Below are 144,179 nucleotides of genomic sequence, written 5' to 3'. Positions count from 1 at the left end.
ATCTGAAACCATGGAATTTACCATTTTTAAAATCCTATGGCAATGAAATTGACCACAATGGACAGTGAATTTGGTAGGGCCCTATCAGTAATCAGTGCAAATGCCTTTGTTCTCACATGCTGAATACAATTTAAAATTAGCCAAATGAGGAGGCTGTGTGCATCCAGTGTCAAGTCAGGGCCTAGGATACAGAGCATTTCTCCTCCTGCTGTAGTTATCTGATAACTATTTGGTAGCCCATATGAAATGAATTCATGGTTAGTTCAGAACTGGCATGTGTCTACATAAAAAATTACCATAGCTGATACAGGATAAGCTTTTGTGAGCTTATGCTCAAATAAATTTGTTAGTCTCTAAGGTGCCACAAGTACTCCTTTTCTTTTTGTGGATACAGACTAACACGGCTGCTACTCTGAAACATAGCTGATACAGATACTGGCAGACGCAGCAGAGGTGCCAAGGAATGAACACGCATGGAAGTGAGGTATTGAAAATGAATGGGGAAAACATGGAAAATGAACTACCACCATACTTATAAATGGTTCCTCCAGTAGTGAGTTGGAGGTATACTGACAGCGTGATGTGGGAAAGATTGTACTGAATCTTGAAGAATTTATTCTCTAGGGCTTTCAGTCTGGCACCGATGTAAATATTAATGTCCTTTTAGAGATAAAGGGTTAATAAAATATATATACAGCATAACATGTAACTTTTAAATTAAACAGATTTAGTTATAACTTCCTCCTAGATCCTCAATTTTTAAAATACGTACATATTAATCTACACTTGTACAATGATTTATGCCTAATCAAACCCTTACAATAATCATGCAGTTTATTATTCTAGATGATAGTAACACCCAACCACTCTGGACTATGTAAATTCAAAATGGAGAAGGAGAATTATTATTAAATACCATAATGACATTAACTTGAGTCATGTAGTGTAGGAACCATGTAAAAACGTGTGAGCCATTCTATATTTGATATATGTTTATGACTAAGCAGAAGAGGAAACAAGTAATCTTTGCTACTTTGGGGGAAGAAAGTCCTTCATCAAATAATTGGTTTTTACAAATTGTTTCATTCCAAAACTGAAAACAGGAAGTGGTTTATTAAAGGGCCTGGATTGTTTTCAGTTAATTTAGCAGCATTTTCAGGAAAGGCCTGTCCATCTCTGGCAACCAGTCACATTTATGGTTCTCTTTTCAAGATACAAAATAGCATCTTCTCTTAAATGATATTTTTTTTCCTAGATCCTCCAACCCATCAGTGAAATCTATGTCAAAAGTTAATTTTCTGATGGGTTGCTTGCAGTTTCTAGTGAACTGCTAATTTCTAGCAAGACTATTGCCTTCATGGAACTTAAACAGTTTTTTAAAAAGTTTGGCATATTTAACGTACCAAAATATCAGTGAACTTTCATTGCAACAGAATATGGAGCATGCAGTACATTAATTCTGATTCTTGGTTTGTTCCTGGGGCAACATGACTATGCAGCACCCTTTTTCCAAGCTTCTTGGTGAACTTACAATTGAGTCTTTAAGCAGTATTCCTATTCTGCACACCCAGGTACGTTACTTCAGAATACTGAGTCTTTTCATCTTTCCACAACTGAATTTTAAAGCAGGAAGTTTTCTACAAAACATGCACAAAATGTCTGAGGAAATGTTTTAATAAGGAATAAAAAGGAACTGGGAGACTGGGGTCACAAGATCACAGTGTTCATTTTTTTTAATGCAGTGAGAGTGTGACAGTAGCTTTACATTGCTTTGTGTCTTTTAAAAATATTTTCTGAGTTAGTTTGGTTAAGAAGCAAAATTACGATGCTTAATAACACAGTCACTTTTATCCCTGCATTGCTAAAACACTTACTGATATTTTAAATCTGCAGTGGAAAATTCTCTTCTGATGGCAGTGATGTTTCCAAACAACTCAGAAGTAAAATTATCTGCTCGAACATCCAAAGTGTTTTCCAGTTTATGTTTTGTACAAGCGTCTCAATATTCTCTACAGCACTCACAATGCAGGTCACCATAGCTTGCGAGATACGACACTTGCCGGCTGTTTCATAACAGACCTTATGAATTCTGGGATCATGTTTGTAAACACTGTAACCATGTGCGCGTGGCCACGTGGCGAGTCATCAGAATGACCTGGAACTCCTACTTGAGAGGTAAACCCTGGCGCCAATACTAATGTAACTAAGCCAACTAACTCTCTTTAACTCTCTCTTCAGTGTACTCCCATTGCAGCCGCGTGAAGCAGAGCAGGAGGTTATTTGAAGGGGAAAGTGAATTTTTTGCTTGCATACAGCACACATGAATGTATGTTACATTTGTTTGCATCAAGACAGGCCCCCTCCTCAGATGTAAACAAATTAATAGTGCCGAGTATTTCATTATTTTCCTTGAAAACCTAAGAAATACTTATTTCTGCTCCCAGAAAGAGAATGAAACTTTGAGCTTGTCAGTCCCTGTAACGCAGCCCTTTGAAAAAACAAAATACCCTCCCCACATACACTACCCCAAATCCCCCAACATTCATGATTTTCAAAGGGCGTGTAGCCAAAGTTTCCAAGTCAACTTTGGACACAGATACCAAGTCTGTAGTATATTGCTGGATCTATGCTGTTGAAATTAAGACCACAGTTCAGGAGTTTGAGGAAGTAGCCTCTAAATTATTTCTGTTTATCAGCAGAAGTTGCAAGAAGCTATAGATATGGCCAGTACAAATAAAAGTCACAAGTCTTTCATTTCCTCTTAACACAGGATTAGCAATTACAGCCACCCAAAGAAAGTTTCTTGGGCCCTAACCATGTGTTCTATGTGTTCCAATAAATACCACAGGAAAAGGGTGGGTGGGGGAGAGGGAATAAGCAGTGTCCCTGCCCATCTATAGTGATTCTGTTTCAAGTGTAGCTGTGAATCTCATTTTCTGTTGAGAATAGGACAAAGAGTTAAACTGTTACCAATCCCTGCTGAGTTTGTACTTCTCAGGCCATTTAAGCTTCTGTGGATGGGAGGGGAAGGAAGAAAGACAAATAAATCACACCCCAAACCAAAACAAGGGGAAAAAAAAGGATAAAAAATGTGATTTTTTTTTTATTTTCCTGAGTAGTTATATCTTGTTATCTTAATGCAAGGTACAGTAGATAAATGAGTGCTTGAACTGTGAACTCCTAAGGAGAGCTGCAAAAAGTCAATACAATTTTAGCTGAGTGACTGGGAATAAGAGTGCTGTGTCTTTTCTGCTTAGGCTACAGGAGGCAATTTAATTCAGTGACACACAGCTATTTAAACCTCTTGTGTGCTATATTCCAATGGCCTGCTAAAATAAACCAAGATGATGGCATTTCTCTCCTAGCAATAATGGGACTGTGGTATCAAATGTTAGCGGCTCCAAACTATTTACATTTTGCTGAGGCTCATCACTTGAACCTGAATAGAAAACGCTCCCCAGTTTGCTACTTAAATGGAAATGAAAAAAAGTATCCATTGGTTTTAGAATGTTTTTGAAATCTTGCCAAATCATAAATGTTCCTGGAATTCCTAGTAGCCTTTGTGGCAAGCAGAAAAGAAATTTGCTCTCTATCTTACGCAAGTTCCACTAGCGTTGTCCAGCTCCAGTTCTTTGTCAAGCAAGAAAGTTTCTATCTTTAGTTCACTACAGACAACCTCGTTCTAAGCTCTAGTGCTGAATATTGCTTAATCGTAACACAAGGGAGATTAAAACAGAATTTGTTCATGAACTACCCTGACCAGTCAGCCCTGTAGTTTGCAATGGTGGCTATTAGTAATTGGAAACCTGCACTGGAAATATGGATTTTGGGAATCTCCGCTAACACAGCTGACGCTTGAAATATTGCACCCTCTGGACTGTTACATAACAGCCCTGGGAATTCTGGGACCATGTTTGTAAACAGTGCAGCCATGTGCGCGCAACCCACGTGGTGACGCGAGTCTCACTGGATCTGAAAACTCTTAATGAGAAGAAATGGTGTGGAAGCAAGGGAGAGAAAAGTCTAAGTGTGTTTCTCTCAATCTCTTTCCAAAGGTGTTGACAGCAGCACTGGATCCCTAAATATGACCAAAAAAAAAAAAAAAATTCTTTATACTCTAGTGACCATTTCCTTGGACAGCATTTGTAGGAATAGCTATATGAAACTCAGTCTCTATATGAAAATTGTTTAAATCCTAAAGAAATAGGATCCATTTTTATTTTGCTTTAGAATACATTTCAAGATTAATTATAATATACCATAATTCCTGGTACAGCCTTGCGTAAATGCACTGCAAACTGAAGTTTACAGATTAGATTAGCCAAGATTTCACAGAGCAGGGATATTTCCAAATAAAAACTAAAGAAAGAGCTGAGTATCAATGTGAAAGATCAGTGAATGAAGAGAGAGAGAAATTTACCCTGTGTGATTCAGGTTTCAGAAATAACAGATGACATTTAAAGGCCATTAGTGCTTTTAGGATTATGTTACAGACCCCTCCTCTCACTGCTAACCACATCTGTGTACGCTACCTCCTGCAACAGGGAATATTTTTGACAACAAATGGAACTTGCTCTTTTGATGAGCTCAACTGCTACGTATGACATTTGTGTGAGGGTTCATGAGTTCCACTTGGCCTTAAAATTGATAAGCCAAGTTATAATGACATGCACATGGTAGCTTTGAGCAAATTCATGGGAACAGTTTGCAGACTGTGGGAGATCTCATCTTGATGGGAGGATTTAGGGCACTAAAGGTTAATGGGAATTATCGGAGTACCTTGCTCATTGAGCTGACACTATACACCCCTCTTCCATACACTGCAATTAGCTGACACAACATGCTATTTTAAACTCAAATGAGCTCATGGTGAGAGCTTTTTTTGCTAGAGGTGTGCAGAAGTACTGGCATTGGCAGTGAAATTGTGATAGTTTCCTTTCCTCTCCATCCCCCCTCCCCCAACCATTATCCCCATTTCACCTATTTTGCTATCAAAGTAATAGTGATCAGCAACCCCTCCTCCAAATGAAAAACTATATTAAAATACAACTTGCATCATTTTGTTTGAGTGGTGCCAGCTTAAAACCACAGAACAACTCCACCAAAGGAGGTTGTACTCGCTCATGGACAGAAAACACGAATAAAAATTTACCTTAGAAATAAGTGAAAAGCCATTTGCTTCTGCTTCTAGTTTCCATTTCCTAACATTGCTACTTCTGTTATCTCAGTAAGAGCAGCCAGTTATCTGTTAAAGTCTGCTTGGACAGGAAAGAGGGTTAAGGCTCTGGGACTCAGGGTTCTGTTCCACCTCTGCCACAAACTTCCTGTGTGTACTTGGGTAAGCCATTTAGGGTTTGATCCAAAGATTACTGAAGTGAATGGAAAGACTCCCACTGGCTTCAATGCTGCTTTGCATCAGCGCCTTAATATATCTGTACCTTGGGTCCCAACCATTGCCTATAAATTGTATCTCTTCCTCCCACCTTTTGTCTGTCTTGTCGATTCATAATGTTAGCATTTTAAGGCAGAAACTTTCTTTTGTAATGTTGGTTGGGATTTCTATGCCTTCTGTATTACAAACATCAAGTAATTTTAGTTTGTTTTGAAAATTATTCAAGAAAGGGATTGTCTGAGTCTCCCCCTGTAGCAATGCTTCTGTTGTTGAGTTCTGAAAGCAAGCTACTACTACTCTTATCATTTTTCACTGTCACTGTCTTACTTTTTGACAATCTACTTTGCTGCAGTAAGTGGGACGGGGCTGCCTTATTTTATGTTTGTAAGGCTCTGGGCACAAGGGGACCCTGGTCTTGATCGGAGCCCAAGGTGCTACTAGAATACAAATGATAGTCATTCACTATCCATTCTGCTTCTATTTAAGAACATCAGGACTGCCACTACCAAATTAGACCAGTGATCCATCTAGTCCAATATCTGGTGTCTGACCGTTTAGTATTCCATACCAGATGCTCCAGAGGGAGATTAAAAAAAAAAAAATCTGAAAAACAATTGCAGTAGATAGTTATAGACCAACCTGTCCACAGGGAAAGTTTCTTCCCAATCCCCATTAGCTACAGGGTTTATTTTTAAAGGGAAATCATTAACCTGAAATCTAGTCAAATTTTTAGAAGTATTACAAGTAGTTTCAGCTACTACACCTGCCCCTGAGTCCTTCTGCCCATTTTTTATGGTTTAACAGCTACATTTCCCCCCTTTTTTAACCAAAAACAAAATAACATTTTTTTTCTCCCACCCTGCCCCCATTTCTGAAGAATGTAAGAAGCTGACTAAATAATGCTTCAATTCTCCAAGCTGCTGTGTGCGCACAGGCTCTTTTGTCCCTGTGGAGCCTCTCTGAAGCCAATGGGGTTCTATGTAAGCAGCATGGTTTGTGAGCACAGAGTAATTTTCAGGATCACAGCCTGACTATACAGAGGAGACAGCAGAACTGCCAAAGAGTGCTGTCAAATACAAAAATACACTTTTTTCCTCTAATCTCTTTCAGTTACAGTTCTCAGATGTGACTTGTAGCAATCACAGGCAGACAAGATTCAGAAAGAAGTGTGGTTAAGTTGAAGGTGTCCCTTCCCATTATATGGGCATCACTAGGTGCTATTGATGATTTGCTCTTCTTTCTCATTCCCTCCCCCCCTCCAAAATCTTCCTTACTATGACTAAAGTGATATGCAAATAAGAAGGGCACAACTTTTTTTTTTTTTTTAAACTTTTTAAGGATGTATGGTGGCCTGCAAAGAGTTTTATTTTATTCACTCTCATTGATATTCCTAAAGAGGAGAAATGCAAGTCTGATCTTTCCTATTTTTGGTGGCTGACCTCCTGGATGTCTCAGACGAAGTTGCACACATCAACTTAATGGGCAGAGTGCTGAACATTTAACAAAGACTTCCTTTTCCCAAAATGTCTTAGTCATACAAGTTAAATAGGTGTTAAAAAACAGCCTAATTTATAATCCCTTTCCCTCTCAATTACTCAGCTTTCACTTTCTTGACTTTCATGATGTTGTCATTTCAATAACTCCATTAGCTTTCTGGACAGAAAAGATCTGAATTTCTGATGTTTTTAAAAAACGCAAGAAAAAACAAAACAAAAAACTTAGTTAATTTAAAGCAACATTTTTCAGGTCTTCTTTAATATACTAATAAGGACCAAGGGAAAGGCAGAGTCCAGTTTATTTTTATCTTTTGCAGGTTCCCTTTCAAGAGTGGCAGTGCATTTGCTCTAAATTCTGCATGTATTTTAAAACTTCCAGGCTGTCACAATTCTGTGACTTTCGGGGGTGGGGGAGCAACTTCTGGTTTTAGTGCAACAACAGAACATTTTCCTCACAGTAGTCGTTGCCACACAAAGGGAAGTAAAGCAATTTTTACACAAGAAGAAATATGCAGTCATTCTTTTATTTTTGCTTACATAACAGCTGGAAGAGTGGTGTGTGCTCTGGCAAGTATAAAAATGGTATAACTTCAAAGTATGAGACTTCAAACAAAAATGAAAGGGTACCGAAAGAACACACAGATTAAACAAAGATTTAAAAAAAAAAAAAAAAAATTAGCAGGAGCAAGAAAGCGGGGTTTGATCCAGGAGTAGTTGCTACCTCTAGTGCTAATTAGAGAAAGAACACCAGTAATAATGGAACTGGATAAGGCCTTAAAGTCAAGGGCAGTGCCCTCTAATATCAAGATCAGGCCCAGTATTAACACGGTGTACTCTTTTTTTTGCCTCTCTCTGCACCGGTGGCCCAAGAGGAAGAATAAAAAAGGCAATGCAATCTCAGAAGAGCCATTTTCTAACATCTGCCCTTCTCCATAACCTTTACTCCTATCTTCCTTACTTTCTTGGCTCAAGGAAAAACTCCAAAAAGAAAACAAGACAAGTCCCTCTTCACACATTGTGAAGAGTCTGAATGAAATAGAACCAGAAGTTGGATGCTATACAGACAACTGCACCAAGGAAATGAAGTGATAGATCAAAAAGAACCTGTCAGTATGCAATGGTAAAGCACAACCACTGTAATTAAATTAATGCAAGATGGAAGCAACATGAAACAAATGAGGACATGTCACTAAATAGCATCAGAAATGCATATAACATGGCACATGGATTATTATACAGAGTCTGTTTTATGACAGCAATACCCAGACTCATCTGGATGAAATCAAAATATGCAGAAGGATCCTGCTGTAGATTCAAGCATCAATTGCTTTCCTGTCCACAAGAAAATAAGCACGTACTCTGGATTCATTTCCCAAAGCATGTGATATGCACTGCCACTCCCCAAGTACTTGCCTGTGGAAAGTGGTTGTAAGGGCTTTAGAATTTTATCAAACAGCAAAGACTAAAACCCTGCTTTAAGCTGGAGGTAATGTTTTCAGGAGGAATAATACTTTAGGAACCTCAGCCAAAAAGGTCTAACAATATGCATGGTGTAGCCAAAAGGCCTCTCTCTACTCTTCCTTATACCATAACCTGTTTGGCAACTTTTTGTCAAATTCACAATGAAGTATGAACTAAATTGTCAGTTGGGGTGCTTCCAACAGATTTATTTTCATCTGCTCTTCAGGTAACCAGCCTGGCAAATCAACAAAATAATGACCATCTCCTTTGACACAGATTGAAGGCATTGTTCCTTTGGTTGAGCAAACAGGGAGATGTCTACAGAGCTTCTTATGCTTTATTGAGAACTGAAACTTGCCTTACAGTGGTATTTGCTTTCGCAACAATAACGCCTCTGTGTGTGTCAACATGTCTCATTAAGTAATAACTCCTTCCAAAAAACTGATTTTATTTATAAAGTTGGTATGATTGAGGACTTCATTTTTGTTCGGTAAAGATGGGATTGTTCCAGTATTCAGAGGCAATGAGTCATTCCAAATTAAGGAAGAAAATATAATTTACTGTGGGATCACTGTATTGTTAAAAGCAGCTTGTGGTGAAAGCTTTTGGTGATGGAATCTTCAAAGAAGAGGGGGAAAAAGGTAGCCTCAAATCAAACACCTTTACAACAAACCCTCCTGAATCTAAATATCAGTCAAACCCAAGCAAGTGTGCTTGTAAAGCATGAATGCCATCGGACAAGGGGGCGGGAAGCATTATTTGACAAAGTCTCTAATGTAAAAGAAAATGCAGAAAGTTCAGCCAAAACCAACCTATTGCATTCCCCCTCCACCCCCCCCGAGATCCCAAAGTTCACAATCATTATTTCCCTGTGAGGAGCAAGGACATTCCCTCTGGTCTGTACTCACTGACTATGCCAAGGCAGTTACTAGGAATTCTGGGATAGTGTTTGTAAACACTATAACCACGTGCATGCAACCACATGGAGAGTCGTCATTCTGATCTTAAACATGTACCCACCTGGTAAGTCGCTGCATCAGTGTTACTGCACTGAAGCCAAATCAGTATCCATTATTCTACTTATGGTGTCTCATGCCAAACCATTTGGAAGACGGACAGAACTCTGAGTTCTTAAGCATTATAAGGGGACAAGTCATTTTAATCTTAAGAACCAAAATGTAATAGTAAGTATAGTGTGTTTCATGTGCACAGTAAAGAATACATAGGCAAGGTTGCGGTAATTATCCTACTCTTACATGCCAATGAAAAATTCATGTTTAAACTTGAAGAGTCCTCTGGGATGTTTCTCCGGTGAAGCACAAGTTTTCAAGGTCTCATGCTAGTTTCTAAAATGATGCAAGCTTAGTAGTGATATTATACAAGAAAGATACTTTTTCTTACAATTAGATTACATCAACTTAGTTATTTAGAAAACTTGAAGATGGCTGACCTGCATGTGTGGGAAAACTGTCTTGTTGAGCTCCTTATTAAAGCCCACTTTGTAAAGTTATCTAACATACTCATCTCCTCACTTTTTTTTTTTTTACCTCACACAAGAAGAGCACAGAATACTCTTCCCATGCACAGTAGACTTTTTGTAAACTCAGCCTCACTAGCTCACTCTTTTAGCTAGGCACCTTTGAAGCGCCCACCCAAACCCGAAGTGTCATTCTCACTGCCCTAATGTGCAAAATATGCTTTGATAGTAAAAATCCAGAACGATTTTCCAGTAAGTAGAGGTGTAAGACACTGCAGTTGAGAACTGGGAAAGCATTGATTTATATCTCATCATGGAAATTTTACTCATCGCTTTGCTCTTAAACCAAGGTCTACGAAGTAAGTACACCTTCCATGCATTACATTTCTACGGTATCAGTATATGGAGGTGCCTTCTTAAAGCACATACTAATACACTTCTGAAAACTTTGAAATACCGTTTAAGGTACTTAATTTTAATTTCCTGCTAAATCTGAGCATATGACAGGCCTGCTACATTGCACACGGCAATGGAAATGAAATCATTTTTCTTTATATGTAAGATCAAGCTGAAAGCCCAATCCTGCAAACCATTACTCGTGCCTGGACTTTGCTGGGACTTCTGGCATGAGTAAAAACTATCGCATTAGGGAAGGTGGGCAGGATTGGGCCTTGCCACAAACCGCTACAACACAGCATCTGAATCTTTAACTCTGAATTTACATCCCTCTAGAACACTTTTCAAAAAGGCCCTGAAGTCTGCTTGGATTGATAAGGTTTTGGAAAATGCATGGAAAGAAGTATGTGCCAGACTTTGAAAGGAACAACTCTAGATGTTGCCTCAGAAGAGCCAAGTCTATGTTAAAGAATTGTATGTTAAAGGGGGCTTTAAAGCATCACACTTAAGTGCATTTTAACAGTTTAAAGTTTAAAATTTTTCATTATGAGTGATTGGTTAGGTTTTCTTCGTCTTTTAAATCAGTGCAGTTTTTAAAATGTGAGCCAAACTAAGCATCTCTTCTCTTCCACCTTTAAAAACTGAGTTCAGGTTATTTGGAAGGTCTTGAAACAAATCAAAACTTTAAGAAACTTTTATTTCCTCTCCCCTCCTTCACTTGCCTACCCTCACACCACAAGACACATGTCTAATCTTTTGAAACTGAACAACCCTTTATTTCCAGTCAGCGGGTCATTGATTACCCTTGGGATTAGCCCAGTTGATATTTCAAGTTCATATTCTTGTTACTTGACCTCAGATGTCTGTATGCATTGAGCAATTCCCTGGGAGTATGGTAACTGACTTAAAGTCCTTTTTCTGATATCCAATCTCTTACCCCATCTCCACCCACATGGGCCACTGAGAAGACCATTACTCGTGGTACTTTCTAGTTCTAGTTCTTTGTGTGTCCAGTATACTGGGCAAGTTAAATATGCACCCACTGATAATCTGAAAAACATACTAAATCAAGCCACGATAGTTTGTTCAGATCTCACCAAACATTCAGTATATAAAAGGACATTTTTTCCAGAAGCAAGTTAAATGGATAGATGGGTGTTTGCTGAGTTCAGGATCAGAATAATGCTGAAAATGATTGATGCAGATAATTCCTATTTGGCTGACAGCCATGATGCAGTCATATGCTTTATCTCTGGTTCAGACTACAGTCTTTTATTTCCCTTCCCCTTTTGAATCATAGTACATCCCACTCCACCTCAGAATCAGCGGATCAAGCACACAGCCTTTCTAAATGATGTCACTGATCGCTGGCAGAGTGCCTTGACAACAAACTGGAGAGCTGGACTACGTAAATACTGTATATTATTTGGCGAAATTGCTCGTGGTTGTGTTCTGCAGCACAGTTTCCAAGATAACCACCAACTTTACTTGAAACTTGGCATCTTTATTCTACCACTTGAGGGTTCCAATTGTAAATCTGGCTTGCATGAAGTTTCGCTGCTGCTGGCTTTACTGTACTACCACACTTAAAGCTACTGTGTGGCAGTCAAATAACAGCGGAAGAGGGTTAGTTTGATAAGCCAGAATTTGAGCTCATCCAAAGTTTCAGCTTGAAAAAAATACGTGCTTTAATGAGAGATCCTCTTTGCTTTTGTAAAAACAAAAAAGTATACCACTTAGCGTTTAACTGAACAAATTATTTAAAGTGACTATTTAGGCACTCTATTAGAAAACCACTACACTGCCTTTTAAACAAAAATAATTTCGAAGAAATCAAACATGAAACTTTCCTCATAGCTCCCAGAACGTTTTGATAATGTCAGCACTACCAGTAAAACATGCATTGAAAATCTGAGCACATTTATTTTGAAACATGCTTTGTTTTTAGGACCACTTAGATGTCACTAATATTCGTAAATGATCAGGTAGGGGGATAAGTCCCAGGAGTGCAAGGAGCTGTAGTATGTCTTACAACGACTGCTCAGATTAAGTGAAAATGGCCCCTTCTGGTTGTGGCAGCTAAAAATTCCAGCTCTGCAGGTAGGAGAGTAATTCTGAAAGTGCCCTGAGTCATCACACTGAAACCAGACATTTATGGCCACCTATTTCTGTTACCTAATGCAGTACCAGTGACAACGAGAGATCTTGGAAATCTGTCCGTCATAACAGTGCCTCGGAAGGCACACGTTCCTTGTTCTTTAAACAATGTTGACATGCCAAAGTCTAGGACCATGCGCACTATATCAAAACAATATCAGTTCCCCTGGCTCTTGGCCAGGAACCAATAAAATGCCAAAGTCCTAGTTCAAAAATCTTACTACTAACAACAATTTGGCAGATTTATTAATCTACGTAACAAAAATGCCTCCCTTCCCTCCCACCTCTTCTTGCCAATATTTATTAATGGTTAGTTCAGTATGTGAAAGCTTCTAAAATGGGAAACACACACAACTAATCTCAGAGGTCCTTGGAACCATTGAGCTAATTCTGAGGAACTCTTCTCCAACAAAATTGTTTTCCACTGAAAGATTGTTCACATACAACAAAGAACAAGAAAATAGAGAACTAATTCAACAAACTAGTCATTAAATTTCCCCCAGCCTAGCTGCTGGATTTAAACTTTTGTATGGATTTCTCTGACAGGATTTCTTTGGTACTATACTATATTTCCTGGTTTCAGAGTAGCAGCCGTGTTAGTCTGTATTCGCAAAAAGAAAAGTACCTGTGGCACCTTAGAGACTAACCAATTTTTCCTGAGCAACTAAGGAAGTGTGTCAATGTATTGCCCATTGGAGAACTATTTGGCTCCAAATTCTTACCTTTTACTTGTTCTACAGGAAAGCAACAGTGCAAACAACAGCATAAACTATATGATACACATAAATAGTACCTGTATGTAGCTTATGCGTATATAGTGGACTACACAAAATAATGGGAAAAGCTTTATTTGCTTGACGGAGTAGGAATAAATCCAACTGTCTCAACTCAGATTTATCAAGACTCTATGGATATTAATGTTTAATTTTGTTCAATCCTTTGAAAATTAGATACTTTAGTAATAGAGAAGTGAAGGGAAATAATCCACAACGGTAGAAAGCTTTCAAGGAGAGAAGAGAGCACATTAAAATATTACAAGTCTGAGAAATGAAGAGCTGAAAGGAAGTGTTTCTTTATGACATTAGATGGGTTATACATACAGCGTGATTTACAAATAGTAATGTATAAACAACTAAATGGGTTGTAACCTGTTTGTTTGTTTATTGGGTGGAATGTGTTATGTAAGATGGGGAAATACCCATTAAAAAAAAATAAAATGATCATTATAAGTAGCCATAAGGACTGGCCAATGAACTGTGCTTATCTTCTGGAGATATGAGTAAAGTGTCCCTTTATTCTGCAAAAGCAGCTCATCTGATGGACACTCACTGTTTAAAGCAAATTTGCCTAACTCCTCAAAAGATAAGTAGAAGAATGATTTATAAGTGAAATGTTCAACAAATAGTTTTTGGGGTGCAATTTAAAAGGGTTGTGTATGCTTTGTGGTGTGGGTTTCTTCACCTTTTGATAATCCACATCACCTTCTAACTGAAACTTATTCATGACTCTTGACAGTTAACACCGCTCTGCTGAATTTCTTTTACAAACATGCCCTATTTTGCAATTCACAGCCTCCAATACAAGTGCCATCATGGAATACACATGTAAATACACAAATGAATATACATGTAATCCCTTCCACTGCAGTAAGTCAACCTGCCATTATAATGCAAATATAATGGCCTTATTAGCCAGTAAACAACACCCACTTACCTGCTTTTACTGAGGCTAATGACTCCTCAACTCTGAAATTCCTACATTTCTGGTTTGAAGATAAATTATACAACCACACTGCTATTCACTGTTCCTTTTCTCAGTTGCTTATCATGTAGTTCTATCAGTGTTCATTTGCATACTCTCCATCATGGAAAAAAATCTCATAATGAGACCTTTGGTTGAAACATTTCAGTGGAAGCCTACTATACCACATCACTTTTCTCCCCCACTTCACACTTTGAAAAGGAAAACAGCTAAGCAGAACAAGGACTAGCTGAATTTCCAAGAATCAAAGAGCAAACAAAAAAGCCTCATTTTTACCAAGGGTATGAAAATGACTGCAACAGCTGGAAGAATGGTTTAATGCTCATAAAAACACAACAGCAGGATACAGTGATGTCAGGTCTGAAAATCATATGTTTTGTATTTTTTCCTATCAGACTGTAGGTGCATGCCTTACCTGGCTAAAGACATTTTTAATCTAATGTACAGTAGAAAGCATTTTCTCTTAGTCACATTGTGTAAGTTGCCTAGATCACAGGATTTAACAAGGATGACAAAGATCATAAAGAAAAAGGAAGGCCTTGTTACAAATCTCTTCTCCATTTCTCTCTTTCTCCCCTAGGATTGGGTTTTATTTCCCTCAGTGCCCCTGACCTTGTAGTCCTCAAACTCCACAATCCTCTCCCCCCCCCCCAACCTTCTCCCCCTTTGACTGCGCCTGCCTTTGTGTCTGTCTGTCACTCACCAGCAAACCAAATGAAAGCTGATTCATGAGAAGTACAAAGCCAGAAAACACACTTTCCACGTACAAATTCTCTCACAGATATTTCCCCAAACTAGCCAGAACGCCCAGGCTGTGGGCACCGGATCTATCTTTATCGGAAAGAAAAGACGGTTTTTTTGTCCAAAGAAACTATTCCTCTCCTCCTCCCCCCGTTCTCCCCCATAGCACCAGACACCCCTTTTGCATTCAATAAACCAACAATAAATGAAAGCTAGATGCAGAAAATCCCACCAGCTATCACATTCAATCGGAAAAATCCTCCTGAAGTGGAAAAAGAAAACAGGCATCCACCGCAGTTTTAAAACACCTCTTGGGGCTCTTTAAAGAACACAATAAAATACAGTGACAGACACGGCGCAGGAAAAGAAGGAAACCCACCAAAAGGGAGGAAAGTGGGACAACAGCAACAACTGATCATAAGAATCATGAAGTCTTTAAAAAAAAAAAATGATGAGCACACTTCCCTGCATTACAAAAATAAATAAATACACCAGCCAGCCCGAGATGCTGAGAGGAGCTGAAAAGCAAAGTTTGGGGTGAGAGCAGCAGCCCAACCCACCGGAGGAAAGCCACCAGCTCACTAGTTTTTAAACATTTTTAAAACTATATTTGTCAGCCATGTTGGAGAAGCTTCAGAAAAAATTTCGTTCCCCTCTTTCTACTTGTAGATCAGGCAGCGGAGCCCGGCATCCCAGCCCCCAGCAGCACGCTAGCCAAGCCCCGCTGAAGGAAAGGGAGAGTTTCGTGGCATTAAGATAACCGCTCTGACCTCTTTATGTCCCTCAGCCTTGCAGCAATCCAGCAAATGCAGCCTGCTCCCCTTGCTAACAAATCCTAAAGGGCAGCCATCTTGCTTCCTTCTGCTCCTTTACGAAAGCAACCCGAGCCTCCACATCAATATTCATAAGGCCCCTTTGACGTCTGTTCTCATCACTTGGTGAAGCCCCAGTGTGGCTGTTCTCCGGCTCCCGGCAGCGGGCGTGACTCGCATGTGAACTGGCTCCACCGCGCCGTGGGTGCTGCTGCGGCACTACACCTCCGGGCTTGCTCGGGCGCTATAAATCCCTCCTGAGGCTTCCCACACAAAGCCTGGCAATGTTTTGGGGGCTGTACAATGGACGAGCAGGGCAGGACAGGGCTGCCCTAAAGCTATGGAGTGGAATCCAAAAAGAGAAGGGCCTGGATGGTTTGCCTTATGTGTGTGCGGGTGTGTTTTTTGTTGTTGTTGTTGATTCCCCTGTGCATTGACAGTCCCTTTCCAACCCAGTGCAGCCGGAGGAGCCGGCACTCCTGCCCTGTGCTAGGGATCGCGCCCCGCTCCCCATGCCTTATTGGGCACCCTTATGACACCCCCCCCCCCCCCGTTGTCACCCTCCTCCCCTGCCTACAGCCTAGGGGGGAGGAGTGGTTAGCTGCTCCCCCATCTCCGGTGTTAGCTCCTGCTCCTGTCCCTTCTCCCTGCATGACAGGAGGTGGCCCCCCCAGCTTACTCCCCCATCCATCCCTGTGGCTACCGCTTTGACTGCCGCGGCTGCGTCCATTGCCAGAGCCCCCACCGGGAAACAGCAACAGCGGTCAGGGGTAGGGACTCCACTGCTGCCATGGCTTCCACCTCTACCACACTCAAGGGAGCTCCTCAGCCAGAAGAAAGGGCCAGGGGAAGAAGAAAGGCAAGAGCCCTGCCTGGAAGGTGAAGCCCCCCATGGCGGGGACCGCTTCCCCCACCACGGCCCTGCTATTGGCCACAGCTTCCCTTCCCCCTGCTATTCCCTCCACCAGCTCTGGGGGCACCTAACCCCCAACCCCCAGAGTGTATGCCCAGGTGGCCAGTCCTTCCGCCCACCGCCCTGTCATCTGCCCCTGCCACCTCCCCTAGTTCCATCTCTGGTGACCGGGGCCCTTTTCCCACCCTGACCAGGCAGCATGGTGTCCGTTGCCTCCCGGTGTCCGCCTCGTCCCACGTGGAGACCTACATGTGGACATTGGTGTGGGTGGTGGGGCCCACGGCCATTGTGGCAACCTCCAAGATGTACGGGAAGGTTGTCTTCTTCCTGTCATTGGAAGGCGCTGCCCAGGAGGCTGTGGAGAAGGGCCTTGCGATGGAGGGCATCTGTGTTCCTCTTGAGCCCCGAAGGACCTAAGCATCTGGGTGGTTTTCACCTCTTAGTGCTGCCCTATTGCCAGTACTCTCTACCTTGGGGAAGTCTTTATCTGTCATCAGCCCTCTCCCGTTGGGCTGCAAGGATCCTGCCCTCCTCCACATTCTCTCATTCCGCCAGCAGGTGCAAATCCAGCTGCCGCCAGCGGTGTGTGACTGAGAGGAACTCGAGGGATCCTTCCTGGTGCCCCATCAGGGGGCCTAGTACCTGGTACATTATTCCTCAGGGGAGCCCGAGGTTTCCTCTGCCAGGCAACGGGGCACGTCTGGAGCCCAGCATGGAGGGGTTCTGGGGACCCCCAAGATCTGGGAGGGCGCCGGCCCCATTACCGCCTGCAACCCTGACTGCCTGATCTCCTTAACCACCCCTCCTCCTCCTTCGCCCATTGCCGCTTCCACTCGGGCCCCGGGGATAGTCCCCCTATTGCACCCAGATGAGCAGTTGGGCCCCACCACCACTGTGCATAGTTGGGTAGGGCCTGTGGAAGAGAAGGCAGCAGAGCTGTCACCATGCTCGGGAGAGGGCCCGCCCCTGGGGGAGATTCCCCTTCCCCTTGTTGTCCCGCCCTTGCCTCCCAGACCTTGCCTCCTGGACCCACCCACACTGGTCGAACCTCCACTACCACGTTGGGGAGCGGGGCGCTTGTCCAAGGGAAGTGCGACAAGTGGGTAGTGCGGGCTCAGCACCTCCCACTTGGTATGGAAGGGGAGGAGGCCCCCCGTAAGACCATGAAGGGTGCCGCCGCCGCTGAGCCTTCGGCCATGCCCCCTGAGCGAGCCCAGGGGTGGAGCCAGCTGATCAGACCATGGCAGTAATGCCATCCTGTCAGAGTCCTTCCCTGAAGAGTCCTCAAAGTGAGCCCCCCACCCCCTTGTCATCTGTGCCCCCCATCGGTGCCACGTTAGATGTTGCCTTGGTTGCTGACAGGGTGGACTCTGTGGCAGAGGATGGGGACTTTAGCTCCATCTATGAGGAGATTGAGGCGCTGGGTCTGATCCCAGTCACCCATGGGGAGGATGACCCTCTGTCAGTGGGCCTCAGTTTGGGCAATGATTTTATCGTGCTGCCCTGTCCTCCCCTCTCTCTCCCCTTTCCCAGGCTGCTGCCCCCACTGTTGCCTGTGGGGTGCCCCATGTCTCCTCCACCTGCCTGGCCGCAGACGGCACCCCACCTGAGGCCACCAAGCCCATTGCCTGGCCACTGCAGACATCCTCAGGGAGATTGTTGACCATCACTCCCTGGTGAACTCCTGGTGTGACCACCACCTGGATGTTGAATCCACCTTCACTGATATCCAGGTGGAGGTTGATTAGTCACACTATTCCTTGTTGGACAGCATTTATTTATCTCATTTCCACCTTTTGCAGGCCAACTCCACAGCATCCAGCCATCCCCACAGCATCCAGCCATCCCCATTCTCAGACCACCATTTCGTGACTGTGACAGCCTCTCTCACCATGGAGAACCCGGGGCTGGCCTACTGGCATTTTAATAACAGCTTGCTGGAGGACATGGGCTGCGCCACATCCTTCCAGGAGTTCTGGCTGGCCTGGTGAGGGCAGAGGTGTGCCTTTCCCTTGGCACAGTCGTGGTGGGATGTGGGGAAGATCCGCTCCCGGTTCTTCTGTCGTGACTACAGCCCGGGGGCCAGCTGGCGGAGGGATGTGGTTATAGAGCAGCTGTAGCAGGAGGTCTTGGAGATGGAGAGGCATCTGGCTGTCAGCCCTGGAAATCTATCCCTCTGCAGAGCATGCCAGGAGAAGCAGGAGGAGCTCCAGGCCCTTGAGGACCATTGGGTTTGGGGTGCTTTTGTTCAATCCTGCATCTGTCTCCTTCGGGAGATGGATTGCGGCTCCCGCTTCTTCTATGCCCTAGAGAAAAAGAGGGGGGCTAAGAAGCATATCACTTGCTTTTTGGTAGAGGACCACACCCCTCTCCTGGATCCAGTGGAGATGCATGGAAGAGCCAGGGCCTTCTAACCAGCCTTTTCTCCCTGGATCCGACCGACGCCGATGCCTACAGGGTGCTCCGGTACAGATTCCCAATGGTCAGCTCAGGCAAACAGGACCAGCTTGGTTGGAGCTCTCACTCTGGTCACGTTCTCAGCAGCGCTGCATCTCATGCCCAGTAACATGGGCGGTGTATCGCATAGGCTGGGGAAGGCTGTGCCTCCCCAAACAGCCTGGCATGGCCCTGCCCCCGCTCCTCCCCGAAGCCCTGCTTGCCTTTCCCCCTTGGCCCCAGCCCAGGCAGCTGCTCCTCTTCAGGGAAGCAGTGTGCTGGGGCTGGGTCTAGGGCTAGGGTGGCCGGGACTTGGGGTGTCTGGGGCCGCCCAGCACTGGGAGGCCCTGGGCCCTGGGGTGAGGCTGCACTGCCCAGCACTCTAGGTGGGGGAGCTGGAAGCTCTGGGGCTGCTTACCCTGTGCTTGGGGGGGACTAGTGGGGACCGCCTGCCTGCCCTGGGCTCATAGGACGAGGGAGCTGGCAGCCACGGGGAGGGGGGCTCCGGCGGGGGGAAGGGAGCGGGTCCTTGGGTGTGGGGGACCTCACTCAGCCAGCAGTTCTTCTAATGTTCATCAACTAATAAGTCAACGGGCATGGTGACCTAATCCTTAGGGAGAGGAGTGCTTCCCCTGTCATATAGGCGAGCTGTGCTTGCCTTGATACCAAACAAGGGAGACCTCCGTGGCCTTAGGAAATGGTGTCCAATCTCACTCCTCAGTATGGACTACAAGGTCATAGCAAAGGCCATCTTGCAGCGCTGGGATCCATGCTGGTGGAGGGGTTCACTCTGACCAGACCTACACTGTCCTAGGCTGTACCATCTTTGATAACCTTTATCTGGTCCGGGACCTCAGTAATAGGGATTGTCTGTCATTTGCCTTCCTGTCCTTGGACAAGGAGAAGGCATTCAACAGAGTGAACCACGGATATCTCCTGGGCACTCTGTGGGCATTTGGCTTCACACCCCAATTTGTGGGTTTTCTACAGGTGCTATATGCTTCCGTGGAGTGTCTGGTCAAGCTCAACTGGACCCTGACCAAACCTGTCAGCTTTAGGCGAGGGGTGCATCAAGGCTGAGTGCAGTCAGGCCAGCTGTATACTCTGAACACTGAGTCTTCCCCTGGACGAGGAAGGACAGGGCCTGGGCTGCCTTCACAGTCAGGTCCATGTCTTCCGTGTCCAGGCCCTGCAGAGACTACTTTACAGTGCAGGTGGTCCAACGTGAAGCATGTTGGCATATGCCTTCCTCTGCCCCCTCCAAGGGCTCCAATATAACTGGCAGCTCTCTTTTTCTTCATCCAAACGGTTTTCCATGAGACCTCTCCAAGCTGCTGGTCTTCTACCAGGACCTCCTCCAGACCTGGAAGCTGGTCTCAGCGACCAGCTCCATGGTGGTCACCGAGGGGGTAGATATCCTCAGAGAGCCCCTGCCACACAACCCTCTGCTTGGTGTGCAGGTGGTGGAGTCCCCCTCGGTGCGCCATAGGTTCGTTCCTGGCAGGAGCCACCAGAATCAGAGACCTCCTGACACTTGGTTGGTGCATGGGGCACTACATCCCTCATACTCACCAGCGTGTACTCCAGGAGGTGAGGGCAGCCTTACCGTCTGCCTCTCTGGCTTTCCTTTAGTGGATCTGTGGGAGGGTGTTCCCTGCCTGGCCCGCACCCATGGCCCTCCGGACCTTTTTATTGGGCCCCTGCCCTACGGGTCCCCCTCTCTCCCAGCCTCCTCCTCCCTTTAACCTGAGCCGGCTATGCAATTTGCAGCTGATTCACTTCCACATTGCACCAAGGACACATTTGTACACGCTCATGCTCCTCACTTTTCATTTCCTCACCCTTGTGTCCCAAGTGGCGGGACCTTTTGCTATCTATTAAAACCAAGCACTCTGCCCATCCTTGTGACCAATGGGTGCTGGAAGAGAATTGCATGTGGAAATTTGGGGGAGGGATCTCTTGCTGAGCTGAGCTGAGCTGAGGATGGAAAGGAGTTGAGAGAGTGGGATAATCCTAATTAAAGCGTGAGTATATAGCCTGATCTAGAATGCCAATAGAAGAAAATTCTTCTGGGGCAAGTGATGTGCCCTTTTTGAGTGCCAGAAAGGAGCTGACACAGGACTTTCTCCACAGTCATTGCCACAGTGTAGCTGCAGTGCAGCAGAGTGAACAAAACATTAAACAACACTACCACCACCACCAAAAAAACACCTACCCAAAGGCGAACTATCCAGGCCCTTGTCTTTAGGGCAGCCCTGCCCTAGTCCTGCTCGTCCATTGTACAGCCCCCAAAATATTGCCAGATGAGAACAGACGTCAAAGTGCCTTATGAATGTTGATGTGGTTGGTTCTCAACCTTTAAAAGTCATTGAGTCATCATTTCCCCCCCACACTATCCAATGCCCACCTACTGTTTATCTGGCTATGTGAGCTGCAGGGACAGCATGACAGTCACCTTCCACAAAACAGAACTTTAACTTCTTCCTCTGACTTTCTCCTTAAACATTTTATGACCATAATAATGGATAATATGGTACCTAGCCTCTTCAACAAAACATCCTGTGTTCTCAGCATTTCAATCCATGTGCTGAAGCAATGGATCTGGAGATAATTAAAAAACAGAGAAAACTAGACATCCAGCAACATGGGCTAGATAAACAGCCACTTTCACGCATCTCTAAAATGTGTAACTGGGTTACACAAGTGACTTTGGTTGTTTTGTGAGTGAGACTCACTATAGCATTCTGAAACAATAACTTTATTTTTCTTTGCTAGAGGAAATGATTCCATGTGCACTGACAGCTTTAGTCTTGGAGCCAAATTCTGCTTTTGGTTATACTTGTGCAATCCCACTTACATCAATGGGCTTGTATATGAGTAATCAAAAATGGAATTTGGCCCTGGAGTATTTTATTTTTTAAATAGTAAGTCATTGATTACTTCAGGGCTCAATCCTGCAAACACATATGTGTGTAAGCAACTTTACTCACATGAGCAATCCCACTGAGCTCATGCCACAAACAAAACTTGGACTCCATGTGAGTAGTTACTTATATTTGTACGTGATGATTGCAGTCAGGCCCTTAGTGTTCATACTATAAAGGCCCAGCTTTCAAATAGAGATCTAGATCCTCAGGTTGGCTACTCAATATCCAGTGCAGGACTCAAAGGAAAGGAAAGCCACCTTTGCACCCTTTATCTTGGGGCCTCAGGGTTGCTCTAACCCATCCTGGCTAATCATGGTCCCTAAGGTTTGCTGGAGTGAAGCAGTATTCTTGGCCAAGCCCTCTCATATCCAGAGGTGCTTAGTACACTGGTGAGAACAGTAAGGGGTGCTTAGAGCCAGCTATGGTAGACAGTAAGCCCTTATCTGTCCTGCTAGGCTATGAACATGGAAAAATACAAAAGAAATTTATCAGGACAGAAGATCTGGCTCAGTAATTTCAGTGAAGAGCAATTTAGAGGTTATTTTGGCAATAAATTATTACATCACAAACCATTTTATTGCATGTTCTCTGGGGACCGGAATATGCACAGAAGGGGGTTGCCTCTCACCCATAGTGCACCACATGTTCATGGGGAACCTGGTGCCAAATCATTCATAGACAACCCATAGACAAGGGTTTCATATGTAGCAGAGCAGCTACCTCACTGTGATCTATTGAAAACCAGCCCTTGCCATGAGCTCATTGCTTGGTACTTTGATGGATTTTTAAAAACATTTCTGCAACGTGAAAATCTATGTAGTGAAAGGTTTCCCTTACTTAAAAAAAGAAGAAAAAAGAAAAGAATAATGAAGAAAGATTTCTTCTTAATAACAAGGAGGGACATGGTCCAATGTATCACCATTTTTGTTCTGTGTTTGTACAGCACCTAGCACCATGGGACCCTGGTCCATGACTGGGGCTTCCAAGCAGTATGATGATGATAGTAATCATACTGAAATGGTTTGTTTAAACAATGTCAGAACAGCATGTCAGTCTCATTTTAAAAGTTCTTTTTTAAAACCAGAACCAGAAAAAAAGAAAAAAAGAAAAGAAAAAGCTAGGAATTCTTAGTTCTGTGTGGTATGAAAAGAAAATTTTCTGGACAGTGAGATCTTCTTGTTTTCAAAGCCTGGACCCAATTCTCCTCTCACACTGATTTTATAGTGGTGTGAGATAATTAACTTCAGTCGAGTTTCACACAGTTTAAACTGATGTTTGTGATATCAGAATGAGGCTCTCTGCAGACTAGTTTATCTGAAGATAAGAAGTTTTTCATTTTGTTTGCCAGCAGTTTTTGTCCTTTCGCTTCAGGCTGCTGTTGCCTAGCATCTACCAGGCTTTCACCAGTATTTCAAGCTGTTTAAATTCTACACATTTAATAAAACAAAGAGATTTCCCCCTTCCTGTTATCTTTATGAGGCAAATGATATAAAGAAGAGAACTATCTGACAGGCTACAGGCTAGCTGGTGAACACTGGTATCACTGCATTGAATTCAATGGAGCTAAGCTGATTTTATACCAGCTGCGGTTCTAGGCCTATGTCTTTTGTATCTCCTCAGTTTGCCTAATGAAGATACAACATTTACATGTTTAAATTAGGGAGGCAAGATGGGTGAGGTAATATCTTTTGTTGGACCAACTTCTGTTGGTGAGAGAGACAAGCTTTTGAGCTTACATAGAGCTCTTCTTCAGGCATTTCTATCTGCATTGTTCTTTGGTGTTTGCATTGTGTTTGGTAAAGTGATCCTTAAGGTCACCTCTTTTTCATTTCATCTTTGAAATCTCTCCCCACCTCCTTCTACATCCTTCTCTGTTGTAACAGGTGGTTCTTGTCTGCCTGAAATCTTCTCTGGCTTGCACCCAGCTTGGAAACAAGCCTGGCCTTTCTTGCCAACTCTCCCACCCCTTACTTCCACTATGACATTTGTTGATTTAAAAAAGGAGAACACACCCCCTCTTTTTCTCCACACTAGCAAGCCACTGCAAACATGGATAACTTGAGGTTTACAAAGAAAACAGCAGGTTCTGTATAACGAATTTGGATTTATTTTTCTGTCTATGCAGTTAGGGCAAAAGAAAAGCAAAAGACAAGGCAGACATGACTCCCAAAGTTAGTTGCACTAAATGGGTGCATTCTTAAAATGCTTCCTCTTATAGGTGTGGTTAACTGCTTTTGCTCTTTTTTTTATTTGTGTGTGTGTAAAAGATAATTTACTGCTGTAACAACAGTCTGTTATAATCAAGTTCCTCACAGACTTGATAAAACCAGGATCAGCACTTCTGATGAAACAGCAGCACTTTCTTTCTCCACAAAATGTAACCCACACTTACAACAGTATCCTCTGCTCAGTTCTGCTGTTCTAAACTACCTTGGCTGCAGGCCTCCTGGCTGACCCAGTGCCCCTGTCACATATTGATAGCAGCTATCTTTTGGCTTTCAGATCTACTGCTGTCCATTACACATGCAGCTGTCAAGTGCAGCTTGCTTTACAATGCAAATCTCCTGACTTCTATTAGCAGCCTAATAGGAGGCACATAGAGCCAAAATTCTCTCCTGGAGTAGTTCCGTTGACTTCAATGGATTTACACAATCAGAAAATCTGACCCATGTGTCTCGACTTATCTCCGCTTATAAAATGGGGAAAATGCTTCAATTAAAATGCTCAGATACCATGGTGATGGTTGACCTTTTGAAAACCTAACTAGATAGGAAGGAAAAACAAAACAAAGTCACAACTGGTAGCCAGTTCCTAGACTTGAAAATGAAAATTGAAATCATGATGCAATGTATTTGCATTCATTCCTAGCTTCCAAATGCTGATTCCTGAAAAACAAAAGACTAAAACATATGCCACATATTTGTGGGAAAAGTGACCTCTGTACAGTACATCAGTAATTGTTGTGAAGGATGCCAGACCTGCTTGTTTCTTTTGTCTGATGGCAGCAGTGCTTGCAGAGTTAAAGAGCATGTTAAACTCAGCAGGAATGCTGGAGGTCTCGGAAAAGTTATTTTTAAAGAAAACAATCCCTCCTCATTAAACTTTTACAGTTTGGGCTTAAAGTTCTAGCCTGAACTTATAAAAAAAATTGTCATGAATATTTTTCAAACAGGGCATTTTTTTTTTTTAAAAAAGGACACCCAACTTTACTAGGTCTTGAAATTTACTTAGCTCAAAAGTTGTTTGTTCCGCCTTTCTTTAGGCCTATCTTTTGATCCATCTTTTTCTTCTAATCAATTGATCCTTGCAGTTGTGAGAAATGCAAATAATTAAATATATGGCTTCTTGTGAATCCTGCAGAAAAAGCAGTATCTATGCATACACTGTTGTAGTGGTTAGGAACATCTTCTGCTCATTTTGGGACATAATGAATTGGACAATGTGACTTTTCAGAAAAAAATGTGGTCTCACAGCCAGAGCACAAGACTGGAAACTAGAAAGTTCTGCAGCCTATTGTGGCACTGAGATTTAATAATTCTGTGGCCTTGGGCAAGTAATTTTAGGGTAGCATTTTAAAACTGTGTGCTGAATTGTGAGTGTGTTTGCATAGTTTGGACAAGCTGCTACCATAGTTATATGTGCAAACTGGATAACTGCATGCACAGAAGATCAATTAGAAGCATTACTGACCATTTGCATATCTGATTATGACATTTGCCTTTACAATTGAAGTAATCACGGGTAAATAGTAGGTGAATAAGTGTGACCTAGTAAATGGTGCACTAAACAGGGATGTGAGATGCCTGTCTTCTATTCTCAGCTCTGCTGCTGGCTGAACTTGGGAAAGTCTCTCTTTTTGTGGCTCAGTTTTCCCATCAGTAAAATGGCGGTAATGATACTGCCCTGCTTTGAGATTTACTGATGAAAGGTGTTCTATAAGTGCTAGATAGTATTATTTGTAAATCTCTGATCCAGCCCTCAGTTTCCTTCTCATTTCTATCATTTTATGAATGGCAAAGTTTGTGAAGGATGTCAAAGCTGTTTGACAGAGATCCAAATTGCGAGTCATAGCCCAAAGTTTCCAGGGCACTTCCAAAGCATCAGTGAGCAAACCAGGCTCAAATTCATTGAAGGGATGCTATCACAGGGAGGTTGGCACCAGTAAATGAATTAGATCCAGTGCCCAGGAGAGATGTTCCCATGTCTCCAGTTAAGAGGATGAAGTTATAAAGGATCACGGAGAGACCTAGACAAAGAGAGTCTAGTGAGTCAAAGCAGACTGGTTCAGTCAGGGGCAAGTACAAGCTGCCTGAGAACAGGAGGAAGTTCTGGAAGGAGGCAGAAAGCATTTCCTGGGGGAAGGATGAAAGCAAGAAAAGCAACAAGAGATGAAGAGCCCGGGTTGAAGGTGGCAGTGGCAACAGCAGCAGAAGGTGTTACTTGCTGGCTCTGAGCTGGAGAACTGGACTCCAGGTTTGGAGAGGGCTGAAGGCCTGGGAGCAAATAAGGGTCTTACCCACAGACATCTCTAGAGGTGAGAAGCTGAATCCTGAGGAACAGTACCAGGGCCACGGGGCGCAAGGGATGTTCTCCCTGTAAAGATGATCTCTCAGCAGAGAGGCTGTGAAGAGCAGAATTTCACTGCAGCTGAAAGTCTGGGGTGGCTGTCCTGGCAAAAGGATGGAAGGGGATGGACAAGGAGACTAGGGGTGGGGGAAGCCGGTAGGAATGCACTCCCAGCAGAGAAGATGGGGTGTTTCCCACTGGGAAGAATGAGGTTTTAAGGACTACGTGCCCTGGAGGTAATAGGGACTATCTTTTGGGACTCTTGTTATGGGTTGATTTGCATATGTTTTGTAGTAAAGTGGCTCCCAGGAGGGGTATTATTCAAGCAAGAGAGTGTGTAGAATCCTGGGGTTACCTGAAAAAGGAAACTGAGACAGACAGGCTTGTCATGCTGTGGACTGCAGCAGGAGGGTGCTCCAGGTGGGTCCTAGTGAATCTATTTGTTACTTATGTAGGAGAAGATAATGAGTTATATGATGTGAATTCTTTGTCACACTGTACCCTATGTTAATGTAAAACATGGCTTATTTTAACTGTATACAGAATGCAAGACCGAATTCTGCCCTTCTTAAATTTCAGTGCAAACCCCTTTGACTCCAGTGAAGTTGCACACGATTTATGTCAAAACAGAATTTTGTTCATTATATTTATACCCTTATTCAGCCTATGGTCATTGTTGTGTTCATGAGTCCATTAATGTGTTATTTAGAATAATAAAGAGTTGCGGGGGGAGAGGGGAAGAGTACATTAACCAGAAAATACTCATATTCTATCCCACCTAACAGGGGTGCTGGAGTAATTTGTATAGTGGGGGTGCTGAAAGCCATTGAACCAAACTGTAAATCCTGTATATGATGGAAACCACTTTAAACCAGTGGGTGTGGCAGCAACCCAGCACCCTGAGTTCCAGTACTTATGTCACCTAATCATTTTATTCCCTATAATCTAGAAAATTAGCAAATAGAAATCAGCAGGCCTTTACATTCTCACACTCCCCGTTATCTTTCTCTTTTACTCAGCGGGTATATCTACACTGCAGCTGAAGGTGACTACCCATGCTCAAGGCCTGAGTTAGGGGGTGCCGGGCTTGGGCGGTGCCGGGCTTGGGGTGCGGTCGTTGTTAGTGACAAAAGGGAAAATAGAATGTTTAAAGTAAAATGTTTCAGGTATTCCGTGTGTGGATTCATTTTTCACTAACCTCCTAGAATGTTCTGGACCTTTGTAGAATCTCATGGAACCTTCCAGACTTTCTGAGAACTACATTTTCCATAAACCTCCTAGAATCTTGCAAAGATCTCTGCTATCTGAGCAGGGAGCAAGCAGTTAATGAAAGAAGGGTGGAGCAGGCTGCCTCAATATCTGCTCCCAGAGGATGAAGTGAGCGCTAATGGTGGTTCCATGAGAAGCTCTGTCCCTGCTGAAGAGGCCTAATGATGGCCTATCCTCAACAGCTTGCTGCAGTAAAAGTTAATGGCATATATCACCTTCAGTTCAGTTCATTTAGACATTAATCATCACTGAAGAACTACACAATCACTGACAATTCCAGATCTTCTAAAGAACATTTTACAGAACCCATGTTATCAGTGCCCCATGATGTAACTAGTGCAAGTGTCACATGGATAGATTTATGTCAGATCTGGCCTATCTTCTCCTTGATGTACATTGGATGTAAGTAGTATTTTGTCTGTAGGGTTCTTTGAGAGAAACTTAGTGTGTGACTACTACTGAATGGCTCTGATATTGGACTGATTTGTTTTGTCAGTCATGAATTCCATTATTTTTAGATTATTTAAAAGTCTGCCCATGATTTTTGACATCTGGAGATTTTTACTGATGGATGTGTGAGTGAGGAAGCAGGTGCCTGGGGGAAATGAGCAGGTAAGCAACTGTATTCACAGTGTTAAGAATGTAACCTGTAGTTCAAAACTATATCCAAGATATTCTTCCTTTAGTGCCACTTTCACCATGTCTCCTACTTTTCTGAATCTGTGCTAGGAACCTTCTTTAAAATTCAGGCTCTTTCTCCTCAACTTCAAAGCTCTCCATAACTCGGCTACTGCCTTCATGTTCATCCTCATCTCCTCCTCTTTTCTCTCCTACTCTTTGCACTATGCCCAATCTAGCTTCTGTCTTGATTGCTCCTGGATTCATGTCTGTACACCATCCTGTAATCTTGGAATAATATTCAGGAGGCTTTTAGAGAGCAGGGGATCGGTGACAATGTTGCAGGAAAATAAGGGACCCAATTGGTGTACTCACATGGACGTTTCCCAGCAACTCAGTCAAATACAGGGCAAGAAATGATAGCCATGCTCCTATGTAAGGGTCAAGTATAGCACTCTGGTTCCGCAAAAGCAGTTCAGGTACTATAATACATGTCTGACTTGTCAGAATGTTGCCATTATTTCCATGAACTGTGACATTGTCACTGTGACTTCTCCATGACTTTCTCCATAATTTGCCATGAGAAACTGACAGCTCTCATCATGGCTTAAAGCCATCACCTCTTCAATTTAACATTATCAACCAGCAGACTCATATGCATTGTGAAGAGAGATTGACACTCTGGTCTTACTTGAATGAAGCACTTGTGTGTTTGCCAGAAGACGAGGTTGCTATATTTTAGGATGGGTGCTCCTACTTTCTTTAGAAATCAGCTTTGTTTTCCACGGATCTCTTTATTAGCAGTCATTACCTTTTTTATGATGGCTGTGTGGGTGTGGCTTTTTCCATGATTAGATGTACTAATGAAGTCTTGAGGAGACGTGGATGTTTGATTCAGGATGCTATCTTTGCTTTTTGCACTCCACTCTCCTGCCTCTACAAAATAAATAATACATTGCATATTTGTTCTCTTTGGCTGTATAAACAAACTCAGTGAGAAACAGATGGGAAAATACATGAGAAGTAGGGTGCATTTAAATGGGAGATCTGTGGCACCTGGGTTTTGAATATGAACTTCAGGATGACATTTATGTCTGTTAGCCCCTATATATACTGTAGCTGTACTAATTTAAATCAAATTGTGTGTATGTGTATGTGGTGGTGGTGATGGTGGTGAGGGTGGGACTTTAAAGTGTCATTCTGTTCTCTGAACCTGAATGTCTATAAGTCTGTGGGGACTTTGTAAGCCCTCCTGTTAGTTTTATTGTTTGTTTCTTCTAGGGTGTCTTGGGAGTAGAGCCCAGAGACATAGGAGCTCTGAAAAAAAGGAGCTCTGACTGGCTCTAGGGATTGGTAAGGGGCTTTGCCTCTCACCTCAAGATTATCAACTCAAATGCAAATATAATTTCTTTAACAAACTACTGGGGATTTTGTTGGTTGTTTTCCCTTTCTCCCTGTGCAATCAGAATTAAAAACCTGAGAAGAGGAGTTGGTAGCACCTCTCCCCCTTTCCCTCTTGCTCTCTGGGCTTTGTCTACATTAGAAATCTTGCACTGCCAGAACTAAAATCACTTATTTCATTCGGCTCAAAATCCTAATATAGACAAAATTAAACCTGTTTGTATTTCTGCTTAAACTAATATAGCTTCATGCAGTAAGCATTACCTCATTATGATATAGCATCAATATTCCATTCTATAACAGAGCATTTCTATTTCAAACTTTCTTTTTGCATACACCAGTTCCAGGTGGAACTAAACATTGTTTTTGGCTCCTATCTCTAATAATGTGTCAAGACAAAATCCAAAACATACCAGAACTTGAGAGAGTTTGCCTATGTCCAGACTTTGGGACTGATCCACCACTTATTCACACAATTTTTATAGAGTTGTAACTGTTGTAGTCAATGGAGTTACCTCAGTGTCAAACTCGTGCAGCAGAGTGGAGAATTATGTGCCATTAGCCCCTCTGAAAGTAAGACTAAGCATGTCTAAGCTGTGTGCTTGTAGTATCACACTCTTCTAGAATGAAATCATAGTTAGCCAAGGAGACTACATACTCCTTCCAGCACGGCTGTTTTCTAAACTGATATTAATCTCACTCATACTCACAAGCCAAAGTGAAAATTATATTTAGTGTAAGTTGTGGGTATATATGAGTTTTTTTTAAAGCAAAGGTGGTTAGTCTGTCAGAACAACCCCTCCAATCCCTCTCTATTGTTGATAATGATTTTTAGTGGGAGATTGTTTTTGTTTATGATTTTTATGGCAGGAAAGAACAAACTTTGGACCCAATTTTACTTCCATTGAAGTCATTGGAAGCTTTGCCTTGAGTTTCAATGGGAGCTTTTGTTTAATAATTTGTTCTAATAGATTGTTTACAAGAAAAAACCCTGCCTAAAGAAAGTGTCCATTTCCAGCAGGTACATGAAAGGCTGCCTAGGAGCAGCTCAAGCTCTTGTATAGAAAACATAAGAGGGCATGTAAGGAGACTGGTGAATTCAAGATTTTCAAGAGCAAGTGTGAAAATATTAAATTAATAGGAAGCTCATTGAACTGAGAAAAATGACTGAGAGGTGAGGGAGTTTAATTGTAGTTTAACAAAAGGACAGAGGGGCGGGGGGGGGGGGAGGGGGAATTTAGCAAGAGGTGACTCTATTACCAGGGAAGAATGTTGTTGGGATTTTTAGCTCAAATAGGAGAGACAGCTTGAATAACAGGTAATTAGGTGATTCTTGGGTGTTGCCATATCCCTCCTGGGCAGTTAGAGAGCAGATAAGGAAATATAAGTAAAACAGTTCTTAGTTATTTTCCCCCTGAAAAGCATCTGAGAGAGTGAAAGCCATTTTAGTTTAATATGATAGATAACAACGTCATCAAAATCTAAAATATACTGTGTATTTAAATGACTTTTCTCCCTCTCAAGATCTTTACTTTAATTAAAAATGGACATTGGCCAAAACATTCATATCTTGATTTGGATCTGAACTTCCTCAAAGCTCAGGGTGTTGGGATCTGAGATAGTGACTTAGCTCGGCTAGCTATGACGTCTGGAACTGGATCTGAGTTCAAACTTCTCCAGAGTTCAGGGGACGGGGGAAGTTGGATCCTCTAGTTTTAACATATCTGACCACAGAAAGGATAAAAGAAAGAAAAACTGTCTTGTTTTGAATCAGTGATTCAGGTCTTTTATTTAATGAAAAATGAAAATCACTATAGAGAAAATAGGCCACAGCCAATAAAGCAGATGTTATACCCACAAATACTGTGATAACAACCATACCAGAGTCAGTTAGGCAACTTATCACACTAGAGTTGCACAGAAATGTTATGCTTCCTTTCATGAAACAGAAACAATTTAATAGCACCATCGGAATAATAAGACAAAACTGATGGAGATTTATGGGTAATGGTGAGCAATAAAACATGCAAAAGCAAATGATCAAACTCCAGTAGCCACAAATATGTACAGAATGCTCTCAATGGCCAGACAGGAGGGAGATAGAGCATATTATTATCTAAAACCCTCCCACCTTTTTCTTCATTCAGGTATTAATAACCTCAGGTCTAGAGCGCCCTCTGCATTCTGCGCCGTTGTACAAATTGTCAGACTGGCTCACATCCATCCAGTTCAGTATCCTGTTTCCAGCAGTGGTCGGAATCATATGTTTCAGAGGAGGGCCTAAAAGCTGTGCAGTAGGGTGAGGTGAAATAATCTGCCCTCCTACATTAGTTCTCATCTTGGTCTCTGGTAATTAGATCTCAAACCAATCCCTAAGCATGAGATTTAATAGCCCTTTCAAAAAATTGTATTGCCATTAATTGTAATTCTGGATATTCTCATTATCCATATAAATATGGAATCTTTTTTTGAATCCTGTTTAAATTCTTGGCCTTCATGTGGCAATGAGTTCCATGGCTCAATTGCACATTGTGTGAAACAGAATTTCCTTTTATCAGTTTTGAATTCCCAACATTCAATTTAATTGAATGTTCCCTTGTCTTTGTGTTATGAACAGAAGTTCCCGATCTATCTTCTCTAGAGCATTCATTATTTTATATACTTTTATCCCCCTCTTATTTGTCTCCTTTCTAAGATAAGCAACCCCAGTCTTTTCACTCTCTTTCATACAGTGGCACCTTAGCCCTAGACCTTACAGCAAGCAAATTCTATAGCAGGATAAAATAAATAGAAAAAGATGGCTCCAGAAATTGGCAATGGGCTCTATAGCCTTTCACTGCTAGGTCTCCAGGACAGCAGAGTTTGGAAGTTGTTATCACCTGTAAGCGGTTTGATGATCCATATGAAAGGAATTGGTGATCTGCGACTAGTTTGAATTATAGAGGTATTCACATCACAAATGGCACTAGCTGACAGTGTAAGGACCTGAGCTATGTTTTCCCTTCTCAAGGACAAGACAGTGGAAATAATATTATCGTTCTAATAATTTATTATCTGTATGATAGGAATACCCAGTTCTGCTATGCACTTTATAGATATCCAGGAAGACACGTTTCCTGCCTACAACCTAAAGAGACAAATAACAAAGTGATGGGGAAAAGGAATAACACACATACAAGCAAATGTGGTCAGGCTGACATGTGTTGTTAGTTCAGTATTTCATATATATATATTTTTAAGGTCAGGCTTGACAAAGCCCTGGCTGGGATGATTTAACTGGGAATTGGTCCTGCTTCGAGCAGGGGGTTGGACTAGATGACCTTCTGGGGTCCCTTCCAACCCTGATATTCTATATCACTGCACAATTTCTTTTATCAGACTACTTCAAGTGCTTGGCTCAGTGCTACTTACCCTTTGATTACTGATTAGTTGGTAGCTTTTATCCAAAATTTAGACTGCCTTTTTTCTCTTCCTATCGCTCTCTTTCCCTGATCCTTTTCTGTTTGTGTGTGTGTTTAGAATTGATTACAGCTATACTGGTTCCAAAGGACAGAGAGGAGTCACTGAAATAAGAACAGGTTTCAGAGTGGTAGCCGTGTTAGTTGGTATCAGCAAAAGGAATGAGGAGTACTTGTGGCACCTTAGAGACTAACAAATTTATTTGAGCATAAGCTTTCGTGGGCTAAAACCCACTTCATCGGGTGCATGCAGTGGAAAATACAGGAGGAAGATATATATGCACACACACAGAGAACATGAAAAAATGGGTGTTGCTATACTCACTATAACGAGAGTGATCAGTTAAGGTGAGCTATTATCAGCAGGTGAAAAAAAAACCTTTTGTAGTGATAATCAGGATGGCCCATTTCCAACAGTTGACAAGAAGGTGTGAATAACAGTAAGGGGAAAAAATAAGTACGGGGAAATAGTTTTACTTTGTGTAATGACCCATCTACTCCCAGTCTTTATTCAAGCCTAATTTAATGGTGTCCAGTTTGCAAATTAATTCCGATTCAGCAGTTTCTCATTGGAGTCTGTTTTTGAAGTTTTTTTGTTGAAGAATTGCCACTTTTAGATCTGTAATCGAGTGACCAGGGCGATTGAAGTGTTTTCCGACTGGTTTTTGAATGTTATAATTCTTGACGTCTGATTTGTGTCCATTTATTCTTTAAATTATTTTTTAAAAAGAGTGGAAAAAATATTTGTCTTCTGTGGCTAATGGCAACATTGGCAAAGTTACTACTTTAAATGTGAAATATGTCCTGGAAAATTCTGTCTGAAACCACTGCCTCTGCCATTCCTGTGTCCCTTTTCTCCTATCACTGAGGAGCAGAGCTGCCCAGCCAAAGAATAGGACAGCATGAAAACAGTAGCAGGATGCAAACAAGCACTGAAGTGCTATTCAGCATACCATGAGAGTGCACTGTCCCTTTTTTCTTCATTGGTGGGGACAAAAGCCCTCAAATTCAACATCGGATGTGAATCACTTTCTCTTTATAACTCAGCAGATATGTCAAAGGATGGTTGATATCTTGACAGTGAAAAAGTGAGCGGTGGTAAGCCTTGAACCTGTGTCTTGGCACATTTCTACATAGGTAGTGCCTTAACTGTAATATGCTGCTGGCTGTCAGATTGAAAAATAGCAGTGATGGTATTCGCAAAAAGAAAAGGAGTACTTGTGGCACCTTAGAGACTAACCAATTTATTTGAGCATAAGTTTTCGTGAGCTACAGCTCACTTCATGACAGCCTGCTCTGTTTCCTCCTCCATTTAATAGAATGTTGAAAGACCAAGGCAAAAAATTGTGAAGCTGACAGGAACCAAAAACTTGTAGCTGCCGGGATGATCCATGTGTAGTTAATTTCATCCTAAACAGTCTGTGCAAAAAACTAGAAAACATTTTGAGAACGGGGGGGGGGGGGGCGGGCAGAAGCCATGAGAAAGGGAGAATAGGTGTGGCTCTGGATTCTTGAGACCATTAGCTACAGGTACTGGAACTAGGGGTGCTGCTGCATCCCCTGGCTTGAAGTGGTTTGCTTCATGTACAGGGTTTACAGTTTGATTTAGTGGCTCTCAGCAGACTATATTTTAGTTCTCTCTACGGAAAAGCTGTGCATGTTGTCCTTTCCTCCCCATCAGATAACAAGTGTCCTAAATTTTCCAGCGACTATGAATTCTGTATGCCTTAGTTTTTGTGTACTCAACTTGAGACACCTTAAAGAGGCCTGATTTTCAGAAGGGGATACTCAGCACTTCCTGAAAATCAGGGTCAGAAAATCAAGTTAGGGAACCAAAAATCATTGGTCACCTTGGAAAAATTTGGGCCAGTATGTGTCAAATTATATCTGACATTCTCACAAGCATTTAAACAACTGCTGCTGCTAATAATAATGGCAACAACATTACATTGTCAGTTCATGATTTTTTATCACAAATTGCATGTTATTTGGTGTTTTTCTTAAAACCCCAACTCCAAGTGATTATGTAAAAAAGTTTCTTTTAAATGTCAAGTGTTGTTATTGCAGAGAAAAGACTGAAAACGTGACCTGATATTAAAGGATCAGAAGCCAGAAGATAAATAGGAATAACCCAACTGTGATGCTCCCAATGGTGATGCAAGAGTGAGTATAAACCTCAGGCAGACTGTTAAAAAATCAGGGCACAAACTCCAAATTGGTTGTGAGTTTGAAATTTAGATTTGACCAACCAACTGCACCATGTGTGTAGACTCCTCAGGAACTTTAGTAGACCTAACATGGAGTCACAGACAGTTCCCTAAGGTACACTCCAGTCTTTCTTGCCAGATGTCTACCTAGGTGAGCATATCTCTGTGATAGATAGCCCTTTGCACCAAGAATCACAGCAATATTCAGGTTATTCCTAATCTCAAAGGACCAGTCACTTACCCCAGGTCAATTGCACCTTCGATCTCACATGAAGGAGAACGCTTGTAGCCAATCCAGTAATAAACTATATGAAGATTGATTAAATAGGAAAAGGAAATTAGAGAGTTATTTATAAGGGTAAAGAAGGCAAATACACACACACACACACAAATGAGTTACCATCTTAGCTTTTAAAAGGTAATATAGGCTTCTATAATCAGCAAGCTGTATTTGTCCTTTAGGGCTAATCCAGGCTAAGCATCTGGGGATCTCTTGCTTATGCATAGAAACACCTTGCCTGCATCAGGAGCCTAAGAAGCATAGAGATCCATAGCTCCTTTGATTTGGGGTTTTTATCCCCCTCTTGCCATGTGCTCTGAGCTGCAAACACAGCTGATGGGAGGAATCCATTTGCATGACTCATCTTCACAGGGAGAAGAGCAGAGCAACAATATGAATCTTTAGTCCTTGTGTTGATGATTCCTTAATCCAGATGTGGAGAGTTTTCAGTTGCAAGGTGTCTAGTATTGATAGGTCTCTTTTAGGAGGGGCATAACAATTTATTAATTAACATGAAGAGCTGCTCTTTTAATGTCGCTCTCCTGTATGACGATTCATATAGTCACAGCGGCTCACAGTACAAACTGCTCAAATATTACATTATAGTATGGAGCACAGATATTAGAAATAAGATTAATGCATGCAGCAACTCAGAAGCATTAGATACAGTCCAAACACTAAACACATGCTTAGAATTCTAATATATCTTTTTTTCAATATTAACCCACAAGTGAGCCAGACAGATTCCAGCTATGTCTGTAAGTATCTGTAAGTGTCCAGTTCAGACATGTGGACCTTGACATGAGCTGGTACGTGGCCAGCCAGTGTCTTGCTAACATGTATTACTCTTTGAAAAACTTCATGATTTTTAAACTAATCTGATTTTTTTTGAGGCTGACCTATGAATTTTGAGTGCTTGGGGGTTGCAATATTGTAATGATATTCTTTATTTGCAGTTACATAGCAGCTTGCATCTGAGTAAAATGCTTTATAGTGATGGATATGTATTATGTTTATTGGGAGGGAAACTGAAGCACAGGGGTGGCTATGGTCAAATTGTAAATCCTTAGTGCAGCTGGGGATAGGTCCCAGGTCTACCGACTATCATACATCTGCTCTATCCATAGACCATGCTGTCTCCCTATTGCATCTATTCATCCTAATCATCCTTCCTTCCCAACTCAACTACAATATACACTACATGTTAATTGCTTTGCTTTAGGGCAGTGGTGACAGTTGCTTGAAAGAAGTACAGTGAGTCCTGCCTACCCATATATTGGTCTCAGATATAGTAAAACCACTGATAGTGAAATAGAATGAAAGTCTCATGTCATTTCAAGGGACTGCAAAGTACAAATAGAAATTCTAATTCTAAAGAATTTTCACTTCTAGGGTGAAATCCTACATTCCTTACTAAATCAAAGTCCCCCTTGAGTAAAAGTTGCAGGATCAGCCCTTCATTGAATTACTCTCTGAAAAGACATGATTTTACTGTACACGGGTTCCATTGCAAAAGAACTCTGTAGAAGAACCTGGGAGGCAATCAAAGCAGGAAAATGTTACATTTTAAAGTAATATTTGCAAAATGTAATAATGATAAAATAAATGATTTTACTTTTAACATAGAAATAGGGTGTCTTATTTAAACCTTGTAGTCTGAAATAACATGACTATTATGAATCTCATTAACTATAATGTTATTAAGACAAACCCCTCTCCTGAGTAGTATAAAAAGATATATGTATATTTATTATTTTATTTTTAAAATGCTAGGTTCTCTCTTCAGTTAGGAGACTATTCGGTGCAAGCTGTGGCTGGACCAAGGACATCTTTTGGCAGACACCTTGGCTTGAAAGTGAAAGTCAGTTTCAGCAAATACCAGAGGTATGGTGCTTGTTTATTCCCTTTAATTTAATGAGAATGGATTAAAATGGGTGAATAAAGCTGAAAAGCTAATGTGGTTAACCATTTCTGACCCAGCCTGACTGGTTTATTCCATCAGTCCTGCCCTTTTATAAACTTCTTAATCACATTGGCCTCCTTCAGATCTAGTCACTGGTTTTTAATTCATTCCAGTCAATTTAAAATTAAGAAGAGCTTGAAAACCAAAGGAACCTTCAAATAAAATGGCCCGGGTTGCAGGAACAATCCTATTAGCTAACAAAAATTTAAATACATTTAAAAAGAAATGAAGTAGTAGTAGAGCATAAGAGAGTTAGGAGCCTTTGGTTCCTTTGGAAATGCCAGCCTGAGTGAATACTTTAAAGAACATAGTTAGTACGATATCTTTCCTATGCCATGCCTCACTTGTACTTATTCATTCTATGTCTCCCAAATTCTAATGATTTGATAGGCACTCCAAAACCAAGTTATGAATAAAAATTCTTGTTACACCACTCTTATAGTACTTTAATCAAAGTAACAGAGCATATGCCTTTGATTCATAGATGTTAAGGCCAGAAGGGACCATTATGATCATCTTGTCTGACCTGTGGAACAAAGGCCTTAGACCAGGGGTGGGCAAACTTTTTGGCCCAAGGGCCACATCTTGGTGGGGAAATTGCATGCAGGGCCATGAATGTAGGGCCAGGGCAGGGGGTGTGGTGTGCAGGAAGGGGCTCGGGGCAAGGGGCTGGGGCAGAGGAGGGGTGCGGGGTGTACGAGTCCTGCCTACCAAGGAAGGGAATTGGGGTGCAGGAGGGGTGCACAGTGTGGGAGGGGGCTCAGAGCAGTGGTGCAGGGAGGGGTGTGGAGTGCGGGAGGGGGCACAGGGCAAGGGGTTGGGGTGTAGGAGGGGTGTGAGGTACAGCAAGGCAGCAAGGGGCTCAGGACAGGGGATTGGGGTGCAGCAGTGGGTTGGGGTGCAGACAGAGGGCTCAGGGCAGGAAGTTGGGGTGCAGGAGTGGTTCAGGGTCTGGCCCGGTGCCGCTTCCCTGGAGTGGCTCCAGGGTGGCAGTCGTGCGCACCAAGGCCAGGGCAGGCTCCCTGCCGGCCCTGGCCCTGGCCCCGCTCTGCTCCGGGAAGCGGCTGGCACCACGTCCCTGTAGCCCCTGAGGGAGGAGGGGCAGAGGGCTCTGCGTGTTGCCGTTGCCTGTGGGTACCTCTTCCAAAGCTCCCATTGGCCATAGTTCCCCGTTCCCAGCCAATGGGAGCTTTGGGGGAGGCACAGGGGTGGCAATCCCGTGGGTCGGATCCAAAGCCCTGAGGGGCTGGATCCTGCCCGCGGGCTGTAGTTTGCCCACCCCTGCCTTAGACTATTACCTAACAATTTCTGCATCAAGCCCCTAACTTGTCTTTTAGAAAGAGGCCTCCAATCTTGATGTAAAGATTTCAAGTGACCAAGAACCTACTGCCTTCCCAGGCAAGTTGTTCCATTGGTTAATGACTCCTACTGTTTAAAAAAAAAATTATATATATAATCTGTGCCTTTCTGATCTGAATTAGTCTGGCTTCAGCTTCCACCCACTGGATCTTTTTCTGCCTTTGTCTGCTAGATCAAAGAGCCCTCTACTATCAGACCTATGTAAGTACTTATAGGTTATGCCTACGCTACAAACTTTGGTCTATACAAGTTACGTAAAGCCATTGCAGTTAGTATATTGCTTATATGTGTGCAAACTTTGCTCCTTGTGTTGGTGCTGCATGTGCTCAAGAGGCGTGCTTGTGTTGATGCACACTGGGGTCCACCATGGGTAGGTATCCCAGTGTGCAACCCACCACCGTCCAGTGCACTGTCTTTTGGGAAATTTTAGCAATGCATGGTGGGGCAGAAACGAGTCACACAGTGGGTAACTGGGAGCAAGGGGTCAACTTCCCTATGTGCAACTGTCTCCTTCCCATAATGGTATCTATATGCCATAATTTTCGCATCTTTTCAAAAATCCCACAAACTCATGGAGCCCTCCTCACTGTCCATGGTCTCTGACAGACGCATAGAGCCTGAACAGCTCTGCACTGTTTTCTTAAGCATTGCAAACACAGGACGCACAATCCTCTGGTATCTGCAGAACTGTATGAAGAACCAAATCAGCAGGGAACAAGAAGTTTTCTTGAAGGACAGATTGCTATGTCCCATAGCAAGAACCAATTCAAGGTTGTTGGTGGCATTCATGGAGCAACTGCAGATGGTGGAGTGCTGCATCTGGGCCTCAGAAACAAGCACTGATTCTGGGACTGCATCTTACTGCAAGCTTGGGATGACAAACAGTGGCTGCAGAACTTTCGGATGCTCAAGGCCACATTCTTGGATCTCTGTGCCAAGCTTGGCCCAGCTCTCCAGTGTAGGGACACCAAAATGAGAGCTGCACTGACAGTGGAGAAGCAAGTGGCAATCACATTGTGGAAACTTGCAATGCCAGATTGCTACTGACCAGTAGCAAATCATTTTGGAGATGGAAAATCCACTCTGGGGGCTATGTTATGCAAGTGCGCTGGGCTATTGATCATCTCCTGCTATGCAGGATTGTGACTCTCAGCAATGTGCAGGACATAGTGGATGGATTTGCAGCAATGGGGTCGAACTGCAGTGGAGCAGTGTGCAGTGGCCTGCACATCCCTATTTTGGCACCAGACCACCTTGCCAGAGTACAGCAAGAGAAATGGCTACTTTTCTATGGTTATGCAAGCATTGGTGGCTCAGTGGGGATGCTTTATCAACATTGGCCAGTCAGGGAAGGTGCATGATACTCACATCTTTCAGAACACAGGACTGTTCAGAAAGCTGCAAGCAGGGACTTTCTTTCTTGACTGGCAAATTATCATTAGGCATGTTGAAATACCAATAGTGATCCTGGGGACCCAGCCTACCCTTACTTCCTTCGTTCATGAAGCCATAGAGTGGCAATCTCAACCACACTAAGGTAAGAGTTCCTTGACAGCACTAAGGAAAGATTCAGCCAGTGCAGCATGACAATTGAATGTGCTTTTGGTAGATTGAAGGCCACTAATCATTGCTGAATTTTGCCCTTAGAAATGACTACTTCCCTTAGAGGAGACAGTGGTTAATTGATTCTTCACAGCTTTGTTCAAATATGGTAATAGTTTGAAATGTGCACAAGCCCACTGGGAGAGAGAATTCTCCTTAATAAAATAGATATATTTAACAATGGAGATTCTCTTTCATAAAGAGAATTTCCCTTATAAAATAATTAATATTTAAGCTGAATTATTTATCCGTGACCTCTGCACAATATAAATTTCTGTTATTTAACCTGCCTTATTTGCTACATTTAAAGTGACTGCTATAGGTCATGATAAAAGAGCTTTTGGGTTTTCTCGCCAACAGATTTGTAGTAGCTCCTAGAGCTGTGAAAGTTTACCATTGGATACCACGCAGGGACTGCGTTCTTCTTTTTAATATTTACAACCCATTTGAAGGAGCACAGCAACAGCACAATGCTAACATTTTTCCAGTTAAATGAAAGATGAACAGGGGAACATGATCTAAGATAGGTGGAGCTAGAAGAGACAGGTGGCAGATCCAGTGAGTGACAAAAGTACATTTTAGACCTAGCCAATATAATAAATCTGGTAGCAACAAATACATATTAAGATTGAAAGTATATATATATATATTGTGATGGGGCAAGGCCAGATGGCTATAGGAAAGTAGTGAGAAACAGGTATGTTAGCCTCAGGCTAAACAAATCCCTGTTACCATGATAACCAAATGGCAGTTGCTCCAGGTTAATCAAGACACCTGGGGCCAATTAAGATCCTTCCAGAAAGCAGTGGAGACAGCTAAGTTGATTGGGACATCTGAAGCAAATAGGGGCTGGCTGAAACTAGTTAAATGCCTCCCACTTAGTCAGGTGGGGGTGTGTGTGTCAGGAGCTGCTGAAGGGAGCCATGCTGCTGGTGAAACTGAGCAGTACAAACTCCATCAGGCACAAGAAAGGAGGCCCTGAGGTAAGGGTGACTTAGATATTGAGGAAGTGGGGGCTGCTGTGGGAAATTAGCCCAGGGAATCTTACTTGTCCTGTTTCCAAAAAGTCAGCTACCAAGAGCTGCTACTATCAGAGTCCCTGGGCTAGAGCACGCAGTAGAGGGTGGGCCTGGGCTCCCCCCTCCCTTCCCCAACTAATCACTAGGGCTGGGAGACAATAGAGACCGTGTGAGGGAGGATAGCTTCTCCTCACCTCCCTTGCTGGCTTATGATGAAAATGGCTCAGTAGGCTGTGACCCTTGCCTCTAGAGAGAGAAGGGCTATGTGAAGGGTCACAGTGAGTCTCTGAGGCTAGCGTAATCTGCCAGGAAGCACAGGCCCCACTGAGACAAGGTTGGGGCTTTGTTGCTATATATGAATGAATAGAACCACACTGCAGGGGAAGAAGGCTTAGGAGGAGCTCACAGTGAAACAAGCCTCAACTCCAGTCAGCGTACACAGGATTTGTTATGAGGGGAGGCTAAAATGTTTGGATACTATTGCTGTGGCACAGTCATTCTTGAATTTCCCATGGGGAATATATGGCTCCGAACCTCCTACTTGGGCGAGTGGCTAAATGCCACAATTTGGCCTTTCATTTGTAAAGATAACTGCCTAACTTATGTTTCTGCCTCAGGGAGCTAAAGTGGAGTTTCTCACTGAAAACAAGAGGACTGTGCTTAAAAATTGATGGCCTGAGGTGACCTTCTGTATTGTGGAAATGTTTTCCTAGTCAACGGATTACAAAAAGTTAAGGAAATGAAAATGAATTTAAAGAGAATTTGTTGAGAAGGGGCAGGGGGGAAAGCAACTCAATAACATACCTGAGATTAATGGTACTGACAAGTCTCTAGTAAAATCTCTAGAGAAAAGAGATTCAAACACAAAAGGCTTGTGAGACTGGAAGTAGGAGAAAATAAAACAACACTGACTAGAGAATTTTCTTGAGTTCCCAGAGAAAGGGGGAAGGAAGAAGAGCTTCTCTTCATCTTCTGAGTCTACATTTGTTTAGGGAAAAACTGCACAGTCAAATGAGAAACTTAGCATTGGGGGAAAAAAGTTCTCATTACAGGCAGGTGACAGCTTGAAACTCCCTGCTGAATTAAAGCTGCTCTGTACAGATGAATAACAGATGCAAGGGCAATGTGACAGACGGTACAATTTCTCTAAAACCCAGGCTGATGGGATTTTATCTGAAGATAAAAGGGAAGGAATTCCCTGTGCAAGGTGCTCAGAGGGAGAGCAGCTGCCTGTACTCTAAGGTGGCTAATAGAAGGGTACAGTCTCTTACACTGTGTTATCTCACTGAAGAATCAAGTACAGCCTATGGGTTTAATGCAGACAGTGTCCATATATGACTTGGATAGAAAAAATAAAAGCTCTGTTATATTTCTTTATAAGCATCTTTTTAGATTCCTTTCTAAAACTCTGTCTGAACTAAAACAAATATAGTACTTAAGAATTCCTCAGGTTGCTTTAACACAACCTTAAGATGTCTTGATCAGTCTTTTAGAGCATTTCAGCAATCCTCCTGAACTGCAAAATTGCAAATCCTCCTTAGGCAAGTCCTTGTCTGTAACAGACTGTTCAGTCTCATAGTCAATAAGAAAATCAACTTGTGAATTATTTTCAATTTGTGTGTCTGCTCTCACTTCACTTGTCTCTACCAACTCCTTAGTCTTGAGTAGATGCTTATGACTCCTTCATAAGATTTTGCCTTAGTCAGTGATTACTGACTATGAGTGAGGTGACTCTTCTTTGATCACTCTAGCTGGCCAGTGCCCATCTTGCCAAATTCTCACCATCCCCAGAACCGACAGCCAACTGGGACCAGACATAATCATCACCAACGAGGACCGGAAGAAGATCATCCTGGTGGACGTCACAGAGCCATTTGAGAACAGGACCCTGGCCTTCCGTGACACCCAAGCTTGAAAGGTGGAGAAATACACCCCTCTGGCCAACACCTTGAGAGCTAAGGGTTACCAGGTTCAGGCAGATGTGCTGCTCAGAGCCCAGGGCACACGGGACACCAATAATGAACCAGTGTTGAGAGAATGCGGAATCGGTCAGCGCTACGCTCGGCTGATGTGGCAACTCATGGTGTCAGATGCCATCAGGTAGTAGAGGGACATCTACATAGATCACATCACCGGACATCGGCAATACCATGAGGGATGAGCTGGAGTGCCGATGAGAAGCAGAGGGGAAAGTAACTGAAATATTTTCCTCATGGATTGTATTTTCCAAATAGACTACCTTAAATGCTCAATTATTGAGGGACAATCTTCACTCATCCCTAAATTTACTTTTTACAACTAACTCTCTGTATAACTTTTCATGAGGGATATACCCAAGTATTCAGATTCTAATATCTCAACTGTATTAAATTTATTCACCTTAAATTGGGTTATTGCTGATTATGCACTATATGTATCTTATGACTTTTTAAAACAAACTTTGTATTGTGGATAATCTAAGCACTATACCCAGATGTAAAGACACTCCTTTCTTAAACTTGTGTACTTTAACATTAGCTTTAATAATTTTTTTAATTCCTTTAAATAGTTTAGGATCCCAGTTGTGGTGCTCACTATGTTCTGTGCTTCAGTAGCTGCCAGAAACCCATCAGAGCAACCTCATATATAGTGAGATGTGGTAAAGTGGTGATGGGTTACCCAGAGTATTATGGGATGAAGCAATGCTCCTCCCTGTTGGGATTCCCTCTGAGACCTTTTACACTTGGCTTACCCAGAACATTTCATCCAGTTCTGAGATAAAGTTATCCAGTTTTCTGAAATCCAAGAAATCAGTTCAACTCCAGACTCACTGAAGATTCTTGATTGGCATACAATCATACTAAGCTTGAGTTGATCAAGAGTAAGGGGTGGATATAAGGTATAATACACATCCAATGTACATAAATCATGAATCAGTTTATTGTATACCCTTACACTTTACTATTGGTTAATATTTCATATCACACACTTTATGATTTGTCTATTTTTTGTAACCAATCCCATGAACTATTTGAGCTGCAAAGTATGGTAGTAAGTAAAGCTGCAAGTTTATTACACGTTACTCATCTTACCATTTCTATATCTACTAGCTACATGTTTTTTACAAGGCCACTTATGACTTTATGCTCTGTCTCTTGTTAACCTGTTTCCCAAATTCTCTTCCTTACTACTTCGTGCATTGTTCATGCAAGGTCTGCACACCCCACTCTTACTTCCTGTTTGATTCAGTGGGAGGTGCCCCCACATTGTTTGTGATGCAACCAAATAAAGCAGCAAGTTACCAGTCTTCAGTCCTGTGAGTAGGACTTATCTTATTTTTGCACTGAGTGGTCCTTGCCAAAACTAGGTCTGGCATGTTTGTGTATGTTTAGTTATGGTTATTTGGGACCTGTGGTGGGCTTTGTACCTCATCAACCCCTTAAGTCATGGGGGAGGGAGGTAACCCCACTTCTGCCTACGTCCGTTTGCTAACCCTTCTGCCCCAGTAGTCAGCACAGTGGGGCCCAATGGCCAGAGCCCACCTAATTCCCCCTCCCCCAGTGGGGTAGCACAGCCTAGTGGCTGGAGTCCATTCAATGTGCCCCTAGGGCAGTGCAGCCCAATGGCCAGAGTCCTCCTAATTCCCCCTCCCCAAGTGGGATAGCACAGCCTAGCAGCCAGAGTCAATACTGCCACCTTTGGAGGCAAAATAGGGGGCCTAGTGGCTGGTGCCTAGGGGCCATCACAAGGGCGTGGCAGCCCCCGGTAGGGGAGCCTGGGCCCATCCAACTCCACTGGGCCCTGATCCAGGGCCCTGCCAGCATCAGAGCAGTCTGCCATGGGGTCAGCAGGGAATCCTACCAAAACACACTGACCTCATAAGGGTGGGAGGTACCACTCCCTTACCCTCCCTGGGTCGCTTCCTACTGGCTCTCCTGCAGCAGTGGTCCATACGGTATTGGGGTCTTCAGGCTCCTCAGCACCAGACACTCCCTGGGGTTCCAATAACAGCAGGCCTCTAGTCTAGGTTTCTGGCTCTTCAGCTCTTATAGGTAAAGGCTGTAATGGCTCCTGGGCTGGAGCCCCTGCCAACTGTCCTTCCTCCTCAGCAGTCTGCCCTGAGTGAGCAGCTCTGCAGGCTTTTATACCTGAATTCCAGGTGGAGCATGGGCAGCAGTGCCTCAGGGGTGGGGCTTCCTCTGCTACAAGGGAAGGATTTAACTCTCTCCATACCAGTGCAGGGCCAATCCGCCCCATCACAGGATCCAACTATGTTCCTGTGGTTTCCTTATATTGTTTTTTGTTGTGTAAAGAGCAAAAGACACAATATCCACCTGTCATTCAAGGTGCCTTGTTATTTGCCTTTGCAGCAGTGTGCCCTCTCACTTTGGACACTTATCTCAGACAACTTCACCTGACTCTTGTAGAGCACCTTCATTTCCCCCAAAAGGTGTTCCCCTTCCCCACCTCTTTTCTCCTCCCTTGTATATTCCCTCATGTTTGTTTGGAATTTTAATGATGGGATTATTATGTTTCATTTATTATTAAAATATTTTACTACACTTTAAGAGAACCTGAATAATTCCTCAGGAGAGTGGTAATGGGGGTAACTTTTCGGAGAGAGAGGATGAAGGACTCAGTAACAAAGCAGAGAGGAGCAGCAGGGCCGTCCTTACCCATATGCAAAGTACACAGCTGCATAGGGCACCAGGAAATTTGAGGCACCCTGCTCCAGCTCCTGCTCCACCTCTTCCCCGTGGCCCCTGCCCTTGCTCTGCCCCAGCCTCGCCCCTGCTCCACCCCTTCCCCAAAGCCCCTGCTCCGCCCCACCCCGCCTCTTCCTGCCCTTGCTCCGCCTCAGTCCCTCCCACTGCCCTGAGGACTGCAGCAGGGGTCAGGCCTGCACTCACCGGTGGCGGTAAGTGGAGTGCTGGCTCCCAGCCATTCTGCCGGTGAGAGCTGGGGGGCAGTTCTCCCCTACCCACCAAAGCTGGGAGCCAGGGGAGCAGAATGGAGTGGGCTGGGGCCGGGTCACTCCACTTCCCGGCCGTCCCATGAGTGCGGGGTCGGGCCTGGCTGCCCTGCAGTCACCGGGTGGCAGGAAATGGAGCAACCCGGCCCCAGTCTGCTCTGCTCCGCTCCACCGGCTCGCGCTGGGGGGCAGTTTTCGCCCAACCTCCCCACCCCCACAGAGGCCTGGGGCCCCCCACAGCCCCTCCACTGGCTACGGATGGTCTGAGGAGCGGCCATGTTTTTAAGAACAGACTACATAAACAGCTGTCGGGGATGGTCTAGGTTTAGTTGGTCTTGCCTCAGTGCAGGGGATTGGACTTGAACTCTCGTTCCCTTCCAGCCCTACACTTCTATGATTCAGTGTTTGTGCTAAGTGGCAGTCTCCAGACAAGCTAACCTTTATGAAATTATGCATTGCAAAGAGTATTTGTTCTTTGTCAAAGTTGTGTAACTAGTGTGAATTTTACAGGTCATTATCCTGTGGGTAAGTAGAAAGTGAGTTTGATAGCAAAAGTGGTATGTTTTTAGGCAAGAACCCTACAAAGGCAGATTGAAAAGCAGACTGCTGCAGAACTTAGGAACATGAGTCAGGAAACCAGGGGCCCAATTCTCTATTGCTCTGCACCTTGTGCAGTCATTTAAAGTGCAAAGTGGGTGTAAAATGCTACCAGATCAGAATGGTAGATAATTTTCATGTGTTTTCCACTCACTCTGCATGGGTGACTGCAGAAGGTTCTGGATAATGGAGAATCAAGCTGCTGGGTTCTATTTCTGATCCTGTACTTGACATTCTATATGATCTTGGGCAATTCACTCAAGTTCTCTGTGCTCTGTTTCCCTATTTGTAATAGGGGATAATATAACACTTGCTTTAAGTGCCCTGATTTTTACCGGTAAAAAGTGCTCCAGCAGCACTAAATATTTTATTTTTACAAGGAAGAAGACAATTCCACTTCATGGCAGCTTCCGAGGTTTTGAAATTTGCTTTCTTTCTGCACTGGAACAAAAACAAAATCATTTTAATGATTTTGCAGAAATTGAATTGTCTCCATTTCCATTTTTGGATCAAAACCTGAGCTTTGCAATTTGGGAAGGCATATGTAGCCAGGTGGCCAAGGTACTGGCTAGGGAAATGGGAGGCACAGATTCAAGTCCCTCTTCTCCCTGATTCAGAGTGAGAATGATCTGGAAAGAAAATTTTTAATCAGCCAGAGAAGGGACCCCCCCATCCCAGGTCCGTACCCGGTACAAAGTTAGAGTGTGAGAGCATCGCTTGCTCTCCTGCACTATACCCCAATGAAGACTTCATAGAAACTGATATGTTTCTACAAAACATTTTGTCTTTGATGAAACAGCATATTTCAACAAAATGAAATGTCACGGATAATGATCTGACCAGCTCTATGGCAAGAGACCAGAACAGAGGATCAGATAAGTCTCTGCCACGTCTAATTTCTATGAATGAAGTGTAAAACACATAGAGGAGCAGCCTTGGATAATGCAACTAAGTCAGACTAAGTTCTAGACCAGTCATTGTTCATCATACAGCACATAGCCAAAGATTTTTGTTACCGAGAGCATAGCAGCTGATGCTAATTTAGATTTACAGCCAAAGACAATGCCTAGCTTCAGGCCCTAGGCAACCCAAGGAAAGCACCAGGGACAGCACTGGCATTCTGGAAGGACAATTCAGTACTAACTCTTGAGACACAGGAGCTGTCAGTTCTGATAGATTTATTACTATTTGTTATTGTTTTTGTGGTTTACACCTCCTCACCCCCCTTAATTTTGGGGCTGTCTTTCTGCCAATGTATTTTGAAAATATTCTCACAAGGTCTCCTCCCGAAGGAAGTGCTAACTTGGAATTAACAACTATTCTATATTTGAGCCCCTGAAGAAAGCATTGACACTTTTGCTGCTGTTAAGCAACAGACAATAGAGGCTGATCTGTCATTATTTACCTTGTGTGCTCTAATTACATTCCGCAGCACACAACACACATACAGAGTAAGTTCATCTGTTCAGCGGATGGGGGTGGGACAGGAGAATCGAGGAAAGAGGAGTGCTGAACCAGCCAGCCAGGCACAATGGCTGTAGGTACAGTTTTTGACTTCAGCTGGCATTGCGGGTGTTTAGCCCATTAGAGGAACAGGAGATAAATCCATAACAGATCCTCAGCTGCTGTCAATTGTACCCTGATTTATGGCGACTGAGAATGTGGCTCATTGTTCTTAATAAATACCTCTACCAAACAGAGCAGTTGGCTTTGTTGGCTAAGCTGAATGCAGGATTGATACTTTCCCTCAGTCTATAAAAGAATATGCTTGAATTTATAACATCAATGTGGGTGCTTGCGTTAAATATGTGATGTTTCTGATAGATTTTCCTAAAAAGATCCTTTCTCCTCTTGTTTTATACCCATCATCCCTCAAAGAACTTCTGCAGGGCTTCAAAAGGAACTTCATCTTCAGCTGGAAGAAAGTTGATTGAAGCAGATCAATCAAATGGAGTTACTATAGGCATATGCTACCCCACCAGGGCTCAGCTTGCAGCTTGTGCGCCCAGTCTCTGCCGGTCTGGGGTGTAGAAAGGTAGACCCAGAAGCAAATCTTTGTGTAGCGGGTCTGGAGTGATAGAACTGGGAGAGAGGAGAGGGCTCATGGAGAAGATAAAGAGACTTTGTTGTGGTTTTTGCTAAAAACAAAAATAGGAAATGTTGGTTTTCAGCAACCAAAAGCCAAAACATTTCCACTCAAACCTTCCATTTTTCAGTTGCCAGGAGTCAACATTTTTCAGTGTTTTTGGGCTGAAATTATTGGTTTTCAGTTGCCATGATTCTTTCTCTCCATTTTCTTTTGAAGGCAACATTTCAAGGACATTGAAAATGTTTTCATTGTCATTGAAATTTGTTCATATGACCAAAAAACATTTCCCAACCAACCAGCTCTACTGAGGACTAAGCTATGCCATTCAGGCACAACCCATTACTGGGGGGGAGTGTGGAGTCACATTGCAATAGGGGGAACTTGAGGAGGGAGGGATTTCCCCTGGGGAAAAATACAATTCCTTCCTGAACATGCCTGGTGCACAAAAGGATTGTGCACGATCTCTCTCTTTTTTTTTTTTTTTTTTTTTTTTGGGGGGGGGGGTCTCCTTCTGAAACCACTGCTTACCCCAGTCCCTTAAAATAATCAGTTGTCCTAGTATAAACAATGCTCTATGGACCCAAGCCACAGACCTAATGGTGAGCTCCCAGAATAGGATACAGCTGCTGCATCTGCAGTGCAGACACTGGTAATGTGCACCTTTCATGCTCAGACAGTGCTCAGTAAAAGCACACTTGTATTTTTTATAATGCTCAGCAACTGTTTGCTAAGTCTGAGCTTCTATAGAGCAGCTGAACAGAAACCTTTTGTCACTCTCATTTTGCTATTTTTAGCAATATTTAGTCTGCACTAAATCTTAACAAATCATCAAGGTTTATTTCACCTTCCAGAACAATGCACTATGATAGAAAAGATAAAGATTTCTGAAAATCATCCTACACAGAAAATTGGTCCTATTTTGTGTGTACAATGTAGGGACTCATATTTTTCTTTCCATTTTTTTTAAAGGTAAATCAGGTAGTGAAATATGTATTTTTTTGAAAAGCAGTCTTTGCAGATATAGCAAATTCATTAACAGTTTCCCCCAGTTTTAAATAGAAAGTGTTGTTCTCCGCATATCAATGCCAGCACAAATCAACACAAACAATTAAGTCATTAGCAAAGACTGAACGCCAGTAGTCCTAATATTAAGCCTTCTGGTGCTCTCCCTGGAATTGTTTGACTTGATTGCATCCTGTTACATTTACAATCTGTTTTGTGTTATTGGCTGATAGGCTGACAGCCATTTAAATTCTTATTCAGAAAAATCCAAAAGCACTCACCTTTTGCTCTCAAAAGGATGAGTCACTGAAATCAATGATTGATGCAGGGCATTAAAGAGAAGGGTCCATTTCTATGAGGTGCTGAGTACCCTCAACTGAAGACAACATCTCACAGGATCAGGCCATTAGCTATTATGAATGAATAGCCTCCTAGAACAGCCTGGGAGAGATGATGACTCTCTTTTTTCACGGTGGAGTGCTATCTGCTCTATTCATTAAAATGGAGCAGATTATTCCGTGTGGCTGCTCACCAGGTCTGTATGGAGTGGTGTGAGACAGTCCCAAATAAGGAGAAGCAGGAGTGAGTAGTTCCTGTGCTCCCTCAAGAACATACTGTTATTGCAAGTGGCCCCCCAGTGCAGCCATTCAAGGGAGGGGGTCAGGGAGAGAAGGAAGCTTCTTACTTACCTTTCTGCCTGTGTGTGGCCATGAAGAGGCAACTCTCAATCAGGGTTTGAGAGTTCTAGAGAAAGAGAGGTTCAAGCTTCCATGCAGTGAAGATTTCGGTCCATGCTTGTAGACAAATCCAGTATCAGGTGAGAAAAGTAATTGAAGGAATAGGTAGTTTTAATATGTATGGAGGGTTCCTAACTATACAAACAGTCTTTAATTCCTTACTTCACTCTGATGATCCACTTGACATAAAACAAACAAAGCCGATAACAACCAAGAATGTCCTATTCTTGTGCTGACTCCTTAGACGGATTGAGACACGTCCAGGATGCAGGGTAAGTCTAATGGACCCTTTAGAGCTAGTAACACAACACCAACTCTACTAACCACAGTTAATATTTCTTCAGTTAAATCTTATCAACCAAAGAGGTGCTCATTTTTACAGTGATTGCTCTGGGTTCTTGCATTTTAGGGTGACCAGACAGCAAATGTGAAAAATCGGGTGGGGCGGGGGGGGGGAAATAGGAGCCTATATAAGAAAAAGACCCAAAAATCAGGACTGTCCCTATAAAATTGGGACATCTGGTCACTCTATTGCATTTGGAGAGATTCCTTTTAAGATCATTCTAATAGTGCACTGGATTATGATGCCCCATTCTAATAGTGCACTGCATTATGATGCTCAGGTGGTTTCTTTTTTACCTGTGTGTTTCAGTTGCCTTTGGAGCACGCTCTCCCTTTCTCTGCATCCAAAGAGGGCCTTTACTGGGGTTGGGTAAGGAGTAGGTGGGCTGGGGCAGGACTGGGGAGATGCAAATTATACTCACATTAACTCTACCCGTGGGAGTGGGGATTGGGAAGGAGTTCCTACAGGCAGCAGTAATCAGGAGCTTGGGTCTGTTGGAATCACCCTGTTGTGGCGGTGGAGAGAGAACTGGACTCCCCACAACCAGTCTTGTAGTACTGCACATTCACACAGATGGCTTTGTACTGGTGGATCTGCTCGAATCCACCAGTCATCCTGTGGAGTGCTGGGGTGGGGCAGGATCCTGTCCTGTTGTGCTGACTGTAGTAAAATGGTTATTAAGGGGTTAACTGGCTTACTCGGAGTATAACGAGTTGGAGCCAAGCTCTACCCTTCCTTACTTTCTGTTCAGCTAGTGACTCTTTCCTTCTCTGCTCTGTTTGTCATGTAGTTAAATAAAGAAGCATGTTCCCCGCCTGCAGTACTGTAAGTACAGTGTGTAGTTTTTGTGCATTGAGTGGTCCCTTTACAAAACTGATAGAATTCTCTGGAGGGAACCCTACTGAATTTTTCTCATCAGCAGCCCTGCCAGAGGGCAGTCTGACCCAGCAACTGTGTACCAAGTCCTATTTCCACTGAAGTCATGATAAAAACCACTTGAACAAGCTCACTATTTGGCCTACAGTCAGTATAGCCAGCTCATTTGGAATTAGGTTCTTCTGCTTTCTTTTCCTCCATTTTGTTTCTCTCAGTATGGGATATGTGAGTGCAACACTGTCAGTCATAATATACTTTTAGATTAGTATTACTATGCTAATACTTTAGACAGCTCCAAAACCAGGAGTCACCATTCGCTATGGCCAATTGTCAAAAAATTATGCCCTTTCTTAAATCTGTGCAGTGGGTGTAGCTGTAATTGAGGGCTGGATTTAGTCCCAAATGTTTACTTCAACATAAAGGATATGAAGGAGAGTATGAAGAGCCTTTGGATATTGTTCTGTCTTAATCTGCCATGTCAAAAGCTGTGTTTCAAGAAAAAGCAAAGTCTGAAAGAATAAATGTCAGGCTTGCTTACTGGTACTTATTCTTTCTGCTGATAGACCAGTAACTAACTGTTAAATGAATGTATGTCTTGTTCAGTCTATCAGAACTGATCACAATTGTGTTTATCACTTTTAAATCCTTCATTCCCTGTATAACCAGTAGACATTAAAAGTTCCCCTAGTTATAGTTGCAGACAATTGTCCCTTTTATATGTCTGAATGCTGATATGCCAGACAATTGGCATTTGGACAAATGTTGTGGCTCATGTTTCATTGTGCATATCTCATTCTTGAGAAGCAGCCAAGAGAGATGAGCGAGTATCAGAGAGGGCTCAGAGTACAGCTGGGAAATCCTCAGGAGCACTGTGGGACAGAAGTGGCACAGAGAACAGGTGGGAGGTGCTGACAGTAACAGTGAAGGCCAGTTGTTCAACTAGGAGAGTGGTGGAGCTCTTGGAGACCATTCCAAAACCTTTCGAACTGAATCTATTCTTCCTCCAAACTTTCATTTCAGAAAAAAAGATCTCGAGCCCACTGCTGTTCAGATGAATAGCAATTTTGTCATTGGCTTCAGTGAGAGCAGTGTCAGGTTCATATGCAACTATGTTCTGAAAAATAATTTTGATTATGTTATTAATTGTATATGGGTGTATTAACTTACCCAAGCAGTATTCATTATGCAATAGTTTATGTTCCTAGATAACTTTTAGATATGACTGCCAATATATTGCATGATCCAGGTCTGCCTAAGCCTGTTATGTGCTTCAGGTATTTGTTACACACAGTCTTCTGACATTCTCTTTAGATTTGTACAAGCTACCTCCTGAGTGTGTATGGATACCAAATGATGATATTATTATAGCATAAAAACTGAGCTTATGGTGTTGTACAAAAGTTTAAAGACAATCCCTGTCATCAAGTGCTTACAATCTAAATATCCCCAAACTGTAGTCAGATCATTAACAGTAGGGAATGTGGCTTGGGCTCTCAAACTTTTTCAAAGTGTGCATCATCATATTTTAAAAGAGAGTCTTAAAGATTTTGCACTTGCATTGGCCGTCGTCCCTGACAGATGTTTGGATAGGGCTATCAATTGCAAGAACTGAGCTCACTTGGATTGTGATGTGATACTTGTTATAAAATCCAAATTAAAAAAAAATCATTTCCTCTTTTCATTCTATTTTCCATCTACATTTTCCATTCTGCCTCTTTCTTGTATGCTCTGATTTCTGCTTCTCCTTTACACCTCTCCTTCTCTATCTCCTTCCACCTTTTCTTACACTCCCCTCTTGTATTCCTGTTCCTCTCTTTCCTTTCCTTCCCTTCCTTCACACCTCCCTCAGCTTTCCTCTAGAGTAGTCTCAAGTGAGCTATTTCCAGGTCAGTTCCCCTCAAATGCTCTATGAATCATTTCAAACAAAGAAAGATCTTGAAAATCAACACTGCCCTCTCCAATGAGTTACAAGTAGAGCTGCTTGGAAAATGGTCATTTCTGTGGCAAATTTAGAAAGAATTGAATTTTCTTTCTTTTTTTCCCCCAAAATGACAAGCATATGAAAAATGTTTAGTTTTTGAAAACCAAAAACCAGAAAAAGTATAAAGAATCAACAAATGTTCAATTTGAAAGGCCATCTTTTGTCATAAAATTTTTGATATGAAATCTTTCAATCAGGTGTAATTACAAAATTTGTTTGTGCATAGTAAACATGTACAATGTACTATAGGTAAAGATTTACAGGAAATGGTGTACATTTCCTTACAGTACTACTACTTGTATTATACTTTCAGACTAGGGTCTCAAAGTACTTGACAACCTTAAGCTTCACAAATATTATTATGCTCATTTTACAGATGTGGAAAACTGCAGCCCTGAGGAGTGAAGTGACTTGCTCAAGGTCACAAAGTGAGTCAGTGGCAGTGCCAGTATAAAATTCAGTTCTGTGCTTTAACCATTAGACACTGCCCCCCTCCTTTTTCGAGTTAAACTAGATAGTGAAACTGGGAACAGAAATGTCCTGGGGTAAAATCCTCTTATTAGAAATATTGTTCTATTTCGTTTGTTATAACGAAAAAAGCAACATTTGCAATTCTTCCCACAGCTCCTAATCCTGATATTTGAACAGACTACTTGACTTTCTACTACAATTTTGCAACTGAATAAGTCCTTTGATTTCCTGTTTTCACCATTTGCCAACCAATCAAGAGAAATCTGTGGTTTAAAAGCAGTGTCGACAGAACAGATACCAAGACTAAAATATATCATTCTGTTTCCAAAAGACTTCTACCCAAGCAGGCACTTTCTGTTAAATTAGAAGGAGTGTATCTGGAATAAGTGCATGCAGTGTAGTATCTGTGATTAATAAAATGTCTTATCTCCTTTGGCCAGTGCACATCTTGTAATTGGTTAAGAGCCAGGGTGACGTTCAGTAAGGCAAACCAGTGCATGGAAACAGGACAGATTTTGCAGTTCACCAGAGAGATAGCCCTATCATACATCAATAACAGATGGCACTCCAGTTGACTACAGGAAAAATATGACTCAGCTAATACAAAATGGGAAGTTCCAAGGTTGGATTTAAGCAAGGTTGCCTGCCAACTCTCACTGTTTTGCTAGTAATGCTCACTCTTTAAAAAAAACAGAGGACCTAAAGACTCAGCGGTCTCACACATAACCTAGCCAATAAACCTTGTCATTAATGATAGCTAGGAAGAAATTACAGATATTTACAGTGAACATGTTAGGGGCCTTGCTGGAAAAATTGTTATCCAAAACTGAGAGGGGAAACTGGAAAGGAAAGGAAAAGCTGCAGAATTTCATGACTCTTTTCTCTAGGAAAGTAACAAGGTGCAACAACATCCTGAAAGAAGCAGTGAAAATCCCCTAGCTGTCATAAATGAGGAGTACAAGAAAGAATGGCTCAGCTATAAAAAGTGCAGTCACAGACAGACACTTTTGCACTTCCAAAGAAAACTGTTCCAGGTCCTTGCTCAGCTCCCCTGAGCCATGTACCTTTTCCCCCTTTCTTTGAAGTTGTCAGCAGGAACAGAAAATTCTCACAAGCAAGAAGAGTAAAATAATGGCAAGTTTTGAAAAGTCAAAAGGTCCTGATCCTCTTTCCTGTTCCATCCCATCTGTGCCACTGCAGATGCACAGAGGGGATAGTAAGTTGGTTTAAATTGCAATCGGTGTTTCCCTTTGTGAAAGGGAATCCTTAGGCCAGGTAGAGCTTTGGCAAGGAAGGACTCCTTCAATAATCATGAGGAACTTGAGGGAAGCATGGAAAAGAATATTTGTAAGTGAAGGCATCAAATTTGGGGTCTGCCAACCTGGATTATGGTCATTTAATCATCCTAATCCCTTGCATGCCCTATTTAGGCTACCCAGACCGTGGGTCTCACCACCTCTGTTCTCCAAACCATACTCACCACCTTCTGCGTTCCTTTCTTTCCCTCTTCTGTTATGGACAGAACTGGCCTGGCTGCTCCCCACCTAACTGCATTTCTCTTCCTTTGACCCTTATCCCTTTGCCTTTGCTGAAAAAGATTCCCCTAGTGTTGTCTTCATCATTTTACCTCTGCAGTTATCTCTGGCTGTGAGCCCCGTGGAGAAGGCTTGAGATAGTATTTGTAAACCTAGGGATAAACCTTGTTCTTCATTACAGCTGTTTGGGGGGGGAAATCACATTTTTTAATTAAGAAGAAACATATTCCTGCAAAAAAGAATTGTGACAATGTTCCCATTTTTCTACTAGCTCTTTTCCTCAGAATTTGGGATCTCTGTGGTTTTGGTGGGATAGTTTGACAAACAGTTGGTGATGTGATGAAGTGGCTGAGCAGTGATAGGTCAGCAGAGGGCAACGTGGTAAATCTGCAGGGAAGGGAGGGGCTGTATATGTGTAAGGGTATGTCTACACTACGAAATTAGGTTGAATTTATAGAAGTCGGTTTTTTAGAAATCAGTTTTATATATTCGAGTGTGTGTGTCCCCACAGAAAATGCTCTAAGTGCATTAACTCGGCGGAGTGCTTCCACAGTACCGAGGCTAGAGTCGACTTCCGGAGCGTTGCACTGTGGGTAGCTATCCCACAGTTCCCGCAGTCTCTGCTGCCCATTGGAATTCTGGGTTGAGGTCCCAATGCCTGATGGGGCTAAAACATTGTCGCGGGTGGTTCTGGGTACATATCATCAGGCCCCCGTTCCCTCCCTCCCTCCGTGAAAGCAAGGGCAGACAATCGTTTCGCGCCTTTTTTCCTGAGTTACGTGTGCAGAGGCCATACCATGGCAAGCATGGAGCCCGCTCAGCTCACGGTCACCGTATGTCTCTTGGGTGCTTGCAGTACCGCATCTGCCTTGCTACACAGTAGCAGCAACCCATTGCCTTGTGGCAGCAGATGGTGCAATAGGACTGGTAGCCGTCATCGTCATGTCCGAGGTGCTCCTGGCCACGTCGGCCAGGAGCGCCTGGGCAGACATGGGCACAGGGACTAAATTTGGAGTGACTTGATCAAATCATTCTCTTTAGTCCTGCAGTCAGTCCTATTGAACCATCTTATGGTGAGCAGGCAGGTGATACGGATTGCTAGCAGTCATATTGTACCATCTTCTGCCAGGCAGGCAAGAGATGAGGATGGCTAGCAGTTGTATTGTACCATCTTCTGCCGAGCAGCCCTGAGATGTGGATGGCATGCAGTCCTTCTGCACCATCTGCTGCCAGCCAAAGATGTAAAAGATAGATGGAGTGTATCAAAACAAGAAATAGACCAGATTTGTTTTGTACTCATTTGCTTCCCCCCGCTTCCCCGTCTAGGGGACTCATTCCTCTAGGTCCACACTGCAGTCACTCACAGAGAAGGTGCAGCGAGGTAAATCTAGCCATGTATCAATCAGAGGTCAGATTAACCTCCTTGTTCCAATAAGAACAATAACTTAGGTGCACCATTTCTTCTTGGAACCCTCCGTGAAGTCCTGCCTGAAATACTCATTGATGTAAAGCCACCCCCTTTGTTGATTTTTAGCTTCCTGAAGCCAACCCTGTAAGCCGTGTCGTCAGTCGCCCCTCCCTCCGTCAGAGCAACGGCAGACAATCGTTCCGCGCCTTTTTTCTGTGCGGACGCCATACCAAGGCAAGCATGGAGGCCGCTCAGCTCAGTTTGGCAATTAGGAGCACATTAAACACCATACGCATTATCCAGCAGTATATGCAGCACCAGAACCTGGCAGAGCAATACCGGGTGAGTAGGCGACGTCAGCGCGGTCGCGTGAGCGATCAGGACATGGACACAGATTTCTTTGAAAGCATGGGCCCTGCCAATGCATGCATCATGGTGCTAATGGGGCAGGTTCATGCTGTGGAACGCCAATTCTGGGCTCGGGAAACAAGCACAGACTGGTGGGACCGCATAGTGTTGCAGGTCTGGGACGATTCCCAGTGGCTGCGAAACTTTCACATGCGTAAGGGCACTTTCATGGAACTTTGACTTGCTTTCCCCTGCCCTGAAGCGCATGAATACCAAGACTAGAGCAGCCCTCACAGTTGAGAAACGAGTGGCGATAGCCCTGTGGAAGCTTGCAACGCCAGACAGCTACCGGTCAGTTGGGAATCACTTTGGAGTGGGCAAATCTACTGTGGGGGCTGCTGTGATGCAAGTAGCCCACGCAATCAAAGATCTGCTGATGTCAAGGGTAGTGACCCTGGGAAATGTGCAGGTCATAGTGGATGGCTTTGCTGCAATGGGATTCCCTAACTGTGGTGGGGCCATAGATGGAACCCATATCTCTATCTTGGCACCGGAGCACCAAGTCTGCGAATACATAAACCACCAGGGGTACTTTTCAATAGTGCTGCAAGCTCTGGTGGATCACAAGGGACGTTTCACCAACATCAACGTGGGATGGCCGGGAAAGGTACATGACGCTCGTATCTTCAGGAACTCTGGTCTGTTTCAAAAGCTGCAAGAAGGGACTTTATTGCCAGACCAGAAAATAATTGTTGGGGATGTTGAAATGCCTATAGTTATCCTTGGGGACCCAGCCTACCCCTTAATGCCATGGCTCATGAAGCCGTACACAGGCAGCCTGGACAGTAGTCAGGAGCTGTTCAACTACAGGCTGAGCAAGTGCAGAATGGTGGTAGAATGTGCATTTGGACATTTAAAGGTGCGCTGGCGCAGTTTACTGACTCGCTTAGACCTCAGCGAAACCAATATTCCCACTGTTAGTACTGCTTGCTGTGTGCTCCACAATATCTGTGAGAGTAAGGTGGAGACGTTTATGGCGGGGTGGGAGGTTGAGGCAAATCGCCTGGCTGCTGGTTACGCGCAGCCAGACACCAGGGCGGTTAGAAGAGCACAGGAGGGCGCGGTACGCATCAGAGAAGCTTTGAAAACCAGTTTCATGACTGGCCAGGCTACGGTGTGAAAGGTCTCTTTGTTTCTCCTTGATGAAACCCCCCGCCCCTTGGTTCACTCTACTTCCCTGTAAGCTAACCACCCTCCCCTCCTCCCTTCGATCACCGCTTGCAGAGGCAATAAAGTCATTGTTGCTTCACATTCATGCATTCTTTATTCATTCATCACACAAATAGGGGGATGACTACCAAGGTAGCCCAGGAGGGGTGGTGGAGGAGGGAAGGAAAATGCTGCACAGCACTTTAAAAGTTTACAACTTTAAAATTTATTGAATGCCAGCCTTCTTTTTTTTGGGCAATCCTCTGTGGCGGAGTGGCTGGTTGGCCGGAGGCCCCCCCACCGCGTTCTTGGGCGTCTGGGTGTGGAGGCTATGGAACTTGGGGAGGAGGGCGGTTGGTTACACAGGGGCTGTAGTGGCAGTCTGTGCTCCAGCTGCCTTTGCTGCAGCTCAACCATACACTGGAGCATACTGGTTTGATCCTCCAGCAGCCTCAGCATTGAATCCTGCCTCCTCTCATCATGCTGCCGCCACATTTGAGCTTCAGCCCTCTCTTCAGCCTGCCACCTCTCCTCCCGGTCATTTTGTGCTTTCCTGCACTCTGACATTATTTGCCTCCACACATTCATCTGTGCTCTGTCAGTGTGGGAGGACAGCATGAGCTCAGAGAACATTTCATCACGAGTGTGTTTTTTTTTTTTTTTTTCTTTCTAATCTTCACTAGCCTCTGGCAAGGAGAAGATCCTGTGATCATTGAAACACATGCAGCTGGTGGAGAAAAAAAAAGGGACAGCGGTCTTTAAAAAGACACATTTTATAAAACAGTGGCTACAGTCTTTCAGGGTAAACCTTGCTGTTAACATTACATACATAGCACATGTGCTTTCGTTACAAGGTCGCATTTTGCCTCCCCCCACCGCGTCGCTACCCCCTCAATCCTCCCCCCTCCCCGTGGCTAACAGCGGGGAACATTTCTGTTCAGCCACAGGCAAACAGCCCAGCAGGAACGGGCTCCTCTGAGTGTCCCCTGAAGAAAAGCACCCTATTTCAACCAGGTGACCATGAATGATATCTCACTCTCCTGAGGATAACACAGAGAGATAAAGAACGGATGTTGTTTGAACGCCATCAAACATACACTGCAATGCTTTGTTGTACAATGATTCCCGAGTATGTGTTACTGGCCTGGAGTGGTAAAGTGTCCTACCATGGAGGACGCAATAAGGCTGCCCTCCCCAGAAACCTTTTGCAAAGGCTTTGGGAGTACATCCAGGAGAGCCGCAAATGCCAGGGCAAATTAATCCTTTCACATGCTTGCTTTTAAACCATGTATAGTATTTTAAAAGGTACACTCACCGGAGGTCCCTTCTCCGCCTGCCGGGTCCAGGAGGCAGCCTTGGGTGGGTTCGGGGGATACTGGCTCCAGGTCCAGGGTGAGAAACAGTTCCTGGCTGTCAGGAAAACCAGTTTCTCCGTTTGCTTGCTGTGAGCTATCTACAACCTCATCATCATCATCTTCTTCTTCGTCCCCAAAACCTGCTTCCGTGTTGCCTCCATCTCCATTGAAGGAGTCAAACAACACGGCTGGGGTAGTGGTGGCTGAACCCCCTAAAATGGCATGCAGCTCATCATAGAAGCGGCATGTTTGGGGCTCTGACCCGGAGCGCCCGTTTGCCTCTCTGGTTTTCAGGTAGGCTTGCCTCAGCTCCTTAAGTTTCACGCAGCACTGCTTCGGGTCCCTGTTATGGCCTCTGTCCTTCATGCCCTGGGAGATTTTGACAAAGGTTTTGGCATTTCGAAAACTGGAACGGAGTTCTGATAGCACGGATTCCTCTTCCCATACAGCGATCAGATCCCAGGGCTAATTCTGCTGCTACTTTTCCCCCCTGCTCAGGATGGTGATAGGCAGGGCTGAATTAAGATCTTTAGAGGCCCTAAACACTGAAAAGATTATGGTGTCCCACCATATGTAATTCAAAATAAAAACAATACTATACCATAAAATTTTATTTTTTGAAATGACACAACTTACATGTATGCTGAAATTAAAATAGCTTCTTTCTAGATTTTCTGATTGCAAAATTCTGGATAAGTTCATCGAAGGTGACTTGATGAAGCATGTCCGCTTCCATACACAATAGGGAAAGTGAATCAAGTCTGTCCTGACACGTTGTTCTCTGAGGGTTTTTTATTCTTTTCAGCTGAGAAAAAGAGCGTTCTGCGGAGCAGTTAGTAATCATCAATGTTAGAAAAATACGTAGTGCGATCTCTACATTTGGAAATACACATTGTATTCCATCTTTCAGTATTGTGTCATGAAGATAAATGTGACTGAATTTCATTTTTCCTGTTTCATTAAACTTTGCGCGCATATAACAGTGGAACTGCCGTACTTCTCCACAGAGATTCATGTTCAAGTCAACAGGGTATGAGTCAACTAGCTTTTGGGAACCTTGTGAATATTGTTCGTCAGATAAGTCCATATCGTTTAGAAAAGAAAATCTACTTGATACTTCTTTGTACACTTCACCTCTCCTCTTCATATGAGCTTCAAGTGTATCAAGTATAGCGTAATTAGTAGATACGTGAAATTTGTCTCTAGGATTCAGTGCTGTTTCTGTTGCACTGCTATCATTTGCTTGTTTTTTCCTGATTTGCTTGCGGGACTGGGCTTCTTTGTCATTAGTATCAGGCAAGATATCTTTTGGTATGTCTTCAAATCTTTCAAAATCATTCCTCAAAGTGTGTAAGTGGTCTGCTAATGATTGACAGAGGTCTGCACATGTTTTCAAATCAATCCTTTTTTTTGGAGAGCTTGACTTGTGTGGTAAAAGTGTTGTAAAATTTCATTCCACATGGTCAACATGAATACAAACTCTAGTTCTTGCATCTTGTTTGCAGTGTTTCTGCCTCTCGTATAGTTTCTCCCTTTTCTGATTGGTCTTCAGCTATACTTTCTAATGCATCCACAATCTTTGAGTAGGACTCCAGAATTGCACTTGTTGCCACTGCATGTGCCTCCCAGTGAGTATTAGAAAGAGATTTCAACACACGACATGATCATTGCCCAAATATGTTTTAAGAACTGCCCATCGGTGTGTTGAGGCAGAGAAAAATGTATAAAGTAACTGGACTGTTGAGAAAAAACTTACTGCCACCGGACAACAATTAACAGCACTGTGGCCAACAAGATTGAGAGTGTGCAGCACATGGTATGAATATAGCATATTTGTTCTCTTCTAAAAGATTCTTCTGCATTCCTTGATAATGCCCTGACATGTTGGCAGTGTTGTCATAAGTTCTGATTTTTCCCATGATGACTACTTTGATGCTTTTTTTGAAATATCAAATATCAAATTTTTTTTTAAAAAAAAATCTATTTTTTTTTTGGTGGCCCCTGCTTTGCTGGTGCCCTAAGCATGTGCTTAGTCTGCTTATTGGGTAATCCAGCCCTGGTGATAGGGTTACCAGCAGAAGAAAAATTGATGGCAATTCAGGGACAGCTGGGAGGAGTGATGCACAGAAGCAGGTTTGCTGGGGGCACTGTGAGGAACTGTTGAAGGCAGTTGACAAAGAGTGCACAGGGATCCATTAGTTGTTAGGGCCTCATAGAGCATTAGCCCTGACACGGCCACAACACTAGCCTGAGCCATCGAACAACTGGCATGCTATCAGGACTACATCAAGTTAAAAGCTGGCCCTGAGGCGCTCCAGTCCCCCACAAGGGACCCTGGCTTACATTACGTTAATCAAAGGTGAACTTTTATACATATTTTTGCAGCAGAAATCCACTCTCTGGGCAAAGCTGTGTATTTTCTCAGCAAGTTGAAATTTTAACATTTTAAAACTCCCTTTTCTTGCCTACAGCAGTGACTTTTACCTAATACTTCATGGAAAGATGACACCCTACCAACCATCACATGCACTTTGGGCTGACTTTTGCAGTGTTTATTCAAGCTAAGCTCCCACTAATGTGTGGTGGATATTTTTTTTTGCCTGTGTTAGGACAGCAGGATAAAGCCATTGGTTTAGTTGGACTTTTATGTGAAAGACAAATTTCCTTCCTTCACCTTGCAGGTGATCGTCATATGGTATAAAACATGAGGATGTTAAATTTTTCTACAAGGTACAAACAAGCTGTAATATGTAAATTACACATATTTTGGTATTTATATGCTACTGTGCTAACAAATCTAGGAACCTCAATAACTTTTACATTAGTTCCTAAAATGTGTGCCTCACTACTGAATTCATAAGCATTTTTTTTATATGCAGCTCTTAAAAGAGTGTTTTTAAAGAGAAATTTCTGCTAGTAAGAAGTTCTGATTTGACAGCTCTGGAGCCTAAAAAGTTCTGTTTATCCACAAGACCGATACAGCGTGGACAGTGGAAGTGCAAGCTTCCCCACCTATATGCTTTTTTCCTATTCTGGAGGGGCCCCCTAAGAATCGAGTCAATCTCGATTGATGCCCATTCAGTACTAGGCCTCTCTAAGGCTGCTAATTAGGGTTCCAGCAATGCCAGCTCTGATGGCTGGATACATGTCCACTGTGAACTGGATTGAAACCATCAGTTCATTTAACATACACAACTGAACGCAGCCAGTCACTACCAATCTGATCTAAGTCTGAACCAGTGGCCTGCAGGTGAAATGCTCTGCATCCTCTTACCATTCCTATGAACCACCCAGTTCCATCTCTCAGCAGCTTTTGCCCTGATTCTGTCAAAGGGCTTGTGTACCCAGGGACACTCAGGCAAGTTGAGACAAATCAACTAAAGCTATGAAATTAATGTGCATAATTTAAAACATTAAACCCTGGTGTGGATGGACTTACTCAGAAATGAAGTAATTTTCACAGCTCTAACTGGTTGGTCTTATCTTTCCTGAGTGTCTCTCAGTAGACAAGTTTGCATTGTCTTGTGTCAGAAGTTTCTATGAAACTAATCAATGAGAGACAGAAGAACGCCGTGTTGCTCAAAAACCTGCACCTTCCACCAACAGAATTTGGTCTAGATATTACCTCACCTACCCTGTCACTCTTACATTGCTTTGTCTCTCTCGTATCCTGGGTCCAACACGGCTACAGCAATACTGCAAAAAACTAACCATTGGTATATTCTCTGTTCTGCTTTGCTTGCTGTTGAAGCAGGTGCCAGATGATTCATCACCAGAGTCATTCTGACTTTCATTTATGGATCCTCAGGTTAGATGTCTTACTATTTTTTCATCTCTGGATGATTCATCTGAGTAAATTGACACTTCTGTCAGAGGCTTCCATCTCAGAACCATTGTCGTCTGCGGTCTCCAGATAGGTGGTTCTAACTGCTCACTCTCTAATCTAGTTGCTCTTCTCTTATGCTGCCCACAGACTTCTGATAAAGGAGATAGTCTTGGCCTTTTGTAACTCTGATACATGTTCTCTCACATAGGGTTAGATTGTGACTTGGACTGCATGGTCATAGTGGGGAGCCAATCCCTATGTGGTTATCCAGATCCTGGGTCCAGGCCACTGCTTACTCCCTCCCCAGCAGGGAGGTGTGGGAAATGTGTGAAGCCTGGCCTTCACCCCACCCTTATTCAAGAGGCAAGACTGGATGAAAGAGGGGTCTCTCCTCAAGGAAAAATGAGGAAGAAAAGTCTTGTTCCTAAGCCATTCCCTGACATTTTCATGTGTCCAGATCTCATTTTCTGGGAAGACATGCATAATTACTGGTGTCTTATCATTTGTAGGTAACCCTGTGGATACAATTGGTGGCAATAAAAATAGAGACCTCTTTGTGTCATATTTTTATACTGTATATGTATATATTCTGTAAAATGATACATATCTATCTAACGTTCCATTCTGTCTGGTTGTCTGTTACAGAGCAATATGTCAGGAATGGAAACACCTTCTGTAATGAGAGATAGCAGCCATACTAGTCTTATATGAGGTTAAACTTTCAACCATCTGGATAAGTGGTAGAACATGCTTCGTCTGTTTTTGATCTGGCATACGCTTTCCTTAATTTATCTTTTTAGGATGTTCTATCTTTTCTTCAGCCCTTTTAGGCCTCTTAATTTAGGAGACAACTTATATTTTAGTCAGTGATATATACACATTTCATTTAGAAAAGATTCATTTTACTGAGCACCTCACCAGATAAATACATCCAAAATATTGTTACACTTCATTGCTAAAAATACCTTTTTCTAGCAGATGTGAAATGAGTTCTTTTGGATACTCTTTCTCTGCTTTCTTTCTGTCTAAAAACAAGAGTACTGCAAAAAAAACCCTCTGCAACTCTGTTTCTAACTGAATGTGTGTGCAAAGTAGTAAGGTGTAATCTATTATAATTAATGCTAATTAATTATTATATGGTCAAATAAGCAAGAAATGCACATGCAAAATCTTTAATTATATGAAAATTGGATAATCAATTGTGCATTCAAATACATGTTTGAGCATGCATGTACTTAGCACTTTAAAAAAAGATTAGTTAAGATAAAAAAGATGTGAAAATAAAACACTTCCAAAAATATTTCCTATCATATATGAAAGAAACAAAAAGAGCAAAAACCAGACATAGTTAAGAAAAATAGGCCACTTCAAATATAACCCATCTTCAAAAGAGAAAATATTTGCATCAGCCAGCACACTGTACAGTAGCCATATAGAAAGGACATCACACCAGTGCTGTGATTCTATTCATCCAGTATTAGTCCAGTGCAGAAAGTCCCATTGAAAGTAGGCAATGCAGAGAGACAAGGTTGCAGAATGAACTATTGAAACCATTGGGGAAACTTGCGGAATAAGGTAAATCTTGATGTAAGTAAGGCTGGCAGAACTGGGCTCACATAACAGGCACATGTGCTGCATAGAGTTAGCAAACCTGTAGAAATACCTCTGTGGTTACATGCATGTATGGGGGTCACATAGATGGGTCAGAACCAGAATTTTCTTGCCCTCCTGATTTTACTATTCTCACATAGCTTCATGCACATATTTTATGAAAAACCCTCCCACAAGAGCAAAGAGAGGATAGTTGATTATTCATTAAACAACCCATCAGGACTGGTGAAAACAGGATGGGAAAGGCTGCTGCCCACAGTAGCATAGAGATAGTGCATAACAACATTACTTGGAGCCACAACATCCTGTGGGATGAGCTATACTGCATCCATAAGCACTTGGAATTTGAGTTTATCAGACAGTATTATCAGAGACATCCAGAAGTGAAAGAAGGAGTTTGTAGAGGGAGGAAAGAGGAAACTGGCCACTGCTGGGGATGTGACTATCAGAGGAGATGAAAGTTCAGAAGTACAGTATGTTCAATACTGGCAAACAGAAACTGCAGTGGAAGCAAAGCCTACAGGCCTAAATAGCAAACACAACATGGACAGAACAACAGATATCTGTGAATTATATGGTGATTATTTTATCAGAGTTCTGGCAGTGCATAAATCAGAAGACTAAAGCTCAAATGACTGTATAAACAACAGACCTCCAAAGCGGACTTGGTCCCACATAATTTAAAAATGTACAATTAAAGTTATACAGTGGATGGATTGTCAAGTCCACTATAGGCTACTTCCAACTCCCTCCATTCTGTGAGCCTCCCTCTATTCCACTCTCCATTGCTTCTGTCCCTCCTACTGCCATACATTCTCTGCCCAATCTAGCAAACTGACTCCATCTGCTTCATTCTTTTTCTTTTTTTTGCCGTTCGATCACCCGTTCTGCTGGTCTGGCTCATCTTTGTCAATGAAGTATCTCACCTGCTGATCTGGTGGTCTGGCCGCTAGCTGGGCATGCAAGAAATGAAGGGTCATTTCCAGCTGATGGACTGTTGAATGGGAAATGAGTGGACAGTCCGTGCCACTTCTATAGCTGTCAATAATTGGGACTCTGATTGGCAATCTCAAAAGAGAGGGTAAGGATTATGTGGATGCTGAGATTGAACTAATTTTTCTTCCCCTAAAGGTGGATCTTCCAGTTGAGATTTGAGGGTAATGAAGAAGCATTATTGATGCTCTTGTTGAACTGTAGGAGGTTGTTGGACATATAGAATATTTCAGCCTCCAGGGCTGACAAACTGGAAACTTTTACCACATTTAATTTGCTTAAAATTGTATGTAATGTGAAACTTTGAACAGAAAAATCTATTCTGAGTCAACTTGTGGCTACCATACAGGGAAAAGGTTCACAGATTGGATTCTTAGATGTGTAGCCTCTTGTTACCTGGTCCTGTTGAAGGCTGCAGAAGCAATGTAGTCAGCTGTTTGTGAGAAGGTTGAAACAAATGTTTCTTTGGCAGTGACTTCTGGGATGGTGCCATTGATGAGTGCTGAAGGATGTAATCAACTATGAAACAAAACAAATATTAAACTGGCATACTATTTAATATGCTTTTCCCTATAGAGTAGGTGGTCATAGAAGCCAGAAACGTAAGCGAAAAAAAATCACCAATTTCCTTGCTCAATAGTAATATAAAGCATGTAAATAAAATGATGCAGAAACATTAATGCTTTTCACAGTCACTATCACTATGCTAAACCATTCCTGATTTTACACCTTAATGAACTAAAGCAGCCTGCATAGCATTAAGACAATGAACACCTGTATTTTGAATAATAGTACATTATCTCACTAGGTGCTGGACTGGACTATGTGCCATCGAAGGGAAATAAGAGGAAGTAAGCTCTTGCTCCACTACTCGGGCTACTCCGTTTCAGTGGGCAAGAGCTGGTTGGAAAATGGGCTTCTATTCCTGAAAAAATTTTGACCGGACAAAATAATTTTAATAGAAATTTTCCATGGAAAAGTTCAACCGTTAGGTAGAAAATAAAAAAAACCCTGATATATTTTGTCAGAAAACCAAAATATTTTGATTTGGAAATGCTGCTATGGTGCCGCTGGGAACTGCAGTTCAGGTTCCTCATGCTTCCATTCTCCTTAATAAGCTGGGCTCGCTGTTTGGACTACATCTCCCTGATGCACTATGGTCTTCCTTCTGGCAAGGGGAGTTGTAGTCTAGCTGGGGAGCCGAGCCTGTAAAGGACAATGAGGACCTGAGGAAAGCAAACTACACTCCTACAGTCCCAGGAGGCATAGTGGCAGGATATCAAATCAAAATATTTTTTTCAGCCAAAATACTTATTTTTTTGGACAAAGTCTTTTGGTGTTTAGGTGTTTGTTTGTTTATTTATTTATTTATTTATTTATTTTACAAAGAATCAACATTTTCCATGAAAAGCGGACACTTTAATAAAATAGTTGAAAAGCAGTTTTGATGGAAATTTTTTGAACAGCCCAAGTCTGGGCACATAGGTGTAAGCAGGCATTCCAAACCCTTCTGCTTATTCCTCATCCCCTAAAAACCAGTGGGTGGAGAGTGTGCCTTGGCTTTTTCCCATGGAGTGTGTCATAATTTACTGTTGGCATAGGCAAGCAGTATAGTGCCATCTCTTATCCCTGGGAACAAAGGAGACGCAGGGAGGGAATTGTACTTCAGAGACATCGCTATAGTCACAGTGCTTCCTAGGGTCTACTTGGAGGGTGGTGAAACTTGCTCTGTGATGTGCCTAAAGGCACAATTTAGTCCTAAAAATGTAACTGTTACATTTCAGGGTCAGGAAATATATATCAGCAGTGCTGATTTGGGATTCATTGACTGTTTAATCCATTCACAGACTTCAGACCAACTTCAGGGAACAGAGTGGGTGAGTGTTCCCTTTCCACTCCTCTTCAACATGCTTAATGTGATTTGTATTAAATTAAAAATAACCAGTTAAGTCAATATCAATCCCCAGTAGTCAGAAGACCATTGCCTATAATTGATTTTCTGGGGCTTTACATCGCTTGGCATAGCGGTTTTTTTATTCTATCTGTTCCTTGGTAATTAACTGCATAATTCCTCTAGCAATTATGTATGCTCTTAAATGATGGTCTCATAATTTAAAACTTGCTAGGAGCAGCTTTAGTTTATACACTTGTATTATTTGCTTTTTTGGATCAATTCTACCTCTGTTTCCACACAGCATCTAGCCCCTGTAGAATTTATAACCCACAACTCCCACTCTCTCCACATTCTTCTTCCCTAGTGGATTCCCAGTCATGTTCATGGACTACTATGTAATTTAAATGTTAGAACTATATTACGCCTTCTTTATTTTTAATTTAAATGAAACACTGCCTGGCTTCTGCCTCAGACCTAGTTCAGACACCAAATCTTGTTTGTCAGGGTTAAGTCATAGTTACCCCTGGCTGAAGTGTGGTTACAGTCTGTGGTTATTTCAGGCATGTCTAGCTTTATGAATCAGGCCTGACCACTGTCTGTCTTTCCACATTATTGTTACTATATAAATAACAAATATTAAACTGCGAGTATGGTTAACAGTGACAGATTTTTAAGATAATATGTGGTCCAATGTATAGGATACTGGAATGGGAGTCAGGAGACCTGATTTCTGTTCCTGTCTCTTCTATTGACCTACTCTGTGACCTTTTGCAAGGCACTTCACCTCTTCATATTTCTGTTTTCTGTCCTACCCCTCAGTTTGTCAATTCTATTTAGATTCGGGATAGGGCCCATCTAATACTACATGTTTGTACAGTGCCTAGCACAATGAAGCCCAGATCTCAGCTGGAATCTTTGGGCACTAATATAATGAACGTATCATTTTCATATGAATAACAAAGATTAACTGTTGTGCTGTCAACCATATTAAACATAGCTTAACCACTGAAAAGAGCCTTAGGACAATGTGTCAAACATGATTAGCAGCGCATCACTGTAGAAAAAAAATAAATTCTGGGGACTTCTGATGAGTCCTTGAAAGCACTAGTTTTTACCTGACATGTGAGCAAACTGTCCTTCAGAGGAAAAAAATATAATAAAAATTAAAATGATTGTTTCCCTATAAGGTGACTTCCCTCATAAGCATTCAAGCATAGGTGATGCCTATCCTGTTCTATGCTGGCATTGATTTTCCTCTTCTCTCTCATTTCAGCTCTGTTGCTCTCTACCCTGTCTCCCTCCTATGGGCAATTATGAACCTTATTGAAGTTAGTGGAAGTTGAGGGCACTGAGATTCACAGGATCTGGAATAAGGTGCTGAACAGAAGTGTATTCAGCCTACTTTCCATTTCCTCTCTTACCTCTGTAGAGACAGACAGTGGATATCACCAGGAATTTCATTTCTTCTGTATTTCTCAGAAATGGTCCTTCTCATGTCGTTTCATGCAAAAGGGACTGAGAACATGATGTTTGTTGATGATGGTGATCTAGCAAAGTTCCCACATAACTGATGTGTGAATTGGTTCTCTTTTCTAAGCAGTTATAAAATCTTGTGCTTGTAGTCTGTATTTATAATTAGTCATGTAAGGAATGTGCAAACAGGCTTGTGGTGGAGAGCATTGCATGGGCAGCAGAAGAGGAAGTCAGTTGTGTGGATGTAGTAATAGCATTGACCTTCATGGTCCACTTTGAGATAGTGTCACAATTGCCAGTTTACTGAAGATGACGGAGATGGCATACGCAGTTATATTTGTTCCAAAATTGTTTACATAACTCTATGAAAATAACAGAGTGGACACTTCTGTTTCTTCTCTGTCAATGAGAGCTGCTAGTGTGCAGCATCTCAGAAGAAAGCCATTAACTTGAGAGCATACCACTGAGATAAGTCTTCATGGCCACTGGCCAATGACAAATGGTAACAAACTAGCAGGAACACCTACTTCCTCTAGTGTTTTATAAACCAGCTAATTATCCTTTAGCTTTGATGTGTCAGCAATGCAATGTTGGCTTGTCAAGTTGGCAGGACCCCATCCAGTTTTAGCAACAGGAAGTTTCTTCTGTGAATGCTTAAAACTTTTGATCATTATTTACTAAATAGGTAGAATGAGAGTGAGGATGATTCAGAAATGTTTGGAGCTTCTCAGGAGTCTTCCAGACCCTTTGAGATATTAGCAAGTCCAGCTGTAAAGTTACTAAAATGAATAATTTCCTTTAATTCAAAGCATTTGACTATCTACCTTATTCTCTCTCCTTCATGTACCTGGTAAAAGCCCTTTCTTGCTGTGTCTTTTCACTCTTCCTTTATTTTAGAAAACATAGAGAAACTATTTAACTCTATAAACTGGATCCTGGCCATGTGATCTTGGTGGAAAAGATAGAAGAGCAGAAGTAAAATCATAACACCTTAGCTTATTCCTAGGGGTGCGGTGTTGTTACTGCTTGTCCTGAGACAGATACTCCAGTAATTATAGTTAAGTACTTTTGTTTGATCTGTATAATAATTTCTGAGTTTTCAGGTAATTTCCCTTATGTGCTCACAAGCAGGTTGGAAGAGACTGTTTGCCAGGCGGTATTTTTTTTTTCAATTCACTCCTTTGCTAGCAAATAAATAGGCTTTCTGTCCCACATTTTTATGACCTTTTTCTCTCAGATTTAGCATAATTCAACAGAGTTGTATATATATATCTCTAATTTTATGCTTTACATCCCCCCAGATAAATTAACTATCCCTTGTCCTTTACTTACTCAGTAACACACTGTAGTACTGAAGACTTTCACAATGATCCAACATATTGCAAGTGTTTGTTACCACAGAGTTTTAAAACCCCTCTCAGGATAGGGGTTTCATTGTGCTGGGAGCTATGCAAATTCTCCTTCTGAAAAGAACCACCAGTGGTGTAAATAACTGGAACCTCTGAGCCTAGCATACTCCATGCGTTCACTTGGTTCATCTCAGATCCTCCAAAAAAGCCCTGATAATGCAACTTCCAGAAAAGGTGTGTTCAGGGATGATGATATCCCATCAGTTACCATTCACCACGTACACCCTCCTTCAACATGTACCTGAAAATAAGCACACTGACCACAGTCAGTATTAAGACAACTAGAAGAGATGTTCCGAAGGGCCAACATTTTCAAACGAGGGTGCCTATACTTATACTGGGCACCTAGGTCCGTAATTAGGCACCTGATTTTTCAGAAGTGCTGAGCAACAGACAAAGCCAAAATCTTGGTCCAGGTTGATAAGCCAAAAATGTGGCCTACATGTGTGTTGATGGTCGGTACAGGTATGGTCATTGATGGACGACTGTTCCTGCCACATGTATATCTGCTCTGTTCTTGTTTCCAAGCAACTATAAGAAATTTAAGAGAATTGTGCTAGCAATATGTAAGAATTCTTTAATACACTCTGCGCTCTGAGAAAGGAGGCTGCCTGGCTAAATAATTGGAACTGGAAAATTGTTGGTTTAATATTGATTGGACAACTGTTCAGTCTGTAACATAGGCACCTAGTAAAAGGTGTGTATAGGAAACAAACAATTGTAATTGGTTATTGGAGTTTTGGATCTCTTTCCTTCCTGTAAAGTACATTCCAGTTGGCTATTGAAGCTGTGATGTTACTCCTAAATAATAGCCTTCCTTGGGGCTAGTTTTAATCTTTTTGGCCTGACTTTGATGGTACCCCCAAAAGATGCTGCTTGTGATAATAGCCTCCCAAGTGATAGCTACTCATTGCTTACCATGACTAACCATTCAAAGCCTCCCATGGTTGTAGGAAACCCCATGAACTTGGCAATGCTGTGGCTGAGAGGCATGTTGCCACATGCATGAAAAGTCTATGCAATTATATTTCAGTTAGCTATTCTTGCAATGAATTTTCAAATAGATTTTAGTCCAGTGAATACTGTAGTTCCCTAGCTACCTGAATTATGTCTTGGATGGCGCCACTCATCTTAAAGTAAAATATGGTGATGAATTGGCTGAGCAGAGATAGGTCAGCGGAGGAGGGCAGTGTGATGAATCTATTATGGTGATCTCCTGGCTCCTGATTGGAGGCTTACAGCTCAGCCAAGAGGGGGGAATGTTCCATGGCATCTGGGAGGGCAGTTGGAGACTTGTGAGTGGGAGGGCAGTGATGAAGGCAGCTGTTCCTATGGCAGCTCTGGGAGGTGGAATCAGGGTTTCAGGAACTGGCTGTGTACGGTTGGGTCTATCTGGTTTAAAAACAGCAGGACTTGTTTGCATAGTATAAATAAGCAAGTTACACCATCCTGATTCCATGATGTGTGTATCCCTCCAGTAATGGAAACCATCCACTACCTGGCCAATGGCCAATGATGCTTTACACATATTACACCAAATTAATCCTTGATGCAACACCAGTGACTTCAGTGGTGTTCCACTAGAGATGACCGTGGTCTTTTGTCTCTGGCCAATGAGAGAGGAAAATCTTGGTGCTTGAATGTGTAAGTCTGTCGTCATCCAGAACAGAAATTACACTAACTAGGAGAAATGACTACTGATGTAAGATAGCAGTGGGTCAGATTTTCAGCTGGTGTAAATCCTTGTGGCTTCACTGAAATCAAGTGAGCTACGACAATTTACATCAGGATATGAAATGCTCAGAATATCTGAAAATTTGGACTTAGTATCATGTTGGGAGTAGCTCCCAGGCTCTTCTCGCACATTCTTGTTCTCCTCTAACTTTCACAGATGCTCTCGGTCCTGCTCTCGGGCTACCTAACCCATTCTGACTAACCCTTACTAGACTTTCCCTTTGCTCTTTTTGTCCTCCATGCTTTCTGTGGATATTCTCTTGGTCTAGACAAATTGAGGATAATATAACATGTGTCTGGACCAAAGAATAGTTAGCAGAATAATGTTTGACAGCATAATTGTGTCTGGAAGTGAAGGAACACTGATGTTTAACTGTGGGCCATGTTAATGTCAACTAGGTGTATAGAGAATGAGTGACTAATAAGTATTTGACACAGTTCATTATCAGTTCTGGAAGATTAAATAACAAGACATACATTAACTCACTTAATAATTAGCTACCATCATATCAACTTGATAAAAGAGTACTATTAAGCAAAGCTGACATATTACTACAACCCTTTAATTATTTTTTTCAACACGGAAGATTAAGATAAATCAACTGCCAACGATTATCCTTTTCCTTTTCCTTTGAAGTAAACACATTTTTAACAGAGTTAAAAGCTAACTGGAAGTAGTTAATGTTGACTCCTAGTTTTGGACTCTGTCTGAAAGTATTTCATGACTGACTTTACAAAGTGTGACTCATACTATATTTCCCTGGAAAAGAATAAAACTGGATATGGACCGTAGCGGGGACAATAGATCTTATTTATGTAAAGAAAGCTTCAGGATATGGTAACAACGTTAAGATGACACAAGATCACATGTGGGGGAATCAGTAAGAGTGGTCTTGTGATTGAGGCACCGGGCTGGAACTCAAGAGATCTGTGTTCAGTTCCTAACTCTGCCCTAGACTTCCTTGGTTACCACAGCCAAGTTACTTCATTTCTCTGTGCCTCAGTTTCCCATCTGTAAAAAAATGGGGATAATATTCCTTCCTTTCTCCTATAATTTATCTGTCATGTAAACTCATTGGGGCTGGGACTTGCTCTTACTGTGGCATGATGATAGCTAATTATTAAGTGAGTTAGCGTTTGTCCTATTTAAACTACCGGAATGGATAATGAACACCTTGGTGTACAATCTCTTATCACTGACCATGTGGAAAGTGCTTGTTTATATTCTGAATATGGATAAAGATTGTATCTGTGGTTGTTGCCAGACTTAACCAAGTTGATTTCTTCTATCACGTATCATTCTGATAGTGAAATACAAGTGGGTGTTTGGATGAGGAACAGTTGCCTCACTTATAATTAGGCTTCTGATTTTCAGTTTTAATCAATAAACACTGATCAAACACCCCTGATTAAAAAAAATGAAATTGTTTTTTATCCAATAAACACTGGAAATGGTTACTAACGTCGAAGGACTTGTCTACACAGAGCAGTAATGTGTGATTTCTAAAGTGCACTAATGTGTTGTGCTTTAATTGGTCTGCGTAGATCCTCTCGGTGTGCACGAAATGTTCCCTACTGTGCTTTAATGTAGTGCTGTTCGAAGTAGTACTATGTTAAAGTACACTAGGGCACATTACAAAGAAATTACTCATTACAGTGTGTGTGTGTGTATATATATATACAGTATACATACAGTATATTACAGTATATAAAAAGAGAGAGCTTTTTGGACATCTAAATAAAACTCAAAAATTGCTAAAAAAAATAACTCCCCCAAAATGAAATTAATAAACTCAGAAAAACAGAAGCCATACTTATAATCAGTATGAGTAAACTGGATATTCAAATTTTCTATTTTCCACTAGTTTGATTATAGGATCTATTTATAGCCAATACTTTGACTATTCCCGTTCAGTATTAAAAATGTTCAAGAGACCAAATAACGAAGCACAGCCAATTTATTGTCTAAAGACAGTACAGGAAAGAAAGCTAATATGTTACAGTCTTTCTAGGAAACAGTTTCTCCCAGTCTGGTCAGTTCACCTTACACAGAAGGTGTGATCCCAAAACTACCTCTTTTTATACCAGACTTGTTTTCAAGTTAGGAGAGCTTTCCATTCATCACTGTGTTCTAACACACTAGTTCTTAAAAAGAACAGGAGTACTTGTGGCACCTCAGAGACTAACAAATTTATTAGAGCATAAGTTTTTGTGGGCTACAGCCCACTTCATCGGATGCATAGAATGGAACATATAGTAAGAAGATCTGTATGTGTGTATGTATATATGTAATATATATATACACACACACATACAGAGAAGGTGGAAGTTGCCATACAGACTGTAAGAGGCTAATTAAGACTGGTTAGCCTCTGAAGTGCCACAAGTACTCCTGTTCTTTTTGCAGGTACAGACTAACACGGCAGCTACTCTGACACCAGTCCTTGCAAGTTTTGTTCTTTTCCTTATTTCTTGTTTTCAGTACATTCCAGGTACCAATAGGAGTGAAACCATCTCCTAAACATGTACCAGGGCAGAAATTCATATATCTTGTCTTTGACAAGGTTCCTGTTTTCTAATGCCAAAGCTGATTTCAGCTTTGCAAAGTGGTGTGGGATACTTGACATCTGTAAACAGAACTGTGGGGAGAGCTTAATACATTCACTTGATGTAACTTTCTAACACCTACATATATAATATCACAATAACAATATGTTAATGTTGTGCACATCAGACCTATTAATGTATGTGTAAAATCTATATTGGCCAACAGAGCTTAATAACTGTTTTTGCTTATCTTTCTAGTAAGGCTTTTTCTTTCTCGTGCAATTTAGGTTGTGCATAAATTCTAGCATTCCTGCCATTTCATCTTGTTTGATTTTGATTCTTCAGCCCAGTTTTAGAGAACTAATGTATGGAAACCAAATGCAATGGTGTGTACTTTCAAGGCCACAACACCATTTAAGACTTCTCTTATGGTCTTAAAGGGACACACCATTACATTACTACTGGTACAAAATTTGGAGAGACATGGAGAGTTGCTCCGAGTCTATCTTAAGGTCCATCAAAGCTAGATTAATTTTAGAAGCTAGATTTAAATACCTTCCTGGTAATGAGATGAGGCTAGATCCTAAAGCTCCTGATTTACACAAGATGAAGATCTGGTCCATTATTCATTATATGCCACTTTAATATTTTGTTTCTATTGTTTAGTTTTATGCTGGTGTTAAAGTTTGAGCTGTTGTATTGTAGATGAATTTGAGATGCCCTCATGGAAGGTACTTTAAAATATTAATATTAGTGCATTCCCCAGTGGATATTGCAGTAATGCCAACCTCAGATAGTCTAAAATCATATCGGGCCCTGAAAATTATGAGATTTAAAAAAATACCTTTAGTTCTTTTCATTTATATTCTGGCTTTTGAGACTTTAGTATTCGTGTTTTTGAGCTTTTCTCTGAAGCCACAAGGGCTAGAAACTTGCTTTTGTAATAATATGAGATTCTTGGCTTTCATTATCACCTGACTCCAAGAGCTGAGGCTTTGTGAAAAACAAGAAATGTCACAACACTGGTACTGTGATTTTTGAAAATATCTATTTGTATTGGATCAAATTGTCTAAATAGATGTGGGGGAAAAGAGGGTAAATTTATATTGAAATCACATGAACAAAGTTCGGACAGGAAAATGAACTCTTGATGGGAGGTACTAATTGTTATTAATCAAACAATTTAGAGATGATAGAATTAGTATTGACCCAGAACATTAAAACAGTAAATTACTTATAGAGTAGGCAAGATTACAATAAGGGAAATTAAATAAGTTAATAAATCAAAATTAATGGGTGTCTGAAACAATTATAGTCATTAATGGAACTGCAGTCACTTTCAATACGTAAAATGAAGTCTATAGGAACTAATAATGTTGTTATGCAAAAGAAATTCATGTGGTAAAAGGAGGAGATATAGGCCACAATCTTCTAAATGGGTGACTAAACTTGGGTATCTAATTTAAGTGGCCCAATTTCAGAGGTGGTGAGCTCTTGCGGCATCCACTGCAAGTCAGACTGTGGGTTATTTTTTCCAGTTGCTTTTTATGGTAGCCCATATAAAATGCTTCTGAAGCCAGTGAGAGTTGTGCTCTCAGACTGCGTCAGGGTCAGGTTCTTCTTGATGTGGCTTTTCCCTAGGGATTTATAAAAATACACACTAGCTAATGAATAAGGTCCAGATTCTGCTCCCTGCACCAAACCAAAATAGGCAGGTTCAGTGCTCTGTGACTCAGGGAAGGCTTTGGGGACAGAATGCTTTTCCACAGGTCATGAAGCCACTCTGTGGATGCTACTACTATCACTCCCAGACATTACTTCTGTGTAATGCAGCTACACCAATGTGCAGCTCTAACTCCTTTGCGATACGTTCCAGTTCATAACTCCTTTGGTTAGAAAACCTATTGCACTGCTGCCAACACTGGAAACAGACTTTTTAGAGAAGGAATGATGTCTACAATAGGGCTTCATAGACTGCACTTGAAATCCTTTCCTACCCATCACAGAATTTCTTACCAAGGGGACTGCTAACATGATGTAGAGCCTTGGAATGGGATTTCTCATATATGGGAAAATGAAAAACAATCAAGATCAAACTGAAAAAGGCTTATTTACATACACATTTTTGGGGTCTACATTTGCTCATGCAATCATTGCCATTGCACACACAAATCAGGTAGTTTAATGTGCTGTTGACACCTGCAGATACCCCACTTGCAAGTACAATCACACATACTTTGCACAGACGTGTGCACACAAAAATATGTCTGTATCTTGATTTTCTCTCTTTTTTTAAATTAGCTCTGAAATCCTGGCTCCATTGAAGTCAAAGGCAAAAGAATTTCCCCAGGGTCACTAATGATGGAATCTAATATATTGCTGTGAACTTTCTACCAAGGAAATTTTCAGTCTATATAAATATATATCCCATATAAAGAGGTTTAGGTCCATAGCTAAAGATATGGAATTTGATTTTTGGTTATGTTGAGCTACCATTGACTTTTTAATTGGAGCTGTGAGTGCTGGACACCTCTGAATATCAGGCCTTTGTAACCTTTAAGTTTAAAAATAAATGAACTTAAAAAATAGTGGGGTGTTTCAGGTACTAAAAGAGACACAAACAAATTATGAAGTTAATGCAGGGAAACAGAGGTAATGTGTTATGCCTTTGATCTCTCTTATAGCTGTCACACCATATTGTTAGCTTATTTGAAAATGCAATGATGCACTAAAACACAATAGCCAGGAAACAGAAGACCTACAGCCATTTCATATCTAGAAGGAGAGCTGTATAATGTTACCGAGGCAGATTTAATCAACAGGAACCAATGCTGGAGGGCAGTGATAGATAAGCAAAGAAATAAGTCCCAGAGTCATTGTAATTAAAGACATCTGGGTGATGTCAGTATGCATAAAAGGCCATTTCAGAAACAGTTTATAAGCATTCCTGAAATGTTCTCACTAAATGGGCTGTGCAAGCCTTTACATTGCATGCCACTGTACATATTTTTTTAATGGACAGGAATGCAAGATGAGTATTCCCACCATCCATCCCATGCTGTTTTTATGTTAGAAAGGCATGGCCACTTAGGAATTTATAAGGACAAATTGGTGGCCAGACACTAGAGCAGATTTAACTGATTCACCTGTTTAGTGAATGGACTAATCACGGGTACATCTTGCTGCTTAGATTTGAGCAAAGACTCTTGTGATCCATAGGCAAAAATTCTCTTATATGAGATCTCTTACCAAGCCAGTAGGAACAATGAAAAGTGCATCTCTTACGCTCCCTCCTCTGCAGTTGAACCTCTTCTGCAGAATGGAATTCAGGTGGTGGTTAGAGCTGACAAACAGCAAGATTATAGAGCTTAGTTTCCTTCCTAGGATGTAATAATGCTGTTTTTAAATAGTTGACTTTCCACCCGGAGAATAAATGTTTAATGTGGGAAGAAAAGCTTTGTAATTTTCCTCGATAAGGTAAAGGTAACTACGGTAGCTGGAAGTCATAGTTTAAAGTATAAATTGTTTGACACAGACCCAGGCCAGCTAGATTGCTGAACATTTTGGGAATTTTCACCCACTGTGGTGGCCCTTGAAAGGAGCTAAGCATGCGCTTAGATCTGCTCTCTATTGGCTCTGCAAGCTCTAGTAATAGAATGAACAGAGCCAGCGGAGTACAAAGTAGAACTCTCCATTGACCCTGACTAGCTACCTGGGCTCAAAATCCCTCTCCAACTCCATCCTAAGAAGAGGAAGAAGGGAGAAGAGTGCTTATGCCCCTCTCCTCTTCCTTTTCTTTGCTACTTTACTCCTTTGCACATGTGTAAGGCTGGCCTTAAAAATCATCTTTGAATATTCTCTGATTAATATACACCTAAGGTAAGAAAATATGTTTCTTTTGGCAAGTATATGGGGTGCAATTGCAAGGAGTGACTTAAGAGTGACGAGCACAAACACAGCTGGAATTTAGGCTGGAAAACTCATGAGAACAGGAGCAACTTCTTTCTGGTGCCAGTCAGTTCAGAAATATTGCTAGGATTTTTTTGTCACATAGGTTGGCTAAAGTGGGAATTTATAAATGAGTGCAAAAGGCAGGAACATTTTCCTTTTTAGGTTAGATTCTTTGACCCTCCAAGCAGGTTTAATTTGTGTTTGGTATGAAGGATGGTGACATTTAAAACTCATTTCCTGTTTTATCCAAATGGACTTGCCTATTCCTAATATTTATGGTTGTGTAAGGAAATTTATGGATGATCCCTCATTTCAGAGGGTTATGTCATTTTCCCTTCTGCCTTATTAGGTGCTTGTTTGCCTTTTCACCTGGAATCAGTTGATTCCTATTTCTGAAGGATGGGCTGAATGCTAAGTGCTTCAGAGAGAGGAGCAGGAGAATTAACATCCTTAATGACTGAAAGGGTTTTTATAGCTGTAAATTTAATTGCTGGATAATTGTGATTTTTATCATTTGTAACTTGTGGTGACTTGTGTTGCCATTGCCAATAGTTAAGTTTAACAGCATATTGCCTTGTTTAATGATCTTTGAGTCAAGAACCTCATTCTCATTAATGTTAACATGGGACTGTCAAATGAAAAGAAGCTCAGTTCTTTTTAAGATGGTCTCCTTGTCATTTTATGGGTACTGAGGTGGATGATAGATGCCACTAACTAAAACCCACTGCCTAGTAGAGAACCTGTGTGTGGAAGGGAGACAGTTCAGGGGAGTTACTAATTATCATTAAGGCATGTTTTATTTACAGTATAGTGTCACCAATGTCTCCACTAGTGGGAGTGGTGTAGTCAATTAATTGTTCTAAAATTAACCTAGCTGCTGTTGTGCAAATGTGCAATCACTCAATCTGTCTGTTTAGGTATTTATACCACACCAACACTGGGGTAGCTGAGCATTTTACAAAATTCTAAACATCCATACAAGTAGTCTACACTTAAACCTGAATTTTCTCTGTGCTACCTCTTTCCAGGAGCAGGTAGAATTTGGATTGCTAGTTTGGTGCAGGGAAAAGGCCATTTTTTTTTTTTTTTTTAAAAAGGGTCCAATTCAGTGTAATAGAGGCCGATCCAAACATAATTGAAATCAATGAGATTTTGAATCCCTAAATACTGTGGCATATTATATCATTCCTTGTTCCTGGCTCTAACCTATGCTTTTTCATTTGGCTTGTCATATATTGGGCCAGCATTTTCAAAAGTGGCTTCTAATTTTCAGTACTTTCATTTTGGGTTCTCAGATTCAGAACCTTTGTGATTTGTTTTCAAAGTTGCTGAGCACTCTTAGATTCCACTGGAGTTCTGAATGTTCAGCACCTCTGAAATCAGGCCCATCAGGTCTCAGGTTGGGAACCCAGAAATTGCAGCATACAAAATTAGAAGCCTTTTAAAAAAAAAAATTGGCCTCAGTGTTCAAATGTGTTTATTAAAGAGGCTCCATTCATCTAAACATGGTTGAGTCACGTAGTGGAGCACTCACAAGGTTATTGAGAAAGCAGGGGATATTTCAAAGAGAGAAATATTGGTTTACCTGAAGAGCTAATTTTCCTGACACTGGATGTGTTAAAAATATTAACAATATTGCATTAGTACATGGTAGATTTTTACAAAGAAGATATATGTATATTTGACATGTATTTGAAAGGAACACTTATCACACATTCAAATAGACATAGCACCTCTTTGTTTTTATTGAAATGTGTACTCACTCAAAGGAAAGCAACTCCATGCATTTCAGTTTGTGGTGTTCAGATCTATTCCCACAAAGATAGCTTCCATAAAAACCATTTAAGAGCAAAACTCACCCACACAAACCCCTTAAAAGAAAGGAAATGACAAGTGAAGGGAAACCTCTTTGCCATGCCTTAAACATCCAACCAGCACAGACTCTGCTCTTCCTCAGGGAATCCCCTACCCCATCTAGCAGATACAGAAACACACTGCACACCCAAATTCACCTATCTCGAACTGTTTTGAAAACCTTTCACTCCAGAGATTTGCATTCAATGCATCAGTTTCTCTTTTTCTCTGTGTATAACAATGTACAATATAGCAGAGAACACAAAGAGTAGGATGAGTGGTTGATGCTGAAGTACCAGTCCTGCTCGTCAGTCAATTTCCCTTGGTGGCAAACCACCTCCGGTCTGCTGGCAGTGAGACCTGGTCTGACGAGCCAAAGGAGGCAGAGCAGACTAGCGCTGCCAATAGATTCATACATATTGAGGCCAGAAGGGACCATTGTGATCATCTTGTCTGACTTACGTAGGATTTCTCTGAATTAATTCCTGCTGCAAGTCCAATAACTGTAGTTGGAATAGAGCTCATCTTTTAGAAAAACAACCAATCGTGATGTAAACATTTCCAGTGATGGAGAATCCATCACAACTCTTGGTAAGTTGTTCAGCAGTTAATTACCCAGCAAGTTTCCTAGACCCAGGGAAGCATAAATAGGAGAAGGGGTCTTATTGACGGGAACACTGCAAGGGGGGGCCTGGATGGATGGATCTGGGCAGGGATGGCACCCAACTTCTCCCATGCTGTTGGGGGGATATGGAGGGAGTGAGGATGTTTTGGAGGGTGGAAGAGACAAAGCTTTTATTTTGTGCCAGCACTTGATTGCTTCCACAGTTACTGCAGGAGATGCAGTCTTTCCTACCTGAAATTAGGGGTTTATAATGGCAATGTCTTTTCAACTATAACTATAGTGTTAGTCATAGTGGGTTGCATTGCTAACTGAATGTTGCATAACTGAGAGCATAACTGGATATATTAGTACAACACCATTAATAATTATTCCCCCCAATGGGGTGTGTATATCAGTCTGCTGATTTTATTCCCTTGCAAAGTAGCAATATATGTACCAGCTAAAGATGAGACATACAGACATAACTTGTGCCATCTATAGAGCCTTATAAAATATAATAGACAAGATCAAAGGCCTGCGTAGCTTAATAGCTACCTTTATCCTTACTGTTAGCATTTTACTAAGACGGTACTTAAAGGATAAACCTGAAAAAACAGGTCAAAAGTGAAGTCATATGGTTCCAGGGAGAATCATGTTGCACTTCCCCCCCCCAACCCAGGAGAGAAAATCCTGAAAACATCTGCAGCATGCTAATCCAAAAGCACACCCAGTGCCACAGATTATTAATTAGACGTGTACAAACTTGATGGATCTGCTGCTTCTGTGAACTCGTATGTCTTCAATTCTTCTGTGGCAGTGTATTATAGTGCAGTAAAAAAAGGCTGTCATTTGTACCTGTTATTATTTCTAATGCTAATCAATCTTACTAAACCCATTCAGATTCACTGGGCCAGATCATCAGTGGGTGTAAATAGTTGTAGCTCGATTCATTGGTATCTGGTTCAACATTTTTAATTGTGAAGTGCCTTTCCATTCAGGACAGGACAATTAAAAGAACAAATTATACACTTCAGCAAAATTAAATATAAACATTTATACCAGTATGGTTTGGACAGTGGATTTCAGACAGATTACAAAAGTTTATATTAGATTAATAAAAGAAGTATCATATTCCAAACATCATTTTGATTAGTTGCTATCATGTTCAAAAAATGTGGACTCTGTAACTTTTAGGGCCTGATTCTGATCTCCTTTACACCAGTTTTACACTGGTAGGACTCAAGTGAGTTTAGTGGATTAAATTCAGAATAGCCTCAGTTTAAGTGAAAGGAGACTCTTCCCTAATATACTCTGATGGGTGGATAGACTCATTTGGATTTTTTTTAAGTCAAAAGTCTTAAATCTAAAATATTTCTAATATTGTCCATAGGGTGGTTTGTTCTGTCATAATGGGTATAAGTGGTGGAATTGTCAGAAATGCTTAAGGAAGGGAGGCACTCAATTTTCATTGAAAATGAATGGGAGTTAGCTGTCCCCCTCCCTTAAGTGATTTTGAAAATTCCATCCAAATGTTACATAAGCTGCAACGTAAAATAGTTCATTACAGTGAGATAAACCCAAGTGGAAATTAATGCAATGACTGGTTGAATATCACAAAACATTTCCCATCAATATTCTTTCTAGTTTACAAATGAACTTACTTTGGCCATTCTCACAGTCCTTTGATGTTTGCTATGTGGGTAAAATTCACCCCAGTGCGGAGAGCTAGTAAAAGGCCTTTGAGACACGTAACTCTCACTTGTGGGTCTTAAGCAGTGCTTCGGTCTTGTGTTGACAGTTTGCACAGAGGTGAATTTGACTCCCAGTGAAGATTAATGTGATCAAGTTTTACTTACACAAATACTTGTGGAAAGCAAATCTTGTGCCCACATGCTTGCAAACAACATTTTAAATCCGCATATGCAAATATGTGCACCAGAATTGGCATATTTTATATGGGATGGGAATGCTGCTTGATGCAGCCAGGGAACAGTATTCCCAATTACCCTTGCTAGTGTCCTGGCACTGAGACAGTTAGCTGAACCTGAAGAGTTCATGACTCTTCTCAATTATCATTGCAATTTACACAGTTACTTTGTGGGAACATGGTAAGAGAAAATCAATAAACTACATTCAGCCAAAACCTATTACACTATGTTTTCTAGGAATAGAACCCCAGATAAGACCTGTGTGACGTGGAAAGGAAAAGGCTTCAAACTTTTCAAAATTCCCTCCTCCTATTTATTTGGTACTTGTCCCTGAGAGCTTCAATGCCCCAGATGGATATCCACACTTTCCTTCTCATTATAGCCCTGAATCAGTAAGGTTCTTAATCATGTATATTACTTTAAGTCCATGAATAGTTCAGTTTATTTCAATGGGACTACTCATATGGTTACAGTTATGCATGTGCTTAAGTAATTTGGTGCATCAGGGCCTAAAAGAGTTCTGATCTTCCAGTCAGGGAAAAAGCAATACCATGAGACTTATGTGACTGATCACATCTAAACAACAGAGGTCAAATTTTGACTATTGAATAAAAGAACCTCAAAAAAAAATCACTGAGTAAATCTGAATAACAAATACACTTGAGAAAAATGGCAGCGCCAGAAGTAGAAATATAGGCTGCACATTCATGAGGTAATTTATTTACTTTGAATTATTTTTTCAGCTATAATTTGTCTTATCATGTAAGGTACCTATTTGGCCCCCATCACTGTAGTAGTTGAGAGGATCCTAGTCTTTAATATATTCATATTCACAGCACCCCGAGGAGATAGGGAAGTTCTATTGTCCGCATTTTACAGAGGGGGAACTAAGGTACAAAGGGTGGGATCCATGCAGGAACTTAGGAGTTACAACACTGAGCATCACAGTGACTGACTTTTAGGTGCCTGCAAAATCACAGGAATAACACTGTGATCCACAAAGCTGTGTTAGGCACCCAGGCTTCCTCTAAAATACATGAGGAGAGATAGGTGCCTAAGAATGTGATCCACAAAGCTGGGACAGTAAGCAGCTTCCTGCCTAAGCTAGCCAATGGGAGATGCTGACCCAGAGGGGTGTGTACTAAGCTCCGCCCCATCTCAGAGATAGGTGTCTAATTCCAGGCTGCAGGGAAATGCCTCGATCAGCTTAGCAATCTATGAATGGGAACCAGCCACCTTCAATCAGGCAGCTTAGGTGCTTATGCCACTTTTTGAGGAATGAGTTAAATGCTTCCTTGGTCCACAAAAATGCATGGAGGAGATACCTACCTTGTAATCATTATCCCAGTGGTTAGAGCACTCACTGGGATTTGAGGGATGCAGATTCAATTCCCCCCTCTCTGCTGGAGGGGAGAAAGGATTTGAACAGCTGTTTCCCACCTCTCAGGAGAGTGCTCTACTTACTGAGCTATGGGATATTCTGATGTGGGGTTCCCTCAGTATCTTCTGTTGAAGTTGTTGAACTTTGGACAATGATTAAAAAGTGGTTGGAGCGAGGGGACTGGAGCCAGGGTCTCCCATCTCCCATGTGGGCGCCCTAAGCCCTGGGCTACAAAGTCATTCTCTCATTCTTGGTCTCTCTCTCTGGCCCAGTGACTAGTTAAGTTTTTATTCACAATGGAACATGACACTCAGCACTGCAACACATAAGTCCCTTTGTAGATCCCACCTAAGTGACTTGCCCAAGGTCACATAACACCTTTCTTCGGAGGAACTCAAAGCACTGTACAAATGTTGAAGGAATCAAGTCTCACAAAACCCTTCTGAAATATGTATTTTTAGGTTAATTTTACAAATAGGAATCTGAGGCATAAGGATGTTAAATGACTTGAGCAAAGCCACACAACAAGTCTGTAGCACAGTGGTGACCACAAAACAAATTTCTTGAGTCCCAGTTTCTTTGCTTTTAACCTCTATAACATACTTCCTCGGTTTTCTTAAATGAAAGGTTTAAGAAAACAAAATGTCTGCTCATGTAACATCCACATTTTTGAATTAGTAACCTCAAAAGTAGTCAAGTAGAAGGTTCAGAGTGCTACTGAAAAATATTTAAATTTTATAAAGCCTGACACTGACATATGGTCAGGTACAGTACATGTAATTTTGGAGGTACCTGGATTGTTGAAGTTCTGTCCGTCAGTATGGAAGGCAGTTAGTTGATGAAAACAAACAAAAGCATGTCAATGAGTTATGGTGGATGCTACAGATGAAAGGTTTATTAATATTGATAGCAATTGCTCTTTCATGACATACTCCAAACTTCAGGCTAACCTTTTATAGTGATGGTTCAAATCTTATGGTCCAGAGGTTCTGGTCAAATAAGTACTCCAGAGTCTATGTTGTTATCTTAATCACTTTGGCCTGGAGATCAGTCTGGAACTAGAAATTGTACTGAATAATAATCTTACACTTATACAGTATTTTTCATCCTGGAGAATCCCAAAGCACTTTACAAACTTTATCATGTGGCATCACTGAAATACAGCCACCTTTGAAGTGGGAAGGTTGCAACCATGCAAATAAAAAAAAAAAAGTGGTAAGCACTGCACAAATTGTGGGAAGGGAATTGTTTGCCAAGGATACCAGAGAAAGCCACGACTCTTACAAAAAACCAAAACAGACAAATATGGGAACTTAAAGGTCTATGCAGAGCAGTCAGGACATATATATTGAAGGTCAACATTGCACCTGGCTCTTCTCCCTTCCTCCCTTGATAGTTCTCAGGTTAACTAGGCTGAAGGGCTAAGTTATCCCTGACAAGATTTTTTGGTTCCATTTCAAAATGGTTATTTATTCCATTAAGAAGTATGTTGGTGTGTGGGGGAGGGAGGGACACTGAGCAACGGAACAAACAGGAACCAATAATGCCCAAATATGCCCAATAATGTCACAGCAAACCCGGTGGCTGAACTTTGTGACTTTGTCCTCACCCATAACTATTTCACATTTGGGGACAATGTATACCTTCAAGTCAACGGCACTGCTATGGGTACCCACATGGCCTCACATGCCAACATTTTTATGCCTGACTTAGAACAACGCTTCCTCAGCTCTCATCCCCTAATGCCCCTACTCTGCTTGCGCTACATTGATGACATCTTCATCATCTGGACCCATGGAAAAGAAGTCCTTGAGGAATTCCACAATGATTTCAACAATTTCCATCCCACCATCAACCTCAGCCTGGACCAGTCCACACAAGAGATCCACTTCCTGGACACTACAGTGCTAATAAGCGATGTTCACATAAACACCACCCTATACTGGAAACCTACTGACCGCTATACTTACCTACATGCCTCCAGCTTTCATCCAGACCACACCACACGATCCATTGTCTACAGCCAAGCTCTGCGATACAACTGCATTTGCATTTGCCGTCAGACAGACAAACACCTACAAGATCTCTATCAAGCATTCTTACAACTATAATACCCACCTGCTGAAGTGAAGAAACAGATTGACAGAGCCAGAAGAGTACCCAGAAGTCACCTACTACAGGACAGGCCCAACAAAGAAAGTAACAGAACGCCACTAGCCGTCACCTTCACCCAACTAAAACCTCTCCAGCGCATGATCAAGGATCTGCAACTTATCCTGAAGGACGATCCCTCACTCTCACAGATCTTGGGAAACAGGCCAGTCCTTGCTTACAGACAGCCCCCCAACCTGAAGCAAATACTTTCCAGCAGCCACACACCACACAACAAAAACACTAATCCAGGAACCTATCCTTGCAACAAAGCCCGTTGCCAATTCTGTCCACATATCTATTCAGGGGACACCCTCATAGGGCCTAATCACATCAGCCACACTATCAGAGGCTCGTTCACCTGCACATCTACCAATATGATATATGCCATCATGTGCCAGCAATGCCCCTCTGCCATGTACATTGGTCAAACTGGACAGTCTCTACGTAAAAGGATAAATGGACACAAATCAGACGTCAAGAATTATAACATTCATAAACCAGTCGGAGAACACTTCAACCTCCCTGGTCACTCGATTACAGACCTAAAAGTGGCAATACTACAACAAAAAAACTTCAAAAACAGACTCCAACGAGAGACTGCTGAATTGGAATTAATTTGCAAACTGGACACCATTAAATTAGGCTTGAATAAAGACTGGGAGTGGATGCGTCATTACACAAAGTAAAACTATTTTCCCATGCTTATTTTTTCCCTCTACTGTTACTCATACCTTCTGGTCAACTGTTGGAAATGGGCCATCCTGATTATCACTACAAAAGGTTTTTTTTCTCCTGCTGTTAATAGCTCACCTTAGCTGATCACTCTCGTTATAGTGGGTATGGCAACACCCATTTTTTCATGTTCTCCGTGTGTGTGTGTGTGTGTGTATATATATATACACAGACACACACATATACAATCTTCCTACTGTATTTTCCACTGCATGCATCTGATGAAGTGGGTTTTAGCCCAGGAAAGCTTACGCTCAAATAAATTTGTTAGTCTCTAAGGTGCCACAAGTACTCCTCGTTGTTTTTGAACAAACAAAGTTGCTCTTGCATAACTTCCAGTACTTTCTAGTTTTGGCATGGTTGAGTAGTATGGAAATTGCCTCTGGTGATATTCTTGGATGCCTTTAGGAGCCAGTACTGATGACATAATTTCCTTAGTCATTTGTCAGTCAGATCAGGACTGGCTAGTCCTTTGGGGCCTGCTCCCACTCCCAATGATGTCCAAGTCATATTGGTCAAATCCTCAGCACACTCCTAGCCCAACTAGCTGATGCATGCAGAAGAGTTGAAGGAAAGGAATGCTTTCCCTAGGATGCAGTGTGGCTGTGGAGTCCCTATGTTGAGGCTACCTCAGCCTAATGGCTGGAATAGTGCTCGACAGAAAGGAGCATGGACAAGTGATAGATCCTCTGTCTCTGTCCTCCCTCACCTCTGACTGCCTTTGACCAGTGTATTGTGCAGAGAGCCCCCTGCAACAGGGCAGTGCACCATTCTGTGTGCAGACCCTCTCTCTACTGTCCCAAATCCTGTGGCAATGGGGGTACTGAACTACATCGATTCTGCTGCCAGAGAGCAGGCAAGGTTTCTCTGAGAGGTCTTCAGCTTAGCTACCGAACCTTGTTGAATCTGATGAATTCTGCTTCACTGAGTCAACCTGTACTGCTTAAATAAATACTATTAATCATACAGTCCAATGTTACATTTTTTGTGCTTCCTGTTCCCATTCGCTCACAGCCTGTCACACGTTGAAACTGTTCGAAGAAAGGTGAAGCTAAAGCAGTGAAAGTGTAATTATGTATTGGGTGTGGGAAATGAACCGCTTAGGCAAGCAAATTGCTATTAATAAGCTTATTATAAATTTTGCTGTCATGGCTTGTTCATATATAGTGTATTTATATCACCCAATAAATTAGGCCAAAATAAAATGCAGCTAAACAACATGCTTAGCAGCAAGAGCAAAATACAGGCTATAAATGGAATCTTATGTCCTTAGTTACAGATAGACAAGTTACTAGACACAGCCATAATGTCAGATCATGATAGCATTAGGATATATTTACAAAGGCCAAAGTCCAGTTCTCACCTCCCTGGGGTACGATGGTCTCCAGGAAGTGGAATTTGTGTATTTCCATTATATAGACTGTGAGGGCAGGGGCTGAGGTGTGAGAACTACATGGGAGGGCACACATCTCCCACATAACGTGGGAGACCACATAAACATTTAGGTGCCACGGGCATTCACAGAACCACCACTCAGCTATTGCCTAACCTTGTAGGCACCTAAAGTCCTAGGTGCCTGTTTCCTCTGGCAAAGTCCCCATGGCACCTAAATTTGTACCAGTAGGCATGCAGACATCTGCCTAAGACCTGCAATCAGCCCCAGCACCTCTGTGCCTATCTCATATCTAAGCCACAGTGGGATTCACAAAGTAGGTGTTCTCCTGCCTATCTGGGGTCCAAACCTGTTGATGTGCTCAAAGGCCACCTAAGAGCTTGTCTACTGGAGTGGGTCCTGCACAAAACAGAGCCAGAGGAGGTAGTGGTAGTGCCCCCCCTTATGCTCAATTAACCCAGTGGTTAGAGCACTCATCCAGGATGTAGGAGACCTAGGTTCAAATATCCCCTATGTCTGATGTACAGCAAGGACTTGAACTCATGTTTCCTTCATCCCCAGGCTTTAGGGTATTCTGGGGTGGATCTCTCAGTCTCTTAAATGATCTGTTAATTGTATTCAACTTGATAAGATGTTTTAAAGCAAAAAGTAGTTTAGTGGGTGGGGTTGGAAGCAGCCTACATGTTCTGTCTTTTTAAAAAATTATTCCTACAAACTTTTCCTTATCATCTATTAAATCTTTCCTCTAATAATGTCAACATATTCATTGTAGTATTGTTAAAAAAATAAGCTTACAAATTTAGGACTAGACTCACACAGGGGCCAGAGGGACAGTAAGAATGACTCTATATACTCCTGGTTAGTACACCCACCTGGAAGACCCAGGTTCCAGCCCATGTACTTATGAATATTTAAGTATTTGATAGAGAGTGGAACAACTTCAACAGGAGAGACTGTGCTTAAAGTTAACCCGCCCTCTGAAAATCTGACCTTTCTATGGTTTATTGTTTAACCTTTGGAAATTGCCCTTTCTCAGTCCCTGATTCAGCAAGGCATTTAAGCACACACTTAACTTTTAAGCACATGAATAATCCCATTGAGGTCAATGAGAATACTCTTATTGAAGTCAGTGTGACTACTCACCTGTTTAAAGTTAGGCACTTGCTTAAAGTTATGCACATGCTTCATCACCTTGCTGAACTGGGGCCTCTGTATATTTATTATACACACTATAAATCCTGACCTGATATATACAAGCCCTAGATGTCACTGCAATTGTGAATGGGTAATTGAGAACAGAATTTGATCTCTAGTCTGTTAAGTACTTTTGGAACTTACAGGATATGTGGTTCTCTATGAACGTAAATTATTATTCTTAATAATGATTATCATCATTTGCAATGTAGGTAATATAAATCTATCATTTAGTCTATCCCCTCATTAATTAGACAATGACGATAACTTCACTATCTGATATAGAAGGGGACTCAAGTGGGATCAGCCTTTAAAATGTAAAATTTGAATTATTCTCTTCTCCATGAATATGGAAGAGGAGTGTTTAAAGATAATCAACTCTGGTGATGTAAGTAGTATCCCCTTTTCTTATCAAAAACCACAGGTTCAGATTATAGAGGTTTGAATGGGCCCAGTGAAGAAGTGTCTTCATTTTAATCCTACAAGACTCTCTAACCCATGATATGATGTTGAATGCAGATTTAAGAAGGCAGAATTAAATACATTATCTTGACTAGTTAAAAAAAGACCCTTGCAGTAATTGAAGAAATTATATAACTATGAGGAAACAGTTTAAATCATAGTTGACAACAATGCTAAGAGGCAGAAATGCTAAGAGCCCATGGGAGGAGCTCAAAATTGCAAACCTGAATAAGGGTGTTGGATTTTTTTGGACTTTAATGGTCAACGGGTTGTGAAAGCATCATAAAACAGTTAAGTTCATACCACGGTTAATATATGATTCTCCTATTATTTGGGCCTATACCAAGGGGTTCAATAGTTAGATGAATCCTATCTTGTCTTAGAGCTATTGAACTAAATGGGAACTACCACTGAAGATTAAAACTTCCCTCAAGAGGGCAAGCAATACTAATTTAGTCTGTTAGGCTTAAGCTGGTTTTTATAAACATTACAGTACCCCGTGTGATAAACATGTGATATACAGATCTTTGTTTTCTGGCAAGAGACTAATCTTTATTTCTTGGTCTAGTCATGTAAAATGGATCAATGTTACAACAGGTTAATACTGTAATGGACCAACTGGCTTATTAATGTACTAGGCAGTTAACACTCAGCCACTGGAGAGCTTCATAATCCTTTTGATACTAGAAAAGGAAGTACAATCTGAAGTTAGAGAGCACCAGGCTTGGAAGGGCTGCTGGCTAAGAGCAGGAGTGGCGGACTTGAGACTGCCTCCTGGTAGCTGGCTGAGGAGGGAAGGCCAAGCAGCTGGTAGCTGGGGAGCTGGGACCTAAAGGCTCAGGTTCAGGCAGAGACGCACTATGTTGCTAGCAAGGGGGGCACAGATAGGGAACACAGGGCAGTGAAAAGAAGTCTCAACATGACTCTTTTGACCCCTGTATGGGACTGCCCAAGAGCCTGAGTTAGGAACTGTTGTTTTGGTCTCGTAACTGTTAAAGTAATTGTTCCTAGGGTGTTTGCACCTTTTATTTCTGGCAGCCTAGCAAAACGATTCCTCAGCTTGCTCAGTGAGTGTTCGTGGTAACCCACTGAGTACAAGAGCCTAAAAACTTGACAGAACGTGCTCACTCTGAGCTTGAGGTACAGAGCATGCTACCACACATCTAGAGCACTGGTTCTCAACCATGGGTACGTGTACCCCTGGTGGTACTTAGAGATCTTCCAGGGGGTACATTAAGTCCTCTAGATATTTGCCTAGTTTTACAATAGGCTACATAAAAAGCACTAGCGAAGTCAGTACAAGCTAAAATTTCATACAGATGTCTTGTTTATACTGCTCTATATACTATACACTGAAATGTAAGTACAATATTTATATTCTAGGGCTGTCAAGCGATCAAAAAATTTATCACAATTAATTGCACTGTTAATAATAGAATACCATTTATTTAAATGTTTTTGGATGTTTTCTACATTTTCAAATGTATTGATTTCAATTACAACACAGAATACAAAGTGTACAGTGCTCACTTTATATTTATTTTTGATTACAAGTATTTGCACTGTAAAAAAACAAAAGAAATAGTTTTTTTCAATTCCTCTAATACAAGTACTGTAGTGCAATATCTTTATCTTGAAAGTTGAACTTACAAATGTAGAATTATCTACAAAAATGTGTTAAAAAATAAAACAATATAAAATTTTAGAGCTTGCAAGTCCACTCAATCCTAATTCTTGTTCAGCCAATCGCTCAGACAAATAAGTTTGTTTATATTTTCAGGAGATAATGCTCCCCGCTTCTTGTTTACAATGTCACCTGAAAGTGAGAATAGGTGTTCTCATATTGTAGCCAGTGTCGCAAGATACTTACATGCCAGGTGTGCTAAAGATTCATATGTCCTTTCATGCTTCAACCACCATTCCAGGGGACATTCCTTGCTGATGATGAGTTCTTCTCGATAACAATCCAAAGCAGTGTGAACCACTGCATGTTCATTTTCGTTATCTGAGTCAGATGCCACCAGCAGAAGGTTGATTTTCTTTTTTGGTGGTTTGGGTTCTGTAGTTTCCGCATTGGCGTGTTGCTCTTTTAAGATTTTTGAAAGCATGCTCCATACCTTGTCCCTCTCAGATTTTGGAAGGCACTTCAGATTCTTAAACCTTGGGTCGAGTGCTGTAGCTATCTTTAGAAATTTCACATTGGTACCTTCTTTGCGTTTTGTGAAATCTGCAGTGAAAGTGTTCTTAAAATGAACAACATGTGCTGGGTCATCATCCGAGACTGCTATAATACGAAATATATGGCAGAATGTGGGTAAAACAGAGCAGGGGACATACAATTCTCCCCCAAGGAGTTCAGTCACAAATTTAATTAATGCATTATTTTTTTAACGAGTGTCATCAGCATGCAAGCATGTCCTCTGGAATGGCGGCTGAAGCATGAAGGGGCATATGAATATTTAGCATATCTAGCCCGTAAATACCTGCAATGCTGGCTACAAAAGTGCCGTGAAAATGCCTGTTCTCACTTTCTGGTGACATTGTAAATAAGAAGAGGGCAGCATTATCTCCTGTAAATGTAAACAAACTTGTTTTGTTTTAGCGATTGGCTGAATAAGAAGTAGGACTGAGTGGACTTGTAGGCTCTGAAGTTTTCCATTGTTTTTTTATTTTTGAGTGCAGTTATGTAATAAAAAATATCTACATTTGTAAGCTGCTCTTTCATGATAAAGAGATAGCACTACAGTACTTGTATGAAGTGAATTGAAAAATACTATTTCTTTTATCATTTTTACAGTGCAAATATTTGTACTCAAAAATAATATGCACTTTGATATCAATTACAACACAAAATAGAAAGGTTGAGAGCCACTGATCTAGAGGGACTTCTACCACAATGTTTGCAGTGACATCCTACAGTGGGGTCAGTTCCAACACTCCTGCCACATGGCAGGGGTCAGAATTCACTGACTTTAGTGGCTTCTGTTACATTTTGCCTATTCATTACAAAATAATTGTAATGAATCAAAATTTTAACTAAAAACAACCATCACCAGAAATGAATACAAACAAAACATTTCTACTTTGGAGGTTAGTGTAGGTAATCTGAAGACGGTGACAGGATATTATTTGACATCTGTCAGTAACTTCTCTCTTTGGATCTCAGTGATGTTCTGATCACATGACCTGATCACTTCTTGTCCTCAAAACAGTTCCTTCTGCAAGGGCCTGTTCAAGTGCTGAGGTGATTTAATCATCTGGAGCCTGCGGTGCCTGATGTTTTTCACTATCAATAACTGTCAGTAGGATTTGGGTGTCCTCAGGAAAGCGAGAGCCAGTGTACTCCTTGAATGCATTTAGAAGTCTTCTGTTCCTCCGAGAGGGATGACCCTTAGCATTGGTTATGACATACCAACTTGGTCTGAATGGTGTAGGTTTTACAATGGTCAGTTGCCAGCTGCTTTCTGTTTAGAATCTTAAATTCTCTTTCTGCATTTTTGTCATCTTTCTTCTGTTTTAGTTTGCTGGAGAATAACTCTTTTGTAATGACTTCACAGTTAATTGTCTGGCTCAAGAAGCTTTTTAGATGCTCGAACAATTAGTGTCTTAACTGGCAACCTTAAAAAAGCACTGTAAGGCAAGTTTTATTCCTTTTATCATATATTATTATTATTATTATTATTGATTAGTAGTAGTAGTTATTAGGTGAGCACTGGACAGTGACTCCATAATCAGGATTGCATTCTAAAATAGTGCATAAATTCCTGTTTTCTGTAAAAGGAGATAGTCAATTTGAAATTTCACACAGGGCTATTTGCTGTGCTCATTGAATTTTCTGTGTAGGTTTTGTTTGGTTTCTCTTAATAAACTTTTAATAGGAAGTATTTGAAATTGGCCCTGGCTGCAATTTGTCCGTGGCAGTCCTGTTTTTCATGGGGGCACTGATCTTTTTTTTTATTATTATTATTTTTATTTTTTGTTTGTTTTAAACAAACATCGTCTTTCTTCATCAAAATTGGTAGAGGTGGATCCTGAGTATCTGATGTGAGGTAATTTTAAAAGAAAAACTTTGTTTTTAGGGTAATTTTTTAGCCATTATTCACATTATAGCTGACAGATTATATGATATGCAGTAAAACTTGAGTGACAGGGGCCCAGTACACATAAAGTCTTCTCTATCAGAGAAGATCTTGTCTATCTGGAGCTCCACTATTCTGCTGAATTTTATCCTATGGCAGAGTAGCTATGTGGGTTGGATCATCAGCTAATAAAATATGAAGGATTTTGTTAGAAGCCTCATACTGCTAATAGTGTAAATGAAATGATGTGTTATTGAATTGTATTTCATTCTGTCTTTCCATAATTTTTAATTGTTTTTAATTTTGGGACACTGAAACTTCTTATGTGGACCCTGGGTCTGGTTCTTACTAATGCTGGTTTTACCCTGCCATAACTCCTCCGGGCCAGATCCTCAGCTGCTCCACTGACTTCAGCGGAGCAATGGCAGTTTATACCAGCTGAGATCTGGCCTATTGACTTTAATGGAGTTACTTTTCATTGACACCAGCATAAGTCTGATGAAGTACGTTCCAATAAATCCGTAGACCAAGATCCTAATGTGATGTAAATGGATGCCCTTTACTTAGAGCTGTGCGCATTCCCTTTTACACACTACCATAATCAGCTGACATTAGCATCCAGATGAACGTATTAAAAGAGAAAATTAACACTGCATCTCAGTAGTGACATTCAAATACAAAGTCTCCATCATTTTCTTGACTCAAATTCTGCAATTACACAAATTAGCCTATTACGGGCTTATGATTCTTTAGATTGTAGATCAACATTCTATCAATAAATAAATAAAAAAAGGAGTAAAGCAATAATGAAATCACATTTTGTATTCAAATAATGTTTGACAGAATTAAGTATAATTCATATGCATCTAACCTTCAGATCTCCATTCAAGTGCTTGACAACTGCAGATACATTTTTTTGTTATAAAGCAAAGTATTTTTTCCCCCTCTATGAAATGTGATTAGTTTTTCTCTCCTGTTCAGAACAGACTAGAGAGCTCCAGGTGTGTGTTGTGCTTTATTGAGACATTTAGGGACTGATTTGCAGAGCACCAGCTGCTCCCATTATCTTCAGTTGGGGCTGTGGGTACTCAGCACCCCTGAAAACCAGGGCCAAAGCTACTAGCTGACAAACATTTCTGGTTTAAAATAGAATGTTGATTATTCTCTGAGTGGGAAGTAGCCATTTTTGGGAAATGAAAAATGAAGTCACATTACATTTTTGATCATTTTGTTATTTGTTTTACAAATATCGTAGCCCCAGGAATAAGAGGCAAACAATCTTTTCAGTGAAGTCAATCAGGCAATGGGTTAATCTATCTAGGAAAGCTGTCAAGAGAACCTTAACTTAATGGAGTAAAGAGAAAATTAGGTTTACTCCCTTGGAGCCAAATTCTGGACCCCTGTGCAAAGCCTGTTGTAAATGGGCCATGCCCAGGGATTCTCCACAGGTATAGATGAGGATGGAGTGAATCTACCTACAGAGCACCAATGCAGCAGCTACTGCAGCCCATGGGTTGCAACTGTGTCCATACCTTCTGCACTCTTCTCTACATAGGGATTTGGCTAGTGTGTCTGTGCAGAGGTGCATCTCTTAGCTATTCCCCTGCTCATCCATACTCTGGTGGAGAGAGCTGTGTGGGGCATTGCTCTGTATGGGCAGCAGGGATGATAAATTGAATAGTCAGTTGCTTGACCATACATTAGTTTATGAAATATATTAAAGAGACTAAATAACCAATATTTGTCGGGTTTATTGCTATAAGCAAATAATAATACAGTACAAGTAAAAGGTTCAATACAAGACCCATCTCTGGGAAGCCATTTAATGCAGCATTGTTACATTCACCTTACACAGAAGGTGTGTTACCAAAATTGCTCCCCAAAGTCATCTTTTTATGCCCTACCTTTTTACAAGTAAAAGGTACTGTGCATGTTATCTGAAAGTAGATGTAACCAATAAGCTTTCTACCCTGTTTTTCTGGTACCATGATATATCCCTTATCTCTTTGTTCTGAACACATCCTTTCCAGGTACCAAGCATGTGAAAGGTCCTCCTAGCTCTGTGCCAGGGTAAAACAATCATATGTCTTGTCCTCTTCCTTGGGACATATCAGTACAGGCCTGTGAGAGTAACTAACTCCCTTTCTGTTGGTATGGTAAAGCACTCATCTGTCCTAATCTTGACAGCTTCCCTATTTGCTCTAAACCAAAACTTACTTCTGTGAATGCAATGGGTCATGGGATACTTCGTGCATATATTAGTTAACAGTTCCCCATGTGAATACCTCCACTGTACATGCAGTAAAGGCATGACCCAGTGGCTCCCATTAAAGTCAATGGAAACACTCCCACTGACTTCAGAGAGAATAGGATCTGGGCCTAAAAATGCTGCTGGTTTAGGGCAAGATTTGTCCACAGAACAAGTAGGGTGGTGGAATTCCTGCATTTCTTACACAAGACTGGGGGCTGATAAGCGAGAATGTACCTTCCCATCTAAAGATAAAACTCCTATGAAACTCTCTTGCATCCTTCTCTTCATCTCCTCATCAGCCCACTTTTTTCTAATGAGCAATCTCAAAGGAATATTTGAGAACAAAAATCATGTTGATGTAGTTTTAATAACAAATGTGCTCCTGTACACTATTTATAACCAGCTTTCGAAACTGCAGAAGTCAGAGTGAAAAGAAAGATGAAACAAAATTATACTGAAAAGTAATTTAAAATGCAAATTCATCAGAGAAACTGCAAAACCTAATTGTAGTTTTCTCTTCTTATCAGCACTTCAAAAGTGCTGTGTGTGACTTCCTCCCTTTGGGAAGGCCCAGATTATAGTTGCACTGCCACACGCCGACTTTCCGGTGAAATATGTTTGACCTGAAAAAAAAAAAGCTCAAAAATCTTAACCCTCTGAGGAAACAGAGTGAAATTCAGTGATACATGACAGTCCTGCTGTTAATTCACAAGGAAACGTGTCTGCCTGAGCATGGAGGCAGTGGTTGCATGTTATAAACAAAAGGCTGCTAATTTGTACATCTGGAAAGCATTAACCTACTATATGCACTTTCAGAGCAGTTTTGAAGAGACAAAGGCTTTTGTAATTATACTTTCTGAGACATGTTTTATTGAAAAATTTGAAGGGACTTCAGTTATGGACAGGCCTTTATGCACAATACTGTGAACAGATACTTTAGAAGATAACTATTAAGCAAAATATTGGTAGGGTTGGTGAAAGGTATCCTTGGGGACTGGAATCCTCCATCTATCTATAGAACAGGAATAGCAGCAGTGTAAACTTCATCATGATGTTTCTGGTCTCAGTTGTAGAAACCAGTGGGAGAAAGGAGTTCATTCTCCAGGCCTGTTCAGTCTTTAACCTTTGCTGAGTCTGTCAATAAGAGTGTCAGTTAGTGCCGACTATTATGTGGACATATGTCCACTGGTAATAGGAACTAGACTATCTCATGTGCCAGTGTCCACTGACTTGCATCAGATGGTGAAGGGTTTGGGTGCAATCCTGGCCCCTGTGGAAGTTAGTGTAACTGAGACTGGAGTTGCACAAGTTTAATTTTAGCTAGAATTGGAGGCCCTTCAGAACGTGAACAAGGAGAGAGACCGAGAACAGAGAGAGTGCTTGCTGCAGGACAGGCCAAAGGACCAAAAGGTGAAAGGCACCGGGACATAATAGGTTGCAGAGCATGGTTGACCTTCAGTCCCCCAAATCCTGCACTCAGCAGTAGAGCCCTGTGCAGATACAAAATTTACATCTGCATCCAATCTGCAATCCACAAACATGGTCTGTGGATATAAAAAGGATATCCGCAGATTTGCACGGCTCTACTCAGCTGCTTCTGCAGTCCTTGTAGAACTCTATGCTCCCCACACTCCCAAACATTCCTCATGGCACCGCAGGGTACATCCTTACCACTACCACTCCAAGCTAGGGGACAACAAAGAGAACCATAACTACATATAAACCTTCTTGTGACAACCACAGGGTGGTGTGTACGTAATCACAACAGATGGCATGGAACAACATATATAGACATAAATGTTTGTAGTTTACTTCCGTTTTCACTTGGGTTTGTTGGCAAAAGGTTTTTTTTAAACCTTGCATATGTTGGTTTGCAATTTACTTTTGTCAACTGCTGTTTTGCACACAATCAAGTTCTATTTCTGGAAAGCTAGAATATATTAGTTCACAGCAAACGTTACAGAATGCATATGAGGCAAAGACCCAACCATATTTATACATGTACATAACGTACAAAACACAGCAAAAATGTCCCAAAAGACATTGTGCCAAATGGTGGTGCAGGGCACACTTTAATACCTATCTGTGGTGCACTGCTCTGCACATGAATATTACAGCAAGCACCCCTGAGGAGTACGTGCAGTGCCAGTGCAACCTGTTAAGTGTGCATGCCCCTGAGCGGTACACGGACTTTGGTGATGGTATGCCAATGTAACTTGTGTGGACCAAACTGTGTAGTGTAGACATGGCCTCTGTAACTGCATTTTTCTGTCTTTTCCAGCCTTCCATAAGGCAGAAATGAAACCGTCTCTGTTTGTCTTTTCTTTTTCTTTTGTCCTTTGCCCTATCTAAAGGACGCATGACATAACTGGAGGGTCTAGTTGGCTACAGCTCAGCCAAAGAAAGAAAGGGAGATTACTTTGTGGGGAAAGTGGAAAGAAAAGCATTTAGTTTTATTTGATTCCTCTTTATCAGTCTTGAAATACAAGGTGTATTTTACCTAGCCAGAAAATGCCAGCTGCTTTCTCTCTAAATAGTTTGTCCTACCATCTATCTGCTCATCTCCTTCCCCTCACGGCAGGGCCCTCCTCAGATCCACTCTCCTCCCATTAACTTTGCCTCTATCCTCACCCAAAAGATTCTTGCTTCATAGGGTGGGATTTATAGATATTTAGATTCATAGATATTTAGGTCAGAAGGGACCATTATGATCATCTAGTCTGACCTCCTGCACAACGCAGGCCACAGAATTTCACCCACCACTCCTACAAAAAAACCTCACACCTATATCTGTGCTATTGAAGTCCTCAAATTGTAGTTTAAAGACCTCAAGGAGCAGAGAATCCTCCAGCAAGTGACCCGTGCCCCATGCTACAGAGGAAGGCGAAAAACCTCCAGGGCCTTCCAATCTGCCCTGGAGGAAAATTCCTTCCCGACCCCAAATATGGCGATCAGCTAAACCCTGAGCATATGGGCAAGATTCATCAGCCAGATACTACAGAAAATTCTTTCCCGGGTAACTTGGATCTTACCCCATCTAAAACCCATCACAGGCCATTGGGCCTATTTACCATGAATATTTAATTACCAAAACCATGTTATCCCATCATACCATCTCTTCCATAAACTTATCGAGTTTAATCTTAAAGCAAGATAGATCTTTTGCCCCCACTACTTCCCTCGGAAGGCTATTCCAAAACTTTCCAAAAGTGCTCGCCATTGGCCTAACTCTGGTCCCCTTGCAGCCAATGGAAATATTACCAAGGGGAGCAGAATTAGGCCAACCCTGATCACATTTAAAAATCCCACCTATGGTGGCTATTCTTGAACCCAGGGAGGGCCAGACACAGCTTCCTCCAGAGCACATCAGTGCCCCTCCCAAAATATTATCAGAGAAGGTTGCTGAAGTGGGGTGCAGAGGGCCAGGAACCCTTCTGTCCAAGGCTTAGTGCCTTGCATATAGTGTTTGTTTGGCTAAGAACTACAGAGCTCTGGAGAATGATTCTATATAGCAGGAGAATGTAATCACTTCAGCCATGCTCTCTCATTACTAAATATTTCCCTTTCAACTCTCTCCCTTTTTCAGACAACTAATAATTAACAAATGGGATCGGGGGAGGGGAGGAAAGTGAAGCTGTATTCTGGCATACTGAACTGTACTGGGCCTGAAGCTAGCTGATAATGATCCAGTAATCACAGCTCTCTGTGCAAATGTGCCAGAAATTCAGACACCTCTGGCAGCTATCACTTCAGAGAAGTGAAGTTTGAGAATAAAACAGAAAGATAAACATCTCTTAAATGCTCCTGGTAGGGGGAAAAAAAAGTCCAGGGTTTTTGTTGTTGTTTTTTTCTCTAGAAACCTTCATGGGCTTCAGCCAAGCTCTGGGCTTCTCTACACTCTAAGTTACAGTTAATGGGTGTGATTTGCCTCTCACTTACAGAGGCAAAACTGGAGTAACATCCATGGAGTAACGCCGGTGCAAAACTGGTCTGAGAGGAGAATCAGGATAATCATTTCTTGTGGTTACCTTTCCATTATCTTTATGTAAATGAAATGAGAAGTAGCCATCACTCCAGCTACCCTGGAGAACTTTGGTATTGACACCATTGATTTGAACACCTAGATCATACATGAAATTATTTTTGTACACACACTGAGAACATTTTACATGCATTCCCAATAAAGGCAGGATTGTCCGAGTTCTGAGCAAGTCTCCACCTTCACTAGTTCAGTTTGATTGTTGCAGTGCTAGTGTAAACAGGTAAAATAGGTGTTGCAACTGCACCCGGTCAGTAAGTTCTCCCAGTGCAATGCTAGAACGCTGCTGTCTAACCCATAAGAGCAGTCACTTGGAGGAATAAGGAGTCATGTCACCCCAAATTTTTTCCAAATCTACTGATGTCTCTTTCATTGCAGTTTCAGGCCTTGTGCATTTTCACTCAAGGTCCCCCTAATTTTATCCATGTGATTCTCTGCTGGCCCAAACTTCAATGGCAGCACTGGCTCTCTTACCCTTCCCTCCACCTGACAGCATCCAAGTAGTACTTGCCCAGTATACTTTCTGCCTGGTGTGCTCCAACTTTTCTCATTCTGGAAGATCTGAGAGTAGCTGAAGCAATAATGAGATGCTCTTGGCTCTGTCCAGTACGTTCCTAATATCCCAGTTCCTAGAGGAGTAATACAAGTCACAAAAAAACCCCACTTCAGAATATTACATTTTAAATCTTACTGTGTGAAATCTGAAAATGAGACAGTGAATAAACCAGGCTGGATAGTATGGGCACAGTAAACTGTTTCAGGAGCATATAAACACTCAGCTGTGATGTTTAACCTTGAAATGGTTCAGCTGTCTAGTGTGGAGAGGACGTGAGGGTGTTCTCCCTCAAACTTCCCTGGTACTTCTTGGTCTAGACTCACAGGGGTTCTAAATTAACAAAAATCTGAGGCTTGTCTACAGCAGCTCTGCATGGCGCCTGCAAGTTCAGGTGATCTGAGGTCAAGATCCTAGAGCAAGGGTATGTAGACCTCAAACATTTCAAAGGTTCATTTCAGGGAGTTCCAAAGCATCTGGAGCAGGCCCAGGATCTGGCCCTCAGACTCTCACCTTTAGGGACCTAAGAGTGAATGCAGAGCAGGATGTCATAAACTCTTCTTGTCTATCAATCAAAGTGATTCCATATCAGTGATGAACAGCACAATGGACTTCCTGAACTAAGCACAAGACAGAAACGCCAGTTTAAAGAGGCTGAGAATCACTACCCCTGGCAGCTGATTACCTTGATTGCATTTTGTTTGTGTGTATCACAGTCCTGCCAACTCCCATTACTAGGATCTGGCTCTGTTCCTTATGGTCGCACCCAGGACAGTTGCTCTACTTCTTTCCAGAACTGAACGGGATACAGGAAGCCAGCTATTAAGTGTTTAGTGAATTTAAGTCCATCCGTGATTCCCTATATAACTGAAGTGTTACTCAAATGGAACAAACACTTGCCAAGTCTCAGCAGCTCCAGATGCTGGCTCCTACGTGGTCTGATTATTGCTTGTGAAATACCACTGCACTGTACAGTAGTAACAAATGATGTGCCTTAGTGGCTGCTGACTTCTCTTCTGAGTCAGAACCTGAGTCATGGAACATTTGTGACTGAGCTAGTTCTATGGTGCCACCACTCTGCAGCAAAGAGGGCATACGGGATTTGCAGAAAGGCTGGCATGCATCATTATTTAGGCTGCTCACGTACAACTATCATTGCTTGGCACATACAGCTAAGCCTCACTGCCTGAACAGCTTGTAAGTAGGTATACTGCCAGCTGAACACATGGTCACAAATGTAAGCAGCAAGGAGGAGAGAGATCCAGAATGACTAGTGAGGGACAGAGGCCTGTCTAAGAGCACCCCAACTTCTCTGAACTGAGGTTACATACAAAAGGGAGGTGCCATTTTCAACGCAGCCTTCCACTAGAGATAACAAAAATAGTTTGTGTTATCACTTATTATTATTATGAGCCAGATCGAATCACCTTTGTTTACCTGGATCAGTACCTTATTCTGAAAATAGTCCTATTGTTTTCAATGGAAGTACTTAAGTTAATACTCAAAATGAACATGGTTACTCAAAAAGAATCTGGTACTTCAGAATTATTACTATTAAATAAACAAGTATGACGCACCATTACTTTGCATGGGATCCCTGCCACATAATGTAGGTCCATTGTGCCACATAAGACATGGGTTTTGCTAAAGACTGTGGAAATAGCAGAGAAAAGCTGTACATTGAGTTTGGTGTATATTAATGATTCTCTGTTTCTGGAAGCACCCACAATGGGCTAGGTATTGTACAACACAAAAATAGGAATAGGCCTTTCCCCTAAAAGTCATAGTATATAATTTCTTTAATCGAGGATCTCAGAATACACTGCAGATATTAATTAATAGGACTCACTACATCCCTTTGAGATGCATTGGTATTATAGCCAATCTTTTCCGGGCGAGATCCTCACGTGCTGTAAATTAGCACCGTTCTTTTGAAGTCAGTGGAGGTTTGTTGGTTTACACCAGCTGAAGATCTGACTCTCAAACTTTGATGCCTAAAGGTAGGCATCTAAATCAAAATTTAGACAGAAGCCTGATTTTCATAGGTGCTGAGCATCTGCAACTCCCACTGAAATCAGTGGGAGCTGTGGATGCTGATTAAGACTTGACAATTCAAGAGTTAAGCAAAATCTTTATTTGTTTTAGTCTCCCAAACTTATAATGACAAAAGCCTCTGACCTGTGCTTTTCCATGCTGATTGATGATGATGAAAATGTGAATGAGATTTTAGTTATCTTTCAAAAATGAAACAAAAACATACCCACTCTGGTTAAGTAGAATTTTGCAGGTCTGATTGATTTTGCCATGGGCCCCTGTTAATAGATATATATATTTTAAAGGACTTCTTTTAAAACAAAACTGGGTAGTGAGTAGGAATGCTTCCCTGCAGGCTGGCAGAAGGCTGCTGTTGGTATCACACATTTTAGCAGCTGGCGTGTTAATGAGACCATTTTTATTGAAATTAGATAAATACTATTAACATTTGTGGACTCCCAACTGATTTCTGAAGCATTTATTGAACTTCAAAAAGTTCTTCAAGAATCAATTAAAATATTTTTTTAGATTCAATAGACAGAAAACCAAAGAATACTCTGTAGTCACATTTACACTTATCTGAACTGAATCTTACCTTTGTGTAGCTGACTTTAAACAGTTTCCTCTTTTTTAAATTTGTGCTCCAAATAATGATAAAAACGATGTCTTTGAAATAGTTATAACATAGTTTTAAAAACTAATAGTTTGTTGTTGTTGTTCTGCTTTCCCATCCTTAGGACGATGGTTAGTGTGTGTTTAGAGACTAGTATATGGGCTTCTGTTATAGGATCTTTCTCTTGGCCATTTTTCTCAGTAAACTCTTACAAATAAAGTAATGGCAAGCAGATACAAATCAGCTGGTGAAAAGAATAAAGAAGTTTCCAGTCTAGAGTGATAAAAGGAGCTGGTATCAAACTTCATCTCACATTTTGACTCTCCTGCACAGGTTTAGAATGCAATTTTTTTAGTTTTCATTGATAGGTTGTCAAGCAGCCCAAAAGGCTAGTCCATTCTAAAGATATCACTAATGACCTTATCAAGTTGGCAGTAGATCTGGCAATAGACCAAATTCCACCCTGTTGCAAGCCCATGAACTCCATTGACTTCAGTGGAGTTTCATCAAGCTTCACCAGAGCTCAAGCTGGCCTAATGCCTTTTGTTTAGTCTTCTGACACAATCTGTTATCAGTAGGAAGGAGGAAATTATCCAGTGCTTTGATACGATGGAGATGGGCACTCTAGAAATAGCTAAAACAGACGGATTGATAGCAACTTTAAAATATTTAAAAGAAACTGTGTTTTGAAGACTATGTTAATCTAAGCAACACGTTAGACTGCAGTTGTTCAGTGGAGTCATTAGTCCAAATTATGGACTACTAACCTACAAAATTGTATTTGCTTAAAAAGGCAATCATTATCTGCAAATGTGCATAAAGGTTGTAGATTACAACACATTAAAAATGATGGACCCCTTTAGCTGGAAATAAATCTGATTGAATAGCTGAGCTATGGGCCTAGTTCAGCACTTCCAAAGTCACTGATAGTTTTGCTTTAGTAAGAAGTGAATAAGGAGATCTGGGGAGGTTTGGGGTTGGTGGAGGTATATAAAGAAATATCGCAAGACTTTCAGGTATGACATTGCTGGCAAAGAAGCAGCAAAACATTATTTTCCCTCTACCTGAAACTCACACGAAAGTTAGTGGGAGTTCTCGGTACCAAAGAAAAACAGAACCAGGCCTGGTGTGTCTATAATACATGGGAAAGGTATCATCATAATACTTAGTCCTTATATAGCACTTTACATGATCTCAGTGCTATATAAACATTAACTCATTAATCAGTCTTCACAATACCCCTGTGTGTATTTAGATATGATCAGCCCCATATAATAGATCCAGAGACCTAAGACAGAGTGCTTAAGTGATCCACCCATAACCACACAGCAAGTCAACTGGACTTAAAATTCAAGAGTTGCTGGCTCTCAGGTCTCTGTTCAGCTGACTAGACCTCAGTGTATCATAAACAAGCAATTATTTGCAAACTCTGTGCCAACCAAAACTGGGAACAGTTCTGCTTTTTTTATTTGCAGAATCCAAAATTACACCACTGCTTCTGGTTTCATCTCATAGCTAACATGCTAATTGTTGGCCACAGTGCTTGTATCATCTTAACTGCTGCTACCAAAGTAAAAAAAGCCTACAACAAATACAAAAATAAAACAGTAGGTAATTCAAATAAAAGAACACTTACTTCATCTTATAAATATAGCTAAAGGCAACTGATTTTGTCATCCTGCTTGAATCCATTCCCAAACTTTAAAAATAGAACCAAAAGAAGAAAAAAGGAAACCCAAAGATACCCACTGTCACTCCTGTGTTTTTAATAATAAACTTCCATTCCCAAAAATCTCCAAGCAGTCATAAAACCAGCACTTATGTGGTAAGAGTATGATACACAAGCAAGAGCAACCAGATCTCACATTTCGGGGAGGGAATGTGCTTCTCCCACTTAAAATATTTAAAGAAACAAATTCCTTAACAATCTGTAGGGACAGGAGGAAATGGAAGAGGGAGTTCTCCTTAGTAAGTGTGAAAGTTGCTTATCCTCTTTGGGTTCACTAAAGGCAGGGGTTCTCAGCTCTGGTCCACCGCTTGTTCAGGGAAAGCCCCTGGCACGCCGGGCCAGTTTGTTTATCTGCCATGTCCGCAGGTTTGGCCGATCACGGCTCCCATTCACCGGTCCAGGCCAATGGGGGCTGCGGGAAGGGTGGCCAGCACATCCCTCAGCCCATGCCGCTTTCTGCAGTCCCCATTGGCCTGGAGCAGCAAACTGCGGCCAGTGGGAGCCGCGATCGGCCGAACCTGCGGACGCGGCAGGTAAACAAACCGGCCCGGCCCGCCAGGGGCTTTCCCTGAACAAGCAGTGGACCAGCGTTGAGAACCACTGACTGAAGGGAAGGCAGAAAAGAGGAAAAGAACCATTAAAAGGGATAAATAATAAGACAGAAAATATCACAATGCCACTATATAAATCCATGGTGCATTCATGCCTTGAATACAGTGTGCAATTCTGGTCACCCCATCTCAAAAAAGATGTATTAGAATTGGAACCGGTACAGAGAAGAGCAACAAAAATGATTAGGGGAAAGGAACAGCTTCCATAGGAGGAGAGATTAAGAAGACTGGGACTGTTCAGCTGAGAAAAGAGATAACTAAGGGAGGGGGGGATGTGATAGAGGGCTATAAAATAATGAATAGTGTGGAGAAAGTGAAGAGAGAAGTGTCATTTATCTCTTCACATAACACAAGAATTAGGGGTAGGCCAATGAAATTAATAGGCAGAAGGTGTAAAACAAATGTAGGAAGTAATTCGTCACACAACACACAGTCAATCTGTGGAACTCATTGCCAAAGTGTGTTGTGAAGTCCAAAATTATAACTGTGTGCAAAAAAGAATTAGATAAGTTCATGGAGGATAGGTCCATAAATGGCTATTAGCTGAGATGTTCAGGGATGAAACCCCATGCTCTGGATGTCCATAAACCTCTGCCTGCCAGAAGCTGGGACTAAACGACGGGATGGATCACACAATAATTACCCTGTTCTGTTCATTCCCTCTGAAGGACCTGGCGCTGGCCACTGTCGGAAGACAGGATACTGGGCTAGATGGACCATTGGTCCAACCCAGCATGACCATTCTTATGTTCTTATGAGGGTGTACAGAGCCCCTTCCATCCCCAGTCCAACCACACAGGACCCATGTAGAATACAGACAGTGCTTCAGGTAGAGGACCACTGGCTAGTATGTGTGCTACAGCACTCCAAGGCTCCACCCAGTTTGAGTTGAGCCCCACTCTGTCTGGCTGTGTTTGTGTCTGGCCTCAGTTTGCTGGGGGAGCACAGCATGCTCCATCCTGCATAGGCAGACCTCCTCCACAAGCTCCACATACACATGCACCAATGGACACACCTCCCCTCACCCAGTGCTCCAGACTGGAGCAAGGGCAGACTGACCCTAAAAAATTATTATCTGAACCCAGAGAGAGAAACTATTTGATCTGATTTTGGATTTATTACCGGGCAGCACATTGCTGCAGCTACTGCTACTACTAAACGAATAACCACCGATCATAACCAAGACTTTTTGGTAGACCCTAGTGCTACTCCACTCCACTGCTGTAGCCATCAGCAAGAGAAAGAAACTGTCTACTCCTCTCTTCCTTATTATGGATTCTCTCTCTTGCTGTATAACTCGTTCCTTGTTGCAAACTTTATGCATACAAAAATGGGGCCAAATTCTGTCTTCGGGTGCACTGTACAACCCCACTGACTTTAGTGACATTGCAAGGGCATAACCCAGAGCAGATATGGACTACAGAGTGTGCAGGTATGCAAAAATATTTTTGGGAGGTCAGAATTTAGGAAAACTATATTTTCACATCCTTCTGAGATTGAATGAATTGTATATGTCACTTGTTCAAAAAACACAAAATGAGAGGACATAAGGAAATATGATATTTGTTTCATTACATATTGTAACTCCATGTTTGTTATCACTATTTAGCATTATGGCAGAATTTGATTTATATCATTGTTGCTGCTACATGTATATAATTGGATCAAACTTAGTTGTGTGGAAGTTTTTGTCCTGTACTGGTGTAGACCGCATTGATTATTTTTCTCATTTTTGAGGTGCATTACCTGTGCTTCAATATATGACTTTAATAAGATATAATCATTGCACCACAGCGATGCATTGAATTAGCACCTCTGACGAATAGCCCTAGTGCTAAAGGCCTACAAGTCCATAGCAACCACACCCCAGGTGCCTGATTGCAGCACTCTCACTGGGTACTTGGACTCTATACAGGCCCCAAAAGGAAAAGGAAGCTATCTGAGCAACAAACCATTGCCTGTTGGCTGCTCCCTTGACTGCCATGCTTTGCTGCTTTGCCTGACCCTACCTTGCTGCCTTGTCTGACCTTACTTCCCCAGTGCACTGACCCAGTCCGTTGAATTGGATCTTCTGGCTAGTGACCCCTGCGAGAACTTTGACCAGCACCCTGGACTGCCTCTGATGCAGAGTGACCTGCCAGGTACCTGACCACCTGCACACACGTGACAACTGCTCTTGTCTGCCCCCTATCCTGCCTGGGCCACTGGGCACTGCAGGACATGACATGGTTGGAGAGGCCAGAATCCAGTTTCATTCCCATCTATTTACATACTACTTCCCTCTTCTATTTTATTCGTTACACATTGCTAACTTCCACATCCCTCTTCTTCCCCCTCCCCAACCCCCCGGCAGCCTCTGCCTTTATCTGTTTTTGTTTATAAACTTCTACCTTTGCCCTTTTCTACTTTTTAAACTCCCTTTGCCTCACACATTTTGGTAAGAGCTTTGCCTCCTTGCTCAACAGCTGACTTTAGCCCCTAGGAATGCTGGGGATGCCCATGGTGGAATCCTCCAACACAGATTTAATTTCATTTAAAAAAAAAAAAAAGGAATATTTTCTAGTGGCCGTGACCTGCCCACAGGAATCCAGCAGATCAAGACAATCAGAGCCAACAGGAGCTCATTACAATTTGTCTTAAGTAGCAGCCACTGACTGATCCGAGCAGCACTTATCAAAATTGAACTAGCAATGAATGGAACTGCTGACGAGTATAGGATCAATGGTAACTACTGGGAACTGTTTAAAAACCAGCGCTGGCTCTAACACACAGGAGAAGTAGGTGGCTGTTGAATGGCAGCAAAATATTTAATTGCAGTTTTATCATGAATGAGGACATACATCTATTTGACTCTGGCAAAGTGTACTCCAGAACTGGCACAGGTAAAGATTCTGTCCCTGATGATTCCTGCCCTTTGACTGAGTCCTGGGCAAATGCCAGGGGAAGTGGTCTGGGCTGGAACTTGCAAGGAGGGTTTCCAGAACAAATGGCTGGCTGAGGAATCTGAGACACAGGGCCAAATTCTGTCCTGATTTACACCAGCATAGTTCAGTTTGGCTCATCATTTTATAGATGGAATGAAAGGAAGCCTTTCTGGAAAGGATGGGTTTAAAAGACAGCCTGAAGACTTAGATAACCAACCACCATAAATGAGGAGGAGATGCAGAGAAATACCGAGCTGATGAAATAAAAACTGAAAGTCAGAGTCAATCCCACCAAAACCAGACACACTGGAATTAGACAGCAGTCTGTGGCCTTGTGATGACTGTTGTTATTGAACAATGGCATTGGGCTCTGTCTGGCCCAAAGACTGGGCTAGACTTTGACTCAGACTCATGACTGCAGGGAATAAGAACTCCCCCCACCCCTTACAGCGATACTCAGGCTACCAAAACCTATTCACCTGCTTGCTTCTGCCCCAGATCAAATGAACAGGGAATATTTGGAGCATTGGCTCCTGCCCACATCCCTACTTGCTGGCCAGGGACTTGACAAAGCACTGGGTTTGGGGGTAGTAATTTGTAGCTCTCATAGATCAGCAGTAACGTCCAGACCCTCAAAGGTATTTAGGCACCTAACTCCCATTGATTTCAGTGGAAGTTAGGAGCTTAAATACCTCTGTGGATCTGGGCCTAAATAACTAATCCCAACTCCCCCAGAAGCAAGGAGGAAGAAGGGGAGGGATTCTGACTCACAGTTGAGTCTCTGAGTCACAGTGCCTTACAGGGCTACTCTGGAGTTGGTGCAGCATCTGGACATCAGTGGGACTCCTCATGGAGTAAAGCCCCTCTTGGCATAAGCGTGCCAGAAGAGGGCCCTACCAAATTTCCTGACAATGTGCATGCACCATACACCAGCTGAGAGTCTGTCTTGAAGTGGTTCAGTCATCTTCAGGGGAATGATTGTTCACAGTTTTTTTCAGAAGAAATGGACTCTCAGCAGAGAAAAGTCCAAAGCCAGAATCTTTTATCTGAACCAGACTTTCCCCTGAACTGTGAACTGGAGCCTGCATCCTATTCAAACCTGATTTCACAAAAACAAGCCACAACTGATGAGGTGTGGCAAAATCTAAAACTTCCATATCTGAAGTGCTCACAAATATGCCTATAAAACCAGTTACAGTGAAACTTTTCTTAACTGACTACTCAAGGGACCAGTGATCCGCTATTAAAAGTGGAGCAGAATCATATTCAGTATGTCTGAGACATTTAGGGTGATCTCTTAAGTCAGGGGGCTACCTAATAAGATATATAATAATACTTAACTCTTATATAGCACTGTTTGGCCCAGATCCTGAAAAGAATTTAGGTGCCTAACTCCTACTGATTTAAACACAATACATTATTTTTTAGAATATCATTATTTTTAAGTCAATCTCATTATTTTGGGGGCCCCTGACTTGAGTTTTGAACACTTGGCATTGTCAAGTCTGTTTTCTTCAATAAACAGTTTTGGTGCTTGTTTCTCAAAGCCACTTTGCCCAGTTTAAATATTTCTTTAAAAAGGAAATGAGCAGGAATGTTTAAGAAAAATCTTCCAAATTGATTATTGACCATGTAAACCTTTCACAGACCTATGCAACTTCAGAATGGTGCACATGGAATTAGAGAACTGCTGTGACTTAATAGCTGTAATAAATTGCCCAATTGTATTGTGTAGTTAAAGACAGTCATAATATTTTAGATGTCTTGCAGGTTTCCCACTCCTTAGTGAGACATCAATCCATCCCAGACCACTACATCCTGCTCAAGGCATTTTTATTTGTTAATAAATAATTGTTAATTGTTAATAAATAATGAGTCATTGTGCAGTTCTCCCTAAGACTTGTACAGCTGCATTGCTAAGTTTTCCTCTTCCAGGGATTCAACATTTTCTCTGGTCATCTGTCACCAAAGCTACGTGAAATAATCTTGCTAGATCTCCTGCCTGCACAAACACATTTCAGCAATGGAATAGAATGAGTTATTCTATTGTTGTTGTTGTTTTTTTTGCTGGAGTAGACTCCCCAACAATGAAATAATTTGCTTTCATTAATAATAAAATAACACTTTGTACGTAGGGCCTGATCTGGAAATCAATAGAAAGATCCCATTGGCTTGAATGGGCTTTGGCTCAGGCCCATAGAGAGGCTTTCATTCAAAGATCTTAGAGCACTTCAATTATTACAGCTTTACAACACTCAGTTAAATATTGTTATACTCATTCGTAAATGGAGGCACAGAACGGTTAAATGACTTGCCCCGATCACAAAATGGATTCAGTAGCAGACTTGGGAATGGAAGCTAGCATTCCCATCTCCCAGCTACTTTGATAACAACATAACACACAAACTAGACCCCCATTCCCTATCTTAAATATATAGACATGAAATTCAGAAAGAACATAAAATTCATAGGTTAAGTGGAAATGGATCTGGATAGATGGTAGTCTAAAGGACTGATTTCTTTAAAAAATGTTGGCAAATGCTCAAATAGCTTTCACCTTGACACTGAAAACAACATTAAAAAACAGAGTGTGTGAAGGCTAGCAATCAAAATAGTTTATTTAAAGAGCCAGAGACTAGTGGATTCTCTTTCCTTTTAATTTAAAAGCATAATCCGGTATGTGGCATGTCAGGTGTTCACTAGGTATCAGGGAATGGCTCAATGTTTGTGAATTTCTTATTGATACATAGGATGCCTAGATTGACTGTATAAAGATGACCAGTAAAAAAGATACTAGTCTATAAAAAGTCATAAAATAAAATAGAATTCCTGATTTGATTAGTTTTTAAGCAAACTATTTTGCAACATGTACATACAAAAAAATTTCCTGTGTGACCTTGCATACTTCACCACTTTCTGCCTTCATTTTTCCCATTTGTAAAATGGAACTAATAGTCCTTAACTCTGTATGAAGTACTTATGTAAAAGCACTGAATGGATATTATCAATGTCAAGTGCTACATAGGTGCTAAGTATTATTTTTACTGCAGGTGAGAGGGCAGAGTAGTGGCTGAAGCTTCCTCTCTAACATATCAGTGCTGTGCGTGAACTTGCTAACAGAGCTGACTGGAGGACAACAATTCCGTTCCTTGGCAACTTTTGAGGTTTCACAATTTGTTTTTGTTCCACATTGGAATGAACACAAACCCTTACAGAACATTCATTTTCATGGTGTGTGTGAGTCACGCTGTTGCTGGGTGGTTACAGTACTTGCATGGGATGTGCGAGACCCAGGGTCAAGTGTCTGCTCTGTAGGATTTGGAGTGATCTGGGATGGAATAAAACTCAGCTATGAATCAGACAGACCACGGGCTTGAATCTGGCTTTCCCACCTCCTGGGCCTGTACCCTAACCTGCAGCCTATTGAGCATGAGCGAGTCCCTCTCTTGCATTCCTGGAAAAACTTTTATTGAAACAGATACATCTCTGTGAAATGATCCAGCTTTGATGAAATTGCTTTCTTTTGCCTATAGAGCCATTCTTCTGTGACTGAATGCACCCCTGTATTCACACCCTGCACACCCCTGTAATCTTTGTACAAAATATGCCTGGTAAGGTGTCATTTGATAACTGAAAATCAGGCAACTTTTATTTAGGAGCCTAAATACTTAATTTAGGTGCCTAGAATTAGGCACGTAAGTCTGAAATTTTGGCAATAAAGCCTACATGAAAATTTAGGAGAAATGATCTTTATTCTCTGGAAAAGGTTTACTTCTCTGCCTCAGTGGCCAGTTTGTTTTGCATAGCTAACAGAGTGGAATTGTGAAAATAATTGAAGAAGGAGAATGGGCTTGTTGTAATAGATATCCAATGTCAGCGCACAGACAGTTGTTCTCTCTTGATATATATGGCACGATTTATGTGTATGAAGTCCATCTTGATGTGCGAGGAGTATTGTTTGACAAACATGTTAATGCTTCCATTTTCTGTTTCAGTATTCACAGCATTCTGTTGTTTTAAGCTCCTGAGCAATGACGAATGAGGTGTAAGCATCACTGCGCTTCTCCTTCAGAATCACCTGTCTGACTCCTTCTCATTGTAAAATCAACCTACTAATAAAAAATTTGACTAATCTTTGCTTCTAGAGATGTATAAGTCTAAGCTTGGAAACATCTGAATAGATTTAGGAGCCATTTTGGTTTGGAACTAAGAATTCAAACGTGTCCATAGCTTTGAGGTGTGTGAAAGAGAGCAGAGCATGTAGGAAGGAGGTTATCCTGGAGATGGGTCTGCTTCCAAGTTATTCAGAATTAAACTAAATTAGCCATTTCATCAAGTAATTACAATAGCTCAATTGGAACCTCCCTCAGTAACACTTTTGTTAGCATGGGTTTCACATTTTGACCTTCTGTTAATGTAATGTTTAATTAAATGTATGAAAACTAGTTTTATAATTGCTTCTTCCTTTGCATGTTCTCTTGTGATCTCTACTGCAAATGTTGTGTAAATGTGTTAGGATCAAAAATAAAGTTAACTAATTCAAACTTTGTGTTTGCACCTCCTTAACAAGTGGGGATATCATGAATATGGATTACTGTAATAAGAGAAATTCTCAGCATATTGATCAGTATGCTGCTGTCTGCTCTCCCCTCAGCATATCTCCCTGCTGAGAAACCATCTAGAAACTGGGAGGATTTACTGACAGCTTGCTTATGTCCGGGTGTACCAACGCTACTGTAGGCTGACAGTCTGCTCAGAAGGAGCACCCAGTCCTCTTGCCTGTTGACATAATGCTACTGTTCTGTCTCGGAATTTGGAGTGCGATATGTCTCTAGTTTCAGATGTAATCCCCCCTCCCCCCAGCTCTGTGACTTCATCTGTCTGTCCTGTATAGATTATGATAGGATTCCATTGGTCAGTGTGTCCCACAATATTTCAGAAATAACCGTTTATAGAGTCATAGTCATAGAAATGTAGGGCTGGAAGGGACCTCAAGAGGTCATCTAGTCCAGCCCTGAAGCCGAGGCAGGACCAAGTAAACCTTGACCGTCCTTGACAGGTGTTTGTCTAACCTGTTCTTAAATACCTCCAGTGACAAGGATTCCACAACCTCCATTGGAAACCTATTCCAGTGTTTAAGTATCCTTATAATTAGAAAGGTTTCCCTAATATCTAACCAACTCTCCCTTCCTACACATTAACCCTATTACTTCTTGTCTTACTGTGTGCAGACACGGAGAACAATTGATCACTGGCCTTTTTATAGCAGTCCTGAACAAATTTGAAAACTGTTACCAGGTTCCCTCTCTCTCTTTTTTTGTCAAGACTAAACATCCCCAGTTCTTTTAACATTTCCTCCTAGGTCTAAAGCTTTTATCATTTTTGTTGTTCTCTTTGGACTTTTTCCAGTTGGTCCACATCTATCCTAAAGTACGGTGCTCCGAACTGGATTCTGCACTGCAGAGACCTCGCCAGTGCTGAGTGGAGCAGGACAATTACCTCCCGTGTCTTACATCCACCAGTCCTGTTAATGCACCCCAGAACAATATTAGCCTTTTTAGCAACTGCCTCATGTTGTTGATTCATGTTCCGTTTGTCATCCCCTATAATTCCCAGATCCCTTTCCACGCTCCTAGGGGTAGGTTATTAGCTCAGCTGGTAGAGTGCTTGTTTAGCTGTACAAGCAGTAATGGGATGAATGTCTGTATTCTCCAGAAGAAGGTTGTCAGGGTGGCAGGGCCGGGTCTTTGCTCTTTGTTTAGAAGGTTTTGTCAGCCGGGGCTGAGCATCTCCACTGACCCTTTTCTTCACTTGGCCTCCCAAGAAGTGAGCTACGGTGGGGCGGAATGCTGCACAGCCCGGCCCTCATCTGCCTTGCAGCAGCCAGCATAGTGAGTTGAGCAGTAGTGGGATCAATGCTCTGTTGCAGCAGGGAGAGCCAGTCCTTTCATGTTGCTGTGTTCAGCTTTGCTCAAGACGCCGGAACCCTCTCTCTGCCATCCTGGCACAGGGCAGATCAGCCAAAGGTGGGGAATTAGCTCACACAGTAGAGCGCTTACTTTGCAGATGAGAAGTAAGGGGATTAATATCTGTGCCCTCCAAACACTGAGGCAAGGACTCTCCCCCATTCCTTGTCTGGCAGCCAGCCCATATCTTTCCCTCTTTTGGGCCCCTGTCCCCTTAGCAGTCAGACAAAAATGCAACAATCACTCTCCAAAGGCCCGCAGCCACCAAGGGCAATCAACCCCACAGCCTTGGAATTATTAACATCACACTCAAGCTAAGCCCCAAGAAACATGCCTCCCAAAGCTATTTTGAGAAGGAGTAACAAGCTGCCATGGGGGATGTTGAAGCCTCTGGCACATGGGTGTGCCAGTCTCTTGTCAGGGGCATTAGTTCAATGGTAGAGCCCTTGCTTAGTATGCAAGAAAGGGTGGACTTGAAGCCCACATTTTCCAATGGCAGGGGAGCACCAATCCCTCCCTTTTGCTTTTTTGAAGGCATTGCCAGCCAGGGGGCCAAGTGCCTCTAGTGCCCCCTTCCCCATTCTCCCATCTGGCCTCCCAAGAAATGAGCCATGGCAAGGTGGAAAGCTGCATGGCCCTGGCCCGCATCCACCTTGAAGCAGCAACACAGTGAGCTGTGGCTGAGGGCCTGGGGCATTACCTCAAGTGGCAGAGTCTTGAGTTGCATGTGAGGGGATTGATGCCTGCGTTCTCCACCCTGCTCTGCTGAGGTGGGGGGAATAGGCACATTCTTGTTGCTTTGCTCAAGACCTTGGGGTCCTCTCTTTGCCTCACTGGCACCCAGTAGGTCAGCCAAAGTGATAGAGTCCACACTGGATACATGAGCCATGGTAGGGTGCCAGTTCTCACTTGAGAGGTGGCTGGCGTGCCTCCTTCCCTTGTTTTTGCCTTGCACCCCAGCCTGTGGCAGTCAGACAAAAGAGCAAGAACCGCCCTACCAATACGGTATCAAACCCACAACCCTGGCAATAATAGCACCACCAGCTGAGCTAGGCAATTCACAAAAAAAGTGGCCTCTCATGGCTGTTTTGGAAAGGAGCAACAGGCTGCTGAGGGAACTTTGTGACCTCTGGCATGACATGGGTGGGATGGGGCTAGTCTCCTCTCAGGGGTTTTAGCTCAAATGATAAAGTACTTGCTTTGCATGCAAAAATAGCACAAATGATGCCCTCTGTCAGGACATATGGCATGGTCATCTTGTCTCCCTCCTTCTTTATTTGTCCCCCTGGCTGTGGCAGTCAGGCAAGGGTTCCAATTAGCTGCCAAAATTTGAACCCACATTCTCAAGGGCTTGGGTGACTCACTCCCCTGTTTTGGGTAAGTGCACATGGGTCACTATGGCAAGACTGGAGGCAATAAGGAGCCATAAAAGGATCAGTGAGGGTGAATCCGGAACTAGTTTGGTTAGGCAGGGGAAACTTGGAGGCAGCCAGGGTCACCCAGGGATCAATGAAGGCACGTCAAGAGGGAATGGGGGTGGTCACAGAGGGATCATTGTTAATAAGAACGGTGGGTGTAGGAGGTCACAGGGGAGGTCAACAAAGGTGAGGCTTGAACCAGTGCTGTCACAGAGCGCAAAGCTAGAGGTTGGGGGGGGGGGTCAAGCAGGAAAAACTTGGAGAAAATAAGGGTCACTGAGAACAACTCTGCAGGCAGTGGGGTAACATGGCATCATAAAGAGCAAGGTCATGCAAGGGCCAATGAGGCTAAATTTGGAGGCAATCAGGGTCACAGAGGGGGGATTCCAAGGCAGTGGAGTCAAAGGAGGTCATGGAGTGCAGCCATGCTCCAGCCTTGCTCTTCCTGACCCAATGTGACCTCACTGCTTGCAGAGTTTCTCTCAGTGACCACTCTATGACCCTGCCTTCCTCCAAGTTTTTCCTGCTTCACCCCACTACCTGCAGCTTTCCTCTCCATTACCCCATGTGACCCCCAGTGCTTTTGGACTTGCTCTCTTTGAACCCTATGTGACCCTGAGCACATCAAAATTTATCCTCATTGAACCCTGCATGAGCCCATAGCATCCAGCCTTGCTCTCCATAACCCCATGTGATGCCACTGTATACAGAGGTGCTCTAATGGACGACTGTGACCCTGATTGCCTCCAAACTATCCTTAGTGACCCTTGCGTGACCCCCACAGGCTCCAGGCTTCCTCCTCATGACCTCATGTCACCCCACTACAGCAGAGGTGCACTCAGTGACCTCTCGCTGACTGTACCTACACATTTATTCTCATTGACCCCTGCATAACCCCATTACCTCTGGCCTTGCAATTCATGCCCCCATGTGACCCCACAGACTTTAGGCCTGCTTGCATTGAACCCTCTCTGACCCTGATTGTCTCCACATTTAATCTAATTGACCCCTGCATTACTCCAGAGCATCTAGCCTTGCTATCCGTGACCCTACAGCCTTCAAAATTGGTCTAATTGACTCCTTTGTGACTCTTACCGCAGCCAAGTTTCTCCCGCTTGACCCCCAAATGGCCCCACAGATTCAAGCCTTGCTCTCCATGACCCCGTGTGACCCCAGTGGCTTCAGATTTCCTCTCATTGACCCCCTCTGTAACCCTGATTGACTCTGAATTTATCCTCATTGACCCCTGCATGACCCCATCACCTCCTGCCTTGCAGTTCATGACCCTCTGTGACCCCACAGCCTTCAAAATTGGTCTAATTGACTCCTTTGTGACTCTAACTGCAGCCAAGTTTTTCCTGATTGACCCCTGCATGACCCCACAGATTCCAGACTTGCTGGTCATGACCGCCTTTGACCCCATTTTCTTGATATGCCCCCCCGTAATGCTGATTTCCTCCAAATGTATAATAATTCACCCTGATATGACCCCACAGATTTGAGCCTTTCTCTGCATAACCCCCACTGGCATCAGACTTGCTCTCATTGACCCTCTCTGACCATGATTATCTACAAATTAGTCCTCATTGACCCCGGCATGACCCCATTACTACCAGCCTTGCAGTTCATGACCTGATGTGACCCCACTGCCTTTAGACTAGCTGTCATTGAACTCTCTTTGAACCTGATTGCCTCCAAATTTCTCCTAATTGAGACCCTGCAGCCTCCAGTCTTGCTTTCCAGGACCCTGTGTGACCCCACTGGCTTCAGACTCCCTCTCATTGACCACTCTATGACCTTGATTGCCTCCAATTGTATCCTAATTGACTCCTGCCTAACCCCGCTACTCCCAGCATGGGGCTACATGACCTCTTTTGACTGCATTGGCATCAGACATGCTCTCATTGAACTCTCTGTGACCCTGATTGCTGCCAAATGTATCATAGGAATTACAGTGACAATTACAAAGGAGTCAACTAGAGGAACTCGGCAAGCACTGGGGTCCTGGAGAGCAAGGCTGGAGTGTGTGGGGGTTATGCAGGGGTCAATGACCATATACTTGGAGGCAATTAGGGTCCCAAAGGGTTCAGTGAGCGCAACTCTGCAATTAGTGGGGTCACATGGGGTCATGAAGAATCAATGCGGATAGCTTTGGTGGCAATTGGGGTGACCAAGGGGTTAATGAGAGCACATCTGAAGACAATGGGGGTCACATGAGGTCATGAGGCGCAAGGCTGGAGTGATGGGGTCATGCAAGGGTCAATGAGGAGCGATTTGGAGGCACTGAGTGTCACGAGAGTCAAAGAGGGTGCATATCAAAGCAGTGGGGTCAAACGAGGTCATGGAGTGCAAGTCTTGAGGTGGTGGGGGTCACCCAAGTGTCAATGAGGAAACACTTGGAAGCAATCAGAGTTACAAAAGAGTCAATTAGACCAACTCTACCAGTAGAGGGGTCAATTGGGGTCATAAAGAATAAATGTGGATACATTTGGAGGTAATTGGGGTCACGAAGGAGTCAACGAGAGCAAGTCTGAAAGCAATGGGGGTCATATGAGGTCATGGAGATCAAGGCAGGGATGTGTGGGGGTATGCACGTGTCAATGGCCATATATCTGAAGGCAATCAGGGTCACAGAGGGGTCAATGGGAGCAACTGTGCTGGCAATGAGGTCATATGGGGTCATAAAGAATAAATGTGGCTGAATTTTGAGGTAATTGGGGTCACCAAGGGGTCAATGAGAGCATGCCTGAAAGTAATGGGGTCTTATGAGGTCATGGAGAGCAGAGCTGGAGTGTGTAGGGTCATGCTACGGTCAATAAGGAGAAATTTGGAGGCACTCGGAGTCGATGAGGGTGCATATCAAGGCAGTGGGGGTCAAACGAAGTCATGGAGAGGAACTTTGGAGGTTTTGGGGTCACGCAAGGGTCAGTCATGAAAAACTTGCAGGCAGTCCGAGTTACAAATGAGCCAATCAGACTAACTCTGCAGCAGTGGGGACACAGAAGGTCCTGGAGAGCAAACCTGGAGTCTGTGGGTCATGCAGGGGGTCAGTGACTATACTTGGCGGCAATCAGGGTCACAGAAGGTTCAATGGCAGCAACTCTGTTGGTAGAAGGGTCACAAGAGGTCATAGAGAATCAATTAGGATAAGTTTGGAGGTAATTGGGGTGACCAAGGGGTCAATGAGAGCGCATCTGAAGGCAATGGGGTCATATGAGGTCATGGAGAGCAAGGCTGGAGTGCGTGGGGTCATGCACGTATCAATGAGGAGAGATGTGGAGGCAATCAGTGTCACAGTGGAGTCAATGAGGGTGTATATGAAGGCAGCCGAGTCAAAGAAGGTCATGGAGCGCAAGCCTCAGAAACTCTGCAGGCAGTGGGGGGGGTCACATGAGTCAGATAAAGGCTGGAGGCTGTGGGGTCCTGGAGGGTTCACTCAGGAAAAACTTGGAGGCAATCAGTATCACAGAGTGGTCAATGGGGGGGGGGGGGCTATGAAACAACGGGTCAAACGAGGTCATTAAGTGGAAGATTAGAGGTAGTGGGGTCATGCAGGTGTCAATCAGGATAAATTTGGAGGTAAATAGGCTCACAGAGTGGCCAATGAGAGCAAGCCTGCAGGTATAGGGACATGGAGTGGAAGGCTGGAGGTAATGAGGTGCTACAGGGGTCATTCAGGAAAATCTTGGAGGAAATCAGGGTCACAGAGGGGTTAATGAGAGCAAGTCTAAAGGCAGTGAGGGTCATATGGCTCATGGAGAGCAATTCTGGAGGTAATGGCGGGGTCACATATTGGTCCATGAGAAAAAACTTGGAGACAGTCACAGTCATGATGGGGTCAATGAGGCCAAAATAGACAGTTTCTCATTAGGGAGATTAGGGCTCACTTCATGTGCAGGAAATACTAGGATTGATGCCTGTATTCTCCAGGCGCTGGGGAAACAGCTCTGACCTGCTCCCTGGTGGCGGGGGGGGAAGGGAGGCAGTTTGCCCACCTCCCTCTCTTTTGGCCCTTTGCCTATAACAATCAGGGAAAAGGGCAAAATCCACAGCAAGGCCTAGCTACAGGGAGCTAATGACCAGTATAGAGACTCAACCATACCATGTTGATGTTAGTAATATCCTATTCCTACCAACTGAGCTAGTCCCACAAAAGCTATTTAAGATACAAGAATCAGGCTGCAATGGGATGACATCAGAGTGGGGCCCTGTTTTTCTGTCAGCTGGATTAGCTGAAATGGTAGAGGGCTCCTTTTGCATACGAATGATAATGGGATTCATGCCTGAATTCTCCAGCCTGCTCTGCTGAGGCAGGGGGAGCCATGCCTTTCTTGCTACTTTGCTCAAGACCCTGGAGCCATCTCTTTGTATCACTGGCATGAGACAAGTCAGCTGAAGGTGGGGATTAGCTCAAAACACAGTGTTCTCTAGGTACTCTCGACAGCTCCATGTGAGGCATCCAGCCTGCCTCCTTCCCTATTTTTTGGCCTCTGCTAGGAGCAGTGAGGTAAAAGAACAAATGTCACCTCCTAAGGTCTGTGTCCATCAAGAGGCTCAAACCCACAACCATGGTAATAATAGCATCACACACTAACGAACTGAGCTAGTTAACCCACAAGAAGAACACCTCCCATAGCCACTTCAGAAAGGAGCAACAGGCCACCTCAGGGACCTCACAGCTTCTCGTGTGACATAGGTGGGTCAGGGACAGATGCCAGTCAGGAGATTAGTGTAAATAGTAGAGTGTTTGCTCCGCATGCTAGCAGAGATAGGATCAAGACATCTATAGTGACCTGACTAGGCTGTGCTAACTGTGAGAAGAGGCTGAGACAAGGGATCATCTTAAATGTTGAGAACTTTATAAGGGAAAACTCTAAAATAGTCCCAGGAGCATAATCAATACAGAACATTACAAAGGACTTACTAATTATACTAATAAACTATAGGTTACCAGCTCCTTTACCTTTGGGAGCCTGTACATGCAGTGCAGTTTGCTCCAAATGCTTTGTTATTAACAAGAAGAAAAGAGTTTCCTTAACATTATACTGTGTCACTTAGAAGAATCAGCTTTTCCACTCATTGGCTGTAAGTCCAGCTCCACTCTTGCTGTCCCATTCTTTGCTTCTTTTGGCTTGAGGAGCTCAATAGATTGGAGGTTCCTGTGGCTGCACCTCTTTTCACTGAGTTTATTCACAAGTGGGGTTTCTTCTCCTAGTGAGCTCTCCCTTCTCCAGCAGGCACCTTTGCACCGTATTCGGTCAATAGTTGTTCAAACAGTCATTCTCTCTGTTCATATACTTCAGGATCTTTGTGGGTGGGCTTCTCATTTACCATTTTCAGGATCTGTTTTAATCCAACAGTTTTTTGATCAATTCCTTTTTTCACCAACTCTATTTCCTTCCAGGTTTTTTCCCTTGATACTCTTTTGCTGGTAAATCTGTTGATTTTCCCTCTACTTCCCTTCTCTAATTGCGCCTGCTCACATATCCAGGTGTGACCCAATGTATCCCTGTATTCACACCCCACAATCTTTGTACAAAATATGCCTTGCGAGGTATCATTTGAAAATTAACTATTCCTGGGTCAATAATATCATGGTGAAATGTTTGTACAAAATGCCTACTAAGAATTATGAACAGAGGCTGAACTTATGACTATCTGTTCCTCAAAGACAAAAGACAAACTGATGCCTCTAGCCGATGTCATCAAAGTTGATGGGCAATCACCGGTCAAGTGGTCATTCTTTGGCAGCAAAGAGGGGCAGGAACAGATTGATCTCATTTTAGCACACAACCACATGGAACTTCTTTCACAAGGAGACTCCATGTCTCCGTTCTCACGGGGGGAAGGAACATGATCTTGATGTACCCATCAGGAAAATGCATTTCAAAGGGTGACTGAACTATAAAAGTAAGGAGCAAAAACACCCCAAGTTCTCTCTCCTTATTCATCTCATCAAATAAAACAAAAGAACCACCCTGTGGACTTCAGGGATGGATTTGGACCTGAACTTGATCCACAGCGTTACTGGGAACCTGTAGTAAAAACCTCACCTTGAACCAAGTCTAGTTTGTTAAGTTTAGGAAGCATTTTATCTTTATTTCTCTTGTAACCATCCCTGACTTAAATGGCTTACACTTATACTCATGTAAAATCTCTCTCTTTATAGTTAAATAAACTTGTTTTTTTTTTTATTAAAACTAATCCAGTGCTGTGAACAGTTTGGGTAACTCCATTTAAGGTAGCAGGCTGTTGTATATTGATCCCCTTAGAGGGGCAATGGACCTAATATATATGGACTGTCCAGGAGAGTCCAACACACATTTGGGGGGGGGGGGGAAATCTAGGACTGGGAGTGTGTTGAGGTCACTCTGCAAGTAATAACCAAGACTGCTGGAAGCCAGAGTGTGGCTGGTGTTTGCTGACAGGCTGCAGGGGTCAGAGTCTCTGGACCAGGGCTGTGGCTGTCCACAGACACTCAGGGTATGACCTGTGTGGTGTTTGTGAAGGGCTCAGGTTCGGAGATACAGAAGCAAAGCATTGTGAGGCACTCCAGTTTGCAGTGTAGGTGGTGACAGAGCCCATCACTAGTCTGGATTGCACCCAGCAATGTCATATCCCCCACCAGGGCAACCTACTCTGTTATATATAGATATTGTGTACCCTGGTTTTACTGTGTCCCATTGATTATCCTCATTCCACCAAGTTTCTGGGATACCTATTATATGAATATCCTCATTTAATGCCAGGCACTCTTGTTCACCTATTTCAGTATTTCGATTTCGAGCATTTGTATACAAGTACCTGTACATTTTGTCAATATTCAGTTGCTTGTCTTCATGTGTCATATTTAAATAAGACTCTTCTGTTTGACTCTTCCTCACCAGCTCCTACCTGTAGTTTACCAACATCTTTCCAGTATAGGCTTTTCCTTACCCAAAAGTTTTCCCAGTTCCTAATAAACCTAAAACCATCCTCCTTACACCCTCATCTCATCCATGCATTGAGACCCTGCAGTTCTGTCTGTCTTTTTGGCCCTGTGCATGAAACTGGAAGCATGTCAGAGAAGCTATCATGGTAGGCTTAGACTTTAATCTCTTACTTAGCAGCCTACATGTGGCCTCCAGGACGTCTTTTCTACCTTTCCCTATGTCACTGGTATCTTCATGTACCATGACCACCAGCTCCTCCCCAGCACTGCACATAGGTCTGTCTAGATGTCTCATGAGATCTGCAACTTTTGTACCCAGCAGGCAATTTATCATGTGGTTCTCCCCATCATCACAGATGTGACTATCTATATTTCTGGACAATCAAATCCTCCATCACTATTACTTGGCTCTTCCTAGTAATCCTGTACCTGTCACTTTCCTGGCCTGCCCAGACTCCTCCTCTCTGGGCTTCAGCAAAGTCAGTCACCAAAAAGCTTTATTCCGTGGATAGACAAGGGGACAGAGAATACTTCTGTGTAAGCTCATCACTTCCCAGTCCCAGTAAAAGAGGCACTGGATGTTTGGGAAGGGGGGTCTGGCTGCGAGGAAATAGGGAGGTTCCCTGTTCCGATCTATGTAGGAGAGATGAAACAGCATTAAAGCAAAGAAATTACCCTTACACTTAGTCTCATCCTCAGAGTTTTTTGATGTATTTTTGAGAGGATGGGTTGCAAAATACTTAGTCCTGCCATGAGTGCAGGGGACTGGACTAGATGACCTCTTGAGGTATCTTCTTCTCCTATGATTCTATGAAAATTTGATTTGTTAAATAGTTTTTAAAAATATGATAATTATAAAATTAATCAGTCTCCTCTCATTAGAAATTGTATGTAGCTAGTGGTTAAAAATAAGTGATTACCTCATAAACTATTTTAATAGCCGGGTCAATGACATGGCCTCCATCTTTCTGAGATGTTATCTAAAAAAGGGGGAGGAAAAACCTTTTCTGTGAATTTATATTGCTGCAGCAGCCGTTGCTCCTGCTCTTTATTTGGTGAGTAATTTTTTAGGGAAAAATATTCCTCAGATGTAGTCGGCTGGTGAGAAGTGAATACCAATGCTGGCAAGAGCTAGCTGGACCGGGCTGTTTCCTTTAACTATAACTGGAGGTGCTTCTTACTTAAAAATAAGGGTTGTTCTGTGCTGTGCATTTTGGGGCTCTGTAACTGCAACTGAAGCTGTGCCTCCTCTAGGCTGCTAGGAGACCCCCTTTTCGGAAGGGTTTTGCAGCCACAGTTTAATGTTTTACAAAGTGTATCATGACACACAAAGGTCTTGATGCTGCTCTAAAGTAACCATTGCAGAGGGCTGTGGACCTGGAACTTGCTTACAGCACATGCACTTTTGCCACCAGACACCTTTTTGTGGGTGTAAATTATACTTGCGTCATTGATAGAAAAGGCAAGGCAACCGTATTGCTACTACCAATAACTACAGTGGCATCATGTGAAACCTTTAGGATTACTTTGAGAAGGGACGAGCTGCCTGTACCCACTTATCTAGCAGCAAAAATAGTCATTTCTGCTCACCAGTTTTCCTATGGAAAATAATAGCTTTTGGTTATTGTGGGCAGATGTGACAGGGCAATCAATGCCACACCAGAGGAGAAGAAATCACTTGCAGTGACAAAAGCAGCAGTACCAGAAAATGGCCTCAAAAGTAGCCAGTGTTTCATTTGACACTCCCTTTATTTCCCCATAATATTATTTTGTTATTAATATGCGCCAACTCGGTTCCAGGTGGCTTCCTGTAGGAATGAGTGTACATCTCAGTCTCTTTGCCCCTTCAGTTCTTGGTTTCTCTACTGAAGCTGCCCATATGGATTCCCGTTCTGACGGTAACCTTGATGATGTGAGCATCTGTCTAGTATGGCCTACATGTAGACGCTCATCTTATTTTACAGCTGCCTCACGGTAGCAAGTTTCAAACCCATGACCTGACAGATATCCGTAGCTCCATATTTCATTATCAATGTGACTAGCTACCTCAGTTAATTTACATCTCAAATAATATTATTTGGAATCCAGTTCCTCTATAGATTAAAAAATAAGGCTCCACAATCATTTTGTAGGGAAACGTCTGAGATGGTAAATGTTTTATTAAAGTTATATTTGTTCAGATATATTAAAAAAAAAAGATTAGTTTTTGTTCAGATTCTGGCATACCTTTGGACACAAAAAAAAGTTTAAATAATTTTTTGGCTGCTAAATGATTTTCCTTTTTGGTCAGGTTTCAGAAAAGTCTGCAATACTTTACAGTTCCAGCAGGGGTCAATATGTTTTCATCATTACAAGCCAAAAGCTCAGCGAGAAAGCAGCAAAAAGTGTTGATCCTAATTGGAGCAGACACAAGGATCTTCTATAATCCTCTGACATCCTTTTCAAATAATAATTCTTAGGTGGGTGGTGGGCTGGTGGCTGCAATGCCAGTGCAGACTTTTCTACAATGAAGCCTAACCATTGTCAATTATTTTTGATGTATGCTAGCTTAACGGAAGGATCCTTCTTACAGGTTTTTCTAACCCACAGAAGGGCACTTCTCCTAATTATTGAGCCACAATACAAGTATTCTATACTAACTGTGTCTTACAAAACACTCTTTCCTTCATACATACATACAAGTGGACAGATAAACAGCTGAGTTACCCTCTGATATACTAATAAATCTAGTTGTATTGTTCCAAAACGGTTCTTTTTAAAAAAATTATGTCAATGCCAGTATTTTCCAGACAAATGACTGACCAGGCATATGTACAGCAAGTATCTCTTTCCATCTAGATCTACAGCACCCAAAGGGTAAGTAATTAAGGTAAAAGGTTTTTTTTTTATTGGAATACTGGTTGGTAGCTTGGCTGTTGTGTGCAAACATTGGCATTGTTTGAATAAATATCAAAGAGTATGGTAGCTGCTTGAGACAGATTCCAAACCCAGTGATAAAACCCAACCCTCTAGGCTCAGAGGAAAAATCTGAGCCTTGCTAAATGTATTTGCTGTTTGCACTGAGCCAAGCCCTGGTGGGGCACAGGAATCTTTTCCCCTTCATTCGGGACAGAAAAACAAAAAAGATTTTCAGAAATCCAGTTCTAGAAAGCTGGTGGGGTTTTCTAAATAGAATCCAACCCAAGTGAATATATTCAGGGATATTTAACAGCTTGTGTGCTGCTGAACATACCTGGTATGAGGAGCAACAAACCAAATGGATGCTGCCCCATTTATATGGACATGGTGAAAGGCGGATGCAAAGAGGGTTAAGCAGGAAGGGCCAGATTTTTAAGGGTATTTAGGCACCTAGTAGTATTTTCAAAAGGAGCTCAGCACTATTGAAATCAATGCGAAACAAGTACTTAGGTGCTTTTCAAAAATCCCACTCGACACCTATTTCCCACTGATTTCAATAGGAGTTGGGTGGCATTTTCAGACTCAGCTATCTACATCTTTAGGGGCCTAAATACCTTTGAAAATCCAGCCCAAGGTTACTTGCTGGTATGTTTCACATCTCTCTTCCATGGTTTACCTCAGACCGGGCGGGCAGGCGGGCTGGGCGGGGGACATCTCTTTTAGGTCCTGTCAACACAGAAATGTTTTTGCATTGTAAAAGGACATCTTTAAAAAACAACAACTGTAATGGTGTTAGTTTCATGACAATTATCCTGGCCAGCATGGATGGGAACAACCATTTTTAAAAAAGCCATGACCCATTCAACACGAGTTTAACAATTTTGTTACTTGAAACCTTATTTTTTTAGGGCATTGTCAGTTTCACACTGCAGACATGGCCCTAGTTATGAAGAAAAGTAATTTAGTTCTTGGAAAGAAAAAACAAACAAACAATGGATATAGATTAGAACTTGTTCAATTCATATGCAAAAAATCCCTATTCTGGACTCTGCTCCTAAAAACAATGTAAATGATTAAAACTGCATTTTAAACATCTTGTTTATGTTTGTTTACTTTGCACCCTTTGCTCAGCTTAGACCAGGGGTTCCAAACTTTATCAGTGTGGGCCACATCTCAGAGATGTTGGGCTTGAACTTTTTCTCACACCGGACCAGATCACACCTTTAGGTCTAAGCAAGGGAGGTGTGTAAACTGCACCACTGCAGGAGAGTTGTGAGAAGCAGTGTGCCTCAGAGATGCCCTCTCTAAACAACAGTTCATTCTCTGCTTCCCCCTTGTTCCAGGAAAGGAGGTGTAGTAATTTACTGCTGGCCTATACAACACCTCTTCACCATGCCAGCACAGGTACATAGGCCAGTACAGGGGAGGGCAGATCCAAGGCTCCAGCACCTGCTCCTGGGAGGGACTAGCCCAGGGGTAGTCAATTACTTTTTTTTTTTGGTCAAGGTCCAAACTTCTTAGTCAAGGTATAGTCAAGGTCCAGGCTCCAGAGAAAATAATAAAAAAACACCCCACCCGACAATGATAATAAATAAAAAGATTCCGGGGTCTGTTCAAAAGCATCTGGTGGTCCAAATTTGGCCCACAATCTGCCTATTGGCTACCTGTGGACTAGCCTGTGAAGAGAACCCACTTATGTCAGCGTGCCAATGCAGATGTTTAAAGAGGATTCCTACTCCCTTGCATGGGCACGTAGTCCAAGTCCAAGGCCCAATCTAGACCTATTAGGGACTGCCTTGAAGTACATACATTCATGCTTCAACAGATTTGCACCAACAAGGGTGGATTTTCTAAGACACTTGCATTTGTTAGTAAACTCTTCAGGGCTGAGATCCTGAGCCTGATTCTGATCTCATTTACGTCGATGTAAATCCAGAATAAATGCCATTGAAATGAATGGAGTTCCCTGGTATAAAACCCTTGTAAGCCAGATGAGAATCAGAATGCTTATCTGCAAAAGCACTCAACTGACTTTTGGAGCTATACAAATTAAAAATAATTACACTTGGGGTGCCTCCCTTAACCTGTAAACAGGAGATCTGAGAAATTGGTCAGCTTCCTCCTTCCTAGTGTGATAAGCTCCCTAGCCAGGCACCCCAGACGGACTCCCATGAACCCATGGAAACACCAAGGTCTTCTGAAGTCCTTTCCCTGGTTCCATAAAAGGGTCTGGGTAGCCACTTGTATCTGGATTCATTCCACAGGATTCTACAAGTTTTAACACTTTTTTTTTTATAAGCGGAGCCCCAGTAATCCGTGGTTCAAGCTCAGAGCTCCAGCAGTGTAACAATACAGTGGTCTTAAAGAGACCCATTGTTACATACCTCCCACAATGTTTTACAGCAGGGGCTCTCAACCTTTTCCTTTCCGAGGCCCCCGCTAACATGCTATAAAAACTCCATGGCCCGCCTGTTCCACAACACCTCTTTTTCTGCATATCCAGTGGATTAAAAGCCCAGGCTGGCATTAGGGGGGAGTAAGCAGGGCAACTGTTTGGGGCCCCATGCCACAGGGGGCCAGCAAAGCTAAGTTGCTCAAGCTTCGGCGTCAGCCCAGGGTGGTGGGGTTTGGACTTCAGCTTCATCCCCAGGCCCCAGTGACTCTGACACCAGCCCTGCTCTCTGGTTTATTTTGGCAGACTCCCTAAAACTGCTTGCACCCCCCCCCCCCCAGTGGGCCCCGGACCCCTGATTGAGAACCAATGCTTTATAGCCTAACTAAAGGCCAATAAAACAGCCCGCTCTAGCTTTGTTCTCTCAGGGTGAAATTGTGCCATTGAGGCATGCCACTTTAGGGCTTGAGAGGAGCACTGAAAGCATTCTCCATCTCTCAGGTGGAGCACATACACTTTACCTTTAAGGCACATAGCCTACTCCCCACTGCATGGCTAGCCGCTCTGTTGGCCTGTGTGCACATGCATGAATGGGGTGTGTAGAGGCATGGTCCTGCCCACTTTCTGTCTCTTCCTGTTCTTCCCCTTTGTATGGCTCCCTGTGCTCAGGTGGCATGCCAGAGATGACAATTCTTGGCCCCTACATGGGCCATAAGAGGAGGGTGGCAGGGGAAGACTTGCCCTCTCCTTATCTTGTTGTATTTTCATAAGGGAACAGGCAGACTCTAGCCCATAAGACCACTGCCATTCTCAAAGTCCTACTGAGCTTTGACTTACTGCTTTTTCCACTCCCATCTGAAACAGCATTACAGATGTCTGCTCTTCAGAAGTTTCTAGCTACCCACTTGTAATGGGGCAGTCACCCTGCTCTGGCCTGGAAAGGGTTAAAGCCAGCCCTGGGAGAGGGCCAGGGCTCCAAGCTAAAGGCTCGCTGATTGGGGAAGGAGCCCCAGCTGGGCCACGCCCCAATCAGACCACACCTGGCCCTATAAAAGGTCAGCAAGCTTTTCAGAGGGAACAACTTAGCTGCCTGGGAGCTGAGCAGGGATCTGAGGTGCGGGGTGGGCAAGAGGGGCTGGGGAGCTCCAGCCTGACAACTCCCCAGGCTGCAGGGCCTTGTGTGGGGCCCAAATCAGGTGCTGGGGCAGCCTGCGGCTAGGCAGAGGCAGCAGGTCCTCCCCCCCCCCCCCCCTTGCCAATGGTGAGTGGCAATTACAGGCTGCAGTCAGCCCCAGTGAATGGGGGCTAAATGATGATTGGCAGTAGGCAGTGAGGAAAGGTGGGATTAGGGGGCCCTCTGGGGAGTGGAGACCCGGATACTGCTGGGGCAGAACCCCCAGACAAAGGGGCACCAGGGTCCAGAAGGGACACAGGTGCCAGAGGTGGCGATGACACTGGCCTGCAGAGGGTGCTCCGGGGCTGGAAAACTAGCTAATTCCCAGACAGCCAGCAGGAGGTGCTGCAGGGGTGAGTCACACATCGTTACACTGCTGTATTTCAACAACCTTCCTGGACTTTGCATGACTTAGCCCCATACGAAGCCTCTTTGTTTCTTCTCTGGTGTGCCAGAATCACCTGACATGGAAGGCAGGATGTATATGTTTATCTTTGCTGTTATACTGTAAATGCACATCCAGCATTCCCACCCCCAGTTTTATTTTTTGTGTGTCTGTTTACTATTGGAACTTCACTTGCACTCTGAGCCCCTGCATGTTTTAACACCTGTTTAGCAATTCTCTTTTGGAAATCCATCAAGTTTTTCCTGTGTCTTCTAGAGTTTTTTCAGTCTCTTCCTTTTCACTCTGCAGCCGTTTGAAGTCATGATTCTGCTTTGTCATGGTGTCTTCCAGCTGCTTTGAGCTGGCTGACAGTTGTCTCTTCACAGCCTCACTCTTTAGCCTCTCCTTTTGCAGAAATATATTCCAGATACTGTTGATTGCAAACCATGAAAGATCTCTCTTCCAGTTCTGCTTTCAAAGCACTGCAGTTTGGACAGGTAAGCTCTCTTCTAATCATGTAAATAAGTTTAGCTTCCTCTTATACAGCAGTGTCTTCCCTATCACCATTGGGTGACCATCCTGCAGTTCTTGCATGAAGGGGCATATGAATGTTTAGCATATCTGGCACATAAATACCTTGCATTGCCAGCCACAAAAGTGCATGCAAATGTCTGGTCTCACTTTCTGGTGATCTTGTAAATAAGAGGGCAGCATTATCTCCTGTAAATGCAAACAAACTGGTTTGTCTTTGCACTTAGCTGGACAAGAGGAAGGACTGAGTGGACTTACAGGCTCTGAACTTTTACATTGTTTTGTTTGAGTGCAGTTATGTAACAATCTACATTTGTAAATTGCACTTTCAAGACAAAGATTACACTACAGTACTTGTCTGAGGTGAATTGAAGGATGCTATTTTGTTTATCATTGTATACTGCATATATTAATCAAATATATACTTTGAATTAAATTACAACACAGAATAATATGAAAAATCCAAAATAGTTAATAAGTCAGTAGGTATTCTATGAACAGTGTGATTAAAACTGCAATTAATCACTGAGTTGTGTAAATTAACAGCCCTAAGTTATATTACATATATTCATTGTATGTTAGAGTTCAGTATTCAGAGGAATCAAGCATTAGACAAGAGTAAGACAAGCTGAAAGGCAAGAACCCATATATTGAGCTCTGCAAGACTTTAGGTTAGCTATTTTAGGCCTTGGAAACAAGAAATGATGACTTAAGTCAATGACTGAGAAATAATCCAACGCCCTAAAATTATGGGAAAAGAGGTACCAAGTGGTGGTGTGCAAAATTACCCAGATTAATATTAGATCCTAAAAATACTGTAAAGGAGCATCTGTCTCAGACATACGTCTTTAGCATTATGCACAACCTGTATCCCATGGCTTATGAGAACAAAGGGAACGTACACAGCCTATAGAAAATTGGGGTCCCTTAAGTTTCCAGGGGACAGAGACCAATAAGAGAAGAGTTGACACTTATGGACACGCGAAGAATGTAGGTATAGACAGAATCACATTATAAAAAGGGGATGCCCAAAATGGGAAAATTGAGCTCCCTCTAGGAGACTCCAGCAGGAACCATCCCTCTACTGATGATCAAGCCATGAGACTCATCGGACCAACACTATTGTTAAAGATGTGAGTATAACTATATTTGTAATTTGTGCATAGGTCTGCATAGAATTTCTATATGCTTGTGTAATTTTAATTGTAACTTTAATAAAACAGACTAGACTTTGTACTGGTAAATGTATGTGTGGCCACTACTCTTGGTCTTTGTGTTCCTAGAGACTCTAACTCTAAAGAAAGTAGCTGAGGTGACTTTCACCCTGTTAAAGCTTTAAACTGTAGCCACCAGAGCTGAACCCACAGTGGTATACCACCACATTAGAAAATTCACTTGAAATAAAATAAAAGGCTATACCTGACTTAGGACTAGATTCTTACATCTGGCATAGGCCATTGTGCAAGGCTTCGTTTTTTAATTTCCTATATTTGACACTCATTTCCAGATGCCGGACATACTGAGTATCATCCTGGATATGACCCATCCTTCTGTGAATGTTTTGTAACCTAAGCTCACTTCCCGAGGCTCAGCTTGCAGGAAGAACAGGCTTGCATGCCTTTGGCACACACAGGTTGTACATAGTTTTCCATAGGCAGAGGCAGGAATTGTGAGCACATCACCCCTGTATGCCAAGCTCTCCACTTGCTCTCTACCTGCTTCAATTCTAGACTAGGACCAAAGCCATGAACTGACAAAGTTAGGAAAGGTCAAGACAGTTGCACTCCCCTGCAATAGTGTAAGTCTCACAGCTCAGCTGTGAAACAAACTTCCTGAGCAGGCCAGCTTAATTTTAGAATTGGATCTTCTTTCGGACACACAGCAATACTCCCCTCTTTGAGAAAGCATTCCCACATTAACTCAGGATGGAGAATAGCCTATAAATATCTGTCCCACAAATAACCCTTGGACCAAGGAATAGAGAAAAGCAATAGAGTCCTTGAAGCCCTCCACTAAGAACCTCATCATGCAAAGCTAAAGTACTGAGAAAGTGTTTTGATATTTTAATGGGAACTATAGAAAACAAGTAGGCAGACAGACAGACTGTGCTACTAACATTATTTTAGGCAACTTTCCCTGTGAGAAACAAAATCCACAATAAGGAGGGGTAACAGTGGGGCAGTCCCCCCTCCTCCCCCATACAATCTTTCTGTAGATTCTTTTACAATTAAATGCACCACTTTATTTGTGCCAATGCATTTGAGACGTATGAAAGCTACTTGACCTGCCAAAATAAAAATTTCAAACTTGCACCTATGTATACTGTACCAGCTTGCATATGGCAAATCAGTTTCACTTGCACACAGATTTTTTCAGGTACAAATACACATTCAGTTACCTGATTTGTCCATGCAAATGCCCATCATCATACACCAATATGAGTTTTGAGCTCGTAAAATCTGCGTGTACATGTTTACATGCTCACAGTTTCTACATCCAACATTGTCACAGTTGCTCAGCTCTTCCAACAATTACAATCTTATTAGATCCAGCATTCAAAGCTGCCTCTAGCATTTAAACAAAAGTAATTTAGTGCTAATAAAAGTGGGAGATTGACAGTTCAAAAGATTGAAGTCCTCTGTTTATCCACAAATCACAGAGCAAGGGAAACGGCAATGCAACATTCTCCATGCTGCCACTTGCATGTGATTCAACCTGGACTTGGAAGGACTAACTCTTACAGGTGAGCATGAAGGTCATTTTCCATAGGTGTCTCTATTAAGACTACCAAGAAGGGTGCTAATTATTGCCAATAATTATGATTTTTCTGTAATATGGACCCTTTTCCACAAGGAAAAAGACTGACTCATTGCATGACAACCACCGACTGCCCCCTCAGTTGACAGCAACTTTTAGTAACTACTGACCTGTTCTGGACTAGAACGCCAGACCAGCGGGTGAAGGGCTCTGCAGCCCATTACCAGTCAAATCATTCAGTCTAGTGTGTGCTAGCCACCAGACTGAGATTACCAATTCATTTAATATAGGCCAAGCATGTAACATTCTCTCAAACTAGCAACTGCTTGAAGAATCAAAAGGTATCTGATTTTGGAGAAATATCTTATTCTGCTACTGAATTTTTTTAAAACCTCTCCCTCCTGACAAATGAGGCTTTGAAGCAGCATGGAGCGATTATGGCATCTATTCGCCTAACTGACATGCAGGATTCCTCCACTTCCAGAGGTGGGAGTCATGGCTAACCTCAAGAGAACTTGCAAAAATAAATAGCTTGTGACAGGGGCTGGGCTTACCAGCAGCATTCCCTAGAGGTTAGGCTGCTGCCCCTCACACACCACTCCACCAACATTGGGACAGCCTGCCTTGTGGTGGGTGGTGACTCAACCCCCCCAGCCGGGTCATCGGTTTAGCTCACCCACTTCCAGGGTAACAGTGTTCAGAGAACTGCAGAGGGGCATCCTCCAGACAGGGTAGGACCTTCAGTCTCTCTCTTGGCCCCTGTAGGGGGGTTGTCCTTGCCACAGGGTTTTCAGTATCCCTACCCTCTTTTTGTTTCTGAGAGTGGGTGGAAGTAAGGCTTATACCCATCTACAGTCAGGGTGTTAGGTAATGGAGCCCAGGCCTTCCACTCCACCTGGCTCCAACCAAGGGTCCTATGAAAGGCAACAAAGTCAAGCACCTGGAGTGCCTCCAGACTGGCTTCCTGGGCCAATTGGCTTGCCTGGTGTCAAGTTTTTGACCGGAATGCTCAGTCAAAAAGGGACCCTGTGGCTCTGGTCAGCACAACTGACCAGGCCACTAAAAATCCATTTGGCCACAGCGGCCGACTCTGTGTGGTTCCTGGAAGTGGCCGGCATGTGTCCCTCTGGCTCCTAGGTGCGACCAGGGGGCATCTCTGTGCACTGCCTCTGCCCACAGTGCAGGCGCCACCCTGAGCTCCAGTTCTGCAGCTCCCATTGGCTGAGAACTGTGGCCAATGGGAGCTGTAGGAGCAGTGCCTGCGCACAGGGGCAGCGCGCAGAGCCCCCTGGCTGTCCGTGCACCTAGGAGTTAGAGGGACATGCCAGCCACTTCTGGGAGCAACCCAAGGGAAGCACCATCCGGAGTCCTCACCCAAACCCCTTCCCAGACCCCACACCCCGTCCCAAACCTCTGCCTCAGCTCTGAGCCCCCTCCTGCGCTCTGAACCCCTCATCCCTGGCCTCACCCCAGAACCCGCCCTCCCACACCCTGAACCCCTCTGCCCCTCCTGCAGCCCAAACATCTCATCTATGGCCCCACCCCAATCTCCAGGCCAGTGTAAATGAGCAAGTGTGGGGAGAGCGAGTGACAGAGGGAGGGGGGATGGAGTGAGCAGGGGACGGAGCCTCAGAGAAGGGGCAGGGCCTCAGCAAGGGTGTATGGTTTTCTGCCATGAGAAAGTTGGCAACCCTAGGGCCAGTTCCTACCATTCACTCACCTCCTCGTCTCAAAGTCCAATGCAAGAAAGAAAAATAATTAAAAAAGAGGAGGTAACAATGTTCTGCCTAGTTAGGCTCAGCTAATAGGCCTTTCCTCACACCAGGGGCTTCTATGGCTGCTTTGTTCAGACATCTCAGCATAGACCCTTTTCCTCCCCTCTCTGTCCCCTACTGAGCTGTCTGGCTTCCTTTTAAGCTCCTTCCTCCAGCTACAGCAAGCTCTGCAGGGACAGGAGGGGCGGAGATTCTAATTTGGTGTTTACATACCTTTGATACAGCTGTGTGATGGGGTATCAAACCTTAAGAGGCACATAGGGGAATAACTTGGACTTGATTGGCAGGGAGAGAATGGTGAATTAACTCTCATTAGTTCTCCCTTTGAAGTTGCTAGACTCATCTGCTGTTATGATTGGTAATCAGAGAGTAGGCAGATGCTGGGTATTCCCCCCCCCCGCCCGTCTCTACACTTTCCCCCCACCCCTACTGCAAAATGCTAAAAAGTCCCAAGACTGCTGTGAGAACTGTGGGTGGTATTTTCAACAGCACCTAAATCACTTAGGAACAAAAGACCCTTTGGCTTTCAGTGAGACCTTGAAGTTGCTTAGGCACTTTTGAAAATCATTTTCTCTGGCTTTGTTTCTCATATCAGACAGAGGCACCGATAGTGGGTGTGCTGGCGTTTTTGCCTGGCTTCTCCTGGTTTGGAATTCAGTAGCAGCAATCAGTATTGAGAGGATCATCTTTCAGGTTTTTGCATGAGACCTTCAAAATCACTATCCTGTCTGTTCTGGCTGAATATTGAACATCCCATCGTACGTTGCATGAGAGTAGAGGTTCACTCTGATACCTTTACTCAAACGTTTTCTTTCTCTTACCCCTCACATGTCCAGTTTGCAAGCTGACAACAACTTTCCACTCAAGAGTTGGAAGAGGAAGGAGGATCCTGTGGAAAAAGCACTAGATTTAGGTTCAGGAGACCTGGGTTCACTTTCTAGCTCTAGGACAAATTTCCTGTCTGACCTTGCTTTCACAATTCCATCTGTAAAACAGGAGTACTGAAACTTCCTCTCTCCCACCATTGCCTGTCTATTCTATTTGGAATGTCCACACTTTGAGACTGAGACTGTCTCTGTATGTATGTACAGTGTCTAGCACAGTGGGCTCTTGATCTGAGTTGTGGCCTCTGGGCCACAGATAAAAATTATCTGTATAAATAATACACATGGCAGTATTTCAGTGGCTTAGTGAGTATATAAAGCACTTTGGGATTCTTTGGGATTAAGGTGCTACATACATATAAAGTATTCGTGTGTGTGTGTGTTTAATAAAATCTTAAATTCCTTCCTTGGCATGTCACTATGCATCTTAGGACACAGCAGAGCTTTCTGGCACACTCTGCATCTAAACAGTGCTGTGCCTTTTGCTGAATTGAAAACAAAAATATTTTAGTACAGAAATGAAAACAAAACTTGACCTATACAAGACAGGCCTTCCTGCTATTTTTAGAATGAGTTATCCTAGACTCCATATTTCACAGACCTGTGTATAATTAATGATGTGTGTCCTATCTTCCTCTGCTAATTGCACAATCTTTTGGGAGGTGTATGTCATTATTTAATGTAATCATGCAAAAAATGTGAATAGAAAAAAATGTTTAAAAAACCTTTTGTCTTATCTCAGTTGAATCAGGATTTTCCCACTCCCCCATTAAGTTTACAAGTTCAGGACCTTATATTGTCCCTGGAATCCCCACTCCTTGAATATCTTTGTTCTTAAGCAAAGTAAGCAGTCATGGGATAAGCGGGAAGGTTCTCTCATGGACTGGTTGCTGGTTGAAAGATAGGAAACAAAGGGTAGGAATAAATGGTCAGTTTTTAGAATGGAGAGAGGTAAATAGTGGTGTCCCCCAGCGGGTCTGTACTGGGCCCAGGGCTATTTAACACATTCATAAATAATCTGGAAAAAGGGGTAAAAAGTGAAGTGCCAAAATTTGCAGATGATACAAAACTACTTAAGATAGTTCAGTCCCAAGCAGACTACGAAGAGCTACAAAAGGATCTCTCAAAACTGGGTGACTGGGCAACAAAATGACAGATGAAATTCAATGTTGATAAATCCAAAGTAATGCACATTGGAAAACATAATCCCAGCTATACATATAAAGTGATGGGATCTAAATTAGCTGTTACCTCTCAAGAAAGAGAGCTTGGAGTCCTTGTGGATAATTCTCTGAAAACATCCATTCAACGTGCAGCGGCAGTCAAAAAAGTGAACAGAATGGTGGGAATCATTAAGAAAGGGATAGATAATAAGACAGAAATATCATATTGCCTCTATATAAATCCATGGTACGCCCACATCTTGAATACTGCGTGCAGATGTGGTCATCCCGTCTCAAAAGAGATTTATTGGACTTTGAGAAGGTTCAGAAAAGGCAACAAAAACGATTAGGGGTATGGAATGGCTGCCATTTGAGGAGAGAACAATAAGATTGGGACTTTTCAGCTTGGAAAAGAGATGACTAAGGGGAGTTATGATAGAGGTCTATAAAATCATGACTAGTGTGGAGAAAGTAAATAAAGTAGTGTTATTTACTCCTTCTCATAACACAAGAATTAGGGGCCACCAAATGAAATTAATAAGCAGCAGGTTTAAAACAAACAAAAGGAAGTATTCTTTTCATAAAATGCACAGTCAAACTGTGGAACTCCTTGCCAGAGGATGTTGTGAAGCCCAAGACTATAACAAGGTTAAAAAAAAAAACTAGACAAATTCATGGAGGATAGGTCCACCAATGGCTATTAGCCAGGATCAGCAGGGATGGCGTCCGTAGCCTCTGTTTGCCAGAAGCTGGGAATGGGCGACAAGGGATGGATCACTTGATTACCTGTTCTGTTCATTTCCTCTGGGGCACCTGGCATTGGCCACTGTTGGAAGAGAGGATACTGGGCTAGATGGACCTTGGTCTGACCCAGTATAGCCATTCTTATGTTCTTATCTTTAGCCCTTAGTTCTCTAATGGCTCTAGCCCTCCTTTACTTATAATCACTTGGTTGGTAATTGACATGAAAAAAAATATTTACCTCTGTAGCCATCTCCCCTTGAATCTTGGGCTGCTCCTTCAGTCTGCTCCTCCACAATCTCCATCTTCCTATTTTGGGTTGCAAGTTAGCTCTGTTGTCATCTGGAGACCACAGATTTCTTTGATCCCTGTCAAGACTATAGGGGATCACAATGGTCCCTTCTGGCTTTAATATCTATGAGCCTATGAATTTAGCTTTTGACCTGGGTGTGGCATGGAGACTGTGCCTATCTCTGTAGTGGAGGGTTAATGTTGGTGATGAATGGTCAAGCGTCCATGCTGACTTTTTTTAGATCTCTCAAGTTTTGGTTTTTGTCAGTTCTCACTTGCAGGTCTTGGCTGGGTTGGACAGGCTCACAACAGCAGCTCTGTTTGTTGTCCTGGAGAGAACCCAAAGGATAGTGCAGGGAATGCTACAAGACCTACAGGGCATCCATTCCATCATCCCTTCTGGTCAATGGACACGTCGGGCAACTGTGGCGGGGGGCAGTGTAAGAGGATTTGGGGTGGTGGGTGGATGACAAACAGTTCTATGTCGGTTTATTATCTAACCAAAATGGCGCAGTCTGTCCACTGTTTCAGGTTCTCGCTGGTTTGTACCCTACTTGCTGCTCTTCCCCTACCAAAGCACACAGTAGATAGGTAAGATTGATAGCGAACATTAAATTGTTCCTTCAGCTATTTTTCCCAGTGTGGCTCCTCCATCTTCAGCTAATTTAAATCATACTTAAAGTATGTCCATAACTACATTTAAGCAAAACCAGTTACCATAGTAACACTGGAGGCTTTCTAAATGCAGTCTATGATGTAAACAGCTAAAATGACTATCACCCCAAATAGTTGTTTATTTCTTCTGCATAGTTTTATATTTAAATCTGTTGTAGCACACACAGATTTACCAGTTTTAAGTATATCTTAGAAGAGTTGTACATTTCAGCAGATCTGTTTCCATCAGCTCACATTGATAAAGAACTGACATTCCCACTGCATTTAGAGATATAGGGTACAAGGTGACTACTAGAAGAAATCAGTATTCTTACTGATTTTAGAGTTGTGCCAAATTATTGAAATTCCCATGAACATATACAGAAGCAGCTAAAGAAACTGTTTCTTAAGTTTGCACAGAAGTGAGATGGAATTCTCATAAGAATTGACTTTCATTTCTTTCTGCTTACAGATGCAGAAATATTGAAAGAACAACCTCTCTCAGTTTTGGCAAATCAGCTTCCAGTACAGATGGAACCCAGATGTGCACAGAATACACAACAATATTAAAATATGACAAGAGAACTATATTTTTGGACTCTAAAATTGTTTTGCTTCATGTTTTGAGTTTAAATTTGGTGTTAGAGTCGGGAGGTTCAAATTAGGAAAATAATAGAATTTTACTCATGGTAAACATATTTATTCTTGAAATCACAGAGAAACAACAAATATGGAGGCCTAACATGGCATTTTCTAAACTAGAGTTGCTGTTCAGAAATTATCTGCATTTTCACATTATGTGCTTTAAGAGCAAAATGGGACAGTACTTTTCTCCCTGCAAGCGTACATGACAGTCTGCCACAGATGAGGTATTATTATTATTTATTTGTATTACATTATTGCCTGCATATTGTAATGTATTACATTATTCCCTGTGGGTCCAGGGCAGAATAGGCCCACTACTCCTCCTGCATGTCATAAGGGGCAACTAAAAGGGGGCTGCCTGGAGAGGGATGGGCTCCGCCAGGTAAGAAATTTGCCCAAGACCCACCATACGATGAGCAGCAAGTCAACCATGTCCATACCGGATTGATTGCAGCCCGGGCTAATAATGACTGCGCCATCTGTCTCCCACGAGGGTGGATTCGACAAGTATACTACTGGTGCAACCCCAACAAAGAGGATCCATGGAAGAGATCACTAAAGCCACATGGAATGTAAAGACATTGAGACAAATAGAGAAGTTGAAAGAACTCACGTACAAAGTGGAACAATATACCTGGCACCTCCTAGGAATCTCTGAGGTCAGATGGAAGAACTTTGGAGAGGTACTAATGGAAGACTGTCATGTACTCTATTACAGTGGAGAGGACAAACATGTCAATGGTGTAGGATTTCTTGTGCATAAAGATATCAAGGATTCAGGATTAGGACACCACCCAATGTCCAGCAGGCTTATTTTCATCCATCTAAAGGCAGTACCATTTAATATCACATTTGTACAAGTCTACACCCTTACAACAGACTGACAATGAGCAAACTGAAGATTTTTACGATCAACTCCAAGACATCATTGATAAGGTACACAAGAAAGATATCCTGATTGTACAGGGAGATTGGAATGCTAAAGTAGGTACTGATGCACAGGGAGATTGGTGAGATTATGGCGCCCTTTCTGTAATGCGGTAGCCAATGAGAGAGGATTGAGACTTTTGGAGTTTGCCAGCTATAACAATCTGGTTCTTGCAAACACATTAGGAGCACATAAAGCATCCAGACGATCATTAGGTGCATGCCATATTGGTCTACATCACAGCCAGATTGACTAGTTCATGGTGCAAATCAGATTTCATTCTGGGATTAACAGAGCTAAAACGAGGCGCTTCCCTAGTGCTGATATTGGAAGTTATTATGATCTTGTGATGCTAAATTTTTGGCTGCGACTAAGGAAAATCATCAGGCCAAAGTTCACCATAACCAAGTTGACTTAGACTCAGAGACTGAAACATTGCAGAGTCATTCCAAGCAACGATCGGTGGAAAATTTGCCCTGCTGCTTGCTCTAGAGGAAGATGTAGAAACAATGACCAACAATTTCAATGCTGTAATGAATGAAGCTGCAATGGACAGCCTTAGGAAACATCATAAGAAGACAAAACCATGGGTCACAAATGAAATACTACAAATGTGTGACATTAGAAGAGAACTTAAGAGAGACAAGAACAACACTGAGGGAGCTGATAAATACAGAGCAATTGGCAGAAAGATCAAGAAAGGAATGAAGGTGGCCAAGGAGATATGGATTGAAAAACCATGCTCTAAAATTGAAGAGTGTATCAATAATAAAAATAACCATCCCACCACCCATGGGCAAGGTTGCTATGAACTCTACCATCCCTGGAACAGATAGTCAACTGCAACCGGACATCGTCATCACCAATGAGGAACAGAAGAAGATAATCATGGTGGATGTCACAGTTTCCTTTGAAAACAGGACCCTGGCCTTCCGTGATGCCTGATCTCAAAAGCTGGAGAAATACACCCCTCTGGCCGACACCTTGAGCGCTAGAGGCTATGAGGTTCAAACTCACGTGCTGATCGTTGCAGCCCTGGGCACATGGGACCCCAGCAACGAGCGAGTGTTGAGAGAATGAGGAATTGGTCAATGCTATGCTCGGCTGATGTGGCAACTCATGGTGTTGGATGCCATCAGGTTGTCGAGGGACATCTACATAGAACACATCACTGAACGTCGGCAATACCAGAAGAGATAAGCTGGAGTGCCGATAAGAAGCAAAGTCAGGAAAGTAACTGAAATACTTCCCTGATGGTTTGTATTTTTTAAGGGATAACCTATCCTAATTTCTCAAATACTGAGGGACAATCTTCACTCATTGCCATATTTGCTTTTTACAACCAACTCTCTCTGTATAACTTTTCATGAGTCATGTACCCAAATATTTGGATGCTAACATCTAAACTGTATTGTTAATCTGAAAAAAACAATAAGATTAATAAATTTATGTACTATATGTATTTTATGACTTTTAAAAAACCTATGTGTTTTTGGATTATCTAAGCACTACACCCAGATGTATGGACACTCTCTCTTTTCTTAACCTGTGAATTATATAATTTTAACATTTCCGCACACCAGCCATTGGCAAAGTACCATAATCTGACAGTCCAGAACTGAGGATCTCATAACTCATGTTTTACGATTGTCACTGAGGTGGTGCAACTCAAAATATATGTTCCAAACAGAGGATTTGAAGTCAAGTAACTCTGTTTGGGGCCTGTAATTGCTTTATTAACTGACAACACCAACAACAAAACAGCTGGATGTAGCTCCACAATTTACTAACAAGGATAATAAGTTGTAGCTCCCTCTACTGAACAAATCTATGCAGTCTCCAGACTACCTTACAAATTGTACCTTCCCTATTTCTTTACACCATTTCCTACCCCAGTGGTGCCCAAAGTGTTTGCCCCTGGAGAACTGGCTAGCCACCTGCTAAATTGCATTAAACAGCAGACAACAAAATTATATTACATTCTTCCCTAATATTACTTTCCCCTGTAAGCAATTGCTCTCCTTACCACAGGGATGTTATTTGACTGCCAGCATGGTGGG

General features: G+C 42.4%; 2 long non-coding RNA genes across 4 annotated transcripts; one reads left to right on the top strand and one right to left on the bottom strand.

Moving 5' to 3' along the window:
* The first annotated feature begins 41,409 nt into the window (after positions 1-41,409).
* LOC122465580 lies at positions 41,410-115,098 on the top strand. 3 transcript variants are annotated; one of them, XR_006290520.1, is made up of 4 exons: positions 41,410-41,675; positions 68,828-68,920; positions 109,703-109,803; positions 114,582-115,098. It is a non-coding gene; the product is annotated as an uncharacterized LOC122465580 (long non-coding RNA). The 3 variants fall into 3 exon arrangements; XR_006290519.1 differs by lacking the exon at positions 41,410-41,675 and adding an exon at positions 48,852-51,167; XR_006290521.1 differs by lacking the exon at positions 41,410-41,675 and adding an exon at positions 54,681-54,715.
* Positions 44,215-45,782, bottom strand: LOC122465581. The gene is made up of 3 exons (XR_006290522.1): positions 45,566-45,782; positions 45,160-45,161; positions 44,215-44,462 (listed from the first exon to the last, which is right to left on the bottom strand). It is a non-coding gene; the product is annotated as an uncharacterized LOC122465581 (long non-coding RNA).
* Positions 115,099-144,179: the final 29,081 nt, after the last annotated feature.

The sequence above is a fragment of the Chelonia mydas genome, chromosome 4 (assembly GCF_015237465.2).
Source record: "Chelonia mydas isolate rCheMyd1 chromosome 4, rCheMyd1.pri.v2, whole genome shotgun sequence".
NCBI lineage: Eukaryota > Metazoa > Chordata > Testudines > Cheloniidae > Chelonia > Chelonia mydas.
This window is presented reverse-complemented; position numbering and strand designations above follow the sequence as displayed.